General features: G+C 37.3%; 1 protein-coding gene across 1 annotated transcript; it reads left to right on the top strand.

Annotated features, from left to right (window-relative positions):
* The first annotated feature begins 8,500 nt into the window (after positions 1-8,500).
* Ptger3 (prostaglandin E receptor 3) lies at positions 8,501-81,396 on the top strand. Its single transcript, XM_070007060.1, has 4 exons — positions 8,501-9,485; positions 41,838-42,017; positions 77,823-77,914; positions 80,485-81,396. Exons 1-4 carry the CDS (start codon positions 8,589-8,591, stop codon positions 80,486-80,488), a joined length of 1,173 nt encoding a protein of 390 aa, XP_069863161.1. The 5' UTR covers positions 8,501-8,588; the 3' UTR covers positions 80,489-81,396.
* The last annotated feature ends 42,258 nt before the right edge of the window (positions 81,397-123,654 follow it).

Raw genomic sequence — 123,654 nt, 5'->3', positions numbered from 1 at the left:
AACTCTGAACAATCTCCAAAGGAGATTCTATCCTGATGGCAGCAGAGGTAAAGTGAGAACAGAACTACAAAGTAAAAAATTGAAATTAAATAATGGGATTTTGGTTTTTAAATTTTACTCTAAAGGTTATATACAGAGGGGTTACGCTTAACACAAGTCTGATAATGAGTACATTTCTTTTTGAACAGTGTCACTCATTTTCTCCCAGTTTTTTTCCCTCCCCACATCTCCAAGTTTCATTTCCAACGTAGTGGTGAATATCACGGCCAAATTAGTTCACTCTTGGTTGCACTGTTTCATTGTTTTGTTTTTAATTTTTTTATTGTGAAAATACCCTACTGAGGGGTTACAATTACATCAGCAAGGTAATGAGTGCATTTCTTATCATGCATTGTTGCCTCCTCCTTTGTTTCACCTTCCCATCCTTTCCCATTCCCCTCACCCCCAGCCAAAGTTGTAAAGTTCGTTTTTCAACATAATGATTTGTACATCTCATTGTTGCAATGCATCCACCTGTATTGTTGTTTTGTTTTAATTGGAAATACTGTTCAAAGCCTGTGGTGTCCAGCTAAATCAGTGTCTGGAAATGTGTGACTTTGAAAACCTATGGAGTAGGAGAAAGTGATTAAATATGTCAAAGTTCCATTTCAAGAATACAGAAAAATAATTGGTAAAATACAAATTAGAAGGTGAGAAGTAAATTAGGAACTGCTCAAGGTTAACCTTTCCACCTGAAATGTGGCAATAGTTTTTGGTACATTGGACCAGCTGTGGAAAGCAGTGGCTATTGGAAAAAAGGAAATGAATCAAACCTTGATAAACCTGCCTGCCTACTTGGAAAGATTTGTAGTATACATTGCTAACCTGGATATCTTATTTGCCCTGAGTTGAAGGTGGGGAGGAAATAGCTCAAGACCCTTTAGTTTTCCTACAAGTCAGTACAAGAAAGGAGTTTCATAGATATGTCTTATATAGAGGTTTGTTGTTTTGTGTCAGGGGAAAGCCACCAATGGAGGAAGCTCTGTTTTGTAAAGCCATTCATCCTTAACTTGCTTAAAGCTAGTGATAGGGCAATAATGTAAAGCAGTTCTGTGTGGAACAACTGCTAAGAATTACACCAGATTTGTCAGAAGTAGCCAGAAGATTATGTGACATTCTATATATTTCTAAATATAGATGAAAAAATAAAACTTTAATATGCTAAAAACATGCTAGATCTAAAAAAAAAAACCCTGGGATAATACAGAAATATGAATCCACATAAAGTGGTCACACAATGATACTGTAAGTTTTTTTGGTATCTAAAAGGTTCTAAAGTAGCCAAGCTTACATGCACAAATAAAATTTAATAGCATATAGGCAAGATTTCAGATTCCTCTCTAAACTAAGTTATACATGATCAAATGAAGGGGAAATGAGTGGAATCATAAATACCTGGTACACATGAAGCCAGAAAAGTAATGTAGTTTTAACCCAAATTATATCAATTATTAACTTCAAGGTAAGTGAACATCCCAATTATAAGGGTGTGTGTGTGTGTGTGTGTGTGTGTGTGTGTGTGTGTGTGTATAGCTATAGAATACTCTATTATCCTTGTTAAACTTTGAGAAGGTAAAAATGTGACAATAGTTTCTGAAACAGTACAATTGAGAGAAGACTTAGATAAATGTTACTTGGTGATAAAAAGTGCCAATCAAAACATCTGTTTAAGCTTCAAATGCACAGCAAAAACTGATAGAGCTGCAAACAAATCCACAGTTAAGCTATGTCTATGTCCCTATGCTGTTGTCTTCTATACACTAGTTTTCTCAGACCAGGTGCTCTAGGCTTAGCTTTTCTCTGCTGCAGAATTGCCCACTTTTCCAAGAAACCCTACTTCCTCTTACTGAAGATTATTATTTAGAACCAAGGTTCCACATTATACTATACCAGGTAAAAATTTAGTATAGACAAAGTAGGATTTCAAGGAACAATGATTTGCCAAATAAGTGGTATTAGTTACTCATGCAATAAATCACATATATAACCATGATCTTAACATTTACTACAAAGTAAAAAAAAATAAAAACCTATATGGATTAAAAACATGAATATAAATTAAGCAAAAGTGTTCTCAGATGTATGTTTGATACAGAAATTACGCTGACACACTAGGAATTCTCAAAAATGAAAATGTACACTTTCCTGCATGTAAATGATAGAAAAGCAAAAGGCAAATGGCAGAGTAGGCAAGTGAGAAACTTCATACCTTTATACAAAGCACTCCTACAAATTAATTTCATAATAGAAAATTCATGGCCTTCAAACAAAGAGCTTAATTTCAGCAAATAGGAAATCCAGAGTAACAAAATACAGTTTATGAAATGCTGTAAGGATTTTAAACTAATAATATGCAAGTCAAGCAAACAATAGAGAAGCTGTAACATTTTAATGGAAATCTCTGAGCATAAAGAGTGCACCCCATTAAAATTAATTTGCAAGTGAAAAGGTGGGGAGATTAACATTTAAATTTTTCAAATGCTCTCTAGACGTTAATAAGAAGGCAATTAGAAAACAGTAGATGAGGGATTGTGTTAACTTGAACAGGATAGTGGCTAAAATGGGTACAAGTGTGTAAGTGCATGTGCAAGACACCACTGATGGAAGAGTCAAGGACAGGCACTTTCTGGCTTGAATACATGAGTGGTTATGTACACTGATGCAGTTTCAGACAGGAATGGTGTAGATTTGAAATGCTATTTTAAAATTTTGAGGTGAGCTATAAAAATAGTAAAATAATTTGACATGTAGGGCTACAATTAAATGGGGCTTCAGAGATAACATACCAATTCATTTGGCGTAAACACGTAACAGTCAACTTGTATTTATATAAAACTGTGCCAATATGCACCAGAACATTATTGACCTTTTTATTTTTTAACAAAACTCAGATGCAACCCAGACATTCTAAAGTAACTGGTTAGACTATTGGTATTTATAAATCAAGGAATTCTGTATTACTAAACAATCACAAGTTGTTTAGGTAAGATTACAGTTACCAGCATTTGTTGAAAATTTTTCTTATGTAACACATTTAACAAAAATCGTGTTTACATTATGGATGTGTGATGTTTATGAAAAACTTTCTAAACTATTCTATTTCATCTTTATGTCTGCTGTAGTCCATTTTGTGTGGCTATAACAATATCAGAGGCTGGATAATAATGTTTCTGTAGGCTTCCGTTTTTATAAGGATAACTAATGAGAAGCCTGACTCGACCTAATCACCTCTTCAAGATTCTTGTCTTATCCCATCACATTAAATTTCAATGCCTGAATTTTGGGAAGCATACATTTAAACCATAGCAATGTCTTTTTATGCCAAAATCACACTACCTTCTAGATAATAAAATGTGAAAATTTCAAATATAGAACATCTTTAATTCTTATTAATTCAGTGGGAACCAAACACCAGAATCAAAGTAGAAAGAAAACACAACTGCAAGCTTTTGGTTGGTTAGTTGATTTTGGTTTAGTTTTTTTTTAGCTGAGAGTACTACATCCCAGCCTTCCTAATCTGGCTATAGGAAAACTCTCAGCTTTGCTAACAAAAAGTGGTAAAGATTGGAAATAAGACGAGGGTGGAAATAAGCCACTTCAAATTAAAGCAGGAGATTCTGATAATGAGAACCATAGAAGGCATGAGATGAACTGCCCAAATCCATTTGTCACAAACTGTAATGAGAGCCTGAGAGAAAAGCAAAGATCAGACAAGATTTAGTCTCAAAAGATAGGCTTATTCAAGAGGACATCTAAAGTGTTGATGCTTTACCTAAAAGCACATTTCTCAGTGTGGGTACCTTGCGTGATAGAAAATACACAGTCCAAACTCAAAATGTCAGGACCCAGCCTTAGACTCTTGTCTCTCAAGCCTCCAGTTGTTTAACTCTTGCCTCACATGTCCAATTGGTTTGACAGCTCAAAGACACCTCAAAATGTTCAAATAGAATTCCAAATCTTCCTTCCCATCCCTGTGTCTACCTGAGACTTCATTTCAGTGTGTACTACCACCAACCATATCGTCAATTCTCCCTAGCAAAGGAAACTACAGAAAAGCAATCCTCATCACTGACTGGCCAGCAAGTTAAAGAGGTGTAAGAGATCATTCTACCTGGAATACAGCTTTAAAAGCAACCATGAAAACATAACAGAGGAGAGAGACCAATGTACCACAGGAAAGGCAAAATTGGCAGTTTGAATAGGCCCAGGTAAACTCAAAAATGGTATAATTTTGTCACTACAATATGCTATAATTCCAGTTTTCAACAAATTGCTAGATATGCAAATAGGAAGAAAAGACAGCCATATATAATTTCTGCATTTACCCAGATATTTCACAATTCATTTTGTGAATTCACGATTTATTTTGTTATTATGGTGATTGTATTTACAGATGCTTGAATGTTGTTTACCTTAAATTCCTGAGATAAGTTCCACTTGATTATGAAAATACTACCTTTTTTCAAATTTTTCATGTAATGGTATTTCACATACTACTTCTATAGAAAATTGCCATAATCAGTGTTATTTTCTCTGTTATTTGGACTTTTGAAAATCAAAATATTAACACTAAAATATAAACTTAGATACTTTTATGTGTTGCTTTTGTGTCACCCAGGACTAAACTAGTGTCTAAAAGAGACAAGTACTCAATAGGTATTGGTTGCATAAACAAAAGATTCAAATATATACTTCACACTGACTCTGTGGAGAAGGAATCTCAGATACTTGCTACCAGTAAAGAGGCAATGAATGGAATAGTTACATGAAACTAGTTAGCAATATCCTTTTGTATTTTCATTTAAGAGTTGGTAAAGTTAGTAAAGTTCAATGGAAGTAAATAGCAAAATAAATTCAACACTAAATATTGATATGTGTTGTAAATTTAGAATTGTAAAATACAGAAGTAATACAACTAATTTGTGTTCCAGAATATTTCTAGAGCAAAGCCAAATGTGGTGGTTCCAGCCACCTGTAATCTTAACTACCTGAGAGGAAGAGATTGAGGATTGAGTCTTGAGGTCAATCCAGGTAACACAAACTTTGAAAAACTACATATTCATCAGTGGCAGGATGCAGTTGCATGTACCCGTCATCTCAAATGAGGGAGTACAAATAGGATGGCAGTCCAGGCCGGCGCTAGCTTAAAGTAGGAGCCTATCCCAAGAAACAACAAGCATGATAAGGATTAGTGGAGTAGTTGCATGTGTGGAGCACTGGCCTAACAAGTGTGAAGTCCTGACTACAAACTCTAATACTACCACATATATATGGGTTTCTACAACAGAATTTAAATTAAAATATCATAGGTAAATGGAGGTTTCAAATTTTTTAAATGAATATATGATCTCTTGATTAATTGGAAATGCAAAATTTATTAATGGAAAGGAAACTAAAATGTTTATGATTATATATTGATAAGTAGATTTTTAGGAAAGAACATTAAATCAAAGAACAAAAACTAGACAGTTATAAATTCTCTTTAAATAGTATACTGCATGCTATTAGCCACTAGAGGGGAGTGTTGTTTCAGATCAACACAGTACAGGCTTTTGTTTTGTTTTGTTTTGTAACAGTAAAAAGTAGAAACCAGAATCTAACTAGCAACTTTATATTGTGTGTCTCAAGTCCTCAAAGTACCTGCTTACAAGGCAAAGAGCTTCAAAACTAGGGTGAAAATAATAATGAAAGACTTGAAGTGCTACTCATTTAATGCACATGTATCTAGGTGAATAAGAGACTTATTTAACTCTTTGCTAATACAGGCATGTCTTGATGCTTGTCATTTTTTTAATGAAAATCTTTTAATGAGAGATCCTTGTAGTAAAAAATGAAAATATATATGTTTGGAAAAGAGGCAACTTTTTTGGCTTGAGAAAAAAAAATCTATTTTATTTATTTTTGTTTATAGGGCAGAGCTTCATGAGTGCTAGTCAAACACTCTACCACTAAGCCACATTTCCAGCCCTGCTTGTCATTCTTACAGAGTACAACTGACTGTAGCACACAGGATGGTAGGGGAAAAACAAAGGAGGAGGAAACAATGCTTGATAAGAAATGTACTCATTACCTTGCTCATGTAACTGTAAGCCCTCTGTACAGTATTTTCACAATAAAAACCATTTAAAAATTTCATAATGTGGGGATGGGAATGTGTCTAACCTTGAGAAAAAAACAAAACAAAACTAGTTTCATAGAACTAAAAGACGTGATTTGCTTTGCTATATGAATTGTGAAATGCTTTTAAGTTTTTAAAAGTTACACTAGAATTCATCCAAATGCTTATTCTGATATCTAAGAATAGGATAAAATACTGCTTTAAGTGAAATTATTATAAATAAAAATACTCTCCCATTCATGAATTTGAGATGAGCATTTAGAGTAATAAGAAAAAGAAGTTTGGAGGAGATTTTAAACTAAAACCATATCCATTGTAGATGTGACAGCTTAATAAACTCAGAAATGAAAAAGCTTTTAATAACAGCAAACTAATATTGTGATTAATGCAGCCATTATAGTGTAGTTTGAATTTTATTTGTGCCTTTTTTTGAACAACATATAACTCTATGATGGTTTTTTTCTTTTTAGCAAAACAACACAAAAACAATGAAGAAAGCCATACCTCAATCTCATCTCTTTATACCCATTTACACTCAAATAAAATAGCAAGGCGCTAAGCAAGGCAGAAAAGCTGGCCAGGCTTGTTCTTAGATCATGGTCTTCATAGTTCATGATTAGGTCTGATTCTTTAAATATGAAACAAAGTTTGTAAATAGTTTTTTTTTAATCTTTTCATTTTTTTCTGGCAATCTGGACAGAAAAAAAAGGAAACCACAAATCTTCCCAGATTCAGAAAATTAGGCTCTACATTACATTTCAGTAGCTGAAATGATGTCAAGAGCATGCTTCAAAAAAGAGACTGGGAAAATTGCTGACAAATCTGGGACTCTAACTTCATAGAGTCTCGGGGACATCACCTACAAGGATAGCAATCCATATACAAATAGTAATTTGAAGGATCTCCGATAAAATGAAAAGACAGTCCCGAATATTCACAATGTATCATGAAAATAAGACGGCCTAGATTTTGCCTGTTTTCGAAGGCAAAGTATCAGTATGAAAGGCCTTCAAAATATCTAAATTCACTTCTTAATTCTAAAGGTAAAAGAATGAGCAAGAAGAGGAAGATGGTTGAAGACCTTCCGAGGAAGAGCCTCCCTCTCCTGCCTTTGTCAGATCTGGGACCAAGTCAGTTACTAAGAGGCTATCTATCTATCACAGGCCCCCTTGTGAGTGCCTTTTGACTCCGATGACTTTCTTTTGGGACAAGAGGGCAACATCAGATGAGACTCAGGATTTCTTAGTCTTTACCTTAATCATCTATTTTGTTGTTGTTCGTTGTTGTTTGCCTAAATCGAATTCCTTGAATCTCCAGGCATTCTTTCTCCCTCCAGACACTCCTCCCCCACCCCGCCCCGGTCGCACAGTCTCTCTTTGGTACTGGTCCTGGGGCTTAAACTCAGAGCCCAGGCACTGTCCTTTGAGCTTTTGAGCTCAAAACTAGCCCTCTACCATTAAACCACAGCTTCATTTTCGGCTTGCTTTTCTTTTTCTTTCCTTTTCCTTCCTTCCTTTCTCCTTCCTTCCTTCCTTCCTTTCTTCCTTCCTTCCTTTCTGTGGTTAATTGGAAATAGTCCCACGGACTTCCTGCCTAGGCTGGCTTTGAACCCTGATCTTCAGATCTCAGTTCCTGAGTAGCTAGGAATACAGGCGTGAGCCACCAATGCCCGGCTAGGCGTTATCTTTTCGTTGTACAGTTTCAGTGGCGCTCGGATTAGGGAGGGAACAGTTTCGCCTTTTCACAACCATTCCATTTCAAACGGGAATTTTTAAATAAACGAAACTGCAATGCAAACGAGTGTGCCTTGCTCATTAGCTGGTTAAGGACGGGATAGAAGACTTCCCTGGTTGCGCGTCCATGGATAGACAAGAAGAAAGGCGGGCACCCAGGTAACCCCTGGCGGCTTGAGCTGGGTTTGGGAAGGCTTTTTAACCAGCTCCCACCCACGCCCACACTGCCAGCACCCAGTGGGAGGCACCACTTCCCTCTGGAAGGCAAAGTGGGTGTCGCTTCCCGCCAGGAATGGGGGCGTTTCCCGAAGAAGCGCCTAAAGGTTCACCCAGCCCTGGTGGCCCAGTGCCTGGGGAGGCGCTCGGTTGCTTCTCCGCCCTCTTCCCACCTAATTCTGTCTACACCCACGGCGCCCCGCCCCTTCGGCCTTATAGACGGTGGGGACGCTGGGGCACGCCTGCTGGCCGGAGGTTTACGCAGAGCCGATCGCGCGTTCCTCCCCAGGGTCGCCTGGAGCCCCCCGCAGCGGGGCTGCAGCTGCCAGCGGAGCGGAGCCAGGCGGCGGCCGCGCCCGCACCATGGAGCGCAGCCCAATCCCTGCCCGGGTGGCCGCCCACCTCTGCCATCGCTCGTGCCCCGTCTACCAGCTCTCCGTGCAACTGTCTCCGTGCCTTGCCCTCCTCGCCTCGAAGCCAACATGAAGGCGCCCCGGGGCGACGGCGGAAGCGCCCCTTTCTGCACCCGCTTCAACCATTCCTACCCGGGCATGTGGACTCCCGAGCGCTCCACCGAGGCGCGGGGCAACCTCACCCGCTCCCCGGGGCCCGGCGAGGACTGTGGATCGGTGTCCGTGGCCTTTCCGATCACCATGATGATCACGGGCTTCGTGGGCAACGCGCTGGCCATGCTGCTGGTGTCTCGGAGCTACCGGCGGCGGGAGAGCAAGCGCAAGAAGTCTTTCCTGCTGTGCATCGGCTGGTTGGCGCTCACGGATCTGGTCGGGCAGCTGCTCACCAGCCCCGTGGTCATCGTCGTGTACCTTTCCAAACAACGTTGGGAACAGCTCGACCCGTCGGGGCGGCTGTGCACCTTCTTCGGCTTGACCATGACTGTGTTTGGGCTCTCTTCGCTCTTCATTGCCAGCGCTATGGCCGTCGAGCGGGCTCTGGCCATTCGGGCGCCGCACTGGTACGCGAGCCACATGAAGACGCGCGCCACCCGCGCCGTCCTGCTGGGCGTGTGGCTGGCCGTGCTCGCCTTCGCCCTGCTGCCGGTGCTGGGCGTGGGTCAGTACACCGTCCAGTGGCCCGGGACTTGGTGTTTCATCAGCACCGGGCAAGGGAGCAATGAAACTAACTCTTCTCATGACTGGGGCAACCTTGTCTTCGCCTCCACCTTCGCCTTCCTGGGGCTCTTGGCTCTGGCAGTCACATTTGCCTGCAACCTGGCCACCATTAAGGCGCTGGTGTCCCGCTGCCGGGCCAAAGCTGCAGTCTCGCAGTCCAGTTCCCAGTGGGGCCGGATCACAACCGAGACGGCCATCCAGCTCATGGGGATCATGTGCGTGCTGTCCGTCTGCTGGTCTCCGCTTTTGGTAAGTCGGAGTTCCTGGATAGGGGAAGGCGGAGGGATGCTGGCTTTAGGCGTCGTTCCGGTGACCGCGCCCACCAGAACGGGTTTGCAAGCTGAGAGCCTTAGGGAGAATCCTGCGCTATCCTGGTTCTATCTGCAGAGATGAGCTTCTTGCTGAAATGCCCACAGCGCCCGTGTGTCTGGCAGGCATCGCATTACGCACAGGTTCTGCTCACTTGGCCTTTGCTAAATTGTCTCTAATCCGGGGAGGGTGGGGGAGACACAGGTTGCACTTTAGTGCATGTGCCGGCATAGTTTGCCCCGGGCGCATTAGGAGAGGAATGGCGATGACCGCTGTAGTGGCTGGTACTGTTTTCTCTTTATTTGTAAACACCACTCGGTTAGGGTGATTTTGCACCCCGCAAAATAACCTACCTGCCACCTCAAACAGGCACCGCCCTCTGGCCACTTGTGAGCCCTAGCTGCTCAGGGAGGGTAAACCTTACTTCTGGATGCATTCCTGCCTGGGGGCAGGAACTTGAAAGATGGAGTGGCTGCAGAGGTCAGCCTCAGCCCCTTGGCGGCGTGTGCCTGACCCTCTAGGAAGTGCTTCAGCCCACACTCCGTCAGTGGGGAGACCTAGCATACCAGGAGTCCCCCTGGCCTGCATTTGCTACTTTGTTTGCTTGTTTTTCCATTGTCCAAAAGTGCTGGGTTTTAGAGAATTCAAGCAGAGAAGGTACGCGTTTTCCAGACCCCCACGCCAGCAAAACTATGAAGTGACCTGGGAGCAATAGATATTTTCACAGGCTCCAAAACTCCAGCTCTTAAATGATCTCTCTGAGTTTTGGTTCTGTTTCTTTTTCGCTAGAAACTTCTGTGGATATGTGTTGTTCAGTAATTTCACCAGGATAGGTGATTATTTGGTTCACAAGCGACTTACCTTAATAGATATTACAGAAAGAATGACCCCTTTACAATCCCCGTTATAACCTGTTATACACTGAAGGCCTGCACGTATATTACACAGCTGAGCAGAACCACTGAAAAACAAAGGCAGTGTTTGAAGAACCTACACACATCAGGTTTTTTTAAATTAAAGTAAAATACACATAATATAAAATTTACCATTTTAACCATTGTTAAGTGCATGGTTCAGTGACATTGAGGGCAGTGATATTATGGGAGTATAACTAGTTTTAAATCTCTGGTCTTTTTAAAATAGAGAAAATGTTTCGTCCAATCTCCTCTGACTTTGACAAAGCAGGTATGGAAGGATCCCTATGTGTAGTTAGTATGGGACATCTTTGAACACAAACTTGGCCCTAAATCAGTGACTTGGTTGCAAGGAGAGAGTTATCTGAGGACCTAACTACTGACAAGTCGCTCTAGGTTCCAGGAACTGGCTGATGTCATCATCCCGGGCATATCAAAACCCAGTCCAAGTTTAGATATTTATTCCTACAGTTGAGGAGTGGATTGTTTAAGTGGCAAGCAGAAGGGGAAAAGAGCTCTAAAAAATCCATTTTACAGAAACTAATGTAACTTCAAAGGCAAACAGAATATCTCAGATTTTCACAACACTCTTCTGAGTCTTACACTTGTGAGTTCGCTGTGGCACACAATTTCTATCCTAGGGTAAAATGCATGGGAATTCTTGCCTCTACAATTCATCAGATTCATAATACTCATTTGCTCCTCTGTTTTGTTTTTGTGTACAAAATAAACAATGCAATGATTTTTTTCCCTTTGGAAAATTTAATTTACATACTATTCAGTATGGGTGCATCAGAAAGAGTCTTGATCATTGTAACTTAGGATGGCCTGCTCACTCTGGACTTGCTGCTCAAGAGTAGAGCACTTATATAGCATGCTCAAGGCCCTAACTTCAGTCTCCAGTACTGACAGAAAAGAATGTCCACATAGAGGAAGATTGAATTTAAACTAATCTTATTTAATTTCAATTAATAGCCTCACTGAGATGTTTACTGGTATGTAGCAGTTTGTCAGTTGGTCATTTCTCATAAAAGCATTGACCTTAAATTCCACATGTGGTCACATCAAAAAGAAGAACTTCTCAAATTCAAAATAGATTCTCTTTGAAGGAAATAGTTCCATTTTCTGTTTTAAATCTTACCTTATCTTAGCTTTAATTCAAGAGGCTAATGCCTAGAGAATCATAGGTCAAAGCCAACTTGGGCAGAAAACTCTGTGAAACCTCATTTTCAAATAACCAGCGTAATACCAGACTAAACATGTGGCTCAAGTAGTAGTATGCCAATTGTGAACATGAAAGCCTAGCAAGATATTATTCTATGCCTTGAGTTCAAACTCTGGTCCTGGCACGCACATGCGCACACCCACACTTGCATGCGCACGCACATGCACCCATGCACCCACGCGCATACACACAAACACACTCATTAAAAAAGGAAGAAAGAAAACAAAAGGAAGGAAGGAAAGAAGGAAGGAAGGAAAGAAGGAAGGAGGAAGGAAGGAAGCAAGGAAGGAAGGAAGGAAGGAAATCCCCATGTATCCTAAGAAAGATTTCTGGTACATAAGTGGGATCATTTCAAAGGAAGGAACTGGTTAAAACTGCTCTCTTAATAGGATAGTGAATTACAGGGATGAAAACACTAGAATCTGATGAATTAATTTTCAGCTTCTTAGTGTTAACATGAGAAATCCTTTCTTACATCTTTTTTTCTTCCTTTCAGCTTTGGTTGAGTTAGACATCAAATACTAATCTATCATAGCTATAATAATGTTTCATTGTCACTGCTGCAAAACTTAATAGAATCAAGCAACCATAATAAGAAAAAGTCTCAACAGCTGCAAATTCTCACTGTATAAATACAGTGTGGTACAAACAAAAGCTTTCTTTTCCTCATATTTTTTAGAAACTTTGGAGAATATTGCAGAAGATAGGAGTTAAGGGAATGATAAGGTGTGAGTTTTGAAATATGACTATGAGAAGTAAAAATAATTGGGAAACTAGCATCACAATTAGATGACGTACCATTCTTACAGTTCTACACTGTTTATATAGGGTGTCAAATTGCTACTTAGTTGGAATTAACCATTGGAATCAACCAGTTCACAGCAATACAGTCTATTTAAGTGTGTGTGTGTGTGTGTGTTTGTGTGTGTGTGTGTGTGTGTGTGTGTGTGTGTGTGTGTGTGTGTGTGTATTTGTATTTGCGTCACTGGGCTTGAATGCAAAGTCTTGAGCTTGCTCAACTGGTGTTCTACCACTTGAACCTGTTTTTTTATGATGTTTATTTTGGTGATGGAATCTCAAAGACATTTTTCTCAGGTTTGCTTTGAACCTTGAGCCTCCAAATTGTAGCCTCCTAAGTAGCTAGGATTCCAGTTGTGAGCCACTGGTGCCTGGCTACTAATATTTTATTTTTTCATGAGCTATGCTTATCAAATTGTTCAATTATTTGACATGATAGCTAAGTTCCCAGATTCGGAAAACCCTAGGATGTTGTTCAAACAAATCTATGAGTACATTTTGTTCACTTTATAAGTTGGTACCCCAAAAGGTAGATTGTAAGGAATCTGGTGTGACTTTGTGTTTACTCATGTAAAGATAGACATTTCTATCATTATAATAGTAGATATAGACCTAATCATCAACATTGTAAAAAGTAAGTTATGAAGAACAAACACTTTTTTATCTTCAGTGTTAGAACTAGATTAAAGGGCTGGGAAGGTTGCTCAATGTTAGAGTGCTTGCCTAGCGTGCATAGAACCCTGGGTTCAATTCCTCATACAGAAAAACCCAGAAGTGGCGATGTGGCTCAAGTGGTAGAGTGCTAGTCTTGAGCAAAAGAAGCTCAGGGACAGTGCTCAGGCCCTGAGTTCAAGCCCCAGGACTGGCACCAAAAAAAAAAAAAAAACTGGATTAAAGCACCCTTGAGAGCCTTTGGATGAATCTAGAATCAGCAAATTCCCCACACATTAGCTATAAATACAAACAGGTGTGCTTTAATTTGAGAGGCTATTTCACAATATAGTTTAAAAACTTTTCACTTGCTTCTGTGTGTGTGAGAGTGTGTATGTGTGTTGGACACTAAACATATGGACTTGTGTTTACTAGTACTATTCTATTACTTTATCCATTTCCTTTTAATATACTATATATAGTATATATATGTATACTATAGTATATATACTATAGTATATATATAGTATACTATGTATACTATAATATATACTATATAATATATGTTAGACCTTTACTTTTAATATATTACATGTGGTAGATATGTGTGCTGGATTATTTGTAGATGAATTTTATATACAATATATGAACTATATGAACTATTGTTCATTTCCTTGTCACCTCTACATACAAATTTCAAATTTCTGCCATATTTCAGCTGTTACATTAGGGAAAATGATGAAGCATATCAGTCCTCCCTTTTAGGAAGAATCTTCTATGATTCATTTTTATGAAAGCTTTAACTTTTTTGTCATATCTCAGTCTTACTACCCATGATTAGTTCTGAAGAATGCAGGGATAAGCTATTCCCTCTCACCCCTTCTCTCTGATTCACAGATGACCTATAATATTAACTTTTAATAAAATGATTGTCCTTAAAAAAAGAAAGTTGAGATTATTTGAATTCTTTATATTTCTGAGTTTACTATCATATAGTGTAGAAGGCCTATTAAATAGACTTTCCTTGTTACACTGTTGATCAAACCCAGGGCCCTAAGCATTCTAAGCAAACATTCTATCACTGAGCTACACTAGACCAAAATAGAATTATGAAAAAACTGGCAAAAGAGTTTGTGCCATTCAGAGAAGCATGATTTCTACATTTATGAGTGAAACAACTAAAGAACAATGAAGCAAGCTAGGATATAATTTATGCCCTTGGCTCTCAGAAGAAAGTCCATCTGAATTTGCCAAAGTGAGCATACACGAAGAAGTGGCATGACATGACTAGGTCTCATGGCAGACCTCAGTATGCCAAGAACCCAGCCAAGAAGAACATAGTATAAAACTAGAACAAAGGGAATCATAGTCAGAAAATGTTCTTGAACAAGCAGAAAAGGTCAAAACTATGTACATATGACCATATAAGATGATGTTAAGCGAAATGAATCCTGAGGGACACAAGTGTTTTTTTCTTTCTTGCTATTGTTTTTAATGTACTTATAATGCATTATGAGATTCTTTTGTTTCTTTTGTATGTTCTTCCCCTACAGTATAACCCCTGTTCTCACTGTATTTGATTCCGGTGCCCTGCATCTTGTATATACATTTTTTTTTTTCTAATTTGGGAAGGGGAAGGGATAAAACAAAACGCTGAAATATGGATACAGATTGAGCCATTGCAACGAGATGTACAAGACACTATATTGAAAATGAACTTTACAATTTCGGGGAGGGGAGGGAGGAGTTGGGGAGGTGGGGAAGGAAGGGATGGCAGGGGAAAAACAAAGGAGGAGGTCACAATGCTCAATAGGAAATGTACTCATTACCCAACTCATGTAACTGTAAGCCCTCTGTACAGTATTTTTACAAATACAAACACACACACACACACACACACACACACACACACACACACACACACACACACACATAAAGAAAATGTTCTTGAATCCAGATTGAGATACTTACACTCTGAATGACAGGTGAGGACTTTGCTTTTTTGCCAATAGGCAGTAGAATGGCTAGTGTGTGTCTTTGAGTAATGAAGAGTTAATTTGCCTGGTGCCAATGGTATCCCGTGCCTGTAATCCTAGCTACTCAGGGTGGCTGAGATCTGAAGATCACAGTGTAAAGCCAGCTGGGGCAAGAAAGTTTGTGAGATCTTATCTCCAAATAATCAATCTCTCTGTCTCTCTGTCTCTCTGTCTCTTTGTCTCTCTCTCTCTCACATACACGCACACACACACACACACACACACAAATAAAGCTGTGGCTGCTAGCTGTGAGTTAGGCCATGAGTTCAAGACTCAGGACTGGCATGAGGGAGAGAGAGAAAGAGAGAGAGAGAGAGAGAGAGAGAGAGAGAGAGAGAGAGAGAGAGAGAGAGAGAGAGAGAGAGAGAGAGAGAGAGAGAGAGAGAGAGAGAAAGAATGGGGGAGAGAGAGAAAGAGAGAGAATTTATTGGCAGGGGTATCAGGTATAGATAGAAGTAAGCTGAAGAGCCGGGTGTTGGTGGCTTATGCCTGTCATACTAGCTACTCAGGAGGCTGAGATCTGAGGATCACAGTTCAAAACCATCCCGGGCAGGAAAGTCCATGAGACTGTTATCTCCAAATTGGAAGTGATGCTTAAAGTGTTCAAGCACTAGCCTTGAGCTGAAGAGCTCAGGGACAGTGCCCAAGCCCAGTGATCAAGCCCCACAACTGACAAAAAAAAAAAAAGAAGAAGAAGTAGGCTGAAGAATGAAAACATAAGGTCAGGTATGACTTGCTTTTGAAGAAATTTAAGATCTAAGGAGAGACAGTGAGAAGAGATGAGTTGAAGACAGAAAGATAAGAGAAAACTGATGCTATTAGAAATGATCAATTTTAGAAGTGACTGATTCAAAAAATACTTATTGAATATCTACCATGTCCTGTCTTCATGCACATTACCTCAATTGTCTCTCATAAGACTGTCATTGATGCTATCTACATCACTCCCATGAATTAGTGGAACATAAAGAATATTGGAACCAAATTTATAATTCAGGATATCTGATTGAGTTTACTTTCAATCTTGGTTGTTGTTTATTTGTTTGTTTAACCTGGAAGCCAAAAATTCTAAACCTAATAGCAGGACTAGAAAAGTTATGTATTCTCTTATATGTAAAGTACAGAGATAAGGCTAGACATCTGAGATCTTTGTCCCATTATACTATTTTCAAATTCTTTAATTTGGGAGAATTACCCTTCAATGATCCAAAATGTACAGTTTGAAAAGGGGAATGTGTAGTCGATATTGTGTACAGATGGGGTGCTCTGAGTTAATGGCTTTTGGACATGGTACATGTGGTTAATGATGAAATATTCAAATGATCTATCCAGAAGTTAATATAACCTGAGCTAAATCATAACTAAAAGATGTTGATTTAAAATTTTAGGTCTATGAGAGAGAGCCTAATATTAAACACTCCTTAAGCTATCATCTTTAAAAAGTTCAGGTGCTCGAGAACTGGAACATAATAGTGACTCATTGGCCTTTCTCATTTGAAAAAGCTGTAAAGGTCAATAGCTCAATGACAAGTTTCCCTAGATTCACTTTTCTGGAAATAATACTCTGGCATATGCACTGTAAGCATTTGTAAATCTGGGATTCATCTTGGATGCTAAAGAGTAACAGTGACTGACTACAAGCTCTTTCAGTTTTTACTTCAGACCTTGCATTGCAGGGAAATTGTTAGGGGTGGGGGAAGCCATCCTGATTTCTTTTTTTTTGCATTTGTGTGTTCCCATTTGTTGCATTCATTTATCTAATTCACTCATTCAACTCTGAGATCTACAACTGTAATAATGTCAAAATTTACCTCTTCTATTTTCTGAAATTCTTTTTTTTTTCTTCTGAAATTCTTGGAGATAAGGAAGAAATGTGTGATTTGATTCCTGTGGAGGATCATAGGAATTCTCCAGAAAATTATAACTTTCATAAATTAAAAATAGTAAGTTAATTTTTTTCTTGAGGGTCTCCTTACATCTTATCTCCTAAGTATATAAGTTTTTTTACAGTAAACCTAGTGACTTCTTTAATGAGAGGGATGTACAAACACAGATATATATATATATATGCATATATATATATATATATATACATACACAGAGAACATATGTATACACACAGAAGTATCATTACAGAAGTTGCACCGCTTGTAACTTCACGCAGATTGTAGTTTTTACCTGACATGTTTCTCTGTCCATTTTCCACATGTCACTTTACCCCTCAACCAATCAACAGTATCTTCCAAGTATTCAGCATTCTGGAATTGTTTGCTTGTCCCAGCCTTGGTCCCGTAGTTCCTTGCACTTGCCTATCATATTCTATGTCACACTTCATTTGGCATACTGATAAGTGCTTTTCTGTTCTCACGGTTCTCCCAAGGTCAGGGACACAAGTCTTGTACAGCATTCTTTTTCTGGGAACTCTTTTTTTTGTGTGTGTGCCAGTCCTGGGGCTTGAATTCAGGGCCTGGGCACTGTCCCTGAACTTCTTTTGCTCAAGCCTCTACCACTTGAGCCACAGTGCCACTTCCAGCTTTTTCTGTTTATATGGTACTGAGGAACTGAACCCAGGACTTCATGCATGCTAGGAAAGCATTCTACCACTAAGCCACATTCCTAGCCCTTTCCTGGGAACTCTTATAACTACCTTGCCACATAAGGCTTACTTAATTATTTCTTATCTTCTGAATACCTGAACATCAGATTTGGGAAGACAGGTTTCACTCCTCCTCACAAAGGCAATCATATGTGTCACTTTAGACAATCACTTAATACCTTTGTGATTTTTTTCTTGTAAAATAGAAACAAACACCTACCCAATCCATGTTACAGAATTGTAATTAAAAATAAGCTAAATATATGTGAAAATAAATGAAAGGTATACATTGCCTTGAGATGCTTTATTGCTGCTGAATCCTGTTAGCAAAATGGTTATATTTCTTCCATATTAGGAATACTACTCTCATGTTTTACTGGACAACTCTGTTGATGTTTTGTGTTCCAACATATCTTCCTCAAAAAAATGAAAGAGTCTAGTAATGTTTTACAGCTTGATTAATTATAATTCACTGGCAATACAAAAGAAAAAATGTGTCAGATAACCTAATTTTTTCAAAGAAATAAAAGTTAAAAGAAATAATAAATCACATGTTCATAAATTTGTATAAAGCATTGTCACCCTTCCTTCCCTTTACTACTTCCTCCTTCCCACCTTTTCTCCTTCACTTCCTCCCTCCCTCCCTCCTTCCCTCCACTCTCTCTCTTGCATGCTCTCAGCTCTGGAATTCACTTCCCTTTAGAACTGCCAGTTAGCTTCTTAAATCTAAATATACTGGATTTATTTCTCTTCCTTTAAACTTCAAGATTAGCCACTACCTTGTGTTCTAAACACATCTGTCCCAGGGGTAAAATGCTGTCCTTCTCTGCACCCATCAGAGGAAAATTACTTATCTTTTTTTTTTTTTTTTTTTTTGTCGGTCTGGGCCTGGGCGCTGTCCCTCAGCTCTTCAGCTCAAGGTGAGCGCTCTACCACTTGAGCTATAGCGCCACTTCCGGTTTTCTGGTGGTTTATTGGAGATAGGAGTCTCACGGTCTCTCCTGCCCGGGCTGGCTTTGAACCGCGATCCTCAGATCTCAGCCTCCTGAGTAGCTAGGATTACAGGCGTGAGCCACCAGCTCCCGGCGAAAATTACTTATCGTTTACAAGTAATCAGAAATATTGGTGCTGGGTACAATATCTGCTATGGACGCAAAACCCAGAATTGAATTTACATAAGCCTTCAATGAGACCAGAGTGAAAAGCATAGAGATTCACCCTGCCACATACAGTGTGGATAGATCCTGGCAATGTGTTAATATTATTTTCAGGCTATGAGTAGCATAAATGTCATTTCCCATTTAGTGATCTGCCCAGATATTCTTTATAGCAACATTTATAAGGACTTTCCAGTGATAGTGTTCATGTTTATTCAAAGTCTGTGCATTGCTTTAGCAGTGCTAGTTTCATGATAGGAATTTGAAGAACAGAAAATCTAAAAATGAAATTTGTTGGCAGAAACAGGAAAGGAGATTTGATTCTTCACAGTTTAATTCTTCAAGAAAAAAGAAAATTAGCCACTAATTTAGATAAAAAGCTATCTAGGATAAACCCTACACAATCTATATGAAGTAGCATAACTTCTTTAAAAAACAAACTAACTAACAAACAAACTTGGAGCAGGACACCAGTGGCTGTAATCCTAGCTACTTAAGAGGCTGAAATCTGAGGATTTGGGTTAGAAGCCAGCTAAGGGAAAGCAACCAGGCTCAAAGTCAAGCCCCAATACTGGCATACCACACACACACACACACACACACACACACACACACACACACACACACACACACACACACACACACACACACACACACACACCATGGTAATCCACACACACACACACACACACACACACACACACACCATGGTAATCCAAAACTAAAAGATCGTGTTAGAACTGGCAATTCATTTTTAAAGCAAATACTTATTTAAAAAAAGTTACAAGTGGGGCTGGGAAGGTGGCTCAGTGGTAGAGCGCTTGCCTTGCATGCATGAGGCTCTGGGTTCGATTCCTCAGCACCCCATAAGCTAAAAGAAAAAAGCCGAAAGTGGCGCTGTGGGTCAAGTGGTAGAGCGCTAGCCTTGAGCTAAAGAGCTGAGGGACAGTACCTAGGCCCAGAGTTCAGGCCCCATGACCGGACCAAAAAAAAAAAAAGACTTACAAGTGATTTAAATATACACATTTTACTAACCTAATTTTTTATACTTCTTACCACTATATATAACTATATATTAATATATTATAGTAGATAATATATAAATAATATTAATTAGTATATTGAGTATATTAATACATAGTTATATATTACTTATCCTATATAGTTTATATAATATATATTATATATTATATTCTATGTATGCCTTATATAGTTATATATATTGATAGCTTATTCTATGTAGGATAACATATATAAAAAGAAATATATTTTTTTAACTTTCTCTGAAATTAATGGTATTTTCTGCGTTTTAGAATAGCTGTTACATGACTCATGAAAATCTGGAAATATATAGTTCAAGCTGGAAGTGCTGAAAGGTTATGCATGTGGGGAATCCCCAAGGCAGTAAAGTGGAGATTTGATAGTCTTGATGTATAATTTCTTGCTATCAAACACCTTTCATGAGTGGTGCTTCTGGCAGAACTCCCTATCTTCCCAAATAGAAGAATGCCTCCACAGCAGCTGGCAAGCTGACCCTGTTTCCTGAGAGGAGCAATAGAGAGTTGTTGAAGATACAGCTGAGCACCACAGAGAGAGAAAGGCTCTGGAGAGCAGGAAGTCTGTGGCTGATCTTGCTTTCATGTGTAGAAATCATTTTGTCTCATTGGTTTTCATTTATCAGTAGATAAAGTAACTGAGATTTTATTATTTTCAGTTTGGACTACCTATGTTTATACATAAAAGTGTCCCTGTTGTAGATACCATTTTAGATTCATGTCAGAAGACACCTAGCAACTCCTTAAGATGAAGCTTAGAAATGTATGCAAATTGATGGTCCAGAGGAGACACTTGAAGAAATGCTCAACTTCTCTAGCCATAAAAGAAATGCAAATCAAAACAACATTGAGATTCCACCTCACTCCAGTTAGAATGGCTATAATCAAGATCTCTAATAACAACAGATGCTGGAGGGGATAGGGCCAAAAGGGAACCTACCACATTGTAGGTGGGAGTGTAAACTTGTTCAACCACTTTGGAAAGCAGTATGGAGGTTCCTCAAAAGACTACACATAGAGCTCCCCTATGACCCAGCAATCCCACTTTTGGGCATTTACCCAAATGATCACAAACAAGACCATACTAACGCTACCAGCACAACTATGTTTATCGCACCTTTATTCACCATAGCTAAGATATGGAACCAACCTAGATGCCCCTCAGTAGATGAATGGATCAAGAAAATGTGGTATCTATACACAATGGAATTCTATGCCTACATCAGAAAGAATGACATTGCCCCATTTGTAAGGAAATGGAAAGCCTTGGAAAAAATTATATTAAGTGAAGTAAGCCAGGCCCAAAGAACATAGATCCCATGGTTTCCCTTATTTGCAATAACTAGCATAAGTCTAGGACAAGCAGAAAAGATCAAAAGCTATGTACATAAGACCATATAAGATGATGTTAAGTGAAATGAACACCCAGATAGGGACACAAGTGTTTTTTTTTTTCTTTCTTGCTGTTTTTTTTTTATGTACTTATAATGTACTATGTGATTCTTTTGTTTCTCTTGTCTGTTCTTCCCCCACGGTATAACCCCTGTTTTCACTGTATTTGATTCCAGTGCCCTTCATCTTGGGGAGGGGAAGGGAAATAACAAAAATGCTGAAATGAGGATACAGGTTGACCCATTGTAACAATGAGATGTACAAGACACTATGTTGAAAACAAACTTTACAACTTTGTGGGTGGGGAGGGAGAAGTTGAGAAGGTGGGAGGGAAGGGATTGTAAGGGAAAACCAAAGGAGGAGGTAACAATGCTCAATAGGAAATGTAGTCATTACCTTAGTCATGTAACTGTAACCCCTCTCTCTAGTATTTTTACAATAAAAAACTTAAAAAAGAAATGTATACAAATTGGCAAAGGCCATAGGCTTTAATTTTCAATACTGAAGATTGAACTCAGGACCTCATGTGGAGACAACTCACATATTCTTTTAACAGGTCATTCTTACTATGATTTTATCATTCTGATGTCTGACATTAATAATGGTGATCATGAGGCTGGGAAGGTGGCTCAGTGGTAGAGGCTTGCCTTGCATGCATGAGGCCCTGGGTTTGATTCCTCAGCACCACATAAGCAAAAAGAAAAAAGCCGGAAGTGGCGCGGTGGCTCAAGTGGTAGAGTACTAGCCTTGAGCTAAAGAGCTGAGGGACAGCACCCAGGCCCAGAGTTCAGGCCCCATGACTGGACGCCCTCAAAAAAATCGTGATCATTATTTCATATAGCTTGTGTTAATTATAGCTCTAGAAGATTCCATTTTATATTACATTCTACATGAATGATATTTCTTGAAGTTGAACAGCATGCAACTTATCCACCTCTTCATGGTAGCCTTAATCATTCTAATAAATATATCCCATCCAATGGACATTACCATCATTGCTTTTATTGTCACATGGTGCCTTTCCATCCAAGCTACACTGACCAAAGTAAATAATTCTTGTTTCTATAACATCTGCTCCCACATGATTTCTCTTGAACAGAGAGAAGTGATAGAAGCTTCTAGAATCAACATACATATATCAAAACAAGGTAGACATTATAAATGCAAGGGAAAGATACTTTGGAAGAGTATCAGAGATCCCTCTTGATGCACTGGTAGAGGCTGGGATTAGGGAGGACATCTCTGAGAAAGTTCATTTCTGATGAGTCAAGAAAGATGAGATGTGAAGAAAGAAAGAACAGTATGTGAAGGCATCAGTGAAGGAAGAGCTAGAAGTATTGGAGGGACTGAAAAAGGCCAGGAGAATAGGCTAGACTGAGTAAAGAGAAAGGACCTCCAAAGTAAGGCTTCATGGAGGAAGGCAGGGCAGATAACACAAAATCTTGCCACTTACTTAGATTTGGGAGTTTAGATGTGTGCTTGAAGAACAATGGAAAGTAACTAAAAGCTTTGAGCAAAGGAATGATTTTATCGGCTTTATGTGTAGAGAAATCAGTCTGTGTACTCAATGAACGAGAGTGGCACAACAGAGCCCTTGAGTCAAAAAGAAGAAAGCCTTTCCCTTAAGTGCTACATTAAAAGAAAGGAGGGGAGGAGCTGGGGAGGGGCACAAGGGGTTAGACCACATGCCTGCCACATGTGAGGCCTTAGGTTCAATCCTCAGAATGATAGATAAATACATAATAAGTAAATAAATATAAAAGAGGAGAGAGACTCTGTTCTTAGCATTTTCAAATAAAAATAAGGGGAAAAAAATCAAAGAGGAGAGGAAATGGGTTGACCTAGAATTGATGGGAAGGGCAGCAGCGAGTCTCTGCCGGACCAGGGAAACCCAAACTGAGCAGTGATTGGATGAGAAGCAAGTCTGTTTTCTTTGAAGTACATTTGCCGATGTGGAGAAAAACTGTAAGTTAAATACTGATTGACGTGTGAGGGAGGGAGGACCACATTGGTAGATGGCTTTGAAGATGAGAAATAAGAATTTGTTTTTGGGGGTGGGAGATGGGAAGGGATGGGAAGGGGAAACAAAGGAGGAGGCAACAATGCTTGATCAGAAATGTGCTCATTATCTTGCCCATGTAATTGCAACCCCCTCTATACGGTATTTTCACAATTAAAAAAAAAGAAAAAAAAGAATTTGTTTTTATATCTTGGGACTGGCTCAAGTGGCACAATCAAGAGAAACGATCTCTGGGGAAAAGTTGTCTTTTACAAATAGCAAAGTAATCCAAAGAGGGCAATGGCTTCATTTTTTTTCTGTCCCCCTATAAATACAAATATTACTTCTAGTATCTAGCAGACAGTTTTTATGTCAGTACTGGGGCTTGAACTCAGTACTTGGGTGCTGTCCCTTAGCTTTTTATTCACTCAAGGCTAGTGCTTCACCACTCAAGTCACAGTTCCATATTGGGCTTTTTGCTCATTAATTGGAAATAAGAATTTCAAGGACTTTCCTGACTTTGAATGGCAACCCTCAGATCTCAGCCTCCTAAATAGCTAGGATTATAGGTATGAGCCACTGGCACCTGCCTCCGACTAGCTTCATTTCCAAATTGTTCTCTGTTTTCCCCACAAAGCAATATACCATAAGCCCATGACAGTCATGTGAAATCTTCAGAGCACCAAGGCTCTTCATGGAATTTCCAGACAGAGGAATCCAGAGATTCAGATACTAAAGCTTTCTCTATGTCCAGAGTTTCCTTGATGTCTAAATTCTTGAACAAGTTCAGTTGTTGTTTGGTTTATGCCCTTACCCTTTCTGTTCTTAGAAGTGCTAGCTATGATTTATCACCTATCAAAAAAGAATGAGAAGAAGGAGGAGAAAGATGAAGAGGATGAAGGAAGAAGAGGAAGAAAATGAGAAGGAAGGAGAAGGAGGGGGAAGAAGAGCAAGAGGAGGAGGGACAAGGAAGAGGGAAAACAGGGAGGAGGAAAGAGGAGAAGGAGGGAGAGGAAGAAGAAGAAGGAAGAAGGAGGAGGAGGGGCTGGAGAAGGAGAAAGAAGGGGAAGAAGGAGGAGGAGGAGCTACTTGTGCCATTTTTCTTTTTGTGTGTATGCTGGGGCTTAAACTCTGTGCCTGGGAATTTTCTTGCTCAAAGCTAGCAATTTGCAACTTGAACAACAGCTCTGGTTCCAGCTTTTTGGTTGTTAATTGGATATATAAGTGTTAAGGACTTTCTTGACCCGTTGACTTCCAAGCATGATCCTCAGATCTCAGCTTCCTGAGTAGCTAGGATTACAGGTGTGAGCCCCTGGTGTTCAGCTTGTGCTTTTTTTTGATGAACACTCTGTCTCAATTTTGAACAGTTCTTCATTGGAATCTCATAATCATCATGTATCACGGAGTGGGGGGAAGTTGTCAGAATTCCTGGTTCAGAGACCAACTTCTGTGCTCATATGCTCAGATTTATCTTTAAAAATTGCTGGCCAGAAAAAGTGGCCATATGGGATGTCACATAGCTATTCTGGAGGTAGAGATTGGGAGGATTGAAGTTTGAGTCCAGCCCAGGAAAGAAAGTCAGTGAGACCCCCTATCTCAACCAATAAAGTTAGAATGCTGTGGCTCCAGATATACTAGAGGCAGAGCTAGAAGAAGCATGATCTGAGGCCTACCCCCATGCAGATATGTGAGACCTTACTTCAGAAATAACCAAAACCAAAAGAACAGAGTCCTGGGGTGTTTGGCAAAAGTGCTAGAGCTCCTGCTTAGCAAGCTAAAGATTTTTATTCAGACCCCAGGACTGCCACAAAAACAAAATTGCTTTACTGGATTTACTGCTGAAGGAGTTGGGGTGAGAGGACATTTGGGGGGAACTTCAGCTTTTACCTGATGGACAGAGGCCTGGATGAACAAATCCCAGATCCGTTGCTATGCCCCAGTGTCTGGGCTTGAGACCAGAAAACTCAACCTCAGCCCCATCACACTCATCAGAACAATCCTAAATTTAACTCAAGTTACCAATGTTATTTTCTGTTAACACTTCAATGAAGGACATTAGAGTTAATTAATCCATCCATGAATTTGTGGATTTTTTATTGGAGACATTATACATGACAGTGGAGAGTGAGGGAATTTCATGTTCTTTCTCAGAAAATTTGTGTTCTAGTGGAAGGAGAGAGGCAACAAATAAATACCCTAGAAATCTTATTGTGGCAAGCAGTATTACAGAAGTAGAGCTGTTTGCTGAGATAGATAGCAGTAGAGGAACTTTATAGATTGAGTCGTCAAGAATAAGGCTTCTATGTTATAACATTTGGTTGTCAGAAAAAGTACTCTAGGCAAAGGGAATGCAGTATTTCTTGTCATGTTCAAAGACTAGAAGAAAGGCCAATGTGTCCAGGTATAGGTTGGCACCAGAGGGTGAATGAAAATATGGTAAAAAAAATTGGCTAATAAAGGAGTGACCTGAGTAGCAGTGATATAGGGGATGGAGTTGATTGGGAATACATTGATTACATATATGAAAATATCACAGTGAAAGCCCATTGTACAGCTGAGGAGACTAAAAAAAAAAAACTAATTAAAAGGAAAGAAAGAAGGCCAGTGTGATGGAAATGATGCAAGAGGGAGAGGTGATGCTATAAATGAGGTTGGAGAACATGCTGGGATCTGGTGGTGTCTAAACTAATTTCTGAAATTAGAAGTGTAGATATTAGTTTGTGAGAGACACTGGGAGATTTGAAGCAGGGGAGTGACATTATTGCAGTTATATTTTTTAAAGATGCTTCTGAAGGCTTCCGGAGACTGAAATGGAGAAAGCAGAGGAGTAGGGAGACCCATTAGAAAGGCTGTTGAGGTTCTCCAGGGAAGAGATGATGACAGCTCAGACTGCAGTGAACTGGCTTTATTTTCAAAGCATTTTGGAGCCACAGTGTCCCCAGGATCCCCATCCTATGACCCTGACACAAGGCTGTGAGCTAGAACCTTCTCTTTCTCTCCGGGCCTCTAGAGGTAAGATGGCAAGCTATCCAAAAATGGCTTCCCATTTAGCTCCCTGAGAAAGGTGTGATTGTTCTGAGCTTGCCTACATAAAGGGAAGAGTCAGGATACAAGTTCTTTCTCACACTTCTGTTGTGGTTTTCTTTTTCTACAAAGCGTAAGTCGGAACAGTCCCACAGAGACACAGAAGTTGGCACAGTTTCATAAGAATACGATCTCTATTTAAAAAAATGGACTAAACTCATTTCCAGGCCAGGTCTCAGAAGGAATTGTTTATTTTATTTGTTATTAAATTATTGCTTGCCTTTTCTTTTCCTAAACCGAGAGTATTCCTCTAGTTGCATTTAAAATCATTATTGTATTGCTGCAAGCAAAAGACACCAAATAAAACCTTGCTTCAGCAAAGACATAAAAATGAGAGAGGGTGTATGCTTGGTTCACATATATTTTGGTGGCTTTGTGGAGGACTGAAGCCAGGATTCTATCTCTAGCTTGGCTTCTCACCAGTCAAAATCTCCAATTCAGGCCCCGCTTCAAAGGAACCTACTAAGACGTCACTTTTCTCAATTTCTTGGCTAGGTCCTGAGTTCTTTTTCAAAGCTTCAAGTTGCTATGTTCATATTTACAGTCTGCATGTGGAGTTTTAATTTTGCTTTTATAGCAATATAATATTTTACTGAATATTTTACTCAATGTAATATTTTACTGAATAGCAATATAATATTTTACATTCCTTTCTTTCATGCTCTTTTTTAAAAAATTATTTTATTGTAAAGATGCTGTAGGGAGGGGTTACAGTTACATGAGTAAGGCAATGAGTACTCCCTCCCTTGTTATTCCCCCACTATCCCTTCCCTCCCCCACCTCCCTCACTCCTACCTACTTCTTTCCTGCTTTTGTTTTGAATTATTTGGTGACAACAAGGAAGAGTTATAGGTGACAATAGGCTCTGTTCCTGCTTCATCAAGGATGAATATGACTCTTGTTAAGCTACAATTAAAAGTTCAGCGTCAAAGAATTTTCTAGAAGTTGAGAGGTAATGAGAAGTTTATGGCAAAAAAGAGGTATTGCTCCAAAAGCTCACAAATTCTCCACCAGCACCATCATGAGGTGACTAGAGAAATAAAAGGAAGTTCTTTGTTAATTTTTCCATAAAGGGGGAATGGAAGTCTGGGTCTGATTTGAATTTGGCAACTGACTCTCTCTTTATAAATCAGTGGCTGTGCTAAGGGCCAGCATGCTGGGTGGCAGATTTCTTGAATTTATTTATTGGTAGTAATTTCTTCCAAGAATAGAATAAGGGTGTGCCTGGATCCAAAAGTACATTTCTTAATATTAGTTTTCATCCTATTAAAACAAAGTTAGGGGAAATTTCAAAATTCTTTAGTCTCCATTTCTAGTTAAATTGTGTTATAGGTCATTAGTTTGAGGCATAGAAGCTGGGTGCTGGTGGCTCGTGCCTATTATCTTAGCTACTCAGGAGGTTGAGATCTAGGATTGTGTGCCGGCCAGTCCAGGCAGGAAAGTCCATAAGCTGCTTACCTACAATTTACTACCAGGGTTGGGGTGGGGGTAGGCCCGGAGTTGAGCTGCAATCACCTTGAGCAAAAAAACTCAGGGATAACACCCAGGCACTGAGTTCAAGCTCCAGGACTGGTGGAGGTGGAAGGAGGAGAAGAGGAAGGAAAGAAAGAAGAAAAGGAAGAAAGGAAGGAAGGAAGGGAGGAAGGGAGGGAGGGAGGGAGGGAGGAAGGAAGGGAGGGAGTGAAGGGAGGGAGGGAGGGAGGGAGGAAGAAAGGAAAGAAAAGAGTCATAGAAATATTTGACATCTGAGCTCTAGCCTCCCTAGCATGAGTTCTGGGTAGCAAATAGCAGATTATGACTCATGCACAAAGAATAGATTTGGGAGATTCTGGGGGCTTATAGAGTCAACAGGAAGCTGGAAGCCAGGTTAAAAGGCAGGCAGGACTCAGGATGCTCTAGTTGCTGAGTGGCAGGTCACACAGCTGGAGTCCTATGATATAAAGTGCTTACCACATGCCATCATGGTGAAGCCCGCATGTAAAAGCTATGTGCTCTGTGTCAGTCTCTTAACATTCAAATCTCTGGTGCATGCCTGGATGTATCAAAGGGTCAATGGAAAGACCAGAACCTCCAGCAGCTGATTTTTGAGAAATGGGTGGTGATAATGGGGAAAAAAAAGAGTCCTAAGTAGAAGTATAAGTAATAAAAGTTAGAAGTTCATTTCTACTACCTACATCCTTCTTATGTTACAACAATCATGTGGCTTAGTGATGGCATGGTGTGTGTGTGTGTGTGTGTGTGTGTGTGTGTGTGTGTGTGTGTGTGTGTGTGTGTGTGTGTGTCCCTACCCATTGATCTGTTAGGGAGTGGCAATGAGACTTGTGGATAGGAAATTGAAAAAAAATAGAATAAAAAGACCACTATTTACTGAATGACTACTTACTATTTGAAAGGACTTGAGAAATAAATTTCAATATATTGTCTAGCTTAATCTTCATGAAAGATTATATATTTGATACTTTTCCATTTTTCAACAATATATAGGAAAATTCAAAAGAAAATACAGTAGCAGGAATCAATGCTCACATCTGTAATCCTAGCTACTCAGGAGGCCAAGATATGAGGATTGTAGTTTGGAGCCAGCCCAGACAGGAAAGTCCAGTTAACTAGCAAAAAGCCAGAAGGGGCTATGGTTCAGGTAGCAGAGCATTAGGCTTGAGCAAAAGAGCTCAGGCACAGCATCCAAGACCTGAGTTCAAGCCTCAAGGACTGGTACTACACACACACACACACACACACACACACACACACACACACACACACACACACACACACACACACACACACACACACACACACACACACACACACACACACACCTTTGTTGGTCAAGTAATTAGTAGACCTTAGACCTTTGTGCAGTACTCTATTGGCTTATTAAAACATTTCAAATTACTTAATGTAGAAAAGAACAGATTAACTGAGAATAGCAGAAAATTATGAAAACTGAAGGCTAATTAATCACAGTGATTAAAGACTTACTGTAGAATCTCTATTTATTTATTAACTGACTTTAGGAGGCTGCGTTCCTGGAGAACATATTCTGAAAATCTCTGTAGTAGTGACAAGAAGTTTCATTTGTCTATCAGTAATCTGTTAGAAAATTTCACTTCTTCATGATACTTGTAATTTAGGAAGTGCTTCCTGTAAAAATGTAAAATTTATTTAATCCAATTCTGTGTCTTGAAGGCTGGAAACACCACAGAGTGATAAATATGTTTCAGCTGGTATGACTCATAAATATTATTCTTTTACTAAACTATTTATAAAACAAAACTGTTTATTGAGTTCTCTTTGCTTAGTGGGAAAGTGTTTGACTGTAGTCAAAATTAGAAAAATTGTTTTGACAGTTATAAAACTTCCAGTATGATACAGTGCAATTGGGATTCTCGCAAGCCTACTTTCACCCTTTGCTTGTTTTCCCCCCTTGCTTGTTATTATGGATGAGAGAAAAGGCCTTAGAGAACCTCATTGAGACCACATCTCCTTATCTAGCCCCCTCTTACCCACATTCAGGGCTTTGGATTCCTAAGCTTAAACCTCAGGACTTTGCACGTAGCCAGACTCAGCAATGCGATATTTTCTCTCTCCCTCCAGCCTCTTTCCCTTCAATCATAAAATCAACTTGCAGTTTCTAGAATGATTCACACAATTTCAGCCTTAGAGATATGAAGTCTTTATCTTTAAAAAATAGTAGGGGAAGGAAAGGACAGAACTTCTCTGAACCCAAAGGATTTTAATGTACTCTTCAAACCAGAGTTGTACACACACAGTTATATTTACATTTGTGACAATGAGAATATTCCCCCAAATAGACAAGTGCTCACTTTACAAGGCACTGAGCTGTTGTATTTTACAGCTATAATCACATTTTGTTCTGTCAACAACCTTTGAAGATATACTATTATGGTTGCTTTCAGAGAAAGAGACCAATTTTAAGATGTCAAGTATCTTTCCTAGGTCACAAAACTAACAAAAACCAGAGCCTCTCTTCAAATCCAGATGTCTGGGGCTGGGAAGGTGGCTCAGTGGTAGAGCGCTTGCCTTGCATGCTTGAGGCCCTGGGTTCGATTCCTCAGCACCACATAAGCAGGGAAAAAAAGCCGGAAGTGGCACTGTGGCTCAAGTGGTAGAGTGCTAGCCTTGAGCTGAAGAGCTGAGGGACAGCACCCAGGCCCAGAGTTCAGGCTCTACGACCGGACCCCCAAAAAAAACAAAAACAAAAACAAATCCAGATGTCTGATGCATTGCCTAAGCAATTAACCATCATCCTATATGTCTTCTCTGTTTTTAATATATTTATATCTGGCTCTCTGTAAATTATAAGGTGCTTAAGAGCAGATGTATTTTCTTATTTGTTAATAAATCTGCATGGCCAATAGCAGCCACTCAATAAGTTATTATAGATGAATGAAAAAGAGAAGTTCTAATAAGTGGAAAGGAGATGAAATTTGGACAAGAAGATTGAAGCCTAAGTCCTGGCTTTGAGTTTCAGACAAATAAATGGTTTGTAAGCTTCACCTCAATCTTGTAACACAAATGATAGTCATCTTTTAATTTTATTTTTCATCTTCTGAGTAAACAATGTGTTTTAAGATTGGTGGATGATGTTGAGTGAACTAAATCCTCAGTTGTTTTTGTTTTTGTTTTTTAACTCAAATGACATTCTAACTGCCATCTAAAGAGGAATGGCTCCTCTTAATACAATGAAACATGGTAACATTAAGGACATTATACATTTTCTTTTTTGAACTAATTTGATTGTTCTTACTTTGTTGTTGGCAATAAAAAATAAAAACTCTGAGGAAGACTAAAATAATACCTTTAGGATATACAAGGAGGGGAGAAACAGTGTTGTTTTTGTAATAGAGAGAAGCTAATTAGAAACAGTGGGTAGGAGCAATAGAAAACAGCTGCTCTGTTGCCTAGTGTACCAAAAAGTAAAAAAAATGGGAAGGTCCCTAGAGGGCTTTTGGCAACAATAGAGAAATAGTAAAAATAACAAAGAAATGAACAAGCATAATGCTTCAAGAGGTGCTCAGAAGTTTTACTGTGTTTACACTGGCTAATTTTTTTTTTGGGGGGGTGGGGAGAGGGTCCGGTCCTGGGGCCTGAACTCTGGGCCCGAGCACTGTCCCTCAGCTTTTCAGCTCAAGGCTAGCGCTCTACCACTTGAGCCACCGCGCCACTTCCAGCTTTTTTCTTTTTGCTTATGTGGTGCTGAGGAATTGAACCCAGGACCTAATGCATGCAAGGCAAGCGCTCTACCACTGAGCCACCTTCCCAGCCCCTGGCCTCATTTATTATTGAAGATGATATGGTGTCAAGTCCGAAGGTAGCCTTCAGAGTTGGTTAGGACAAAGGCTTGGCATTTACGTGTAAGAGACAACCTGTTGCCCCATTTCTCTTTTGGAGTTCAGTGCTGGCTTCATCCTGTGTCTCATTTCCCTTGAATGATTGAAGGGACGTGAGGCCAGGTTTCCCAATTAGCTTCTGGAAGGAAGGGAAAGCAGTTTTTTAAAAAAACTTCTCTACATAGGAAGGTTTTTTTCTGATATGTTCATAGGAAACTTGTTTTTGGAACTCCTTGGCTGTTCACGTTTGTAGCTAGAGACAGAATTGGGCCTGAAGTCCTCAGGTGCCAATGATATTAAGTTCATGTCTGAGAAGGGGATGTGGGGGAATGTGTGTTGAATAGACAGCAATCATGGACATTGCAGTAATGATACCAATGCAATGTAATCAAGATAACTGTAGGAAGCCCTCAGAAATATGAACCCCTAAGTGTTCTCTGTCTAATATTATCAATGTATGTGGATATTGGACACTTGAAATGCAGTTGTTCCAAGTTGAGATATACTATAATTGTAAGGTATATACCAGAGTCTGAAGATTCAATATTAGAGTGGAAATCATATATAAACTTCTTAATGATGGAATTATTATTTCAGATATATTGGACACATTAAAATATATTTAACCAATTATTCATATCTTTTTATCTTTTGTTTTTAGCCGTGTCTACAAGAAAACAGAAAAATATGCATGTACTTCACATTTTGGCTTTAATCAAATAATGTCTGTTAGATAGTATTACATTGACCAATGACTTTTCACTTATTTTATTTTAGCAGAAGAAACCATCTCAATAAATATCTTGAGTGAAACAGACAAAATAAAACTATTCTGGTTAAGTATGGTGAGGAGCTGGATATTCCAAGTCAGAGCAGTATCTGTCCCTCAATCCTTATAAAATTTTTCTTGTTGTTTAAGGTTCATTTGGGGGTTCACTTTGCTTAGCTTCATCTTATATGGTCATATGTACATAGCTTTTGACCTTTCTGCTTGTCTGGTAAGATTATCCTAGACATATACTAGCTATTGCCAATAAGGGAAACCATGGGACCTATGTTACTTTGGGTCTGGCTTACCTCACTTAATACAATTTTTTCCAAGTCTTTCCATTTTCTAACAAATGGGTGGTATCATTCTTTCTGATGGAGGCATAGAATTCCATTGTGTGTATATATATATATATATATATATATATATATATATATATATATATATATATATATATATATATATATCTCACATTTTCTTGATCCATTCACCTACTGAGGGACATCTGGGTTGGTTCCATATCTTAGCTATGGTGAATCATGCTGAGATAAACATAGTTGTACTGGTAGCTTTAGTATAATCTTGTTTGTGATCATTTTGGCAAAAGCCCAGAAGTGGGATTGCTGGGTCATAGGGCAGCTCTATGTGGAGTCTTTTGAGGAACCTCCATACTGCTTTCCAAAGTGGTTTGGTTGCTTTCCACCAACAATGTGGTAGGGTTCCCTTTTGGCCACATCCCCTCCAGCATCTGTTGTTATTAGATTTCTTGATTATAGCCATTTGAACTAGGGTGAAGTGGAATCTCAATGTTGTTTTGATTTGAATTTCTTTTATGACTAGAGAAGTTGAGCATTTCTTGATGTGTCTATTGGCCATCCTTCTTTCCTCTTCAAAGAAGTCTATCTTTAAGTCTTTAGCCCACTTATGAATGGAACAGTTGTTTCTTGGAGGATTTGTGTTGGGAAATTTAATTTTTTTAGTTCCAAGTATATTTTAGACATGAGAACCTTGTCTGTTATATGGCTAGTGAAGATCTTCTCCCAATCCATGGGCTTTCTGTTGATCTTGCTAGCTATGTCCTTTGCCATGCAGAAGCTCTGCAGTTTCGTGCAATTCCATTTGCCTAACCTTTCTTTGATTTGTTTTGTTTCTGAGTCTTTATTAAGAAAATTTGGGCCTGTGCCAAAGAGCCCTAGAGTTTCTCCTATTCCTTCCTGTAATGTTTTCAGGGTGTCTGCTTTGACTTCGAGGTCTTTGATCCATTTGGAGTTGAATCTGGTGCAGGATGATATATAAGGATCTAGCTTTAGTTTTCTACAGGTGGTTAACCAATTTTGCCAGCACTGTTTACTGAAGAGGCTGTTTTTCTTCCATTCTGTTTTTTTTAGCTCTCTTATTGAAGATTTGGTAGTCTGTGGGTTCATTTCTGGGTCTTCAGTTCTATTCCATTGATCTTCAGATCTGTTCTTGTTCCAGTACCAAGGAAATTCAAATGTTCATGATATTTAACAAAAATGAATACACAAAGTACCATTTCCTCTGGGACACAGCAAACGCAGTACTCGGAGGCAAGTTTATAGGTCTGAGTTCCTACATCAACAAATTAGAGAGATCTAAAACCAACAATTTAACAAGCACCTGAAGCCCCTTGAAAAAGAGCAATAAGCTAAACCCCAATCCAGTAGATGGAAACAGATAATTAAAATTAAATCAGAATTAAATGAGAATCCAAAAAAAAAACATACAAAGAACCAAAAAAACAAAAAGTTGGTTCTTGGAAAAAAATAACAATATAGACAGACCCTTAGCAAGTCTTATCAGAAAAAGAATAGATCACACCTAAATAAACAAACTCAGAGATGAGAATGGAAACATCACCATAGAAACAACCAAGATTCAGAACATAATAAGGGAATACTTCTCAAACCTTTATGCTAATAAGTTTGAGAATTTGGAAGAAATGGATGAATTTCTAGCAAATATTGACACACATACCCAAACTAAACCAAGATGATTTAAACCAACTTAACAGGCCCATATCAAGCATCAAAACAGAAACAGCAAAAAGAGCCCTCTCACCCAAGAAAAGCCTAGGAATTCTATAAGGACTTCAAAGCAAAACTCACACCAATACTCCTCCAACTCTTCAATGAAATTGAAAGTGAAAGTTCACTACCAAACTCTTTCTATGATGTTTGTGTTTTTATGTGCCAGTCCTGTGGTTTGAATACAGGACCCAGGCACTATCCCTGAGCTTTTTATCCAAGACTATTTAGTGTCATGCACTACTTCTACCCGGACTGGCTTCAAACTACAGTCCTCAGATTTCCTGAGAAGATAGGATTACAGACTTAAGCCACTGGCACTATCTTTTTTTAAAAAATTGGTTAAGTTAAAATTTAAGAAAAGTGTACATATTTATATATGTACATTATATATATGATGATATGCTGATATATATGATATATTTATTTCCTTGAGCATCTACTGTCTCTCTGCATCTGAATGTTAAGGCACTCTGATGTATATACCATAATGCAAGAGTGCCTGGGGGGTGGGAAGAGGTACGCTGTAAAAATTGAAGATGCTCATTACTCCTTATCTTAATTTTTGCAAGTACACTACCAGATGGAGAAGATATACAGTAAGCATTCATTTATCACGTGGTAGAGATCAAAGTTAAGTAACTGAAGACTAAATCAAAAGTAAAACTGAGTCAGATTACTGAAAGGCCTCCAATTCTTGGTCAGTGCATTTGCCTGTCTATTATTTCTTTTTAAAAAATATGCTCCAAAGTTTTGTGACTCTCACCCCTAGTTCTCAGACTATGTACTTTCTAACTTTGTAATTTTCTTCTCTCCTTTGTTAATCCTTAATCAAAAGATGCATTTGAAGGTTTTCTAAAGAGGAATTTTTACTTTTTATAGCACATCATTTGCAACATTGTCCTAGCATGGCTTAACCATACCAACATATGCAGAGCCATCCAGTTCTAGCACATGGTTGAGGAGCAAATTTAATAAAGCCCAGAGAGCAAAGGACTCCCTTGGAGTCATAAATAATGTCAAAGCCAGCAAGAATATTCAGCTCTAATCCATTGTTACTTTAAGCCTCTATAAAATTACATTGTAGTGTACAGATGCAGGAACACAACTACTGATAATTAAAAATATATATTTTAAAGCCATTCATTTCTGAAGTGTTTGGATAAGAGCAAGCAAGAAAGCTCCTGAAACAGCAGAATCTGGGATACAGAGATGATTTCACACCTGGAAAACAGAGCTGCCAGCCCACTGAAAGACTACACTTTTTTTAAAAATCTAGACTGAAGCTTCTTCACAGGAAAATCCTTCAAACTATGTAATTAAGTGGTTTAAAGGACCCAAACTGGTTTCCATGTATTATAATACAACACATTTGTCAAATGATAGCAGGAATTTCCAGTAGATCAGGTTATTCTCCTATAGCCTAACCACAGAGAATTATGGAAAACAAAACACATAAAAGAAAAGTTGGCTTGTTTGGAATTTATTTCCTTAAAGACATATTAGGAATAAACTGGAAAAGTGAAAACATCCCAAAAGGGAGCCTAAGGGCAGATATAACCAATCTTATTCCCTCCCCTACAAATTAGTTTTTCTGAATGTATTTATTCATCATCTTCAGTAGATCTGTATGGCCTATATAATTCAAGGAACTTGTGAACCATATAGGCATACAGCCTAACTGGTAGGGTGCCTGACTACCAAGCATGAGACTCTAAGTTCAATCCTCTGTCCCTGCAATAGACAAAGATGTGAAATACTGAACAATTTAAAATGTGTGATTAAAAAGTGCCAATGTGATAAAAATAAAATCTGTGCTGAATATTAAAACACTCTTCCTGGTTATTCTTTGCACATTTACTAGTGGAGGGACAACTTGTTTTTCTCTTTGAAGCTGATATAAATTACTTGCACTTGACAGTAAGCAAGAATGTAGAATTGTGTAGATGTTGTGCTTTAGCTGTCTTGAGTATGGACAGCTGTCATTCCAGCTGATGACCAGGAGGAAGGCAAGAAGGCCTATGGAAGTTATGTGGAGCTGGAGAAGATATTCTTAGAAGAGCTATACCTCTGTCCAGAAGGAACTGATCTCACCTCTCTCAAGGAGATAATTTATATTGCTTATTTATGTTTAACTTTAAGGGCTGGGAAGGCGGCTCAGTGGTAGAGTGCTTGCATGCATGAGGCCCTGGGTTCGATTCCCTAGCACCACATAAGCAAAAAGAAAAAAAGCCGGAAGTGGCGCTGTGGCTCAGGTGGTAGAGTGCTAGCCTTGAGCTGAAGAGCTGAGGGACAGCGCCCAGGCCCAGAGTTCAGGCCTTTAAGTAGTTTACAGAGGGGTTTCAATTCAACACATCAATTTATGAATACAATACATCTTTATCAGTGTCAACCTCAGATCATTTCTTGTATGTAGATGTTCAGAAGCATATTCTTGAAGTATATATATATATATATATATGCATTTATTTTTGAAAACATCACTTCTGCACTGGTAGAATTTTGCTTTTTTTTGTCCCTTCTCTGTATAAGGAGTAGAATTTCAATAACATTATTAAATTCTGCTAGAAATCTTTGTTCATGCCAAAAGTTTCCTCTCAAAGTCTGGACAGTTGTCAATTTTTTTCAAATGCATATGCAAATATCTGTAATCACTTTTTAGTTCCTCAAGTATAGGAAAGTCCACAAAGAGATGCAAGTTTACATTTATGTTCAAAATTAGATGAGGACTTGGAGCCCTACTCCATCTCTGCCCTCATTTGGAAATGGCAGTATCATGCTCACTGCTTTCTAATTCTAATTATCTCCCTATTGCACGTCTCTTGATTTCTGGGAAAAGCTAGAGTGTCTACTCATGTGCCAGCTATTACTTACAGAGCTTGATTTCATAATTTCATAATCATTGCATTGTCAATAGGAAATTACAGGAAATTGCAGTGTACTAAACAATGTAAACCTATATTAGCCTTATAAAATAATTTAAAATTATTAATCTCACAAAAAGTAATTTTTTAAAAAAGAACTGTGTATAGTAGCTGAAGTATCATTTTAGTAAGTAATTTTTTAATTTCCCTGATCATAAAAAACAAAAGAAATACGTTATGGTGTAAAAGAAAATGAAAGTTAAAGTGAGTTTTGGATAATATTAGACCAAATCTAGAAGACTTTCTGGAACTAGTCAAATATATTAGACCACTGAATGAAGTAAGTTGCTAAGAGAGCTACACAAAAATTATTTTGGTGGTTTATTAAAGTAGGAAAGACAGAATAATGAACATATTTTTGTTCATTATTTGGTGTATGATAACACACAGCACTTAATGAGAGGAGTAAGCATCTACTTTCTTTAAATAGAAGATTTTCTTATGTGACAAAATGGTTTAACATGCATACAAAATTTAATAACTATTGCTCTATAAGAAATTATTTAATAATTTATATTGCTTCCACAACTTATATAATTAAAAACTCATATAATTCCACAACTCATATAATTAAAATAGTGATGTTCTGGGCTTTTCACCAAATTTCTACATTGAACTGTTACAGGACTCAGTTGTACTTACCTGAGCTTCATATCAGATGTTAGAAGTGTGCTTTATTTATTTATTTATTTATTTATTTTTTGAATGTGGTACTGGGAATCAGTCCCAGCATTTTGTTCATGCCATACAAGTGCTGCAAAAACTGAGCTACACCCCGAGCTTCGGTTGCTTGATAGCTAATGCTTATCTAAACTTTATGTTGTTGTTGTAATTGGTTGTGAGACTTGAAATCTGGGCCTGGGCGCTGTCCCTTAGCTCTTCAGCTCACGGCTAGCACTCTACCTCTTGAGCCACAGGGTCACTTCCGGTTTCCTAGTGGTTTATTGGAGATAAAGAGTCACAGACTTTCCTGGCCAGGCTGGCTTCGAACTGCAATCCTCAGATCTCAGCCTCCTGAGTAGCTGGGATGACAGGCGTGAGCCACCGGTGCCCGGCTATCTAAACAGTTTTTGTTGCATAGCTAAGTTTTGCTTTTCCTGAATGAAACTCCTTGGAAAAACTTCTATGAATGAAATGGCAGGGTTAGAATATATGTAGCTGTCTCCCTGTTTTTCTCCTCATTTCCTTCCTCTTTTTTACAGAGTGGTAATTTTGTTTGCATACTGGGGGGCAACCTAGTCAATGACCAGAAATTATATCCCAAGGCTTGAGTTCGTTTTATAGGTCAGACTGGTAGTTCTCGTTCCCTTTGCCAGTGAGCAGATTAAGAATAAGCTGCCATTGAATAAGAAAATGGGAAATGCCTGGAGATCAGTGTCTACTTATAGCCTTTGAGAATGTTGGTGTAAACTTTCTTCTCTCTTATTTGTCTTTGTACTTACCTTCCTGCCTGCTTCTTTACTCTTACTTGTATTTAAAAAATAAAATTGGGAGCTGGTCACTAGTGACTCAGACCTGTAATCCTAGCTATACTGGAGGCTGAGATCTGAGGATCAACATTTGAAATCAACCCAAGCAAAAAAGTCCATGAGATTCTTATCTCCAATTAATCATCTAAGAGCTGGAAGCCTTTAGCAAAAATGTTCAAGAACAACACACAAGACCTGAGCTTAAGCTCCAGGACCATAAAAAATTAGTAAATTGAGACAACAGGACAGAATTAGCAATATCAGAAATCCCATGACCCAATTCTCTTTTCTAGTTTAATTATCTATACTGCAACCATTAATTATCAGCTGGGTAGAAAAAGACAGAACATGGGGAGTTAAGAACCCAATATTTACTAATACTAAACTAATATATGAAACTTTAATGTATAGTAGAGCCCATTTTGCCAAGAAGAGTAGAAAATGGTCAAACCTAGTAGCTAAATATCCTTTCTGTCAGAGCAAATATTCAGGTATGTCAACACTTCTTTTGTTCATTTGCTTGTGGAAAAGTTCACTAACCCTGAAGACAGGTTAGTGTCCACTGTAATTCTGTGGACCCTAAGGTTTTTATCTGATGTCCACATATTGTAAGCCTCCAGAGGACAGAGGTTTGTAATGATCAGAAAAGGCCGACAAGGAATTTTCAGAAGTTGAAATGGTTAATAAGATACAAAGTATTTCAGAAGTGGAGACAATTATAAAGGCCAAGAGGTAGGAAAGAATAAAGACCTATTCTAAACCAGTGAGATATAGCTGACATTAGAACCCCTGTGGGCTACTTGGTGGTATATAATACTTAAAACAAATGTCAAAGCAGGAATTATCTTTAAGTTAAAGTTTTATCCAGTCAAGAGTGGGAAGACACTCTTGATTTAGAGCTGGAATTCAGAAAGTTGAATCTCTGATAAATTGACTTCGTATATACTTGGTGTTCATATTACTAGAATAAAATACCATCATGGGATATCTCAAATGACAGACACATATTCTGAGAGTTCTGGAGGTTAGAGAGTCCAAGATTGAAGTGCTGGCTGATTTGATTCCTGTTGGAAGCCCGTTTTGGAGTTATGAGAAATATCTTCTTTTATGTTTTTTTAATTTTTTATTGATACTGTAAAGGTGATGGACAGAGGCATGAATGCTACATACTCAGATAAAGAGTACATTTCTTTTTTTTTCTTTTTTTTTTTTTTTGTCGGTCGTGGGGCTTGAACTCTGGGCCTGGGCGCTGTCCCTCAGCTCTTCAGCTCAAGGCGAGCGCTCTACCACTTGAGCTACAGCGCCACTTCCGGTTTTCTGGTGGTTTATTGGAGATAGGAGTCTCACGGTCTCTCCTGCCCGGGCTGGCTTTGAACCGCGATCCTCAGATCTCAGCCTCCTGAGTAGCTAGGATTACAGGCGTGAGCCACCAGCGCCCGGCTAAAAAGAGTACATTTCTTTTTTAACAATGTCACTCCTTTTCCTCTTCATTCAACAACTATCTTTTTGATTTATCCTTATAGCAAGGTAGTGAGAGGAACTTCTGGTACCCCTTCATCTTCTTTTAAGTACGATGATCCCATTATGGCCACCATATTCATGACCGAATGTAAGCTTAGTTACCACCTGAAAGCCCTACCTTCTATCTAATGCCATCATATTGGGTGTTGGAGCTTCAGTATTTGCATTCTGGGGAAACAGAAGCATCTATTCCAGAGCATGAACCATCTGAGTGTATGCTGCTGCTAGAATTCCAAGCTCCAGTTTGGATTCTCACTCTAAGTGTGTCAGAGTTCTTGCAACACATACTAACATTTGTAGTGTCACATTTCTTCTTTCATCTAGTAAGTGTAAAATGGTTCCTCATTTCTAATTTTGATGATTAAAAATTAGTTTGAACATCTTTTCATATGCACATGAACACTTATTATTATTTTCCTCTTGTGAAAAATCACGATTCATGACTATGAAAACACATGTACATTCAAGATGTCATATTCATATGTACATGCAAAATGTTATATTCATATGTATACCATATATTCTTCCAAAACTAAATGTTTGTTAATTCACAAGTATTTGTTAGGCACCTTATATCTGATAAATATTGGTCTAGATGCTAATAATCTGCTAGAGGGGAGAATAAATAGTCCTAAATTCCCATCATCATGGATTATGCATTTTAATGTATGGAGAGAAACTAAAAAATGGTAAGATATTTAGTAAGTTTATATTTAAGTTCGATTCAGTCATTTAACTTTATTAAATCTTTGTTGCTGCAATTGCAGAAAGGAGGTAGTAATCATACTTATGTCAGTTGTTAAGTACAAAATGAAGAAATTGAAATGTTGCCTTCAAGTTAAAGATACAAAAATACTAAGCAATATTAATAACAGCAATTTTGTTATAATATTTTTCTCCTTTTTTGTTTCTTGCTTTTTATTCAGAGGAATTTTTTTAAGAAGTAGTGTCATTTATGTTTAAATATGTTTTTGTTAGAGTTGTCTCTCATTGGGTCTCACTGTACTGGAGTTTTCTATAAGACACAAATTTGGCTAATTTTGTAATGTGTCATTTCTAATCTTCCTAAATTCCAAGGACCAAGAGCTAGAGAACACACACATTTACAAAGCTACAGCATGTCAAACAGCAAAGAAAGATGTAGGACAATCCATATAATATAATGTGTTCTGTGTCTGTAAATGTTGTTGCTGTCATCATTTCAATGCAACCAACTTGTTTAAAATCCAGTAGGTGCAAGATGCTCTGCAGATATATATGACCTTATTAATCCTTCTCATAATGATTTGTCTTTCTTTCTTAGATAATGATGTTGAAAATGATCTTCAATCAGACATCAGTTGAACACTGCAAGACACAAGCAGGAAAGCCGAAAGAATGCAACTTCTTCTTAATAGCTGTTCGTCTGGCTTCCTTGAACCAGATCTTGGATCCCTGGGTTTATCTGCTGCTAAGAAAGATCCTTCTACGAAAGTTCTGCCAGGTAGCAAATGCTGTCTCCAGCTGCTCTAGCGATGGACAGAAAGGGCAGCCCATTTCATTATCTAATGAAATAATGCAGACAGGAGCATGAAAGAGAACACTTAGACAACTTGCATGTTCACAGTTTGGGGCAACAAATATCTCGAAACTCTGTGAATTTAGGCATCTCTGCCATGCCACTGTTTATGTATTGAGATGGAACTTTTAATATTAAACTAAAATGGCCTGAGAAAGCCATGTGCCAAAAGTACTGAAACATAAACAAAGAAAAGTATATTAATAACAACCTAGTGGTTTGGGGATCTCTGCCATGTTGCAGTTGAATATATGATTATTTATGTGGATAAAACGTTTATTATAAATGATCTTATTCTACTTGGGGAAGGCTGATTGGGATGGGAAATACCTCAATATACTGAGTGCATGGAGATCTAGCCACAAATATCAAAAATAAGACAAGAGCGATTTGTTTTTGCTCAAGGACAGCGCTCTTCTTCTGTGTTCTCTTTCATTGTCTAACTCTTCCTCTGCCACTTTTTCCTCCACTTATATTAAAAAATTAGTTTAAGATGAAAAAAATGTATAATGAATCCACAATATCCGTTGATATCAATGGCATTTAAATGTTGTTCAACCTATTGATGCAGCTTTGATCAGGTGTAGTCTAGGGTCCTTTGTCTCATAGAATTCAATGAATGAAATTCATGGACAATGAAGGGTGCAACAAAGTATTTGTAGCTTTATGTCTTGGAATCTTTATAGAACTTTGGGGACAGGTTGCTCATGCACCTCACACACTACGCGCAATGCACAACTTTCCTTGAGCCTGAGCTGAGGGGCTGGCAGCCTACCTTCCATTATCAGCCAGTGGGCTGGTAATACCAGAGGCTCACGCTGGAATCTGAGTCATTCTAACTTATCTACTTCCATCTTTTTTTCTGACAATATCAAATTAATTGCCAACCTTACAACGTTTAGTTTTTAGTTGGATGATTATTGGTTTACTCCTTACCTAAAGAAGAGACAGTTCGATTTGTTTCAAATCTGGCTGCCAAAAATTGCTAAATGTTCTTTTTTTTGAAGAAATTTTACATTCCAGTGAACCTGGAGGAAATTTATGGAGCTTATCTATAAAAGACAGGATGGTGATTTTTTTTTTTAGACTGTGATTTAAAGATTTAATTAAAAAATTAAGCACAAATGAATTCTTCACTCTTTTTAAAATCTTTATTATTTATTTATTTATTTATTTTTGTGCTAATTTCCTTACTTGGCTTTTTCACTCACAGATGAGTTTCTGCCTCTTGAGCCATTCCTCTAACTCTGGCTTTTCTTTTTGTGTGTGTGTGTTTTATTTGAAGAGAAGAGTCTGTCAGATTTATCTGCCTGGGTTGGCTTCAAACCACAAACCTTAGATCTGAACCTTCTGCGTATCTACAATTATAGGTATAAGCCACTGACATCAGGCTTTTGGATCTTTAAATATGAACTCTGATTCCAAAACAAATAAATACTTGGAAAATTCAATAAAGACTTTTCATAGTTTGTCCTGCATATAGGATAAAAATTAATAATACTGATTTTTCAAAGACTTTTTTGCCCTTTCCTTAAAATATTTCTATCTAAATATTTATTGTTATTCTCCTTACAGCCCATATTAATATAAACCCTGGTAAATAGGCTTACCATCTTTGTAGTAAAAATAAATAACAGGCTGGGAAGGTGGCTCAGTGGTAGAGTGCTTACCTTGCATGCATGAGGCCCTGGATTCAATTCTTCAGCACCACATAAGCAGTAAAAGGCAGAAGTGGCACTGTGGCTCAAGTGCTAGAGCGCTAGCCTTGAGCTGAAGAGGTGAGGGACAGTGTCCAGACACAGAGTTCAGGCCCCATGACCAACCAAAAAAAAAAAAAAAAAAGTAAATCACTACTCTAATTTTTGAGAATTGTACTTTCTGAAAAAGTTTTCCCAATAAACATAGCAATGCTTTTTGTTACAACATCCCCAAATAAATATTTGTCAAACTTATCAATACATTCATTTGGTAAACTCATCATTTTATTATGAATACTTTTATTTTCATTTTGTTCTATTGTTTCCTAGTTTTTCAAACCTTGAGATTTATTTGTACTTCTTTTTTTTGGAGGGGTCCGGTTGTGGGGCCTGAACTCTGAGCCTGGGCACTGTCCCTCAGCTCTTCAGCTCAAGGCTAGCACTCTACCACTTGAGCCACAGCACCACTTCCGGCTTTTTTCATTTTTGCTTATGTGGTGCTGAGGAATTGAACCCAGGGTCTCAGGCATGCAAGGCAAGCGCTCTACCACTGAGCCATCTTCCCAGCCCTATTTTTACTTCTTATATTAATTTTAACTGGTATAATGAATCTATTAAATTAGTTTGTACACCTGCATAAGGCATCAGTAATAATTAGTGTAAATCACTATGTGAAATTAAATCAGAAGACACTGAGTCTTTTGAAAATGTGAATGTAAATCAGGATGGTTCCCCTAATCCAGAAACTGGAAAAGTGCAGGGAAAAAAATCTTATATTAAGTCCTATACTAAAATCTTTCTGTGTTAGGGTTTAGTTATTCTATAGGTCACTTCATAGAGTGCAGAACAAAATTAGCCACATTTTCAACATACTAAAAAGAGGTTTTACATCTTGGGTGATTTTCTGGTCCTAAGTTGTAATCAGATAGATATACATGGGATACAGATATGAGTGGTAAAGCATGATCTAGTTATTCCTTCCAGCACCTAATATAGTATCTGGAACACATAAATTGTTTTAAAAGTATTTGTTCAGTGAATAAATGTATAAACATCTTCCAAAACTGCGTGCTCATTGATAAGACACATGCCACACCATTGAAGAATTTCATTCCATTACACACAGTCCATTAAGCCAATAAAGTGAATGATTTCTGCTTATGTAATTATAGAAATACAAATTTGTAATTAAAAAAAAGAAATACAAATTTGTCTTTATAGGTGTAGTGTCACTTTATTATACAACAAAGTGCTTTGTCTGCATTAATAATTTAGGAGACACATTTCCAACTGGAAATTACTGAGGTTACTGTAAAAATGCTACTTTTCATTTAACAACTAAATGCAGAAGGACATAAAAGCCTTAGTTACAAAATAAATTCCTGTCAAAGGGATACATAGTAGAAGTATATGAATAGTCATTTTTTATTAGCTTTGGAAAGAAAGTGATAAAGGAAGAACTAGTATAAAAGGCATATGAATTTTGTTATCTAGCAAGCCATTGGTTGAATACAGGAAGTTGGTTCAGTGGTAGAACACTTGCCTCACATGCATGAGGCCCTGGGTTTGATTCCTCAGCACTACATAAGCAGAAAAAAGCCACAAGTGGTGCTGTGGCTCAAGTGCTAGAGTGCTAGCCTTGAGCTGAAGAACTGAGGGACAGAACCCAGGCCCAGAGTTCAGTCCCCACAACTGACAAAAAATAAAATAATTAAATGTTTTTTTTAAAAAAGGAAACCTTATTAAATGAAAATCTCAAATGGCTTTAACCTTTTATGGTAGTTAAAGTTAAATTTCAGAAATGAGTTGCAGAGATTCTTCCTTTTGTGAGGAAGCAGATGGATACAGTCAATGAAGAAAGCCATGTCTATTTCTAGCTTTTATTTTTATTAACCTTTAATGTCTTTCCCATGAACCCAGTTTATCTATGTATGTATCTGAGCAAGAAGAAAAATGCATACATAAATTAGAAATTAGACGTATTGGTTACAAAACAATTAGAGACCCAGAAAATCACAGGAAAGGAGTGAACAGAATGTAGAAATAAATATATGTAAAATCAGCAAGTGTATGATTTTTCAATTTGTCACTCTGCTGTACCACAAAAGATAATATTGAGATGTCAAATAAGAACAATTTATTTTTCAAATGGATGTGATAAACAGCTTAAAATATTTTTCAGTTAACAAAACAGAATGTGGGGCTGGGAAGGTGGCTCAGTGGTAGAGTACTTCCCTGGCATGCATGGGGCCCTGGGTTTGATTACTCAGCACTACATAAACAGAAAAAGCAGGAAGTGGTGCTGTGGCTCTAGTGGTAGAGTGCTAGCCTTGAGCTGAAGAGCTGAGGGACAGCACCCATCAGGCCCCACATGGATCAAAAAAAAAAAAAAAAAGAAAGAAAGAAAAGAAAAAAAGAAAAGAAAAACAAACTAGAATGTGTTATTACACATCTATCTATCTATCTATCTATCTATCTATCTCTATCTCTATCTATCTATCTATCTATATCTATCTATCTATCTATCTATATCTATCCATCTATCTATCTATCTATCTATCTATCTATCTATCTATCTATCTATCTATCTAGAAAATGTGTTAGTCACATGAAATCAAAAGCAGTCTGACAATACATTGTGCATGTATATTTCTATCTAATGCATTTTATTTTATAAAATATATCTTGGCCTAGTTATAGGACATAAATGAAGAATCATGTAAGGTAACTACAAAAGAATTTTTTAAAGACTTTTTGACCACACTGGTATTGATAAATGTAAAAATTAGACTCTGACAAACAATATTCTAACAAGATGGACACCCTTGGCAGTATTCAGTACTAGATTTTCAAGTGGATAAAGCCTTTTATTTCTTTAGCATTTTTTTTATACTTTTGTTAGATTTTTGGCTCCATCTGACTGATCAACTTTCAGATTTGCTAGCATTAACAATTATTTAGTAGTTCTTGTGGGTTGGGATCAAATCAGAGAGAAAGGAGAATAGTTTTGTTCTTTGAAATATTTGACATGTGCATTGCCTACTTATTTTCACATGTTAACCCCATACTTTCTCTTGAAATACTCCACATGCTTGAAAAGTGACATAGTGAACCTAAAAGTATTTATTGATATACACATGTTAAAAGCTTCATTTGAATAATTTAAATTTTTGTTTTATCTATATAAAGTTTAAATATAAACCATAATATTTTCAAAGGTATTTATTGCTTGTTTTGTGTTTGTATATGTCCCTAAATCTGTGTCTAAATAAATATGCAAATATATGCAATTGTGGCAAAGTCTGTAGAAGGGTTTTCTGAGATGCAATAAAATATTGATAAGAGGTAAGCTACCTATTTGGTGTCATGACATTGCTTATGACAGGGTGATTTATGAATCACTTAGCTCAACCTCCATATTTGTTAAGAAACCGACATCAATTTAGTATTATAACTAAACTACCAGGTAACAAATACATATGGGGTATGAACTGGAGAAATAAGGAAAATATTCTGTTTCATCATTCCTAAAGTGAAGATTTTATATTTTATAACTCATACAAGCTTATCATTCCCTTATGATATCATAAGCATAATGCTTTATGAGTCTCTAGAAATGCAATTTAAACAGATATATATTCGTTTATACATCATAGAGTTCCATTATACAGAGTCAAGCATATTTTATTTTCAAGAGTCAGTTTCATGTAACAAACCACTCAAATAGTTACTAGATTTACATATGCCATCATTAGGAATGAGTCTTATTTCTCTCTACATACCTTCCTTCAGCCTGCTTATCCATTTTTCTCATACAAAGAACGTAATAGACATATTTTCGATAGGTGAGGCTAGATGTTTTTAAGAAACAGAAAGCTTCATATTTCTAATATGCCAGGGCCCCAGTATATGAAAAGATCTAAATCTTTTTTGTGATGTCTACTTTGACAGGGCCATTTAATTATGGGAGAAAAGACAGGTAGGAAAGAAAGATCACATGAAATACAAATCAGCCTTTTCATGCTTGTTGAGCATATTAGAGGTGATCCCACATCTAAATTTATTTTCACATTTGTAGCTGTAAACTCGAATGTAAAATTCTTTAGAATTAGAGTATTTTGATCCTTCAAAATGATTACATAACCTGGATAAAATCAAAACAGTCACCAGACATAGTTTTCTTTATGTGGTTTTCAGGTCCCAGAAAAAAAATCAAAAGTGAATAGTTGAAATGCATGTAATATTTAATATTTTAATATTATTTTTACTTTAAAAAGGAATGCATCCTGGGCACTGGTGGCTCATGCCTCTAATTCTAGCTATTCAGGAGGCTGAGATCTGAGGATCACAGTTCAAAGCTAGCCAGGGCAGAAAAGTCCATGAGACTCTTATCTCTAATTAAACACCAAAATAAGAACTGAAAGTGGAGCTGTGGTTTAGGTTGTAAAGTGCTAGCCTTAGGGAAAAAGTGGAAGGATAGTGCCCAGGTTCTGAGTTCAAGCTCCAGGACCAGAACACAAAGACAGAGAGGAGAGAGAGAGAGAGAGAGAGAGAGAGAGAGAGAGAGAGAGAGAGAGAGAGACAGAGACAGAGAGAGACAGAGAGAGACAGAGAGAGAGAGAGGAGAGAAGAGAGAAGAGAGAGGAGAGAAGAGAAGGGAAGGAAGGAAGGAAGGAAGGAAGGAAGGAAGGAAGGAAGGAAGGAAGGAAGGAAGGAAGGAAGGGAGGGAGGGAGGGAGGGAGGGAGGGAGAAAGAAGGGAGAAAACAAGTCCACTGCCAACCTGTCACAATTCTTCCTCCTTTTAGCCAGGCAGCAGAAACAAAATGAGGAATGGAATTCATGTATCTTTTTATACTTGCTCTCAGTAGTACAAAGACAGACATGACCAGGCCTCTTATTGGTAAAAGAAAGTGATAAGTGGGCTGAGGTAAATGGACTTAGATATTCACTAAACCTTAAAATACTATTCTCAGTGAGAGGAGAGAAAGGGGGGTGAGAGAGTGGGGGAGGGAGAGAGGGAAGAGAAAATGTAGGGGAAAGAAAGAAAAGAAAGGGAGGACAGAAGGCAATGTTTATTTCCTCTTATTTTTACTATTTATGTTATACGAATAGCATAAATAACATACACATTTTAAGCAAATTATAAATAGGTATTGATTATCTTGATCTTTTCACAAGGAATTAATGTAAGCACCACTTATCTGTTGTGCTAAGGAAGAACGGACACCACTGGCTCTTCTGTTCTACTGTAAAGCTCAGTACATAAAGTCCTTGTTTCCATCTCTTCTCAGCATCTCATCCTTACAGAGATGGCTAATGGAGGAAGTGTTTTTTGTTACCTCTATGTACAGCTATGATCTGCAGCATATTATATCTTCCAGTGTGTTCTAAACATTGGGTTCAACATTGTGTAGCCAAAGAATAAAAGAAACTATGAGACATATATCAGCATTTTATTTTTGATGGCATTCAAGCCATAGCTAGCCTGTGTATTGAATAAATGTATGCTATTTGTGCTGTCTTTGTCAATGAAAATAAAGCTCAATGTTCTGAAATGTCCCTGTCTTTTTTCTCCTGATGGCGACTCATGTCAGGAATATTTATCTTACAACTGTAGTATTTTATCAAAACTATTTGGCATGCTTTGCCAAATAAAAGTAAATTGTAAGTAATGGAAATCCCCATGCTATCTATCTGCAGTAATTAGATCATCTTATTTTATACCCATGTTCTTTCACAGAACATAGTGTCATTAATTTTGCTATAAATCCACTCTTTTCCTGTTTTAAACATGATACAAAGACACATTTCTAGATTGTTCTGACCATCTTCTTTCTTCTGAACTTGAGTATCATTTCTATAGAAAGCTGAGATATGATTGATGCTTGCTCATAGTGAAAACTAAATAGACAGTGCTTGGGTACTAATATGAGCTCACCCTTTGTGGGTGCCCCCTTTGCCCCATTTCCTATGCTCATTCAGGTCCTTCTTCCTCCTTTGCAATGAATGGAAGAGTTCTGTCAAAGTCCACTGTTAAGTCAAGCTTATTAAAATAACTGTATTAAGAGTGTGCTCCTAAGAAAAGGCATCTAGGAAGAAGCCAGTCCCTGATTCCTTCTACAAAGGGATTCTAAAACCTAAGACCGGATCATACTGCCTCTACAGTCCTCCTTATGCAACATTTCAGGTCGAAGTCATCATAGCATCATAGCCACACTTAGTATAAGAATCCATCATCCTGATTGCCAGCCTGAAGTCCATGGTATGTGGCATTCTCCTTTTCATGTCTTCAGAGGTCATGAGTCACATATCCTTGGTGCCCTTGGATTTACTCCAGTCTTGAGTAAATCCAGTGTGGATGCTGGTTATGGAGAATCCAAGCCAGTTCCTCAGTCTTATGGTTTTCTTCAGTCTGTAACTTTTTGTTCTTATTATGTGTCAAGCTTTAGTGGGTGTGGAAGACACAAAGATCAATAAAAATCCTCAAGTGTCCAAGATAGAGGAGCCAGAAATAATTCTATTCAAGAAACCACGTGGTGCTATCAAAGTACATGGGAGATGTCACATGATTCTAACGTGGAAAATCATCTCCCTTAGATAACATTTAATCTGCATTTTGGAGAAAGGAAAAGCTGTTGACCTGAAAGAAAAGAGTATTTTAGGAAACTTTCAATTTAACTCTGTCTGAAGCCTTACTTCCAAGGCTACAGAATAGATTAATATCTAGTGCCCCTGTGACCAACGTGAGTCCAAGTAGGACACATCTCCATGACTTCACGGGGTGGGCTAAAACCTGCCTTAAGGCAGCTTTCTCTGTCTTGGCACTATGGCCATACTGAGCCCGGTAATTCTTTGTCTAGGTTGTTCAGGAGCACTCCTGGCCTCTGCGCACTAGATACCAATGATATCTCAATAACTATCAATAAAAATTCTCCATTATGTACCATGAAGGACTTCGAGCCTCTACTTTAGGGCAAAGTTCAAGGCCACTGAGTTGGTGGGACATACTGAGGGTTTGAGCACAAGGCCACCTGTGGGTCTGTAAGGCATTGTTCTGGTATTTCTTGGAGCAGAAGCAATTTGTGAGTGGCTGCACAAAAATGTAATACTACTAATGACAACAATGCCTGGATCACCACCCCGCTGTGATCAGCTTCCATAATCATATAAACCTATTCACACTTGGACAGATAAAATTTCTTTGAAAGTATTATGTTTCTTCTGTTGCCTCCAATTCCCATTCTGTATTTGGTAAAAGCCCTGGGGTTCGATATGCTTCAAAGGAATCTTTACAGTGAGTCCTTTTCCTCCTAGGATCTGTAAGAGCTCTTTTAATGCTCTGGAATGAAGGGTACAATACTAGAGAGCTACTTTTTTTGTGAGAACTAATCTACCAGTATCTTAAATGGGATTTTCCCATATTTGGTATATGCAACAGAGCTGTATAAGTTTCTTCGTCTGAAAGATGATTTTTATCAAAGGAAGGGAAATCAGGTAAATTCTCTTGCTAATCCTATATTTTCCAAATTCATTCCAGACTGTGCAGAGAGTGACTATGAAATACTTTGGAGATGTGGATCCCCCTCCTTATAGAAAATTTTATTCAGTGTCAGAAGTTGTACAGATCTCCAGAAGTCTGTCTATAGACTCCTTGCAAGTTAAATGAACTTGTTGGAAATTAAGAAACTTCACTGTGAACAAGACTTTATGATTCCAGGAGCTACCTGAGTTTCTACTTTTGGCTAACCAGCTAAAACCTAAAACTAAAACTAAATCAACATAATTACTTCTCTCTGAATGCCAAAGTTCCCTGACATTTTGCTATGCATTCATATTAGCAAATCAGCATAATCAGGTGCAGAATAATCACAAAACACTGCAATCATTTAAAAATCTGTCATCACATGAGGGTAAAAGGCAACATAATCTAACCAAGAAGAGGAGAAATACATCTTTCTCATCCAAAAATGACAGCAAAATAAAATGATTATCTGTAAAAAAAATGTATATATACATATATGTATATGTGTGTGTGTTCTCCAATGACTAATTTGCCTGACAACAAAGTTGTTTGTTTTGTACTGACACAGCAAAAATGTTTTAAAATGTTATTATTCAAAATTCAATTTTAAAAATCTAACCCAGTTACCATTGGCTCACGCCTGTAATCCTAGTGACTCAGGAGGTTGAAAACTAAGGGTAGTGGTTCGAAGGCAGCCTGGACTAGAAAGCCCATGAGACTTTTATCTCCAATACTCTCCTCAGAAAAAGTTAAATTGGTGCTATGGCTCAAGTGGTAGTATGCTAGCCTTGAGCAAAAGAAGTTCAGGGACAACGCCCAGGCCCAGAGTGCAAGCCCCAAGACTAGCAAAAAAGAAAAAGAAAAAAAAGTAAATAAATCTATCCCGTGCTTTGAAGAATCTGCATAGTGATACATGTCAGCAATCACTAAATCTGGGCATTGCTATTTAGAATACAAAGATCATGGATAACCTTCCTGAATGAATCTTTGAGCAAGGCAAGGCATACACTTACAGACCTTCTGACAAATATATAATTAATCCTTTAAGCTAACCTATAAAGTTGAACTGTTGCATTTAGCAGAATGCTGGTTTGTTGTTTATAGTTTGTATTACTCTAGGGGGAAAAAGTGTGGAGCAGTTAATGACATCTTTGCATTTTTCTTGCTTTATTGAAGAAGATAGAAATAAGATCTAAGCATCAAACACTTGTCAATTAGAAATAGCTCTGTAATATCAAAGCATCCTATGTTCTAGATGTATATGCGATAAATGGAACTGTTGAACTGTGCATATAACATTGCCAGTTGATGTTCATGAGTCAATAGCTTAGAGTCTTCTTAAAAGATCCACTATAGGCTGGTTACCTTAAAGATTTCTCGTGTGTGTGTGTGTGTGTGTGTGTGTGTGTGTGTGTGTGTGTGTGTGTCTGTGTGTCTGTGTGTGTGTGTGTGTGTGTGTGTCTGTGTGTGTCTGTGTGTGCTGGTCCTGGGGCTTGAACTCAGAACCTAGGTGCTATCTCTGAGCTTTTTTTTGCTCAAAGATAGTATTATACCACTAGAGCCATAGCTCCATTTCCAGCTTTTTGGTGGCTAATTGGGGATAAGAGTCCTAGGTACTTTCCTCCCTGGGCTTGCTTGCAACCACTATCCTTTGGATCTCAGCCTCCAGAGTAGCTATGACTATAGGTTGAGCCAATGATGAAATTTTTGCCTAAGACTTTAAGAATTACAGTAAGAAAATGTATTTATTATACAGTATTCTTGGAGATACAGTGTTGTATTTCCAGGAGAGACTTCTGCCTAATTAGGTATGCATAGCTATTATTATTATATCAGATTTTTCCCTACCATTTCATTTTTTTTCATGCTGGACTTGAGGCTTGAACTCAGGACCTAGGCATTGTCTCTGAGCTTCTTTTGCTCAAGCTTTTTTTGGTAGTCAATTAGCTTTCCTGCCTAGGCTGGCTTAAATTATTCCTTTATTCTTACCACATTTACTTTTTAAATGAGTTTCTTTGTAGAAATAAATGTATAAAACCAAATTCGTGGAAACAGAAAGAGAATGTTTGAAAATAAAGATAGATAATAACAATACTACTCTTAGTGGTAGACTTCATTTTATGGGCACTTTTATTTATATATGTTACCAAATTCTCAAGCCAATTTTATAAAGTAGGTCTTGTTATCACCACTTCCCACACGAGTATACTGAGGTTCATGAAGGTTAAATTGCTTATGCAAGATTACAGAATTAGTAAGAAGTAAAGCTGGGGTTCATACCTGAGTTTAGGTTAAATATAATCTAGTCCCTGAGCAAAAAATATTTTTGAGGTTTCATGATTATCTCTGAAAGCTCTAGAATAACTCAGTAGAGGAAGAGCTTTGTCACTATTATAGATGTGTTGGCATTTTGAAAAGCCAGAAAACCTGTTGGGAAATAGTAGGAAGTCAGTTTTGTCCAACAGTATGGATTCAATTCAGCAAACATGATTCTTAGCAAAAATTTCAATGTCCATATGTCCAATTTGGGTTATATGACCCAAACTGCAAATATTCAGACTCTTCCTTGTCAGATGCAGGATCAGTAGAAAGAATATTGGCTCCCTAACAACAGATGGTTGAACAGAACGGCTGCTGCGCCACTTCCTGCACAGACCTATGGGTTTTGCAGAAGCTAAGATTTTATCATGATTTGGGTGTTAGAGATTTCCTATCTTTTAGCCCTTCTGTTTCTTTCCTTTTCCGTTGTTTTCCCTTTTACATTGCCTCTTAGTTCCTTGGGAGCAGTCTTGCTGAGAAGCTGCAAAGTAAAGGATACTTATGCCTCCTAATTACAGAGGGACTCAAGGGAGAATTTGTAAAATTTAGGATTGAAGTAAGGAGAGCGGGCACTTTGTCAGCAATGAAATCGTTCTGCTTATGGTTTTCCTCTGCTTAATTCTGAAATTCACTCTAGCTTCTTCCTGCCAAATGCAATTTCAAAGTAGATCATATTTTGTCTTTGAGAAAGAACAAAAACTTCTCTGCCCTCTGTTTTCGAGATTTCCTTGTTAACAGGCAAAATGCATTTGATATATTTAGCATTTTGTTCACTCATCGGTTTTCTTTCTTTCTTTCTTTCTTTCTTTCTTTCTTTCTTTCTTTCTTTCTTTCTTTCTTTCTTTCTTTCTTTCTTTCTTTCTTTCTTTCTTTCTTTCTTTCTTTCTTTTTGTTTGTTTATCATGGGGCTTGAACTCTGGGCTTGGGCACTGTCCCTGAACTCTTCAACTCAAGGCAAGTCCTCTACCATTTGAGCCACAGTGCCACTTCTGGTTTTCTGGTGGTTAATTGGAGATAAGAATCTCATGGACTTCCCTGCCGGGGATGGCTTTAAACTGCGATCCTCATTTCTCAGCCCCCTAAGTAGCTAGGATTACAGAAGTGAGCACTCATCAGTTTTCTTTGGCTCCAACTGGTCAAACTCAAGTTCTGCTAAATCAATTCAAAAAGCAGCTTATGCATACGTATATTGCTTGAAAATTTGGGCCCTGCTGGAGTTTATCTTTGGTCTTATTTTGTGCACTGTCTTGACTATTTCAACATAAATACAATAATAGTCAACAATTCTCATACATTTCAAGACTGAACTGCATTCACTCAGAATAAACTCAACCTAATTACCTATAAATCTCTCTCTCTCTCTCTCTCTTTTTTTTTTTTTTTACCAGCTCAGTTAGTTAAAGCAAATCAAATGAGTTATTGCTTAGGAAAACTGAGTGATGAATTTCCTTTGGCTTGCCAATTTCTACACAATTTATATTAGATATAGAGCCTGGAGAGCTTCACAATGAGTTATTATTAATAATAATATAATTTTTAAACAGATACCATTTCATAGAAACATGTTTTAATAGAGTATTGTGTTCAGAAAAAATAGCAATGAAAACTGTATTACTTGAAGTTTCCTAATAAAAAGCAGTCTTCACTGTTACATTGAATGAAGAATTGTCCACTCAACCTTGGAGATCAATCTTACTAGCAAACATAAACATTTGGTAGAGAGAAAAACTATTGTCTTGGAAAGCAGAAGAAAACAAGAAAACTAGAATGCTGACCTGATTAGTAGGATTTCTTTCTGAGTGAAAAGTGTAGTCAGATCACATTCATGGGTATGAGAACTTATGTTTTGAAGTCACAGCTGTTATTCAACATTGGGTTAATAGCTGTGGAACTAGAAAAAGACTGAACCTTTAAAAGATTTTTTGTATACTTATATGAAGAATTGGGACTACTACATTTACTTTACTGGATAGCAATGAGGATTAAATGAAGTAAAGCAGGTAAATCAGAAGAGTGATGGAAGAAATAAGAGTGATGGCAGTTGTATGGTTATTATTGTGGTGGCATTATTAGCAGGGACATAGCAGAAAGTACTTGAGAAACACACATACCGTATTGGTACTGTGGAGAAAAATATCCTGACCCATGTACACATTCTTTAATAGTATTAAGGGACCCCTAAGCACGTTATTATATTTGAGAGCATGGAAGCTAAAATCAGATTAAATCAGTGGCACATCTGTTAATTCACTACTTGACTGACTTTAACGAAGCTAACTCAATCTTTTCTAAACCTCAGTTAACTATTAATGGAGATGCTTATCTAGTGACATATACATAATAAGCTCTCTATAAATAATCATTGTGTTATTACAATTATTAATAATAAAATTGAACGCAGAAGATAAGCTTTTTTTAAGTTTCTAGTACACTATGAATGTTTTCACAGTAAATAAATGTTGTCCTAAATACCCAAAACAGGATAAGAAGGTGATGAAGTGGATTATCTTTGTAAAAATTAGAATTAATAGGAAACATTGAAATAAATATAATTCCATTACGTTTCTTTTCTTTCAATCAGAGTATCACTATATAACCCAGGCTTACTTCAGACTCACCATCTTCCTGCCTCAGTTTCCCTAATGCTGGGATTACAGTTGTGTACCATTGCACCTGCCTGACCTCCAATTAAGTTGTTTTTAATCTGGAAGGCAAAGAAAGGGATGTAGTCATATAAAAGAGTTATTTTGAAAATCCCTATAACATGGGGCTGGGAAGGTGGCTCAGTGGTAGAGTGCTTGCCTTGCATGCATGAGGCCCTGGGTTCGATTCCTCAGCACCACATAAGCAGAAAAAGCGGGAAGTGGGGCTGTGGCACAAGTGGTAGAGCGCTAACCTGAGCTGAACAGCTGAGGGACAGCGCCCAGGCCCAGAGTTCAGGCACCATGACTGGCAAAAAAAAAAAAAGAAAATCCCTATAACAATATCCTTAAATACAACTTAAGATGGTGTGGTTAACTGAAAAGCAAAAATATTATCCAGGCAAATTAAATGATATTTTCTTACCATGAAATAATATAGAGTAGCACTACATAACATGCACCTACCATCTCAATTTTCTCATCACTAAAGACCTACATCTCTAGTTTATGGGGATACTATAAATATATAAAGAGGTTATATAAACAAGACACTTTGTTTACATGCCAGGTTTTTCATATAGTGATTACCCATCATCATCATGATCATTTCATGTGCAAAATTTTAATCAAAGAATCACAGCCCAGACAGAAAAATAATGTATTTCTGGGTACGTATTCTAGTTGTGAAACCATTAACAAATGACTACTAGAGAATTTTTAGGCTGTGTTACAGCTGATAAAAGCCTAACTAAAGAGTCTGGGAAGGTAGCTCAGTGATGGAGTGCTTGCCTTGAATGCATGAGGCCATGGGTTCGATTCCCCAGCACCACATAAGCAGAAAAAGCCGGAAGTGGCATTGTGGCTCAAGCAGTAGAGTGCTAGCCTTGAGCTGAGGAGCTGAGGAGCTGAGGGACAACACCCAGACCCAAAGTTCAGGCCCCACAACCGACCAATAAATAAATAAATAAATAAATAAATTAATTAAAGACTAACTAAAAGGATATTAAATCAATTTGAATTAGGACAGTACTAATTTAATCCTTTGTGTAACCAAGATTTTCTCTAGTTATGACTTTATCACCAAAGAAGAAATGAGAATATGTCTATCCGTTAGTTTGAGTAGATTTGATTCACCAGTTAAATGCATGATTAACCCACATACTTAATCATTCATTCAAAGAGCCTCTATCTTGTGGGTCTTGGTTCTAGGGGTAGCAAACTTTACCAGTCATAGATTCCAAGTTTAAGACATTCTTGTTTCTTCCATGTGAACTGTCGACTTTCATTTAGTATTTAAATATTTCCCCAAAGTGTAAATGACCTGACATCTACTTTTCATCATGATTAGACTATATGTTCAGTATGAAATTCAAGCAATAGACAAGAGCACAAAAGCCGAGGGGGGAAAAAAGTCTCCAAATGATATCACTTACTCAAAGTAAGTAATTGTTTTGAGCATATCCTATCAAACATTTGTCTTCTCAACTTTCTCCTCTAACCTCACTGTATCTAACAGCTATGGAGAGTCCCTCAAATATTGGGGAGAGTGTCACATGGAATAAGAATTGTACTTGCCTTATAGGCCTTGAAGGCTGGATTAAGGCTGGATAGACCTACCCTGAGAAAGAGTTTGATCTTATCTGAAGAAACAAACAAAGGTGGACTAATGTGAAAGGATGTGAGAAGTAATGAATTTTCTATCACCTCAAAATCCAACAAAAAACAGGAAAGCACTAAGGAATTTTCTATAGAAGGAGGGGATATAAATATCTTTTTTAAGGCTTCTTTTAACTTGGTATTCTGTGATTCCACACATCAAACCAGCTATAGAATGGCTAAAAACTTGAATTAGAAGCCAGGAGCTAATGACTCATACTAGTAATCCTAACTACTCAGGAGGCTGAGATCTGAGGATCTCAGTGCAAAGCCTGCTAGGGCAGAAAAGTCCATGAGAATCTGATCTCCAATTAACCAGCAAAAATAGCCAGAAGTGAAGATGTGGCTCACGTGGTAGAGTGCTAGCCTTGACCAAAAAAGCTCAGAGACATTACCCAGACTCTGAGTTCAGGATTGGCACTGAAAAAAAATCAAGCAACTTGAATTGGAATAATAAAGATTTCTGTGAATTTTGCTATTGAACCTAGTTTTCTGTTTCAAGCCTTTTCCCATGTGGCTTAGATTCTGCTTTATGTGTCACTAGCTACATCATGTTGGGCCTAACTCTAACTAGACTTTCCGGGATTCTATGTTCATCTTGTCCGCTTATAATTTTGCTTGAAATTTCATTCATTAAAAACAAAAGACATGTTCTATATAAGTATATTTATAATATATAACACATATAAATATAAGATAATGTATAAAATGTTATAATAATATAACAGTGATGTATTATGATAATTTATAACATAGTACCTAGTTAGTAAAATATGTATTTTTTTCTCTCTTACTTTATTTTATTTTATTTTTATTGTGAAAATACTGTACAGAGGGGTTACAATTAAATGAGTAAGATAATGAGTACATTTCTTATCAAGCATTATAGCCTCCTCCTTTGTTTCCCCTTCCCATCCCTTCCCATCCTCCCCACCAATCTTCTCCCCCCCCACCAAAGTTGTGAAGTTTGTTTTCGACATAACGACTTGTACATCTCATTGTTGCAATGGGTCCACCTGTATCCCTAGTTAAACAATTTGTTTTTCCCCTTCCCCTCCACAAATTATACCGACATCAAATACAGTGAAAGCAGGGGTTATACTGTGGGGGAGGGACATACAAAGCAACAAAGAAATAATCTTATAAATGTGTTAGAAACAATCGCATGAAAGAAAAAAATTTGAATACATATCTTAGAGTTCATTTCCCTAACATCAACTTATCTGACCTTTTCTGCTTCACTCAGACATATACTAGATATTGGAAATAAGGAAAACCATAGGACCTATGTTTCTTTGCACCTGGCATCCTTCACTTAATATAATTTTTTCTAAGCCTTTCCATTTCCTAACAAATGGGGCAATGTCATTCTTTCTGATGGAGGCATAGAATTCCATTGTGTGTGTGTGTTTGTGTGTGTATATATATATATATATATATATATATATATATATATATATATATATATATATATATACCACATTTTCTTGATCCATTCATCTACTGAGGGGCATCTGGGTTGATTCCATATCTTAGCTATAGTAAATACTGCTGCAATAAACATAGTCGTGCTGGTAGCTTTAGTGTGGCCTTGTTTGTGATCATTTGGGTAAATGCCCAAAAGTGGGATTGCTGGGTCATAGGGGAGCTCTATGTGGAGTCTTTTGAGGAACCTCCATACTGCTTTCCAAAGTGCTTGAACAAGTTTACACTCCCACCAACAATGCAGTAAGGTTTCCTTCTGTCCACATCCCCTCCAGCATCTGTTGTTATTAGAATTCTTGATTTTAGCCATTCTAACTGGGGTGAGGTGGTATCTCAACGTTGTTTTGATTTGCATTTCTTTTTATGGCTAGGGAGGTTGAGCATTTCTTCATGTGTCTATTGGCCATCCTTCTTTCCTCTTCAGAAAAGTTTCTCTTTAAGTCTTTTGCCCACTTATTTATAGGGCAGTTGTTTCTTTGAAGATTTGTTGTTAGGGGGATTTAATTTTTTTGAGTTCAAGGTATATTTTAGATATGAGACCCTTGTCCGTTGTATGGCTAGTAAAGATCTCCCAATCCATGGGATTTAAAATATGTAAGTATTTTTAAAGACATGTAATTATTATTTTTAGTAATTAAATCAAAATATATGCTCACCATTAACATAAGGAATTACCTAATTTTAATTACTGATCATGAAAAGCTGGGGAGAATTTGAATTGGCCCAGCCTCAGCTTATTATGTACTCTGATCATTTTTATTATGCATAAAACATATTTTAGAAGAATAAACCACTATGAGTAATACCAAATTTTTGTACAAATCTAATGTGTGTATGTATATGTGGGTATGTGTTTAAAGTTTTACCACAAAGAGAAAAGGATATATTCTTCAAAATATAGAAATAAATAATTCATTGAATCTTTAAGGAAGCTTTTCAAATTTGGAAAAAAAAAACTATGGGGAATCAATACCTTTACATAAATAGATAAGCTTATTATGTCTTCTTTAAATCCAGAATGGAATTATTCTTAAAGATTCTATTTCAACCAGGCACCAGTAGCTCATGCCTATAAATTGTAGCCACTCAAGAGGCTGAGATCTGACAATAACAAATTCAGAGCCAGTTTGGGCAGACAAAACCAAAAGATTCTTATGTACAACTAGCCAGCAAAAAGCCAGAAGAAAAGGTTTGGTTCAAGAGGTAGAGCATCAGCCTTGAGAAAAAAAAAAAGCTGATCAAAGAGAAAAAGACCCTGAGTTCTAAAAAGACATTACTTTTATCTCAGAGGGTGAGACCAAAACGATCATAGTTTCAAGTGAAACCAAACCTATTATATTCTGCTTGATCCTTTTAAATCACAAAATCAGACACTGCCATCATCGTTGAAGAGTTGAAATACCTGGCATCATTAACTGCTCCAGGAAACATCATCTCAATGTGCCACTGCCACCTTACAGATCTGGGACAGACAGTAAAGATTGCTGATTATATCTTGAGACAGTTTCAGACAAAATTAATAACCTGCATTTATTTGTTTATTCATTTATTTTTGACACATTCTTACAGTGTAGTGGGGCTGGCCTTAAACTTGTTATACATAGATGAGCTGTTTCTGAACTAGAGATGTCCCTGCTGGCCTTACAGGATTCAAGAACTTCCTTTTCTACCCTGAACTCTTCCCACTGCTACTCTCTGTGTAGTAAAGTGGGAAAGAGAAGATTTATACTACTTGTTGGTTTGATGCTGTGTAAGCTGTCCTCTCTAAAAAATGCCAATTTATTTGATAAATTTGGGGGAGATTTCATGTAGTTAGTTTGCAATCATCATTGAGCTACTGGGTATCACACAGGTTAAGATAAGACTAGTCAGCTGCAGGGTGTCTGTGGCTCATGCCTGTCATCCTAGCTACTCAGTAGGCTGAGATCTGAGGATCACAGCTCATAAACAGCCCAGGCAGCAAAGTCCATGAGACTCCTGTCTCCAGTTAACTACCAGAACAGTGGAAGTAGAGCTATGGCTCAAGTGGTAAAGCTCTAGCCTTGAGCTGAAGAGCTCATGAACAAATAGCCCCATGACTGACCTGAAAAAAAAATCTGCTCATGTTGATGCCAAAAACCTGGGAAACAAAAAATTTTAGTCCATTAACTACATTTTAGGCTAGATAAAATGAAAAATATTTGTTCTCTCTTTATTAATGTTTATTTTCTTTGCACTGCTTTAGATTTTCTTTTTGACAACTGTTGAAATTTATTCTGACTGTTGAGTGGCTTTATCAGAATGTTAGGTTTTGATCAGCTGTAGGAAAGACAACAAACAAAATAACAATGACTAAAGGGACAGAGAATGCTATATTTTCCCTACTCATATAAATTCTGGAAGTGGGAAAATGAAGGTCTGAAATGACTACTTTCCATCAGAAATTATAGCTATTTCTAGCTGTTACTTTTAGTGTACTGACTGACTCATGATCCAATATCATTGCTTGAACTCCAGTTATCAATTGACCTACTGGTCAAAAAGGAAGGAGGAGGGAGGCTATAAAGAAGGGTGGACCTCTTCCATTTAAGATTTTCCAGAAGTCTCATCATTTCTACTCACATGTAATTGCTTAGAATTTCATAACATATGGTACATACTTGCAATCCCAGTTCCTTGGGAAACTGAGACAGGAGAATGGGGATTCAAGGCCAGCCATGGCCAAAGCTGAGCATAGTGGCACATTACCATGGTCCCAGGTACTCAGAAAGCAGGGGTAGGAGAATTGTGGTGTCAGGTTTGCCCTGGCAAATGTAGTACAAAACCTTACCTGAAAAAACATGAAATAAAAGCAAAAGAACTGGGGAGTATTATTGAAGTGATAAGAGCACTTAATAGGTGTGAGGCCCTGCGTTAATCTCCTATGATGGAGCCTCTCCTCTCTGAGAGAAGGGGAGAGGGAAAAAAGGGAAGAGGGAGAGGAGACAGGGAGTGACAGAGACAGAGCAACAGAGGTAGAGAGGAGAAATGGGGTAAGTGAGAAGAGAACAGAAGAGGAAAGAAGGAATGAGAATTTTGTTATATGCTCTCATGTAACTGGGCTAGAGCTACAAATGCCATGTTTCAGTTAGTGTCTAGCTAATAGCCAGGGCTCTGTTGCAAAGAAAGGGAGAGGGCATATCAGGAAACAATGTGTAATGTCTGCTACAATTGTAGAATAATCCTTTATGTATTGTACTTGTGTTGCATAACTTTTAAAAATACCTTTCCTCTGAATGAAGTATTTCCTATGTTGGAATCTAACAAGGTGTACCTGAGGATCACAGTTAGTATCATGCAAAATTAAGATTGAGAGAAGAGGTGGGTTGGGAAAGATGATGAAAGATGTTGAAAAAAGTGACATTGATCAAGATGTATTCATAAACTACATTTTCAATAGCAGCTCCTTTGTTCACCTACTTAAAGATAATTTTAAAAATTAAAAGGGGCTGGGAAGGTGGCTCAGTCAGTAGAGTGCTTGCCTCATATGCGTGAGGCTCTGGGTTCAATTCCTCAGCACCACATAAGCAGAAAAGGCCTGAAGTGGCGCTGTGGCTCTTGTCGTAGGGCGCTAGCCTTGAGCTGAAGAGCTGAGGGACAGCGCCCAGAGTTCAGGCCCCGTGACCAATGGAAAAAACAATTTAAAAAAGGAAAAAGTAAATAACAAATAACTTTTGTTGTTTTGCATCGAAAGTTCAGCAGCTGACTTTGCATTCTTTCATACAGAACTAGACTCCACAAGGCCATGATGTGACTAATGGAGCTTTACTTGGTTTACTTGCAATGTTTTCATCACTTAGAAAAATGAAAATTTAAACTCATCCCAACCATAAAATTCATAACATTTGTATCATGCAATGAATACTTTCAATCATACATATTTTGTAACATTTTTATTGGCTTTAAGCCCAGATTTTCCTTTAATGCTTAGGGTAGTGTCTTGCACATGAAAGAAGTACAATCAATGAAGGCCAAATTGAATTGACCTTCCCAACCAAATGTAATTTATCTGTCTGGTATGTAAAAGACCCTTGATAGCTTCTGCTCATACCCAACCATTATCTGAATGACAATGTTACACTAGCTTTGATTTAATTTGATCCTATCGGATGGTTATGAGTCATTGCTATGCATAGCAGCACCATAGGGAATTGTTCCTCAGCTATGTAAGCATTCTGCCCTATACAGTGAGCACACCTGCAGCTTTAGGACTGGGAAATCCTCCAGAATACTGAAGCACACAAAGATTAATCAAATCGACTCTGACCTGGAGAGTAAGTACCAATTTATCATGAAATCCATGAGTCAGTGCAATTACCATATTTATGACAATCTTTCATCTCACTCTTCCTCGATCATTGAGTTGGTAAAGAGTGCATTTGTTTTAAATCTGAGCCATATTTGTTGAGATTTACCTCAAGAAAGTTGAAAACACAACTGCAATAATATCGTTGATTTTCTTGTAATTACAAGTTATATGAAAGAACAGTTTTTATAAGATTTGTTCTCTTTTATTATTATTGTTTTTAATTGTGAAAATACCCTACTGAGGGGTTATAATTACATAGGCAAGGTAATGAATGCATTTCTTATTAAGCATTGTTGCCTCCTCCTTTGTTTCCCCTTCCCATCCCTTCCCACTCCCCCATGGCCCCCTCCAAAGTAGTAAAGTTCGTTTTTCGACATAACGACTTGTACATCTCATTGTTGCAATGGGTCCACCTGTATCCCTATTTAAACGGGTTGTTTTTACCCTTCCTCTCCACAAATTATACCAACATCAAATACAATGAAAGCAGGGGTTATACTGTGGGGGAGAAGCTAGAGGCTAAATAAGCTCTCTCATAGAAAGCAGTTTTAGTGTTCCAATGAACAGTCCTAGCCTAGAGAATCACACCAAGTGTGCCATCATAGTACTTTGGCCAGAGAGAGAAAATCCAGGCAAGGAGAAAGAACATGTCTTTTGTCAGATTTAATCTTTAAAGTGGTCTCCTCGTTTGTTTGCAATTAGGATGACCCTTTTTTCTTTTCTTTTTCTTTTTCCTTTTTTTTTCTCTCTCTGTCTCTTCCTTCCTTTCCTCCTGTTATTTGTTGTTGTTGTTGTTGTTGCTGTTGTTGTTCTAGTCCTGGTACTTCAACTCAGGGCCTGGGTGATATCCCTGACCTTTTGTGATGAATGATAAAGCTCCATCACTTAAGTCACGATTTTACTTCCAGATTTTTTTTGCAGTTAATTGGAGATAAGATCAGTGATTTCCCTGCCTAGCCTGGCTTTGACCCATGACCCTCAAATCCCAATCTCCTGAGTAGCTAAGATTACAGGTATGAGCCACCATTACCCAGCTAGTCCTTTCTTTTTTATAAGTCATCTTGGATATTGTTTTTTTTTTTCCCCTAATCATCTTTAGAATGCACCAAACTGGAAATAAAAGGCTTATTTATAAATGTATAAAGGTGGTCACCATATTAATTTAGTATTATATCTTTAAGCTCTTGGAATGCAAATATCTAGGATGGAAATATCTAGGATGGAAACACTAATATAGTTAAAAGAAATGCTAGTTGTAAAATTAATAGGATTGGAAATATTTTAAAAGTTTTATTTTTTAATATGGAACAAATTATTTCACAAATCTTTATTTTCTGCTGGTTGGGGCAGGGCCTAGAAGGTAGAAAAGTGGCAGGGTGGGTTCTCAAGCTTGAAAGCCCTTTGTCAATCTCTGAGATTTTTAGTTGTTTTTTTCCTTTTTCAGTTTGTTTTGTATTCCCTTTCCTTAGCCAAGGTGGTGTCTGTACAAAGAAAGAAGCTGACTATTCTTCCTGATAATGGGAGAAGAGGTAGCTGCTGTGTCCAAACTAATTCCGGTCTACCCTTTTGGGTCCCTACAACTTCCCAAAAGTTGATCTTTATCATGTCTGATTGCCTTCGGCTGCTGGTAAAACCCATGGACTGTGATTTCACACATTCTGACCCATGTTGACCCAGACCCATTGGGAACTGCTGTCTCTGCTAGGATGACACCTTATCCCTGACCACAGCAGCTCCATGGTAGTCTGTTTGGCACTCAGATTTCCAGTCCCTGCCCTTACCCCAGGGGAGATCCAGGAAGGTTAGAGGAGATGCAGGGAATTGTCTCTGGTCCTTCCTCTCCTGATGACAATGTGCACGAGGACACGCTGTGAGGCTGGGTAATCAATGGCTTGCTGGCCATTTCTTCTTACTATTTGGGTTTTGTAGCCCCCTCCCAAAACCTGAATTTAATGCCAAGGCAGTTGTGATGAGGAGCTATCTCTGCCTCAAAACGCTAGAAGACCTTTTATAAAATCCCCTCCATGCAAATTCTCCTCTTGTTAAGGAGGTTGGCTTCACTTTTTCATTCCCTTCAAACTATAGTGTAGCAGTAGAGTTTCCATGAGAAAGAGGAGTTTGAAGACGATATTGCTGCCAATCCCAGAAAATATATTAGGAGTGATTTAAAGACTTGGAGAATCTTTTTTGTTAAATCAGCAAAATACCTTTCCAATTTTCTTCTGCAGCTCACAAATGTAATCCTTGCTACTCAGGAGGCTGAGATCTAAGAATTGTGGTTCAAAGCCAATCCTGAGCAGGAAAGTCCATGAGACTCTTAACTCCAATTAATTGCCAAACAAGCTGGAAGTGGAGCTGTAGCTCAAGAAGTGTATCAGACTTGCACACACACACAAAAAGCTTAGGGACAGTACTCAGGCCCTGATTTCAAGTGCATATACACCTACATGTACACACACACACACACACACACACACACACACACACACACATCCAGAGATCAATTTAGACCAATTAAAATAATTTTATTATTTCAATTAATTTAAATTTTAATATAAATGTATTGCTATTAGGGTGTTGTACAGAGGGATTACAATTTCATAAGTTAGGTAATGAGTACATTTCTTTTTCTTCTGTCATCCAGCTTTCAATTTCTCCCAGTTTCCCCCTCATGTCCTTGCCTACAAGTTATATAATTCATTTTCCATATAATATAAACTCAATAGCATATTTCAATTAATTTTAATAATACTATTTAAAACAATTACTAACAAAGCAGATATTTACGTTAGCTAAACCATATGGTACTATATATCTAGTAAAAAAAATCATTTTCTTTACTCAGATAAGTGATTATGTGCCTACTTTTCTCCCCCCCATGGCAATATAGTCAAGGTTCTAAGAAATTTAAGAAACAAGCCTCCAGTGTAAGTTGAATCCCAGGATGTGGCTACATCCTCCTGGTTCTGAGAGCGAAGACTGTGAACAAATTGACCAAATTCCACTGGGGAGTGGACAGGCTTACGTTTGCACAGTTTATGTTGAGAGCTGCACAGCATGAAAATGATAAGGCAGGATGTGAGTTTCACCAGGTGTGTGTGTGTGTGTGTGTGTGTGTGTGTGTGTGTGTGTGTGTGTGTGTGTGTGTGTGTGTAGATACTACCCAAGTTTAAGAAAAAAAAACAAATCCCCCTTCCACATTTAAAGACCATTTCAAAGTCAAGGTGGCAAGTGGTGGTAACTAGTGTTCCTCTATATTAGGCTTCATGTTGTTTTTTATACAATTAAAGAACATTTACCACACAGATCCTGATTTTAAAGAATTAGGATCATGCTTAAAAACTCATTCATGAAGAGTGGAGGAGGGGGAAGAATGCAATCATAAAATTCAGTGCATATATTACAAAATTAAGGAAATTTGAGGGGAAGGATAGATTTGGGAAAGATGGGGAAGAATGAGGAAAGGGGCAACTTTGAGGCACTGTACTCATAAATTGCTTTGTCACTACAACTCCTTTGTATAACTATTTACAGGTAATAATATACATTATGTTTTAATATAATGAAATTGGAGTAGATAATAAATTAGCATTATATTTTGCAGAAGGTCTTCTAATATTAATTTATCACATAGATATCACTAGAAATTAAAATTCAAATATAATTTAAATAACACTCAATGTTAATATTCAAGGTTAAAAAGATTATTCATCCATTTATTCATTCACTCATCAAATAGTTATCCAGTTCTTACTTGTACCGGGCATTGTGGTGGTGTGTGGAATGAAGCAGACACAATATAGATATAAATGCTGCTTCCATGGAACAGGTTACAATCAAGTGAGACTGGTATTCAGGAAGCAATTGGATCTATTCAAATACCCCCTAATTCTAGTTATATCTCCTCAAGCACATTATAGATGACAATAGGATTCAGTTCCTTCAGAATCTTCTGACGACTGCAGGGAGGTCTTAATGTCTCCACTGTTGCTTGGCAGACATATTGGTCTTGCCAACTGCTGAGTGTGTCCTCGGTTCCTCCAGCCTCCCTTTGGTTATTTCTGAAGAACTTTCTTTTCTAGGCATTGTCCGTTCACTGCGTGAGCCTCTCTTCATCCTCCGGTCTCTACCCACTGCAGCAGCTCAGTCATATTTGCCTATTTACTAAAATAATATTGGCTAAAAACCATTTCTTAGAAAAAGTAATGATGTATATTTATTCAACAATGTATAGTGTATAATAACACTTGTGGACAATGTGATATTTTGATTTGTGTTCACTTGGCAGCTTGAGTGAATCAAGATAACAAATTAGCCACTTAATCATGCATCTTTACTAAGAACTCCACCTCAGGTCAGGGGTGAATGAGGATAGAGGAAATGAAAAGACAGGGTGCACTTTAAAGTCACAGATAACCGCAGCTAATGTTTATTGAGTGTTCCTTTTCATAGCTGTCCACAAATGGACACTCTGAACTCTGTTGGTAAGAAGAGGGAAAGAGGAGGAGAAGCAAAGATGGGGATGTGGACCGAAGCTTTGTGTACCACAAAATACATTCTAATCTTCATTCTCTGGTAACAGGAAGGAAAAGAGGAATTTTATGAAGGATTTTTGTGGGGAGTGTGGTGTTTGTACATGCATAATGACGGGCTTTCTACAAATGGAGAATGCAGTGTCAGGTGGTATATATAAGCAGGACAGTAGTGTATTCTGACAGTTTCCCATCCAACCATTCATGTGTCAGATATAAGAAATTCCTTCCAAGGCCCTAGAAGGGAGGAATAGAGCAGTCTCATTATAAAAAGGAAAGAATCAGAGGTGATACTGAGATGAGTTATCTGTAGATCTGTGTTTGTAATACAGTTGTAAATTTATCTGGTAGAATAATTCTCCCAATCACAGGCAAATGAATAGTGATGCCCGTGAAGCCCAAACTGCATTCCACTTATTTTTAATTAGTCTTTCCTAGACACTGTACTTAGTTTTATACTTGTATCATTTGATTATACATTGCATCTGTTTCAAGTTCTGCAAAATCTGGTCCCACCTCTGTCTGGCATGGTACCCAAGATTTCATGTAGAAAGTAGTATTTGACTGGTTCTTGTAAAACTAAAAGATCTCTGTGCACATGACAAAAAATGAGCTCTTGTTCTGAATGAGGGTAACTATGAGACAATATCTAGGTACACTGAAGGGCAGTAACTTGATTTGTTGATGGACTCCAGGATCAATAAAGTAAAAATCAGATTCCTTACCTTGTCTAAGGTGTTTGCACTGTTTAGCTATTCTACTCTTTTGCTATGTAAGCAACAGATTTCTATTTAGATTAGTTCAAGCAAGAAGAAGTTTGAGAAGAGGAGGCAAATTTGATACCTTATGTGCATCAATGGAAATATCAAAGGGGGTGAATCTGATATTTATATGTACCTCTGAAAAGCCCTTTGTGCAATTTGTTTATGCTAATAAAATCCTTTAAAATAAAGAGGTTCCTTGTAGCAGAATATTATGGATTAGAGAATGCTAGTGGCATATTGGGTTAGAGTTGAAAGTTCAAAAATGAATCCCCAAATCAACAAGTCAAATAAAAGGAATTTCATGCCTGCTCTTCACTATTACTAAAACCTAGCAGTTTTTTTCTACTTGTTTGTGTTTCCATTACCAGCTGCCTGTTCTTTCCCTCCACTGTAAACTAATTCCTTGCCTCTGTCACCTACTTCCTCTTGGCTCTGCTTTTTTTTAAAAAAAAAAAAAAAGAATCATTAAGATTTATTTTTAATTGTTACAATTACATGGGCAAGATAATGAGTACATTTCTTATCAAGCATTGTTGCCTCCTCCTTTGTTTCTCCTTCCTATCCCTTCCCATCTCCTACCCTATCCCCACCCCCCACCCTTGGCTCTGCTTTTTTATGCCATCTGTTCCCTTTACTGATCTTTCCAAATTTCGAATTCTCAAGAAAGCAAATCTCAGCTTCGACAGCTCATTATTCCTTGACTGGCAAGTTCAGAGGTCTAGGCTTAATGTACAATTTGTCTTGCACATTTGTTCAACCTGATATGCTTGAGATGTAGAGAATTTTAGTATCAAATACAAACATTTGTGTTGGTCTTTCAGCAGAGGTTGTGAGTCAAATACTTTCCTCTACAAGTACCTACATGTGAGGTTGGCCTAAATATATGACGTAGACACAGTTAATCCTTCCTGAACTTTTTCTTTGTGTCACTGTGCCATTTTCTGTTCTCGTAATGCTGCCAACAACTATATGGTCATAATTACTACCATTGTCCTTGTTGTGAGGGAGATTTAAACTGAAAACCAATAAGCTCACAAAATGTGGTCAAGGTCATACAGCTAATTACTAGAGGAGCTGGTGAGTAGTGCTGGTCTAGAGTCCATTTCTCTAGACCACAGGACTAAATGTGAGATTTTATGAAGGACAGCTTATAGTATAGACTAGATATAGAAAAGTCCCTTTCTAAAGGAAGTTGATCCCAAAGTGGATGAGCTAAAAGGTCATGATGGAGAATTGTTAGAGAAGAGGTGTGATTTACACAGGTACAAAAATACAAATCACTTAGATGTGGTGATGATGAATATGAATTTTAAAATTGATTTAGTACTCATATGAGACATGTGAGTACTGATGAAAAGGAGATGACTGAAAAGAAAATGAAGTTTCTTAGCCATAGAAAGAAATGATTTGCTGTTTGGAAGTATCACATCAAAAGCTTTCATACAATGCTTAAGAAGGAGCTGTTATGTTCTTCCTTACATAAAAGCCTTGACCAGTCCCAACTTTCCCTGCCTCTGGAAAATCCCCAGAAAAGCTTAGTTAAACTTTTAGGATGTTTTTAAAGCCCTTGCCTTTCATTTATATAATGTGGATCCATATTTTGAAGGGAAGACTTTGTATCCCTTACTTCATAACATGAAATAAAGAACACTTCTGGGATGAGCGCCATCTTCAGTGTTGACACTCTGGTTTCTTGGAGCCTCTGGGGATCCAAACATGGAAGCAGACCTGCCAAGCAATGCCACAGAAGCAAGAAAAGCATGGACTCTTACACAGCCTTGAGAAAAGCTTGAGCAAACATTTTGGCATGAGAAGTAAGGGAGGAGCCTCATACAAGAAAACTTTGACAACCAGTGATTATTCATAATCCTCAAAGACCGTATCAAAGTCTTTGACTTGAGTGGGGTAGCAGTACAGTAAACTTTTTCGACCGATGTTCATATCTACCGAATATTAGTCCAAAAATGAAATGCCTGTGGTTGCATTTGCTTATTTAGAACACAGTATTTTTTCCAGCTTTCCTTGTCCTTCTCCCAATTCTTCCCAGATCCTATACTGCCTTATGAAAGCTCAAGTCCTCTAAATTACTTTTACATTTCTCCTGTCTCTGAATTCTTAAAGCATCTACTGCAGTATTGTGAGGAAACCAATGTCACTAAAGTCCATTCTGTTTACCATGTATTTTAGTATTTGGGAAGAGGGGAAAAGACAAGATTCCCTTTAAAAGTTCAAGATTCAAACAGAACTCTGGAGTTACAACACCTAGTAACACTAATAGATTTTTTTAAACCACCCAGAAAATGAAGTTTCACTGAGGAGAAGGTTACGGAGTATGAGAGCTTTTAATGAATTTGGAGCTACCCCAAGTCTCATAGAAAGCCACAAGAAGCACTATTGGAAGAGCAGGCCCTGCCTGCCCATAGATTCTCTAGGCAGTGTAAATACAGAGAAAAGCAATAAAGACACTGGACAGAAAGCTAGGATAAATCAGCAGGTTCATTTTCTTAAAAGTTTTGCTGAGGTTATATACAAACACTCCATTAGGCTGTGTTACATTAGGCTCTATGTAGTTACTCAGCAGGCATCACCATGCAAAAATGTAAAAGTCTGCCCTGATGGGATTCAGTGACAAACATTAAGTGGTCAGATCACATGTCTCCATTCTTTATTCTGCTTGTTAATCCCTTTCTCCCACCACCACCCCCTCACTGTTTCCCTTTCTTTTTCCCTTTCCCTTCCCCATTCTTCTTTCCTTCCTTCCTTCTCTCTCCCTTCCTCCTCCCTTCCCTTTTCCTCTCTCCCCTCCACCCTCTCTTTCTCCACGCAAGTATTTGCTAAATAACTTATGCTCCAAGGTGTTTATTAGTGGACCAAATCTACCATTCTATGAGGCCTAAGGACAGAACAGAAACAAGGAAGCTGGATTCCAGATATAACTTTGCTGAAAACTAGCTTTGTGACAATAAAAAACAAAACAAACAAACAAAAACCCTTGCCCTTCTATCCTCATCTGTTAAGGAGAGAGTTAGATTACATGATCTCTAATGCTCCCTTAGCTTTGAGTGCATAGTTTTGTTTACTCCCACAGAGATCACCACCCTGGTGGAAGCTGGCATGTTGCCTGAGAAGAACTTACCAGCTCTCAGGATATGCCCTGCAATGCCCTGATATGCCCTGAATGGAGACAAACATTATCATGTTATACTCTATAATGTGGCAATATGGTATTTTAAATCATTCCTTATGTCAAATGTTTTTCTACGAGATGATAGAAATCAAGAAGTGATATATATTTATATATGTATATCTGGATTGGGAAAAACCAAGTTGCTGTTAGAAACTTGGGTTTCTAATTTAATATTCCAAAAGTATTGAAATATTTCTCTTTGAATTGGTCAAATTCTATTTCTAGTAATTCTAATTCTAGTAATCAGTTGATTAATTTATTTTTATGTATCTTGAAAATATTACCTTAATCTCATTCATCAGAAGAATGATTTACTTATTCCAGACTAAAGTTTCATTACTCATGTAAAAAGAAAGAGACAAGTTTGTAAATAAGAGAGCTTTTTTATACCATACAGGAATATCTTGCCTGAGACCTACAATTCTAGAAATGATAACATATACCAGGTTATACAAAGACTAGTTTTATTAGCATAGGAATGCAGTTCAATTACAGGGAATTAGAGGAGATGAAATACTGTGTTGTTAGCACATGTGTTCTAGAACTAGTTTGCCTGCATTTGAATCCAAAGTCTGCCACTTCTCTGTTGCTGACTCTACAGGTTACTTATCCATACTTCCATTTCTTCATGTGCCAGGTAGTTATGAAAATAGTCAAAGGAATTAATGTTGGTAAAGGTTTAGAACAGTATTTTACAAAGAGAAGATACTTTATAATCTTAGTGGATTATTTAGAGACACTTGAAAGAACAACTAGGAAATAGAATGTGCTTACAGGAAATGGTAGAGTCACATAGCCCAAGCACCGGCATTTGTGTACATTTGGTTTCCCCAAGCAAGGCATAATTAAAAGTGGAAGTACAGGAGCCAGTGACAGGAATGCTGAAGAAAGAGGGGATAATCTATCACAAGCACACAGGTAAATAGAAGTGAAAGGAAGGGAAGCTAGAGAAGTTTTTCTGTAGTCTTTTTCTTCAAAAACAAAATCAAGCTAAGCTCATATTGTCCAGGATTAGGCAGTGGATGGGTATAAATTCGTGAACTAAGGTAGATGAATAGCAAGAACTCTAAGCATCTAAAATAGCCATGTGGTATACCTCAGTCATCCTGGAATCACCCTTGCAGAGAACTACTGCAGTGTTCACACAGAGAAGCAGTGTGTCTCTGAGCACCTTCACCAGGCACTCTCAGCCAAACCAACAGACACAACGTCAACAAACAATCCATTTTAGAAGTCTCAAAACTTCTTTGTTCCAGTGTCTGGGAGTCACCATTCACATATCAGTCCTTTTAGTCTAATTGCCACAGAAAAATAATAATTCAGTCCAAGTGTCAAATTCACATTGGAGTCAAATTGAAATTCAAACTGCCTCCTGTATTTACATATTCGTGTGTTCAAGAAATCAGAACTTGCTTGTTTCACTATTCATTGTTCACACTGGGACCTACCACTAGTGTTCCTCCCAAGAAGTAAAGGCTATGGGAAATGTATATATATACCCTTGTCTAGACATGGGACAAAGGTTGATGTGTCATTTATATTCCAGAGTTCACCTAAGGATCAGGTGGAAGCTAAATTCATCTGAAATTCCATTTCTTCTCCTCCTGTTCCTTCTTCCTTTTTCTTTCCCCTACCCCCTTCTCCCTTTTCACTCTTTCACTTCCTTCTTCTAAGACAAGATCCTTCATTATTAGCTGAAATACAAATCTTTGGTTCAGGGTCTGACTCTGGGAGTACTCAATCAAAGACAGCCCTTACTTGTAACTTTTTCATTCATTCATTCACTTAAAAAACTTCACTAAGTATCCATGTGTTTTCTGCTCAGTTCAATGAAGACAAGTTGTGTAAAATGTGATCATGAATATTCTCAAAGTATTATGTGGGACACATGAAGATTATCCTTGTTAGAGGTAAGGGAAAAGATAAAGGTGTGAGAATACAATCATATCTACTGTGGTAAATTACACCTGGTAAATTCTCATGCATGCCAAAAAATTTGATTAGTCCTTAAGTTGCTGACATTTATTGAAGAAGAGCCAACAATTTACCTAAAATTCCATTTTATTCAATACTTATTAGACTTTGTAAACCAGAGTATGAGAAATGGATGTATAGACTAATAAGTATAATATGGTGAGTGCACTTTGAATACTGCATAAAATGCTGTAGAAATGTGATAGAAAGGTACATTTCTAAGAAAATGGAAGGAAGGGCCTTGTAGAATTAATTCTAGAGAGAGGTATAGAGAAGAATTTTTATAAATGGAATATTGCATTCTACCACAATTAGGTGTGAATGTGTGCTGGCAGATCTCTGGAGGAGTAAGCAATGTCTGGATGGAAGTATGGTTTGCATGAAGATTAGACAAGATAAATCCAGAGGTGTAAGTGGAGCCACTTAGTGGTAGACCTTAGGTACTTCAGAGCTTTATCTGGTAGCAATTGGATACTGAGAAGTATGTAGGATTTACCTATGTGTGTCTTAACATATGGACAATGTGTTAAAGAAAAGTTTACATCATAAATAGTAGTCAAAAGACTATCATTCAGTTAAATTATCACTTCTAATATATAATCACTTAAAAACTAGTATGTATTTTTAGAAAAATTATTGCAGAATTGACAAGAAGGTACAGAAATTTCCCACATATCTTCTGCCCTCAAATATCAATAATCAATAATACCTCACCCCCATTTGTTACAGTGTATGAGCCCATAAACCCATTAAACTCATTTTAATGTATCAATACCAAGAGTCAACAGTCGACCATAGTTTCACTCTTGCTGCTTTCTTGCTAGGTTTGTACAAATGTATAATGACCTGTATCCACCATTGTAATATCACATGGAACACTCTCACTGGGAGAATGAAAACTCCCCAGGCAATTTTATCTAGTATATATCTAGTTTGATACTAGTGAATCAAACAGACACCCTAGTTGAAAACAGGTGAGCACTTAAAGAATGTCCAGAAGACTAGAAAGGAGTCAAGCAAAAGAGATAAAGAGGTAGTTTGAAATTAATGATCTACTGGTTTAAGGAGTATACTGCAGAAATCAGGTGTGGCAAAAATTTCTAATGACACTTATAGGGAAAGTGATGGTGTGTTCTTAAGGCAAATAAAGACCCACCAGAGGAATAGTGTGCAGGAAGGAAGCAAAGCCTTAGCTCTTCATAGATTATATTGCAGCCTCCCCTTCCTTTATTCTTCTGCTATTTGACATTGGACAGTCATATGACATCCAAATTCCTAAAGTTGTATCTACTACTAAACTTTTGCCAACAAATAATGCAAGACTGAGTGTGTTTACTTAATTAAAGCAGTGATCTAAACAAGAACCAATTAGTATAACATCAGCATGAGAAACCTACTGGCCAGCTAAAATAGGAACCTATTCTAACCAGATTGTTCTTTAGTATATAAAGAGGGACATTTCATGCAAGAGTGCAAAACAGGCTTTGAAAGTATCACAAAATAAATTGGAAAATATGTGATTTTCCCCTCAAGTCAAACCACTCTTCCAGAGTCAATGTTTCAGTGAAAAGTACTACTAACTTTTTTTCTACTTGCTCTGAAATAGATACTGGCCAAGTGTCAGCTCTGCTGTAAACAACACATAGCACTTTATGATCCTGCAGGCACTGCCTTTATAAAACAGAAATTATCCTTCTGTTTAACACACTCCCATGGTTTCTCTTATTTGCAATATCTAGTATATGTATGAGTCAAGCGGAAAAGGATAGATAATGTGATGTTAGGAAAATGAACCCTTAGATATGTATTTTAACGTTTTTTTTCTTTCACGCATGTGTTTCTAACGCATTTATAAGATTATTTCTTTGTTGCTTTGTATGTCCCTCCCCCACAGTATAACCCCTGCTTTCACTATATTTGATGTCAGTATAACTTGTGGAGGAGATGGGGAAAAACAAGTCATTTAAAGATACAGGTAGACCTGTTGCAACAATGAGAAGTACAAGTTGTCATGTCCAAAACGAGCTTTACAACGTCGGTGCGGGGGTGGGGGGGGGGAGATTGGGGGGGAGGGGGGAGGCTGGGAAGGGATGTGAAGGGTAAACAAAGGAGGAGGGTGCAATACTTGATAAGAAATGTATGCATTATCCTGCCCATGTAATTGTAACCCCTCTGTACAGTATGTTCACAAATAAAATAAAATTAAATTTAAAAAAAGTTGGAAATCTAAATGTCTGTATGGACTAATATGTAATGTCCTGTCACTTAGGATAGGTACACTGCCTTTGATGATCTTAGTAACATTTTTGAGAAAGAAAACACTCTAAGAAGCCAATAAAAAATAGGCGGAACAAAAACATTAGATTCCATTTTTTCTGGTTTCTGTTTTCTTCTTCTTTTTTTTTTTTTTTTTTTTGTCAGTCTTAGGGCTTGAACTCCCAGCTTGAGCGCTGTCCCTGAGCTCTTCAGCTTAAGGTTAGCACTCTACCACTTGAGCCACAGCACCCCTTTCAATTTTCTGAGTGGCTTATTGGACTTAAGAGTCTCACGGACTTTCCTGGCTAGGCTGGCTTTGAACCATGATCTTCAGATCTCACCCTACTGAGTAGGTAGGATTACAGGTGTAAGCCACTGACGCCTGGCTGTTTTTTTTTTTCTTGTAACAGTTTCTTGTTAGAATTTCATTCTGCTTCCCCCCCACAACAGAATTACTAGAAAATATAGAAAATATTTTTTAGCTATCAGAAAATATTTTCTTAGAATTTTGCAGTTGCAGCCAGTAAATCTAGGTTATAATCTAACAAGTATGTTGAGATATGTGCCAGTTTTGTACCTTCACCCATTCATTTTGCAAAGTCTTATTGGCCAGGCACTGTGATTGTTGATGGAGATGCAGTGGCAAGCAAAACCAGAGCCGCTGCTCTCCTGACACTTATAGCTTAGATGTAATGACAAATATCAAATGAGTTCCTAAAAAGAATAATAGTGGTGTTCTCCACATACGGTGAGGGACAGTATTAGTCAACAGGATGCTTTCTGAGGAAGTAAATTTTCAAACTGAGATCGTAGAATGACTGTGTTAGACATATGATGTAGGAATGAATGAATGATGTACAAAGGCTCTGGAGTGAGAAGAGGGATGCTGTTCATAATGTTCAAAGGTGGATAGGGCAACATGCAAAACAAATGGCTGTTTGAAAATGAGAAGTTTCCAGGAGCATTCAGAGACTATGGCCTTTGAGGTAAAGAATTCTGGTCTTCATCCTAAGAGCCAATAGGAAATAATGAAAACTAATACACTGAGAAGTAGCAAAATTAGATTTGCCTACAACAAATCATTTAAAGCCATTCTTCAGCATTAAACAGAAATGGAGGTATCTGCTGTAAAGAGGTACAAGTTATCAGACATTGTGGAGTGCCAGATCAAGACATGGAGAGAATCAAAACATGGAGGTAGGAATGAGATGGCTAGAGGAAAATAGTAGCTAAAATATCTTTATTTACTTGGTCATAACCAGTGTGAGCTGATGTGAGTTGTTTTGCTTTCACAATATTCTAGGAAATGCCACCTGACAATAGGGGTCTTAATCAATAATCGTGTCTCCTGAAACCCTCTGTTTACAGATCAGGTACCCCACAAACAACTATGCTTCCAGTTCAACGTCCTTACCCCACCAATGCTCTTCAACCTTGATGTGGAGTGACCATTTGGAAAGGTGAGATTTAGAAGCGATGGACAGGATGGCCTTTTCTCATCTCTCTGTTCTGCCACAAAGACAGCATATCCCTAAGAAATAGAATGCAAATTAAATATACACATCTGATTAAGGAGTACTAAATTCCATAGAAGAGCTGTGACTGTTTATAAAACTCTACTTAAATTAACTCCAGCTAAGAGCTTTCTGAGCCTGGCTCCAGTCTGCAATTCTGGCAAATCAATTTTCTTGCAATGAAGCAGGCTGGCCTGGACATCACTGATTTTTTTTTTTATAAGAACATGTTACAGAAGGATTTTAAGGATAAGGTTTAGACTCCATATGACTATCACACTTTTGGTTATCCTTTTGATTTGATTATTTTACGTGAAATAGACACTTCAGTGAATGGACACTTTAGAAAGCATAACCTAATATCAAATCAATGCATGATAGTCCATGTTATTACTTTTTTATTTTGTCCCAGTCACAGGACTTGAATTTAAGACCTGGATGCAGTCTCTTGGCTTTTGTACTCAAGGCTAGCACTTTACCACTGAAGCCACAGCTCCACTTCTGGCTCTTATGTGGTGTTTAATTGGAGGAAAGAGCCTCATGGACTTTTCTACCCTAGGTGGCTTCAAACTACAATCCTCAAAATTGAGTCTCTTGAGTAGCTAAGATTACATGCATGAGCCACCATTGCCCAGCTTATATTAAATTCTAAGCACACATTTCCACTCTCAAGCACTTAATATTTCTGTTTGGACTATAGGATTAATTAAATAAACTCTGACAGGTATTATTGTAATAAGTGATGTATTTTTTTTTTACAGTCCTGGGTGTTGAACTCGGGGACTAGGAACTGTCCCTGAACTTCTTTTGCTCAAGGCTAGCACTCTACCACTTGAGCCACAGTACCACTTCTAGGTTTTTCTGTATGTAGTACTGAGGAATTGAACCCAGGGCTTCATGCATGCTAGGCGAGCACTCTAACACTAAGTCACATTCCCAGCCTCTGATCTACTTTTTTTTATATAAAAAAGGGAGAATGTGAATGACAGGATTTCATTATTTTTCCAAATGGCATACTAACTTATGACCTGTCTATCTCTTCATTTGAATAGAAATTAGCATGCTTCTTTATTTAATTCTCTAGCTATTCGTAAATATAAGAACTCCTCTACTCTATACAAGTTATTATGAGTGTGGACATTCAACAGCTTAATTTTGTTGGTTATTTGTCCTCCCACTGACTGCAGTAAATGAGAGATGATCACTTTGTTTTTCAGGGGATATTGAATGCTTTTCAATGGGGATAAAGTCTGCAACTAAGCTAACATGAAAATAATAAGCTGGGCGATTCTGAAAGATAGTTTTAAAATGATAAGTCAAATACAATTTTTATTCATCTGACATTTACAATTCTATATCTTTCTTTTAATAACTGAGAGATATGAATACATATAGTTGGGCATTGTTTTGCTATAAACAAGAATTTCATTAGGGGTGAGACAAAAGGAAAAGAAGTGGTAACTGCTTATGTCTCCTTTTTATAGGTTTATTCTAATAGTATTTTTAATTTTAGGTAAATTTTATTGTACATATAGGCCATTATAAGAAAAAAGCCAGGGGCTGGGAAGGTGGCTCAGTGGTAGAGCGCTTGCCTTGAGCTAAAGAGCTGAGGGACAGCGCCCAGGCCCAGAGTTCAGGCCCCACAATTGGACCAAAAAAAAAAAAAAAGAAAGAAAAAAGAAAATAGCCATACTTTGTATAGAAACTTTGGGGAAAAATAGAAATATGGCTTGCTAAACTTGAGTTCCACCACTCAGAAAAAAAATCTATCCTTAATTTAGAATAGTTTGTTCTATTCTTTTCTCCCTATGTTCTTCTTGATTTTGTTTTATATGCATATGATATTATATATGCATTTTTTGTGCTTTCTTATTTCAGTTAGTATAAGCATTTCTCAGACAATTTGCAAATATTTTGCAAAGCTATTTGAATATTTATATGAGTCTATCAAAAGAGTATACTACAGTTTACTTAAACTTAATCTGTGGTCACATTGGCACCATGACTAACAGTACTGCATCATTACTGGAGGGCTGAAATGCTGAGGGTTTCTTTTTTATGTGTGCATTTTTTATAAGAAGACTTTAAAGAAACATGTAATATACTGTTTTTAATATTCTTTACAGATGAAGGTAGGCAGATTGCATCTGAAAAGAATGATAGATATTGCACATTTCATTACCAATGAAGAAAATTTATGCTTTGCTTCATCTTAATCAGTACTTCATTTATCATTTAAAAATATACAATGCTTTGTTTCATAGATGAAAATTGCATTTCTTGTCCATTTCAGTTTTCACTCTTCATTATTAGTTTGGGACTGCAATTACATACATACAGCTCTTATTTTAGGATCAGTTTCGCCCATTTGTAAAACATAGCATTGCTTCAAACAAGCATTATTTGACAATATATAGACATTTTACCATATCTTACTCTCAATATACACAGAAATTTAAAAGTTTATCCTTGTCCACACTTATGATATCTCTCTCTCTCCCTCTCTATTCTAACAGATAATGAAAGAACAGAGGTGGACTTTTTAATTGAAATTCCTGCTTCCCGAGTTTGTATGTGGCTTCCCATCTGAGGAGAATTTTGTGCTTCGATTTGGATTGCATCTTTATTTTTGTCTCATATTTTATTTTAACATGTTTCTTGTCAATAATGCATTCAGAAGCTAGTTTTATTATTATAATCCATATTCACTTGGTTCCTTTGAAGAATTTTGCATACTCATTTAAGAAGTTGGGAAGGGTTACACAAATATTATTGCTAGAAAGGTGAGCTAAAGAAAGAGTGGCATGCGTGTTCTCCAATCACACACCTTTATCTGGGTTTATCTTCTCCCATGTGGCTATCTTTACATTTGCTACAGTTTCTGATTTCCCAACTGAATTTCATGAATTGGTATAAATTTTTGACAGTGAAAAGCAAAGACATCAGGAAGAATCATTCATTTGACTTAATGAGATAGAAAAGTATGCCTCATGAAGGTAGGAACCATCATGATCCTTACACAGATTGTATAATTAATATTATACAGAGGCTATGTCCTCCTGGATTAGGTTTGCAAATAAAAACTCCTAACTTTCAGTTTTGGTTACAGCTCATGTAGTAATCGGTTTAGTTATTATATGTTTCTTCCCTTAAAGACAAAGGAATGATAATGCTAAGAGCACTTTTGAAGTGTCATTAACAGTAATAAGCTTAGTGATTATTAAATATTCAAGTAGAACAGTGGAAAACATCAAGACAAAGCCCCTAGTTATTACTTCATTTGTGTTTTATTTTTGAATCACCATGAAACATCACCTATAATTTTTTCTCAGGCTCTCAGGTAGCATCTAAAAAGGCAAAATTAATAAATGACAGCTACTGTACACCAATGCTGTGACTGCTTTGAAATAAAAGTCTATTTTTGTCTATATTGGAATTTTTTAAAATTCTGTGGACTTTTTTTCTTTTTTTCTTCAAATACATTTTTAATTGTAAAGATACTGTACAGAGGGGTTACAGTTATATGAGTAAGGTAATGAGTACATTTCCTATCAAGCATTGTTTGTTGCCTCCTCCTTTGTTTTTTCCCTACCATCCCTTCCTTCCCCACCTCCCCAACTACTCTCTCCAACCCCCCAACCCCGCCAGAGTGGTAAAGTTCGTTTTCAACATAGTGTCTTGTACATCTCATTGGTTTTTTTTATTAATAAATATTTTATTGTGAAAATACCATACAGAGGGGTTACAATTACATGGGCAAGATAATGAGTACATTTCATATCAAGCATTGTAGCCTCCTCCTTTGTTCCTCCTCCTTTTTTTTTCCTTCCCATACCTGCCTCCCATCTCCATGACTACACTCATTTTTTGACATAGCATTGTTGCAATGAAATGTACCTGTATCCCTATTTAAACAATTTGTTTGTTTCCCTTCCCCTCCACAAATTATACCAGCATCAAGTACAGTAAAAAATAAAGGGGGGGGTTATGCTGTGGGGGAAGGACATACAAAGCAACAAATCACCTTATAAATATGTTAGAAACAATAGCAAGAAAGAAAAACCACTTGAATCCTTATCTTGGGGTTCATTTCGCCTAACCTCAACTTATCTGACCTTTTCTGCTTGTCTCAGACATATACTAGTTATTGCAAATAAGGGAAACCATGGGACCTATGTTTCTTTAGGCCTGGCTTACTTCACTTAGTATAATTTTTTCCAAGTCTTTCCACTTCCTAACAAATGGGGCAATGCCATTCTTTCTGATGGAGGCATAGAATTCCATTGTGCATATATACCACATTTTCTTGATCCATTCATCTACTGAGGGGCATCTGGGTTGGCTCCATATCTTAGCTATGGTAAATAATGCTGCAGTAAACACAGTTGTGCTGGTAGCTTTAGTATGGTCTTGTTTGTGATCATTTGGGTAAATGCCCAAAAGTCAGATTACTGGGTCACAGGAAACTCTATGTGGAGTCTTTTGAGGAACCTCCATACTACTTTCCAAAATGTTTGAACAAGTTTACACCCCCACCAACAATGTAACTAAGGCCTTGGAAGAAAGCATCTCATTGTTATAATGGGTCAGCCTGTTTTCCTACTTAAGCATTTTGTTTTTTCCCTTCCCCTCTCCAAATTAGAAAAATGTATATACAAGATGCAGGGTGCCAGATTAAATACAGTGAAAAGAGAGGTTATACTGAGGGGGAGGAACATACCAAAGAAACAAACAAAAAAAATTGCATAGTACCCTATAAATACATTAAAAACAATAGCAAGAGAAAAAAACTATTTGTGTCCCTATCTTGGGGTTCATTTCACTTATCATCTTATATGGTCATGTGTACATAGTTTTTGACCTTTTCTGTTTGTCCTAAACTTATACTAGTTATTACAAATAAGGGAAACCTTGGGACCTGTGTTTCTTTGGGCCTAGTTTACTTCACTTAACATAATTTTTGTGGACTTTTAAAAAAGTAATTTTAGTCATCTCATTGAAACTAATGTTTCTCAACCCAAGCAAATTTTGCTGCTTTAATACTCAGATTTGTCTCTAGAAAATCTGAAATCAGAGCCATATACTTTTTTAGGTATTGAAACTTGAAGGGAAACTAGATGTTACTCATTTGAAAAAGGACAAATAAGCTTTATAAAGCTCATTGAACAAGGAGGATTTTTAAAAGGTATATGATGCCATTACTGAGCACAGAGGATAATGTTGGTCAGTTTTTTTAAGTTTTTTTTTTTTAATTGTATTTTATTTTATTTGAGAACATACTGTACAGAGGGGCTACAATTACATGGGCAGGATAATGCATACATTTCTTACCAAGCATTGCAGCCTCCTCCTTTGTTTACCCTTCACTTCCCTTCCCCGCCTCCCCCCTCCCCCCACCCAATTTTACCCCCCCGCCCCCCACCCAATTATACCCCCCTCCCCCCCCCCACACCGACATTGTAAAGCTGGTTTTGACATGACATTTTGTACTTCTCATTGTTGCAACAGGTCCACCTGAATCCTTAAACGACTTGTTTGTCCCCATCTCCTCCACATGTTATACTGACATCAAATATAGTGAAAGCGGGGGTTACACTGTGGGGGAGGGACATACAATGCAACAAAGAAATAATCTTATAAATGCGTTAGAAACACATGCATGAAAGAAACGAAAACATTAAAATACATATTTAAGGGTTCATTTTCCTAACATCACATTATCTGACCTTTTCCGCTTGACTCATACCTATACTAGATATTGCAAATAAGGGAAACCATGGGACCTATGCTTCTTTGGGCCTGGCTTACTTCACTTAATATAATTTTTTCCAAACCTTTCCATTTCCTAACAAATGGGGAAATGTCATTCTTTCTGATGGAGGCATAGAATTCCATTGTGTATATATACCACATTTTCTTGACCCATTCATCTACTGAGGGGCATCTGGGTTGGTTCCATGTCTTAGCTATGGTAAATAATGCTGCAATAAACATAGTTGTGCTGGTAGCTTTAGTGTGGTCTTGTTTGTAAACATTTGGGTAAATGCCCAAAAGTGGGATTGCTGGATCGTAGGGGAGATCTATGTGAAGTCTTTTGAGGAACCTCCATACTTAAGTTGTTTTTTTTTTAAGTCAGGCTAACTTATCTGAATATTTTAATTTAAAGTTCTGTACCTGTTCACACAATTTTGAAAGATACAATAAACAGTTGTGCCTCTGTTTCATATCATAGTAATAAAAGTCTCATCTTGAGTTCTAGGTCATCTGCCTCTCCCAGTGCCTTTGATTTTAAAGTCTTAAGACTTCAGAACTTATGATTTTGATTTGTTTTCCTCCCTAAATCAACCTGCTCTTCAGATATGAGTTGAATTTTCCCTTTCTACTTTCTTATGTTGAATTTTAACTTGCAGAGATTCAGAATATGATCTTATTTGAACATAGGTTATTATATACATAGTTTGGATCCAGTGAGGTAGACTCCTAATCTAATTTTTTTGACTGATGTCTTAATGAAAAGGGGAATTTGAACATGAGTGCATACCCAGGAGGAGCAATATGTGAACATGAAAGCAGAGACAGGTTGATGTGTCCATAGGCCAAGAAATGCCATTTTGAACAAACCACCAGAGATTAGAAGATAGTCATAAAATAGATTTGTAGTTCAAGGAAGGAGTTAGCCCTTCCAAAACCTTGATATAGGACTTTCAGCCTCTAAAACCATTAGATAATACATTTTTTTGGTATTTAAACAATTTAGTATATGGTACTTCATTATAGAAACCATAGGAAACCAGTGTTAATATATCATCTTCACTACTGTGCTAGAAAATATTTTTCATTGGCTGATGAGTATATCCCTTTCCCCCTTTTTCCTTTCAGAGGATGAAAAAGGATGACTGTAAGATGAGATAATTTGTCATCTGGTGAAACCTTATATCAAAAAAAGTTTTTGTAGCACATCTGTGGATACATTGCGATAATGAAAAGTTATTTGATAGAAGTGTGAGCCTGAACCATAGGAGCCTTCAACCAAAGTCAAGGAAGGAATTTAGCAGTAGGAGAAATTCAGTAGGGATAGAAATAATAAAGTTTGCTATTAGGAATGGGGAAAGGAAGTGGTCCTGATCATTTGGGAAGTGTTAAGAGATTTCCAAAAAAACAAACAACTCCTTAGAAAACAATGAAGAAAATAAAAGAGAAAGTACTGGTTTCAAGAGAAAAACAGCCTTCAACCTCCTTTTACTAAATATGAGTAGCTTTCATATACTTAGTATATCATTTTCCATCCCTTCATTTGTAGCATTTCTTTCAATTAACAGTTGGATCTTTTCTTTTTAATTCAGTCAGCCAGTCTGAACCTTTCAATTGGGACCATTTACATTGAGAGCTTTTACTGGTTTTTATAATTTTATTGGTTCTTTTCCTGGTTGGGTTGAGTACTGTTTCTTTTCTCTGTTACTCATCTTAGGAATTTGCTGGTATACTGAAGTGAATATGCTTGATTTCTCACTAATTCTATTTATTTATGTTTCTTATCAAATCTCCTCCTTTCTGATCTCTAGTGTTTGTTGTGCCCTGCTCTTTTTTTAAATCTGTTTTGAAATTCAATCTTCTTTCCTCTTAACTTCATCCTCTACTCTCCTCTTTTTCCCTCCCTCCTTCCCATTCACAGAGTTCAGAACATATTCAATATGCAAAGGACTATGTGCCATCTTGGGAAGAGATGAAAATACAGAATCATTCATGTCACCATAGGAGCATGGGCTCCATTGTCATTTTTGTCAAGTAGACTAAAGCAATTATTGAGTCATGACTCTTAAAAAGTTGGTGCAGTTATGAATTAGCTGTCGACTATAACTAGTTAATTTTATTTCCATCTTGTATTTAAAAGAATTTTAACTCAGGCAAATCTGATACCTTCCACAGTCCATTTTCAGGTTTACTGTCAATTGATGGTATTGAGCTAATAGTATTTGCCACCATTACAGGAATGCCTATGCTCCAGTTTATGTGGTTGCCATCCATTTCTGTGGTCTCTGAGCTTTCACCTATTTATTTTGTTTCTCATACAACTTCCATTCTTCCCCAAATTGAGCAATTGGCTCTAATTGGGTCACTCAAAAATAAAAAAGGATACAAACTAAAACAGTTTTCCCACCACATCTTTCATGAGATTTTTGACATTAACCTCTTAGGAAGAAAATGCCAGTGTTTTAGGGTCAGATACAGGATTACTTTAGAATTGTCTTCCTTAATTTCAGCCAGGGATGACATGTGTCACTGAGATTTTATTCAATCTCCAAACCCATTCAGTTTCCTAGTCAACATCAAGTCAGATCTTCTGTGACTATGGCTGGAAGTAATTCTTGTTGTGTCAAAGCCTCTGGAAGTGGTAGACAGTCTCACAGTATGCTGCTCAGTGTATGTTCCTAATGCATGTATTGTAAGTGTGTTTTGACATTTAGGTTGTTCCAGTAAAAGCATAGCCCCTTCTTCATTTCCTCTTCTTCATGTAAGTATGCATGAAAACTCTCTGAAACTAGGGGTATTATTGTTAGTTAGAATCTGTGAGAAGACCTCACTTTAATATCATTTGCAAGAGTAGATTTCAAGTTTCTTTTTTTAAACTCTCATATGTCTTCTCTTTTTCTTTGGACTTACTTGGTAAATATGCACTTTCACATCTGTTCTATTTAACTAAAACAAAATGCCTGTATTATAGCAAAATGACATAGAGATAATATTGAATTTGCTTGTCTACTCACAGAGAAAGTTGTTATAGTAAAAAGGAGAGGATATTAGATGTGATATCAGAGGTGCTGGATTTCCATTGATCTATGTGAATTTGGATGTGTAATTTAAAAGCTCTAGAATTCAGTTCCACCATCGACATGCTAAGGCTTTTCTATCCTGTTCAGGATGGCTACAGGTTTAATAAGAGTATGTTATATTGTAGCTCTGTAAAATTATCAAAGCAATGCAGTCACACAGCTCCATACTACCAGCATCTACTCCTGGGCCCATGGAAAACCCTGTCAAACTCTCATACTCTTTACAACAGCATTGTAAAAGAAAATTTCATAACATCCTTTTTAAAGATGGATCCAAGTGACTTTCATTGTAGTGGAAAGAAGCCTTTATAGAAGAGAAAAGGACAAGTCAGCTAGCAAATAAGTTACAAGACAGGCTTAGAACCAGATCCATGGACAGGAATCCAATTAAGGACAGGGAGAGAAGTGGAGGACCAGGGAGGAATGGGTGGGAATGTTATAAGGGATGTCATTGAATAAGATATATTGTATTCATTAACTGTCATATGAAATGACAATTATTTTGTACAACTACTTAAAGACAATATTTTTTAAAGAGCCAGATCCATTTGAATTTTAACCTTACATTCTGTCAACTGTCACATTTCCTTATTTTGGATTTGTATCCATCAAGTCTCTTGACTTGAAACAGTGAAGAAGATTAGGTTATATGGTGAAGGTGGCAGCAACAAACCCCACGCAAATCTCGCCCTTAATATTTTTAAATGATGAATGATTTTCAGCCTCATTGAGGATTTACATTGGAATTCAGAGATGCTGACCAAAGGAGGTTTCAGAGAATACCAGCCTCTCAAGGAGGAGGAAAGGGAAGTGCACCAAAACTCGAGTGCTTCCAGGCTGTATGAGGTCATGCTAACCGGAAGAGGAAGCACAGTGCAGGGAAGTGCAGACGGGTCCTGTATTGAGGAAGGGGAGAGATGGAGTTGGGGTGATTAGCATTATCACATACAACAGGAAGAGGATACAAGTGAAGAAACAGAAGCCGAAGCAGCTTTAAAATGTTGTAAGGTGAATCTTCCCAGAAGCCACATTTTGAAATATAGAATACTCAAGTCTTTAATATATAGTTAGCAGGCTGCAGGCCCCCAAATACATATAACACAACTAGGAAACAGGCTAGAGAGGAAAGAAAGAACAGAAACAATACCAACCATTTAGAGCTGAATTGAGATGCCATGATAACTCGAGATGAGCCAGTAGACAGAACACAGGAGACGATCACAGATACACATGGCATGGTTTAATAGCACCTGGGTTGGTCGGGGCCTAAATAAGATGCGAGCAGGGGACAGTTCCACAGGAAATTCCCCGTCCCAGGTACTAGACTGACAGATTCAGTGACCTATCAGTCAAGTGCCGGCCCCTGCCTCCAGGGATCTGAGCACGACCATCACCTGGGAGGCGGGTGATGGGCACGAGTGGGAGTTTTCTTCCACCAGCATGAAGACAAGATGTCTGACCCTACCACCCACCATGTGACCAATATGTCCCCAGACAGACCTGACCTCCTTACTTTAAAATTTTTAAGAGCTTAAAAAGAGTAGGCTCTGGTAGCTCAGCTGGTGGTTCCAAGCCTTTTCCATGGGTTGCCTGCCTGGGGAAGGCAGGAACTGCTGAGCAGCTATCAGGCAATATGGGAGGAATTTCAGCAAAACTGCCCAAAGACACTTATCTGTCAAACTACGCAGTGTAGACATTTTGTAGGAGAAGCATATGACTCAGAACTGGTTCAGGAAGTAGGACATTCTCCATATAGGTAGGGCTACGCAACATATTTCTATTCAGAAACACAAGAGTGTTCTGACAATTTGTGCAGAAGAAGTGTTTCTGCCATGCTCCTTTCAAGAAAATAAGGTCATGGATTTGTGAACTGAAAATATTGATTGACTCACTACAGAATGTTTGATTTCTAAATCATTCCCCTGGTACAGACTTTTGTTTTCAAGACTTTACAAAATCTACTTTGAAGATAGAAAATGTGTTCCAGTAGAAATCCTTAAGGAAGAATGGGTTCATAACACCATCTTTACATTGCTAAAAGAGCTTTGGTTAAATCCCTCTTCTTTTTTAGGCTGTCATCATTATACGAGGATTTCCATAAGTAAATGTGGGTGATTCTGTTGACTGCCTCCAGAATATATCTTTTTTTTTTTTTTGCCGGTCTTGAGCCTGAACTCTGGGCCTAGGCTCTGTCTCTCAGCTCTTCAGCTCAAGGCAAGCACTCTACCACTTGAGCCACAATGCCACTTCTGGCTTTTTCTGTTTATGTGGTGCTGAGGAATCGAACCCAGGGCCTCATGCATGCAAGGCAAGCACTCTACCACTGAGCCACCTTCCCAGCCCCAGAATACATCTTGATACTACTTTTTTTCCCTTAGCTCTAATATTCCTAATTCATGTAATTTCTTGTTTTCCAGACCAACAACCACCAATACTTCTAATACTTCCACTTTTTGTCTCATAACCTATTCAGCAGATATAAGATCTTTCCTCTCTTTTCCCACCCCTGTCATTTGCACACGCTACCCTACTCATTTACTTTCTCCTATATGAGACACCAATTCTTCTTCCCTTGGTTAATAGTTAAAAATTTTTCTCAATAGTCTTTTTTTGATCTTCCTATCTGTATTATATGCCTCCTTTTTTAATTTTTTCTCATTTGCTTCCATCATGAAGCCTACCCTAACTTATCATTTATATTCCATCTGTTTATTCTTCTTTCTTAATTTCTGCACTAGAATATCAGCTTCACAAAATCAAAAACTCACTTTGTTTTATCTAACTTGTAAGCATAGTACATGGCACACTGAAGGTGCTGAAGAAATATTTATATTATACATAAAGGAGTTGCTGTTAAAAATAATTGAGCTGAGTAAGTGTATCTTTCAGTATCTCAGTGGCACACAATAAATATTAGAACTCTTTCCCTTCCTTTTACCAGTGTGGCCCAGTCAATCTTCACTTCTTCCAATCATTCATTTCACTATAGAAGGTTCACAAGCAGATATCCCAACCACAATCAAGCATTTTAGAAATCCAAATGAAAAGGCAAAAGATAGAACATAAGAAATTGGTCCTGGCTTTGATACATTAGTCTTTTAATACATCGATGGTTTTGTGAGTTATGCACTCACAACAGTACATGACCTTTTGAACACTAACATTTGGAGATAAACCGACAGATATTTTGCTTCTTACTGTCTCTTCCTGTTGTTACACAGCATCTCTAAGCTTGAACAATGGTGTTTCAAGATAATTTAATTTTTATTGCTCTTTTTGTCTTATTAAAGTGATTAAAAGTAGATATATAAAAATGAAGAAAGTAGTGATAAAAATTCAGAGAAAGAAAAAACATAATAAAGTTAAAGGTACAAATATTATGTTTACAATGGATAGTTAACATTTAGGTTTTTTTAATATTCTCAATTGTAATGATACTGTTACAGTTACATGAGTAAGGTACTGAATTCAATTCCTGTCAAGCATTGTTACCCCCTCCTTTGCTTTTCCCCTACCATATCGTCTCTCCCCACCTCTCCACATAACATTTGATGTTGAGATATAAAATTAAACTGATTGGTATGACTTCATTTACAAAGAAAATGGATGAAGTAAATAGCATAAAATGCTGGAAATTATCATCAGGTATTTTGTCTAAAGGTAAGACATAATTTTGAAATTAAAATCCCTTTCCAAATTTGAGTAGCTTAGATCAGAATGCATCAATGTCCAGAAAACGCTTTAGTAAGACTCACTACAAATGTCCTTGACATTTTCTTTTGTTAATAATGCATATTATTTGTTTCCAAGGACTTTTATAAGGCTTACAAAAGCCATCAGGATCCTTATCATGAATCTAATTTTATTATTTCTCTTTGTCTCGAGCTGACTTTTCTGAATTATTTTACGTTTATTGACTCCAGCAGGAAACTTGCTATTCATTTTGTTTGAAAGAATCTTTGTTTTTTATTCAGTATCTGCACTGTGGAACACTTTAAGAAGAGGTACCTTTCTACAAATTAGAAATACAGAGTTTGATTAATAGTATAACCATTCACTATTAGAAGGAAAGTTAAAGAATATGAAAATTGTAAAACTAATTCTTACTCAGAAAATTATGAAATACAAAACTCCCTAATTGCAGGAACTTAGACTGTTCCAAGTGTTTTCTCACAAATAAACCTTTTGTATTTTTCTATCGGCATCTATGTTTGTGTGTACACCTGCCTGTGTGTGAAACTCTTTCTCCCATACTAAGAATTGTTCTCCATAATCCTTTATTCCAGACATGAAGAGTTAGTGGAGGAGCTCTGTGGATAAAGCAAAAAACTATATTTGAGCTTATTTCAGTATTTTATTTTATTTTTTTGCCGATCATGGGGCCTGAACTCTGTGCCTGGGCACTGTCCCTCAGCTCTTCAGCTCAAGGCTAGTGCCCTGCCACTTGAGCCACAGTGCCACTTCTGGCTTTTTCTGCTTATGTAGTGCTGAGGAATTGAACCCAGGGCCTCGTGCATGCAATGAAAGCACTCTATCACTGAGCCACCTTCCCAGCCCTTATTTCAATATTTAATGCTAAGAAAATACTGTAATTCTAGGCAGGGCCTTGAGAAACATGTCCTTAAAGACTTCTTTTTTTTCCAGTTACATATCGAAAGGGTCTATTTTAAAAGGAAATCCAGACTATAGCAAGAATAGGATTGGGATTGTCAGGAAATATGGGATCCTTCCTTTAGGACCCTACCTTGAGCATTTGAAGAGGTCAAGTTGGATTCTAGAAAAGTATGACAGATAGCCTTTCAACTGAACTTACTTAGAATACCACTAATGCCATAGACTTATGACTTGAATAGGTATCAAACTTGACCTGGCATCTCATCTTCATAGATTATTTACTTTTTTCCCTGGATTCTCTGTCTCCTTTTTTAGGAAGGAGAGACTTAAGTGGAGTTTTTTTTTTAAGGAAGTGGATTTTTGTGTCAGAAAATACAAGAAATTTTTTCTAACATTTTATTCACTGTATTATATATTGGTAAACAAAACAAAAGGAAAATTTATGAGATTTTATAGCATCATCCCCTAAAATGTAGTATTAAAAAGATTTAAGTTCCATTTAATAGATACCAATTTTATCAAGATCAGAAAACTTACTTTAATCTTTATGTTATTGAATCAAGAACTTTATAATATTTCCCAAGCCAAAAATGCTGGCCTAATTGAGAAAATTTTCACAATTCAGATCAAGTGCTCCTGATATATTTTCCCCATTATTCATATAAAGCTTGCTTCACTGAAACATACTTCTCTGTTTCTGTATAATTTGAAGATGTTTTGTACAAGGAATGAAGTACATGAAGAATAGTCAAATATACTTGCAAAATTAGTTACACATGGAGCTATGTGTAAGTCTCAAGTCTCAATGAGGATTTTTGTCTTTCATATCCTTCAAATATAATAAAAGCAATGTGAATTGCTATGCACCTCGTTTCACATTAATGGTTAACTTCCATTTTGCAGTGTGTTGACTTCATAAGATAACAGTTATTGGATGACCCAGGTGAGGAAATGTAATAGATTCTTTCTAAAGCATCAGGAAAACTGTTTTATCACTTTAGCTGTGGCTACACCTCTAAAATAATCCTCGGTAGTATTCTCTGACACTTCTGCTACATTTTGATGAGCATGGTAAAATTTGTACATACATTTTCTTTCTTTTAAAAAAATATTGTAAAAGTGATGTGCAGAGGGGATACAGTTACATAAGTTAGGTACTGAATGCATTACATTTTGAAGTATCATCCTTCCCTCAATTTCTTCCAGTTTTCCTCCTCCCTCCCCCAAGTTGTATAGTTCATTTTCTATGTAGTGTCTAGTGAGCATCAGCTGAATTGGTTCACCCTTTGTCCCACCATTTCTTCCCCTCCTCAAATTGTATAAACTTATAGACAAGGCTAGTCTTTCCCCAACCTCTTTGGTTTATTCCCTTTTGTCACTGTTTTTGATTTCCGTACCTTTTTTGTCTTGTATACCAACATTTTATTTCCTAAGATTCTTGAACACAAAGAGTCATGCATCCTGTCAAAAGGTAACCATATCATAAATAATTCTAAAACCTTTAGAATACTATAGAAAACAAAACAAGTCTATGGAGTACAATTAGAGATCTTAACACTATCATGCTACTTATTTTATTTGCAAGCATTCACTAATATGTGAGCAGTTCATGACTTTCTTAGCTTGAGTGAGTCTTAGCTAAATAACCTGAAACTTAGCTATCAAGGTCTACAGCCATGTGAGAGCCATGTCCATGCATTGCTTGGTGTGAAAGTTAACTTGGAAATGTTTTTTCTAGACAAATGGAGTTCCCCTTTACTTTAAGAAAGAGGAAAACATGTGATCAATAGCCATTTTAGCTTAAATATGGTGATATATAACCAATTATAACATTGTATTTCATTCTAACAATGATGCTGTATATCAGAATTCTCCCCATTTTTACTAATGAGAAAATTAAAGCATGCAACATATAACTGGTAAGGCTGATATCAGGTAAGGCTGATATTCAAACCCAGAACTGGGATCCTTGAAGTTACTCCTTTTCTCATTTACCAGGTGACTGAAACCATTTTATGTAGTTAATTCCTGGAATGATGTAAATCTGCTCAAGGACATGCAGGGACAAATCAACCAGTGAAAATAAAGTTTAGCAGACCTGAGCACCCAAGACCTGTGACCATGCACACCTGATTCCTGGAGAAAACCAGTCAGGATCCTAGCCAAATGAGCTAGAGGTAGGTCTGGGCCACAGTCCCACTGGAAACAGCAATGTCAAATGGAAAAATGATATCAAGTCCAGCTGCATAAACGATACCAATCATGTAGACCGTGAGAGATCATTTTAGTGTGGAGAACCCATAAGCAGCCAGGGCCCAGAACTCACATTACAGCAACTGACAAACTCCAGTGTGACTTACTAAATGCCTATTACTATGAAAAATGTTTTAGGCTGATTATCTCAAGTACATTCCCTACGTCAAGAGAGGAGCACAATTACTTGATTGTCATAGTTTAGAATGGCATGTAAATAATGGCATAGTGACAACAGCGATACTCCAAGACACTATGTTGGAAATGAACTTTACAACTTTTGGAGAGAGGAGTTGAAGGCAAAGGGAAATGGGAGAAAGTGAGGGAGGGTAACAATGTTTGGCAAGAGATGTACTCATTATCTTATTTATATAGGTATAACCCCTCTGTACATCACTCTTACAATAAAAAAGAGGGAACAGCTTAAACTAAGCAAAAGAAATGTACGTATAACCTGATTTGGAAGAAATAGTTGTATTGTCAAAGTTTGTAGAGTTCATAAGCTTTATAGATCATGATAATGACAATTCGCCTTGTGAAAGTTAAAATGTATTTGTGACTTTAGCTAAAAATCACTATACCACAAAACTGTAAAATTTTATGTAATCACTTAATCTCAATAAAGAAATCTATAATAATAATAATAATAATAATAATAATAATAATAATAATAATGGCTTAGTGCATGCACACTGGAACAAAATTTCTTGGGTCTGTTACCCTTTATCTGTATTTACACTTTCAGTGAACCATTTACTCATTTGTAAACTTAGTGGTGATAATAGTCCTACTTTTCAGGTTGTTAGAAATATAGAAAGCTTCAGATATACCTGGGTGTGGGAAATTGCTAGGCAAGTATATGATCAATTAAAGAAGAAAATGGAGGGAGGAAGGCAGTCAGAAGGGAGGGAAAGCAGGAGAAAAGGTGGGAGGGGTTAACACTGTTCAACAAGAAATGTACTCATTTCCTTACTTGTGTAACTATCACCTTTACAATAAAATTTTTAGAAAGAAGAAAATTGAGTAACTGTATACATTTATAATAGTAATGTGTGAAAAAAACTGGGACTTAAATCTAAAGGATATGAACCCAGAGCCCAAAGTTATAGCATATGTTATACAGAATGTGGGATTAACTGAGTATAGTAAAATAAAAGTCTAGTTCTCTCTTCTTATTTTATTTCATTTTTTCCCTTTGGTTTATCCCTGGCAATCTCTGTCTTTGATTCTAGTACCCTCCATCTTGTATGCACATTTATCTGATTGAGGGAAGGGAAGGAAAATAACAAAATTCTGAAAGAAGCACAAAGGATGACCCATTGCATCAATGATACTCACAAGACACAATGTCAGAAATGAACTATACAACTTCGGGGGTGGGAGTGGGAGGAGTGGAGAGAGGGAAGGGATAGTGGGAGAACAACATGGAGTGGGTGACAATGTTAAACGAGAAATGTACCTGACTCATGTAACTGTTATCCCTCTGTACAGCATCTTGACAATAAAATGGAAAAAGTTAAAAGTCATCTGATTAGATATCTGTATTTGCAAATGAAAAAGAGACCTCAGGACTTTTATCTGGAATGAGACAAGGGAAAATAGACAGCACAATCCCAAGGCTCTTCTTTTCTTTTCTCTCTCATATCAGATTTGCTGTCATTGCAATAGAAATTATGATACAATTCAGAATCACCTTTTCCTTCATCCCTTTCCAATATTTTCTGTATACTTGAAATCTCTAACATTACATTCATGACTCCTGCTCCATTTTAATCCAACAATATTTAGCACTTATCAGCTTCTGACTGAGCCAATAATGATAAACCCTTGGTGTTAGGTCAGAATCTAAAGAATCCTATTGAGCTAGACTCCACCTTTCTGCACAATGACTAATTTTTTAAAAAGCTGAAATAGAATTTTCAAAGACTACTACATCTTTTATTGATGTACTTGCATAAATGAGGTATTGCAAGTGATAAAGATAGTGTTTTCTGTAGTAAGGACTGCATGTTGATGAGATTTTTCTTTTGAACTTGATTCAGAGCAACTTTGAGCAATGCATATGGCTAAATCTGCTCAGTCTCACCAATATATGAGAATGCAAATTTTTAGCCTGAACAAATCAAATCAAGTCATATGATGCTGTGTAAGATCTGTGACCCCATGATCTCAAATCCACTGGATGCACACCAAGTTGGTCTCTTAGTCACTTTTTCTGAGTTTTATATGCATAGACACACACCTGGTAAGCAAAAAACACAGTTTGCATTTGAGAGCAGGTATTTTGTAGTCAGAACCATGCTTCACCATTCAAAAAAAAAAAAAGAGCAAAATTTCTAGTATGTTATTTTTCACCAAACTGTAGAGGTGTAAGGACAACACTGAGTGCAAGGAGTCACATAGGGGGCTTTGGTGCATTTTGTCTTTATCTTTTCTTTTTTAGTAGTGGGGATCAAATTCAGAATGTTTTACTTGCTAGGCAAGTACTTTGCCACTGAGCTATATCCCAGCCCAAGGTGCATTTTTTGTATCATTTTTTTTTTGTCTCACTGCTACTTGTTTCTTTGAATTAGGAGAAGTTTTGTTCAGTTTATTTCCAGCTTAGAAAATATAAAAATTGTATCATGGAGTGATACAGTGAGAATAGCATGGAAAGAAGTGTGTGTGTGTGTGTGTGTGTGTGTGTGTGTGTGCGTGTGTGTGAATAGCATGGAAAGTAGAATGTGTGTGTGTGTGTGTGTGTGTGTGTGTGTGCACATGCACACGTATGTCTGTCTGTCTGTCTGTTTGTTCTGGTCTTGGGGCTTGAACTTGGAGCCTAATGCTATCCTTAGGGGTTTTTTCTTTGCTCAAGGCTAGTGCTCTACCACTTGAGTCATAGCTCCATTTCTGGCTTTTTGGTGGTTTATTGGAGATAAAAATCTCACAGACTTTCCTGCTCAGACTGGCTTCAAACTGTGATCTTCAGATCTCAGCCTCCTGAGTAGCTAGGATTACAGGCATGAGCTACTGGCACCTATGCAAAAAAGTTTAGATCAAGCCACTGTGGATGGATTATTTATCACTACCTAAGCCACTGTGTATTATTTATCACTAGCTAACTGTGCAACTTTAATTAAGTTATTTGTTCTCTGAGCTGTGGGGTTTTCATCTGTAAAAAATACCTCAAAGTTAAATGTGAAGAGTAAATTAGATAAAGTAAATAAATCACATTAGTCTTATAATAAATTATATTCCTAAAATATATAAGAACCACCCACCCCCATAAAAAGCTCCAGAGTAGAAATTTTAATTCCTCCTTCATAGTTGCAGAAAGAAATGTAAGTTGTACTTATAATGTACTATGTGATTTTTTGTTTATTTTGTATGTTCTTCCCCCATTGTATAATCCCTGTTTTCACTGTATTTGATTCCAGTGTCCCGCATGTTATATATACATTTTTCTAATTTGGAGAGGGGAAAAATGCCGAAAATAAAGATACAGGTTGACCCATTGTAACAATGAGATGTACAGGACACTATGTTGAAAATGAACTTTACAGCTTCAGGGGTGGCAGGGGAAGGGGTTGGGGAGGTGAGAAGGGAAAGGATGGTAGGGGGGGTAACAATGGTCGATAAGAAATGTATTCATTACCTTACTCATGTAACTGTAACCCCTCTTTACAACACCTCTTTATCTTTACAATAAAAGTATATTTTAAAAAAGAAAAAAATATATAAGAACCAATAATAAAAACCTATTACATAAATATTAATGCATTTAATAGTTAATGTTCTTGTCCTAGCTGCATTATTATAGATTAAGTACCATGCTATACATGGTACTTGTTATATATATATATATATATATATATATATATATATATATATATATACATATATATATATGTATATATAATATAATCAACAATTTACAAAACAACCATAGTCAGAAACTACGATTACATAACGTCTCTCACAGTACTGTGTTGAATAGACTGGAGAAGAGTTCAGGAGGCAGAGAGACTTAACCAAGGGTTTTTACATTGGTTCATATGGGAGGAAGTGCTCATTAGCATAGAGACAATAAACTTGAGAAGAAAAAGTTTCTTAGATTTGGCATTTGGGAAAATGTTTTAACTGATTGGCTATGGTTTACTTACTGATTTTCCTTCTCTATGAATTTTTGAAGGAAATTAGTCTATTTATTCATCTGCTTCCTTAACCCCTGGTTACATGGTTTTAAATTTGTAAAAAACAAAACAAAACAGTGGATAAATGTTCTTTTTTTCTGTTTATTTATTTTTTTAATTTAATTTTATTTTATTTGTGCACATACTGTACAGAGGAGTTACAGTTACATGGGCAGGATAATGCGTACATTTCTTACCAAGCATTGCAGCCTCCTCCTTTGTTCACACTTCACATCCCTTCCCAGCCTCCCCCCTCCCCCCATCCCAATCCTTCTCCTTCCCTCCCCCCCCCTCCCCCCCCCCCCCCCCGCACCGACGTTGTAAAGCTCGTTTTGGACATGACAACTTGTACTTCTAATTGTTGCAACAGGTCCACCTGTATCCTTAAACAACTGGTTTTTCCCCATCTCCTCCACAAGTTATACTGACATCAAATATAGTGAAAGCAGGGGTTATACTGTGGGGGAGGGACATACAAAGGAACAAAGAGATAATCTTATAAATGGGTTAGAAACACATGCATGAAAGAAAAAAACATTAAAATACATATCTAAGGGTTCATTTTCCTGACATCATATTATCTGCCCTTTTCCTCTTGACTCATACATCTACTAGATATTACAAATAAGGGAAACCATGGGACCTATGTTTCTTTGGGCTTACTTCACTTAATATAATTTTTTCCAAGTTTTTCCATTTCCTAACAAATGGGGCAATGTCATTCTTTGTGATGGAGGCATAGAATTCCATTGTGTATATATACCACATTTTCTTGATCCATTCATCTACTGAGGGGCATCTGGGTTGGTTCCATATCTTAGCTATGGTAAATAATGCTGCAATAAACATAGTTGTGCTGGTAGCTTTAGTGTGGTCTTGTTTGTAAACATTTGGGTAAATGCCCAAAAGTGGGATTTTGGGTCATAGGGGAGTTCTATGTGAAGTCTTTTGAGGAACCTCCATACTGCTTTCCAAAGTGGTTGAACAAGTTTACATTCCCACCAACAATGACGTAAGGGTCCTTTCTGTCCACATCCCCTCCAGCGTCTGTTGTTGTTAGAGTTCTTGATTTTTGCTGTTCTAACTGGAGTGAGGTGATATCTCAATGTTGTTTTGATTTGCATTTCTTTTATGGCTAGGGATGTTGAACATTTCTTCATGTGTCTATTGGCCATCCTTCTTTCTTCTTCAGAGAAGCTTCTCTTTAAGTCTTTCGCCCACTTATTTATTGGGCAGTTGTTTCTTTGAGGATTTGTTGTTGGGGGATTTAATTTTTTGAGTTCCAAGTATATTTTAGATATGAGACCCTTGTATGTTGTATGCCTAGTAAAGAAGTAAAGATCTTCTCCCAATCCGTGGGCTTTCTATTGATCTTGCTAGCTATGTCATTTGCCCTGCAGAAGCTCTGCAACTTTAGGCAATCCCATTTGTCCAACCTTTCTTTGATTTGTTGTGTTTCCGGGTCTCTATTCAGAAAGTTTCGGCCTGAGCCAAGGAGACCTAGGGTTTCTCCTATTCCATCCTGTAATCTTTTCAGAGTGTCTGTTTTGAGTTCAAGGTCTTTGATCCATTTGGAGTTGATTCTGGTGCAGGGTGATATATAAGGATCTAGCTTTAGTTTTCTACAAGTAGTTAACCAATTTTGCCAGCACCATTTACTGAAGAGGCTGTCTTTCTTCCATTCTATTGTTTTAGCTCCCTTATTGAAGATTAGATGGCTATAGGTCTGTAGGTTCAGTTCTGGGTTTTCAATTCTATTCCATTGGTCCTGAGGTCTGTTCTTATGCCAATACCAAGCTGTTTTGATTACTATGGCTTTATAGTAGAGTTTGAAATTTGGTATTGATATTCCTCCAGCAGTGTTCTTTCCGTTGAGGAGCGTTTTTGCTATTCGGGGTCTTTTATTGTTCCATATGAATTTTTGGATTGCCTCTTCTATTTCCTTGAAGAATGAGGTTGGAATTTTGATAGGTATTGCGTTGAATTTGTAGATAGCCTTGGGAAGTATTGCCATTTTCACGATGTTAATCTTTCCAATCCAGGAGCATGGGAGGTTTTGCCATTTTTTAAGTTCTGTGTTGATTTCCTTTTTTAAGATTTTAAAGTTTTCATCATAGAGGTCCTTCACATAAATGTTTTTTTAAAATGGATTGATTTCTTCTCCATATTTTGCAGCTTAGCAGCAAGTAAAAATGTGTCATTGTGGCAAAGATGACTATGGACTCCAAACCCCTTTTTATCTAATCTCTTTGATGAAAATCTACTAGTGATAGAACATTTATTTAATGGGATATTCTGATGAAGGATAAGGTTATAAAAACATACATGTAAAATGGCATGAGAGGCAATATTTATCTTCTTCATTCACTATCAGGAGATATTCCTTGAACATCTTTCATATTTCAGAGAGAGTGGTAGGCAGTGAACTTGGTAGTACATATAATAAAATGTTTATCATATGAAAACATTCAAAGAAATGCTAACATACAAAAATTGCCATTTGTGTTTCTCTGAACTTTGGCATTGTAAAGAACATAAAAAACTCAAGTGCCAGGCTGGGAATGTGGCTCCATGGTAGAGTGTTTGCTTTGCATACAAGGGCCCTGGGCTAGATTCCTCAACACCACATAAACAGAAAAAGCCAAAAGTGGCCCTGTGGCTCAAGTGATAAGCACTAGCCTTGAGCTGAAGAGCTGAGGGACAAGATCCAAGCCCAGAGTTCAAGGCCCACAACTGACCAAAAAATAAACAAAACAAAACAAAACAACAACAAAAAAACCTCAAGTGCCTACACATGAAGAAATGCTCAACTTCTCTAGCCATAAAAGAAATGCAAGTCAAAACAACATTGAGATACCACCTCACCCCAGTTAGAATGGCTATAATCAAGATCTCTAATAACAACAGATGCTGGAGGGGATGTGGACAGAAAGGAACCCTACTGTGTTGTTGGTGGGAGTGTAAACTTGTTCAACCACTTTGGAAAGTAGTATGGAGATTCCTCAAAGACTCCACATAGAGCTCCCCTATGACCCATCAATCCCACTTTTGGGCATTTACTCAAATGATCACAAACAAGACCATACTAAAGCTACCAGAACGACTATGTTTATTGCAGCATTATTTACCATAGCTAAGATATGGAACCAACCCAGATGCCCCTCAGTAGATGAATGGATCAAAAAAAATGTGGTATATATACACAATGGAATTCTATGCCTCCATCAGAAAAAATGACATTGCCCCATTTGTTAGGAAATGGAAAGACTTGGAAAAAATTATATTAAGTGAAGTAAGCCAGGCCCAAAGAAACATAGGTCCCATGGTTTCCCTTATTAACAATAACTAGTATATATCTGAGACAAGCAGAAAAGGTCAGATAAGTTGGACTTAGGCGAAATTCCAAGATAAGTATTCAAATGTTTTTCTTTCTTGCGATTGTTTCTAACATATTTATAAGATGATTTCTTTGTTGCTTTGTATGTCCCTCCCCCACGATATAACCCCTGCTTTCATTGTATTTGATGTTGGTGTCATTTGTGGAGGGGAAGGAATAAAACAAATCGTTTAAATAGGGATACAGGTGGACCCATTGCAACAATGAGATGTACAAGTCGTTATGTCGAAAGACGAACTTTACAATTTTGGCGGGGGGGGGGGGGGGGGGGGGCCGGGATGGGAAAGGAAAGAGAGGGGAAAAAGGAGGAGGCAACAGTGCTTGATCAGAAATGTACTCATTACCTTGCCCATGTAATTGTAACCCTTCTGTACGGTATTTTCACAATAAGAAAAATGAGATTTACTTTGATTGTTTTTATTGTGAAAATACCGTACAGAGGGGTTACAATTAAATGGGCAAGATAATGAATACATTTCTTATCAAGCATTGTAGCCTCTCATTTGTTTCCCCTTCCCATCCCTTCCCATCTTCCCCCCGCCCCCCCACCCAATCCTCCCTGCTTCCCTCCCCCCAATCCTTCTCCTCCCCCCCACCAAAGTTGTAAACTTCGTTTTCGACATAACAACTTGTACAATCTGATTGTTGCAATGGGTCCCCCTGTTTCCCTATTTAAACGATTTGTTTTTCCCCTTCCCTCCACAAATTATACCAACATCAAATACAGTGAAAGCAGGGGTTATAGCGTGGGGGAGGGACATACAAAGCAACAAAGAAATCATTTTATGTGTTAGAAACAATCGCATGAAAGAAAAAAATGAATACATATCTTAGGGTTCATTTCCCTAACAACTTATCTGACCTTTTCTGCTTGACTCAGACATATACTAGTTATTGCAAATAAGGGAAACCATGGACCTATGTTTCTTTGGGCCTGGCTTACTTCACTTAATATAACTTTTTCCAAGTCTTTCCATTTCCTAACAAATGGGGCATTACTTTGTTTTTAATTACATTTACTTTAAACAGGTATATGGAAACAAAAACGTTACATACTAACAGAGCATTGTGTAATATTTCAGTACATATATGCAGTATTTAACTTTTAGATTGGTTTAAACATTTTACCTATAAAATAATAAAAATATCTGTGTCTTTAGAATTAGATAAATCTTGGTACTCAAATGACATATGAAGAGTCTGGTGATTCTGTCCTTTTCACTACCTTCTGTAGTATTTTCATGATTAGAAGTGTACTATTTTTGTGGTAGCAAGATGGTCACCAACAGAGAAATTCTGTCACCTGACAGTGAAATTTTACTGTAAAAAAATAATTTGCTTAATTTTGCTGATGAAGATATCAATCTAGGTGATTATTTACTCCTGCACATATTACTATGGCCTAAAGTTGGTTCTAATAAATCTTATGGACTAATATAAAGTAGTTTGAAAAAAGATGAAGTATTTCTAGAAACAGGAAACATGAAAGTAGTGACCAAAAATTACAAATGTACTACATATGCTATCCAATTGATTTAAACAACCGTATTCCTACCACAAATAAAAGAAATCCATTTCACACTAGCTAAAGCCAATGTGAAATTTGTCTGAAGAATTTTATGAAACCAAGAACATAGCAGGAAGTATAAAGGTCTTATAAGGAACTGACATAAGGAAATAAAAATTATACCCCTCACTTTCTCTCTCTCTCTCTCTCTCTCTCTCTCTCTCTCTCTCTCTCTCTCTCTCTCTCTCTCTCTCTCCCTTTACCTCTCCCTTTCTCTCTTTCTCTCTCTCTCTCTCTCTCTCTCTCTCTCTCTCTCTCTCTCTCTCTCTCTCTCTCTCTCTCTCTCTCTCTCTCTCTCTCACACACACACACACACACACACACACACATACACATCTTTGGGAGATTTTTTATGGTACATCTCTCTCTTAAGTCAAATTCTTCTATGTCCCGGTGTATATGATAGCCCTACAATTCGTAGTCCTTATTGTATCTATTTCAACTGCTAAGAAGATAGTGAGATCACATTTTCTCGATTCCAAAATTAATGATCATTATCAGCCAATCAAGTATAGTATAGAGATTGTAGTAGAGACACACTTGGGTATCAGAGGTATAAGAGTTAAGGTCTGATCAACATACCTGATTCCAAATACTTTTACTGAAGAACACCTCGGACTTTGGTCTAAAACTTCTTAGTCTTCTAGACTTTAGTAAACATTTAAACTACAATGTTATATAATTCAACAATAATATAAAGATAGGAGGACAGAGACTCTAATAATGAAATTCCTGTATCAAAATCAATGTGACATGTTTGCCGTGAAAAAAAACTAAACAAGTAATTTATTAGAAAATGTTTTTCTATTTCTTATGAATTTATAAACAAATAGGGATAAAGAGAGTAGACAGGTACACAGAGCCACCCCAAAGATTCACAGACTAGCGGGGAGGCAGTGAAGACCACTGTGATTGAAAAATGGTGAGGATAAATGATAATAGGGCATGGTAAGGTCATTACTTTATTTCAGAGAAAACACCTTGTCATATGGAATGTATTCATTTTCTGGACCTGCTCTACCAAAATGCCACAAAGGGCTTAACAGAAACTTAGATCTTCCTCACTGTGGAGACTAAGATCAAAATGAGCTAGGTTGGTTTCTGCTGTGATCTCTCCTCTTGGCTTGTACATGGCCCCTTTCTTTCTGTGTCCCATTGCCAATGCAGCCTTGATATGTCTCTGTGGGCTCAGATTTCCTTTACTTTTTATGGGATTAAGCCTTATTCTAAAATACCTTCACTTAACTTCAATTTTTTGAAGACTCTAGTTCCAAATACAGCCACATTCTGAAACACTGGGAGATTGAGGTTTTAATGTATGCATTTGGCAAGACACAATTCAGCCCATTACAAGGAGGAAGAGAAATTTTCCAGAGCAGTGATTTTAAATGGTCAAGCAGGGCAGGGTATGACCCTGCAGATAGAACAGACCAAACAAAGGAGGAAAGCAAGAAGGAACATGACTAAGCTATGGAATGCTAGTTAGTTTGATGTAGTGGGCTTAGGATACATGTGAGGGTTAGAAACTGGTAAAAAAAAAAAAAAATTAAATAGGAAATATAATTAAGGATTATAGGCAGCTAATCTATGGTGATAAACATTTGTGATGCATCCCAACAAAACTTCCTAAGAAGTCACAGTGATAGTTAAGAACTTATTCTTCTGAGCCCATACCTGATATTTAGATATGGAATAAATTTAACATAAAGGTCATAGTTAAACATTTTAGTGAAAATTATAATACTATTTTAAGTTATCAAAATAGGAATGTCATGCAATGCTTTCCTTCAATGCAGTGGCTTTAAAATATTGAAATTATATCTTAATGTAAAGAATTGTAATTTTATTTCTATCTACTGAGAGCTATATATTTTTGTTCCTTTGATTTATAAAAAAAATAAAGCACAGTTTATGGTTCAATAAAAACATTTATTTCTCTCTGAAGAAAGAGCTTGGAGGAGTGATGCAGGTCAAACAGAACTCCCACACTGTGATTCAGGGATTAAAATAATTTTATCTAAGGTTCTCATCATTGTGGTTAAGTAAAAGTGTCCAACATTTTCACTGAAGGGCTGAATCAACGTGAACACCTCCTTCATGATGCTCTTCCCTTGGTGAGAAATAGTATCTGATCTTTCCTGGCTGCTGGGTCATGGGCACTGTGATATCCTAAAGAGGTTGGCTATAATTCTGCTTTTGTGGAAAGGTAGATGGGCATATGTACACAGGAGGTATCTATATCATAGTCCTTTAAGTCATACTAAGGAATTTGGGTTTTTGTACTGAAGATAAGAGTATGACTAAAGGTTTTTATATGGAAATGGAGTAAGTTTTAATTTCAAAATGTAATGTGGGGGGCTGGGAAGGTGGCTCTGTGGTAGAGTGCTTGCCTAGCGATGCATGAAGCCTTGGGTTTGATTCCTCAACACCACATAAACAGAAAAAGCCGGAAGTGGTGCTGTGGCTTAAGTGGTAGAGCGCTAGCCTTGAGCACAGAGAGGCTCCAGGACAGTGCCCAGGCCATGAGTTCAAGCCCCAGGACTGGCAAAAAAAAAAAAAATGTTATGTTGGTAGTACCAAAGGAATGCATTTGTAGAGCAAGATAAGAATCAAAGAGATAGTATTAAGGAGAAAGTTTTGTTAATTTTGACAATTTGGAAATTCTGGTAAGTGGTTGTAAGTTAAACCAATGCTGGTGGAAGAGCAGAAGATGGACGATTCTGATTCTAGTAGTGCTTTAGAAATAGATGTATCATGCCTATTGGCTGACTTCTTTGGGGGGACAGGAAGAGGACAATTACAGAAACCCTCGATTCTGGAATTGAAGCCAAAATAAGAAATTTTGGTATCATTAGTAGGAGGAAGGGGCTGGGAAGAAGGCTCTATTCAAAACAGAGTAAGTTTGAGGCCTTCGTGGCTTCCAAATGGCATTTCCAGTGAATTGTATCTGAGTCACATTGTCAGGAAAGAATATGAGATTGAAAATGTAGATTTTTATACCCTATTATGTTGGTGATAAGAGGTAATTGAATTCACATGTGGATGAGGTAACCCATGTGACCCATAGATTTATATAATAGCATAAGAATGTTGGTTTGCAATTTCCATCCTAAGTCCAATATAAACCCTCTTAAGTTAAAGAAGAGTTTAAATATATCATGAAATCACCATGTTAACTATTTTATAAAAAGAAAAAAATCTCCTCAACGATCTGAAATTCAAATACCCTGAGATAAATCATTATAAGATGGTCTTTCTGAACTTGACAGGATGCTATGTGTAAGTGTTCCCTTATCTATGTACCATCATTGAAGGATATGGTACATCACTAACATGCTCTTGCAAATATCTTAGTATATTGACAGAATAAGAGATGACCAATTTCATTTATCTATCTTCTTGGCAAATATGTAGTTTCCTTTTTAATTTTTATTTTTAATTGTTATTTACAAAGGTGATGTACAGAGGGTTACAGTTACATAGATCTGGTAAAGAGTACATTTCTTTTTGGACAAATTCACCCCCTCCCTCCCTCTCTTCCAGTTTTTCCCTTCCATCCCACCCAAAAGTTGTGTAGCTCCTTTTCAACATAGTATCTAGTGAGTACCATTGCTACAGTTGTCCAGTTTCTTTCTTGAAAGCCTGTGCCAACACTTCTACATATTTATGAATCCCTGTAAACACACTTACTTTTACATTTTTACTAACCTGCTAATTGGAAGACAGACACAAAATAATAATTATTATTAGATTTAAAATAATCACATGAAAGCTGAATTAGAAGCATGAACCAATCCCAATGAAAGAGTCTATAAAATGACTCAAAAATGCCAAATGACCATCTAACCAAATGTTAGAAAATGGTTGGTATTCAGTGAGGATTACTGTGGTAGTTATAATCACTGAAATAAGTATTTTGGAAAATCCTCCAAATAATGCTTTTAAAAAATATTTTATTTTTAATTTCTTTTTTTTTTGTCGGTCGTGGGGCCTGAACTCTGGGCCTGGGCATTGTCCTTCAGCTCTTCAGCTGAAGGCTAGCGCTCTACCACTTGAGCCTCAGCCCCACTGCCGTTTTTTTCTGCTTATGTGGTGCTGAGGAATCGAACCCAGGGCCTCATGCATGCAAGGCAAGCACTCTACCACTGAGCCACCTTCCCAGTCCCCTCTTTTAATTTCTTGAATGTAGTAATATCATCTAAAGAATGCTGACCATTTTCTCAAATAAAACCCTACAACAGAGAAAATATTATTAATAATAATAATAATTAACAATCTTAATAAGGGTCACCTACAAATTATATTTGTTGATTGCATTAGAACAAAGCTATAGCAATATTTTCTCTGTCTAGTGTGCACTGAGTCTCAAGTAAGATAAGTACTGATTCTTAAATGTTGTAGTAGGATTTTATTACCTCTTTAATTATCTTGTTGGTTCTATTTTCTAATTTTTAATATTATAATTATTATGTTTTAGTCATATTTTGCTAATATACCCTGTGATCTTACCCCACATTTTTTTCTTCCAAAGAAGATGAGTATAAAAAGCATTTAAAAACACAAATTTGTAATTTAGAGAACATAGTATTTTGGTTATAGAACTTGGGCTTATCACTTCAAATTTAAAAGCCAATATTTTGTACAAGTTAATTTTTATCCAAGTGCTGTTGATACCCACCTGTAACCTTAGCTACTAAGGGATCTAAGATCTGGACGATCACAGTTCAAAGCCAGTACAGGACTCTCACTGATTAACAAGTTATTCCAAGTAAGATTTCTGGGCCATATCTCTGTGATAGATAAAGAGATATTTATTATGCACATTAGAACTGACTATAATCTTGAAAATATTTTTAATCTTGATTCAACATTTCAACTGTCTCTTTTGATTATTACTTAAAATAAGCATTCTTTTTACATCTGGAAAGTAGCAATATGGTCAACATTAAGCTCTCTGGACACACCTGAAAAGCTAGACATCAAGTAAGCTGAGAAAAAGGAGGTTTATAAAAGCAGATGTCAGATAGTCATTTATGAGTTGTCGTTCTGCTATAAAGCACAGGAAAAATAGTTTCCATTTACAGCCCAATAAAGACTTTCATGTCTTTGTACAAAGGCAAACAAGAATTTTCACTTTCTGATTTAATGTCTCTTAAATTTACTTGACATAATTTTGTAACACTTGCTTACATACTACAAAGCATTGGATGAGGTGAGCTGAATATTTAACATACCTCTCCAAGACCTTGTCATAATTCTTCATAAATAAGAATAGATCACATTATTATGTAATATGATTCAGCTGGGCATTAGATAGATTTTCCAGGTGGACTTCACCTAATAACGTTAGCCATAATCCTGGACATCTTTTTCTGGCTGTTCACAGAAGTTATTAGATCTGAACAGCAAGGGGGATGCAATGCCCAGTGGTTGGTATGAAGATTAAGGAGATCACAAGTTAGGGAATGTAGGTGGCCTTTAAGACAGAAGACCCCATCTGACACAGCAAACAAATGGTACTTAAGTCCTATAATCATGGGAATTGTATTTTTCCAATAATACAAATTGGTTTGGGAAAAAACCTTGAACTCTGCCTTTACCTAGTAGAAAAGCAAGGTGGCTCTCTTAAGTCTTCCTTCTAAGGGTATTCATCTTAATTGTGAGAGCTCCACCTTCACGAATTTCTCATCTTTCAATTGTTGCACTTTTGAAAGCCATCACATTAAAGATTAGGTTTTAATGTACTAAATCATCGCCATGTAAAGTATTTACACAATCTGAAGGGAAATTTGGGTAATTTCTCCCAATCCTTAAGTCTGTGCTCATGAATTTTCTAAGTGAGAGGTATTGGTCAATTAATGTAGAGAAGGCATAGCAATGATATTTTCAAAGAATATTCCTTTCTGAAAATAATATGTAAACAGCTTATTTTGTAATTTTTTAATTTATCATATATATTAGAATATATTTATGGAAAGAAGATTCTTTATTAGGGTTCCTGAGCTAGGGTCTACATATGCATATCAGAAGGGTTCAGAAACCTGTAGGAATGACTCCATATGTATGGTTATGATTGATTTTTTGTTAAGAAGACACTCCATAAATTTCTCATCCTCTAGAATATGAGTCTATCAATACTTTTCTTATCCATCAAAAAGAAAGTAAAAAAGCATGGCCTAACAATAATGTTAAAGTACACACAATCTTCCCAAGATATGTGTTTCATTTGGTTATTAAATTAAGAATGTGTTAGCTGACTTGAATTTTCCAATAAAATTCACCTGCTGCTTTGTTTTTCCAAGGTTCCAATCCAAATCTTAGGGAGAAACATCACTCCATTCATTTCCCCTCAAATTTCTCTCCTACTGACTAGCAAGCAGATTGTTGAAGTTCATTGTTCACAGAGACAATGATACCATTTTACTGTTGTCAGGAATAAATGGATACCATGAGAAAATCATCTGGCCAACAAATGTAGGGTTTTCTTTGTTCTTTATACTAAACAGAAAGCAAATAGAAAAAATCTGAGTTAGGAAGGATGGAAGGCTGGTAGTCAATGAGCAGAAGTGGGTCCTGGTCTTGGGCCTAAAAAAAAAAAAAGAAATAAAAAAAAGAAAGAGAAGTGTGAGAAAAAGAATAAAATGAGCCACTTCTAGTTTTGTTGTGCTTGATCTGGGGTAACAATAATAATAATAACACTTTCCTATTACCAAGAATAGAAAAATGCACAATGATTCCAAGAAGCTAACTCTCATGTAAAATAACTATTTTTTCCCCATTTTCTTCAAGTTTCAATGTACATTTGGGAGTGTTTTGACATAAAGCATGGATCATGTTGATTTAATCTGAGATTATCTGAGATATAATGGCATAAATGAAACTGTCCTCAACCCATGAGCAATGTGTTTACCTGTACACTCAAGATCCTAATTCATTGTACTCTACCCAGGACACTCATTCATTGTACTCTATTTCTTGACAAATCTATTATGATGAGAGAAGATGCATGATACATTACAAATTCTAACTCATTATGACAGTCAGGAACATCAAAATATATTCCCAAATCAGTGATGGCCAAATGTTTATTTAGAACATTACATGTTGTATTAAAACACTGAGTTATGTGGCCGGGAAGATTGTTCAGTGGTAGAGTGCTTGCCTTGCATGCATGAGGCCCTGGATTAAATTCCTCAGCACCACATAAGCAGAAAAAGCCAAAAGTGGCACCTTGGCTCAAGTGGTAGAGCACTAGCCTTGACCTGAAGAGCTGCGGGACAGTGCCCAGGCCCAGAGTTCAGGCCCCTTGAGCAAAAACAAACAACAACAAAAACCCCCACTGAATTATGAGGAATTTTTGGTGATGGTAAATAATATCTGCATCAGTCCATATCAATTCCTCCCCAAATTTCATCTGCCAATTGACTTTCACCTGCTTTCCCTCATCCTAAATTTAATATGCTCATTCTAACAGTAATATTCTTCTCTGTTTCATTCTAAGACTTATTAAAACCTCCAATCCTAAAGTAGTTATGTCATTAAATGGCATACAGCTTGCTTTAGGCCATAGAGCCCTATTCAAGTGTGAAAAAATGAGGAAAAATATATTTGGGGCTGGAATTTCTTCATCTTTTTGGATTATTTGTTTTATTTGCTTTGTTCTCATTGTTCTCTTCCCCTCATTTTGGGACGTTGTTTTTAGACACTCATCCATTTACATCTTTCTTCATTTTTAATTGAATAATTGATTTATTGTCTCAGGGAATTAATGAGAATCAAATAAAAGGAATGACTTTATAGTAATGGAAATTTCTTTCCTTCCCTCCCTCCCTCCCTCCCTTCCTTCCTTCTTTCTTCCTGCCTGCCTGCATGCCTTCCTTCCTTCCTTTTTATTGTCAGTCATGGAGCTTGAACTCAAGGCCTGAGCTTTTTTGCTCAAGGCTAGCACTCTACAACTTTGAGGCATAGCACCACTCTGGTTTTCTGGTGGTTACCGGAGATTAGAATCTCCTGTCTGGCTTCCAATCACCATCTAGATTTCAGCCTCCTAAGTAGCTAGGATCACCAAAGTAAGCCACTGGTGCCTAGCTGTACCAATGGAATTTTAAGGACTATGCTAGGCATAAAGTAAATTCTGGAGAGATGGGGTTCTTTCCTGGTATCTTTCAACTAATACATGCCTCATCACAAACAAGCATGATTTTATTGTCAAGAAGGCCTAAAAACAATCTAAATCAACTTTTTTTCCTTTGTCATAGGGTCTGCAGCCCCTGCTTCCTAAACATCCATCTAATTTATTCTTTAACTGAAGAAGCTGCAAAGGCTATTTTACTACAAAACACATTAAAATCTAACTTCCTCTAAAAAACACCTGTTTTGACCTTATGTTCCCAGTTAGTGATATATTCCAAATTTAAACTTTTTGAATTCTGGAATTGTAGAAATACTACTAGGGTTTGTGTCCTATATTTGTTAAATTGTTTCATTCAGTCACAGGTCTATAAATGACGCAATCAAGAGTGAAACATTCTCCTGCTTGTTCTCTCCATACCCCCACTCTTGCCTTACCCACACATGTCTGTTCACATTACAGCTTACACTTAGAGGGCAGACTCCTGACCCCTACAATAGCATTTGTACTGTGTAGCAGCACCATATGAATTTGTTCAACTACAGATTGTTTGGTATCATCCCAGGGTGAAACCCAAGAATTTTGCATTTCAAGTTCCCGAGATGTTAATGATGCTGAATCTAGCATTACACATATGTATGTGAGAATATATATCTAGAACTAATAATATCTAGAGTCATGAGAGATATCTCATGACTCCTTTCAGATTATTTTAATTCACATCCATTTCTAACTCTTTCATGTTTTATTTCTTGTATTTCTGGATATATATGTATATATATGTATGTATATACATACATATATATGCATTTGTTTTTCAAAAATTTGGTTTTCTTACCATTGTTTCTGTGTGTATGTGCCAGTTATGGAGCTTGAAGTCTGGGTCCAGGTACCTTCCCTAAGCTTTTGTGTTCAAGGCTAGCGCTTGAGTCACAGCTCCTCTTCTGGATTTTTGATGGTTACTTGGAGATAAGTCCCATGGAATTTACTGCCTGGGCAGGCTTTGAACTGAGATCCTCAAATCTCACAGACCTCCTGAGTAGCTAGAAATACAGGCACAAGCCACCAGTGCCCAGCTTTTCTTGCAATTGAATCCTGACCATGATGAACTTTTCCCTCCTATTAGAAAAGCCTTGTAAGATTTTTGTGATTTTATGTTCCTCAGTTTTCCCACTCATTTTCCATTCTTGTAAGACCTATTACTTTACTAATGTCCCTTTTTTTAGAGAGCCTTTGAATTTATTGAAAGTTGCTGCTCTTACCTCATCTCTGCTCCTACGGTTCATTCATTGTGCTTACCAGCATCTGAGTAAGGTTTATTCTAAAATACCCAGAAGCAGGATACAGCACTGGAGATAGTCTTAAATTTTCCCAGTTATTTATGAAGTTCTGTGTTAGTAAAAAACAAAAACAACAACAACAAAAAAAAAACCAGTAAACTTGGCTGGGTAGGTGGCTCAGTGGTAGAGCACTTGCCTTGCATGCATGAGGCCCTGGGTTCAATTCCTCAGCACCACATAACCAAAAAGAAAAAAGCCAGAAGTGGCGCTGTGGCTCAAGTGTTAGAGTGCCAGCCTTGAGCTGAAGAGCTGAGGGACAGCGCCCAGGCCCAGAGTTCAGGCCCCATGACCGGACCCCCCTCCCAAAAAAAACAGTAAACCAAATGAAAACAATGCTAATGAAATTGATGTGCTGTAGATATAACTTACATACTGAAGTGTCACGTGCAATGTTGAAGATAGGTCTAGGTTGTCCCTCCCATGAAGACAAAACTTCAAATCCATTAGGCTAAAAATACACTAAATATTGCTATTTATTCTTATACAAACTGAGCAGAGAGTGGGGGGGTGGAGAGGGGATGCCTCTGTTTAATCTGAATAAGACCAACCAATAAGCTAGTTATGTAGGGGGAAATTTATATTTCTTTTGTATTACAGATGATGCAAGAAATTTTCTCTGATATCCTATAAAGTGAGAAATTAACTCCTAAGAGTTAATTTTCATTAGGAATTATTAACCACTATGTCTTATTATTTCTGCCTTTAGTGTGTTTTCTCTTTATTACAGAAAATTCTTTTCCTCAAGTCCAGTTGAAAGATTAAGGAATATTTGCAGGCTCATTGTGAGTTTAGTTCTCTCTCTTTATCTCTAAAATATAAAACACATGTAGCCTTGATGATTATTATGTACAAGATGGTGCTGTTTGCTTTGGTGATTAAAGTGTATCTGAACAAGCCAAAAAGAGCAAGTGTACAGTCTTCAGGTTAGAGATCAATTTGAGGAAGTAATCATCCCGACAGCTGACATTATGGCTTGTAATAAACTTGTAATAAACCAACTGGTTCTTGTGAAAATTTTATTGCTTCTGTTGTTATGGCTACTTCTGTCAGGAATCATCTGGAAAGTGTTTTAGAAAGCATGCTTTTCATAACTTAAATGATAAGTCATCTTATGTAACTATCATATTTATTTATATCTTCCAATTTACGTTCCAAATTCTCTGGAATGTAAAGCTACATGTGGCTTATATTCTCCTATCTGTAAAGATTCATAAAATTCAATATACTCAGTAAATGACCATTTTATAATTTAGTAGTTTAAAAGCAATGTTGAGGATGAGAGGGACCCTTTTGCTGATGTGAAAACTAAGCAGGGAGCAACTAAGTTTCTCAAGCACAGACCTTGATTTGAAACTATGGAGTCAGAGGACATAGGAGATTAAAAGAATTTCAGCTGCCAAAGTACATTTCCTTTAAGAAAGTAGTCAAATTCCTGAAGTGGAGCCAGTCACTTTGAAATATGTGTTTTATTGATGCTGCAGTGATGATATACATTCAACATGTAGTACTCAGAAACACAAGACTGTGGAAAAAATAGAATTCAAAAGGTTAATTTTGATGGTTCATTTTGATCAAAGTTTTGACTAGAATTATTTGTTGATATAATTTTTCCTGGTGGATAATTTAGCACATCATCTAATATATCCCCTTTTCTAGTAACTAGATATTAAGTTTTTTCATTTTTTTCTTTCTGATGAAACAAGTTGAATAAAATTAAGCTTTCAAGTCACAGTTTTATGCATAAGCCACTTAGAGCAGACAGTAAATCCTTGAAAGAAGTTAATAAAACACTTTCCACCTTGATCTTTGATCAGAATTAAAATTTATCATAACAGTGGATGAAATATTTCTGAGTCTCAGCAGTTAATTATACTTGACTTGCAATGTTATAAACAGAATTATTAATTTCATCTCACTCCAGTCCTTAGAATAGGCATCATTGAAAACAAGAACAAAGGCTGGGAATGTGGCTATGTGGTAGAGTGCTTGTCTAGCATGCATGAAGCCCTGGGTTCAATTCCTTAATACCATATAAACAGAAAAAGGCAGAAGTAGTGCTGTGGCTCAAGTGTAAGAGTGCTAGCCTTGAGCAAAAGAAGCTCAGGAGCAGTGCCAGGCTCTGAGCTCAAGCCCCAGGACTAGCAAAAAACAAAAACAAAAACAAATGTTGTCAAGGATGCAGTAGAAAGGAGTCCTTATATGCATTTAGTAGTATAAGTAAGTAGACAATAAAGACAGTTGCACACCTGTGTTTATTGCAGCAACATTCACAATAGCTAAGCTATGGAAACAACCAGTTGCTTCACAACTGGTGAATGGGTTAAGAAAATGGAGTATTATTTAGCCATAAAAAATAATTTTTTATTTTATTTACAGGAAAATGGATGGAGCTGGCGATCATAATGTTAAGCAAAGTAAATTAGGCTCAGAAGGACAAAGTCTGAATGTTTTCCAGATCTAAAATATGTATGTTGTGTCTATATGTATGTGTGTGTGTGTGTGTGTGTGTGTGTGTGTGTATGTGTGTGTGTGTGTGTGTGTGTGTGTGTGTGTGTGTGTATAGGAGAGAGATCTGAAAAATCTTTCCAAAAGTCACATTTGGACTAAGTCTTGAAAAATCTAGGACTTTAAAGAGCTATCTTGAGAATTCAGAACATAGGAACATTGCAGATGCAGGAGGGGGAAAAATAAAACAAATTTCCTTAGGAAACCACAGAGGAAGTGTGAATGTAGTAGAATGGTATGAAGAAATGATCAGTAAGTTCTGGGAAGGAGAATGAGAGCAACAATTATGACTCAGACCTGAAGTAGCATAATGGAAACTTCAAGGACTAGGTCACTGAAGGCTTTGTACAAGGCACCAGGGGAGCACTGAAGTGTCTGATCAGTTCAGTGGCACAGCCCTGACATTGGTGACCCTGAGCCATTTTACATCGGCTTTGTGCTCCAGCTTTAGCCGTCCCTTCATCCCAGCAACTGAAGCTGAACAGTCGGCTTCATCTTTCTGTTAGATGATGTGATTTCCGTGTGAAAATCAAGAGACATTTGAAAATCAACAGGGCAACATAGATGGAAACCCTTCTCTTTTTTTTTTTTGTCAGTCGGGGCTTGAACTCTGGCAACATTGTCCCTGAGTTCTTCAGCTCAAGGTTAGTTTTCTACCACTTGAGCCATAGCAGTGGTTAGTTGGAGATGGTTAGTTGGTTAGTGGGAGATGGTTAGTTGGAGATGGCTGATGGTTAGTCTCACAGACTTTCCTGCCCAGGCTGGCTTTCAACTGTGATAACCAGATCTCAGACTCCTGAGTAGCTAGGATTACAGGCATGAGCCACCAGTGCCCAACTGGAAACACATTTTTACACTGAAAAGAGATATCTTTTGTGGATGATGCTTAAGAATTATTTCCTTGCAGTGAGTTCACTTCTTTACTTGAAACAATATTTATCCAAATTCATTTACTCAGAACAATATTTATCCAAAATGCTTTACCTAATTAATTCACTAGCCTGTCCTACTTGCAGAATTATTCATGTATTTGCCTTTTCTTCTTCCCTTTTGACTCAATTTTCTGGAGACTAAATAAAGCATTAGTTATAACATTGCAAGTTGAAAATACTATTTGTTTCTCCCTCTGTTACCGGTAACTTAAAGGGCAGCAGAGATAAGTGCGCTTCCTTGGGACTTTGGGGGAATTTAGTGGGGATTATCTTCTTACTTGCATTCCAGCTCACAAGTCTGATGTAAGCACAGCTCAGAGACCTGGTTTGCTGTCAAAGTAATCCTACTTCATACAGCGTGTGTGTGTGTGTGTGTGTGTGTGTGTGTGTGTGTGTGTGTGTGTGTGTGTGAGAGAGAGAGAGAGAGAGAGAGAGAGAGAGAGAGAGAGAGAGAGAGAGAGAGTATTTGATTAACCAGGGTAGACAAAGATTAAATTATTTAGTCAATATTTTACTAAGTCTTTCAGTTATTACTCATTTTAATTAGTTTATTTTCCTCTTCTTGCCATCCACACATCTAATGTTTTACATAAATTCACTTAAACTATAAGCCAGAATAATGGTTACATCATATTTTTTTGAGAAACTTGTACCTAGTTTTCTTCTTTTTTAAGACTTGAGGACCTCAAAAAAAAAACAGAAAAAAGAAGGAAAAATGAATCTTCAGAGAAAAATTATAAGACATAACTTTCTGAAATGCTTTTCAAATTAATGTTTTCATGAACTCATATTGAGATGTAACAGCAGAATGCGAGATAAGAACTACACAGGTCTTACAGCTTAAATACTTTATGTACATGTGTAAAAATGGAGCAAAGAAACTTGATGAGGTTGGTTTGGGAAGGAGAATGGGAATAGGGAGAATGATGAAAAAGATGACTGTGAGGTCCAGGGGAAGATGGCAGGGGAAAAGCTGAAGGCTAAACAAGCTCTCACATAGGAAGTAGTTTTATTGTTCCAGTGAACAGTCCTAGGCTAGAGAATCACACCAAGTGTGCCATGACAGTACAGAGAGTTTGGCCAGATAGGGAAAATCCAGGCAGCTTGGTTAAGGAGACAGATCTGAGCACTTGCCGGTAGCCGTGGCAGCGACGGCAGTAGCCATGGCTGCCATATCAACAGAGAGAGTCTGGGACAAAGGTGCCAGATGCAGTGTGCGAGCAGATTCTACTCACCACTAGCAAGAACTGACAAGAAGCAGAAATCTTCATCCTGCTGATCACAGATCAGGAATGGCCCAAGAACCAAGAGTCTGGCGTGAGTAGACCTAAAACATACTCACTCCTTCTCACAATGCAGCAGTGGGAAGGTAGCCCCTCTCCTACCACCAGAGAAGATCTCCATCTTTGATACTGACAAAAGCCCAGCCAGAGCAGCTAGCTCCAACTTAAGCCTTGGAAGAAACAATAGAAGCCATTCAGCAGGTCACAAGAACCTGACCTGACCTGCCAGGCTCAGCTCCACCCAGGGGAAAGTCCCCTCCCCAAGGCAGAAGAAGCTCCGCTCTTGGAGGAGTGACCTTCTTCACTGGGTAAACAGAGCCAGAGGCTGCCCCTAGACAGCAGGAGGGGTAAAAGACAATTGAAACTCAGTAAACAAACCCTGAGAATGGCTCCAGGCTAGGCTCAGGAGCTAGTCCCTCAGGGAAATGCTACTGATTGCTGATAGGCCTCAACCCTACCCAGAGCCTAGCCTCATCACAGCAACTCCAAGCTAGAGGAAACAACCACCTCCCTCTTTTGTGATACTCAAAGCAGATCTCCCTCCCACTGATCTAGCCTGGGAGGAGGATCACAAAGTCCTGGGTAAGGCAGAGCTTCTTTCTGCCTGCTCAAACAAACTGACCTAAGAAACCAATAAAGCCACAGGAACACCAAACACCACAAGCAGACCAGAGACTCCACCAAGAAACTGGTTATGGACACAGGAGAGATACAAGATCTTCCCCCCACCCAGTAACCCCCCCCCAAAAAAATCAAAGAACTCTTTTTTTCTACATAATTTTTAAATTTTTTAAAAAATTTGTTTTCTATTTTTCTATCATAATTTTTAAGTGTGTGTGTGTGTGTCTGTGTCTGTGTGTGTGTCTGTGTGTGTGTCTGTGTGTGTGTCTGTGTGTTTAAATTTCTTTTAACCTTTTGATCCTTTTTTTCTTTTTTTTTTTAAATAAGTTTTTTATTGTGAAAATACTATACAGAGGGGTTACAATCACATGAGCAAGGTAATGAATACATTTCTTATCAAGCATTTTGCCTCCTCCTTTGTTTTTCTCCTATTATCCCTTCCCTCCCATCTCCACAACTACATTCCTCCGTCCCCCAGCCCTTGCCTAAATTGTAAAGTTCGTTTGTTGATATAGTTCTTGTACATCTCATTATTGCAATGTGTCAACGTGTATACCTATTTAAACAATTTGTTTTTTCCCTTCAGCCCCCAAAATTATACCAACATCAAATACAGTGAAAACAGGGACTATACCATGGGGGGAGGAACATACAAAGCAACAAAAAAAATCACATGGTACATTATAAATATGTTAGAAACGATAGCAAGAAAGAGAAAAACACCTGAGTCCTTATCTTGGGGTTCATTTCACTTAGCATCATCTTATCTGGCCTTTTCTGCTTCTGTCAGATATATTCTAGTTATTGCAAACAATGGAAACCATGGGACTTATGTTTTTTGGGGCCTGGATTACTTCATTTAATATAATTTTTTTCCAAGTGTTTCCATTTCCTAACAAAGGGGGTAATGTCATTCTTTTTGATGGAGGCATAGAATTCCATTGTGTATATATAACATATATCATTTCCTTATTTTTACATAATTTTTAAAGGTGTCATTTTTATTTAATTTTTTGTTTTTTTCATTTTTTCTCATTTTTTAAAATATCTCTCTTTCATTCTGTCCTGTCCATTTCCCTCTCTGAAATTAGGACCTATTAATTTGTGATCTGATGAATCCCTCTTTGATGTTCTTAGCCCATTAATCCATAGCTGTTTGATGTTGAACTAAATTGCATCTGCAGCCATATTGACTGTGTAACTACAGGACTTTGGTTGATGCTTGCCTTAAAATAGTGTTCTAGCACAAAATTGGTGTTACTTTCATATCAAATGGGCAGAACAAGGTTGAGAACCATAAGAAAAATGGCAAGTCCAGGTACATCAACTCTCACACATGATAATAAAGGATAGAACAGTTAATTAATAATCCAAAGGAGAGTTTCCAAAAATCTCTACAAACACTACTGGTAAACGTGGTGAATGAAAAGATTGAAAACCTGCAAAGGACACAGTGTGAACATGATAGGGAACGAGACAAGGCAAACCAAAGATTAATACAGGAACTTCCTGAGCGTGATGAGGCTAACCAAAAATTAATACAGGAATCTCATGAGCATGAGGAAGCTGAACAAAGATTAATACAAGAATTGCATGAGCAGGCTGAGAACATTCAAAGAGAAACACAGGGATTGCATGAGAAGGCTGAGAACAGTAAAAAAGAAAGACAGGAATTGTTTGAGTGTGAGGAAGCTAATCAAAGAGTAATACAGGAATTGTTTGAGTGTGAGGAAGCTAATCAAAGAGTAATACAGGAATTGCATGAGTGGGATGAGAATAGACAAAGATCAATAGAGGCATTCATGGAATCCATAAACAGACAGCTGAAGGAATCCAGGGAGACCACAAAGGGAATGCTGAATGGAGCTTGATACAAGGAAAGAGAGTCCAAAGAAATCATAACAAATCAACTAAGGGATTGGAGAATAAACACTGAACACCAAATTAAGGAAGTAAAGAAGTTCATACAAGATCAAAAACAGGGCTGGGAAGGTGGCTCAGTGGTAGAATGCTTGCTTTGCATGCATGAGGCCCTGGGTTCGATTCCTCAGCACCACATAACCAAAAAGAAAAAAGCCAGAAGTGGCACTGTGGCTCAAGTGGCAGAGAGCTAGCCTTGAGCTGAAGAGCTGAGGGACAGCGCCCAGGCCCAGAGTTCAGTCCCCACTATCAGACCCCCCACACACAAAAAAAAAGATCTATAAAAACATCTAAAACAAAGCTCCAACAAAGAATTTGAAGCCATCAAAGCCAATCAATTAGAAGGAAAGGAAATAAAAAACAAAGTAGAAAGTTTGACAGTAGGTTAGACCACGCAGAAGACTGAATCTTTGTGATTGCAGCCAACCTAGATATTATAGAGAAAGAACATACAACTATCCAAGACAAATCCAAGAAATATGACAGATCTATTCAACATTTGGAAGACACCATCAATAGGCCTAATCTGAGGATAATGGGTGTAGAGGAGCACCTAGGGACAGAAGTTAATGATCTAGAAAATTTATTTAACAGGATCCCAGCAGAGAACTTCCCCAAAATGCAAAAAGATAGGCCTATTCAGATACAAGAAGCTTTTTAGAACCACAAATAGACCAACCAGAACAGGACATCCCACTGTCACATAATAATTATAATCCACACAGGATCTATTCAGATGAAGGAAAGGATCCTTAAAGCTGTCAAGGAGAAAAAACCAATCACTTATAAAAGGAAAAGAATTAGAATAACCTCAGATTTCTCAACACAGACAAAGTTAGAAAGAGCCTGGAATGATGTATGCCACGCCCTAAAGACAAACAACTATCAACCAAGAATACTGTACCATACCAAACTCTCCTTCATAACTGAAGGTCAAATAAAACTCTTCCATAGCAAAGAAAAACTGAAACAATATATCTCCACCAAACCAGCCCTTAAAAAGATACTTAAAGATGTCCTATACATAGAAAACCAACAAGACCACAATAAAGGCCAAGAAAACGTACCCAAACTGATAATCCAAGAACCATAGGAAGAACCCAGTTGTCACAGCCCCCAAGAAGATGGATAACATGCAAGGAACTACCAAACACCTCTTAGTCCTAACTCTCAAAATTAACGGACTAAACTCTACAATTAAGCAACATAGACTGTCTAGTTGTGTTAAAAAGCAAGATCCTTCTATCTCCTGCCTTCAATAATAACACCTTGCCCATGAAAACAAACATATTTTGGGTCTGGTCGTGGGGCCTGAACTCTGGGCCTGGGCGCTGTCCCTCAGCTCTTCAGCTCAAGGCTAGCACTTTACCAATTGAGCCACAGCACCACTTCCGGCTTTTTTTCTTTTTACTTATGTGTTGCTGGGAAATCGAACCCAGGGCCTCAGGCATGCAAGGGAAGCGCTCTACCACTGAGCCACCTTCCCAGCCCTAACAAACATATTTTGAAAGTGAAATGCTGGAATAAAATCTACCAAGCAAATGGTCCCCATAAACAGGTGGGAGTTGCAAGACTAATATCAGATAAAATAGACTTCAAATTAAAATTAGTGAGAAGGGATAAAGAAGGTTGCTACATACTAATCAAGGGATCTCTCCTTCAGGAGGATATTCGAATTCTAAATATCTATTCACTAAACAACAGAGCACCCAAATTTATACAAGAAACACTATTTTCCCTCAAATCTCACATAGATCCATAGACATTAAATGTTGGGGACTTTAGCACACCACTATCCCCACTAGATAGATCAACCCAGCAAAAACTCAACAGAGAAACCGCAGTCCTAAACAACTGCATAGATCAACTAAATTTACCAGACATTTACCAAATATTTCACCCAGCAGCATCAGATTAAACGTTTTTCTTACTAGCCCATGGAACATTTTCCAACATAGACCACATTTTAGGTCACAAAGCAAACTTGTGCAAATTCAGAAACATTGAAGTTATGCCCTGCATTCTCTCGGATCATAAGGGAATAAAATTAGAACTCAACACCAAAAGCCACCAAAGAAAGTCTTGTAATACATGGAGGCTGAACAACACACTGTTGAATCACCAGAGGGTCATGGAAGAGATTAGAAAGGAAACTCAAATGTTCATGAAATTCAACAAAAATGAACACACAAATTACCAGCTCCTTTGGAACACAGCAAAGTCAGTTCTCAGAGGCAAGTTTATAGCTCTGAGTTCCTATATCAACATATTGGAGAGATCTGGAACCAACAATTTAATGAGACATCTGAACCTCCTTGAAAAAAAGCAGCAAGCTAAACCCCAAACCAGTAGATGGAAATGAATAATTAAAATTAAATCAGAACTTAATGAACTAGAATTCAAAAAACATACAAAGAATCAACAAAACAAAGGGTTGGTTCTTTGAAAAAATTAACAAAATTGACAGACCCTTAGCAAATCTTAGCAGAAAAAGAAGAGAACACACCCAAATAAATAAACTCAGAGATGAGAATGGAAACATCACCACAGAAACAACCATGATTCAGAACATTATAAGGAAATACTTCTCAAACCTTTATGCTAATAAGTTTGAGAATGTGGAAGAAATGGATGATTTCCTAGCAAATATCGACATGCCAAAATTAAGCCAAGATGAGTTAAACCATCTTAACAGGCCCATATCAAGCATTGAAATAGAAACAGCAATAAGAGACCCCCATCTAAGAAAAGCCCAGGACTGGATGGATTTACAGAAGAATTCTACAAGGCCTTCAAAGCAGAACTCACACCAGTACTACTCCAACTCTTCAATGAAATTGAAAGAGAAAGTTCACTACTGAACTCTTTCTATGAAGTCATCATAACCTTTATCCAAAACCAGGTAGGGACTCATCAAAAAAAGAATACACCCATTTCTTTGATGAACATCGATGCAAAACTTCTCAACAAAATTTTGGCCAATCGACTTCAACAATTCATCCAAAAAATCATACACCAAGATCAAACAGGATTCATTTCTGAGATGCAAAGCTGTTTCAATATACGCAAATCAATTAATATAATTCATCACATCAACACGAGCAAGGATAAGAACCACATGGTTATCTCAATAGATGCAGAAAAAGCATTTGACAAGATCCGACACCCCTTTATGATGAAGGCTCTGGAAAAATTAGGAATCCATGGAACATTCCTCAATACAATAAAGGCTGAATATGATAAACCTACAGCCAGCATTATACTTAATGGTGAAAAACTAAAGCCATTTCCTCTAAACTCAGGAACGAGACAAGGATGTCTACTCTCTCCACTTCTTTTAAATTTAGTATTAGTATGCTTAGCTAGAGCAATAAGACAAGATGCAAACATAAAGGGGATGCAAATGTAACACTCTCCCTCTTTGTAGATGACATGATCTTGTATTTAAAGAATCCCACGGGCTATACTCCCAAATTACTCAAGCTGATTCGAGACTTTGGCAAAGAAGCAGGGTATAAAATTAACCCTCAAAAATCAATGGTTTTTCTGTATGCCAACAATGAGAAGAGCATGACTGAAATCAGGAAAGCAACTACTTTTGTAATAGCCCCACAAAAAATAAAATGCCTAGGAATTAACTTAAGAAAAGAAAGACATCTGTGACTAAAATTTAAAAACCTGCAAAAGGATATCAAAGCAGAACTTAGGAAGTGGGGAAAAAAACCACCCCTGCTCCTTGATTGGAATGATCAACATCGTGAAAATGGCAATACTTCCCAAGGCTCTCTACAAATTCAATGCAATACCTACAATATTCCATGCTCATTCTTCAATGAAATAGAAGAAGCAATCCAAAAATTCATATGGAACAATAAAAGATTCCAAATAGCAAAAATGATCCTTAACAGAAAGAACAGTAAAGGAGGAATCTTTATACCAAATTTCAAACTACTATAAAGCCATAGTATTCAACACTGCTTGGTACTGACACAAGAGGAGAGCTCAGGACCAATGGAATAGAACTGAAGACCCAGAAATGAACCCACAAACCTACAGCCACCTAATCTTCAATAAGGGAGCTAAAAAAATAGAATGGAAAAAAGACAACTTCTTCAGTAAA

Source organism: Dipodomys merriami, unplaced genomic scaffold (genome assembly GCF_024711535.1).
Source record: "Dipodomys merriami isolate MVZ:Mamm:240054 unplaced genomic scaffold, mDipMer1.0.p SCAF_7, whole genome shotgun sequence".
Taxonomy (NCBI): Eukaryota; Metazoa; Chordata; class Mammalia; order Rodentia; family Heteromyidae; genus Dipodomys; species Dipodomys merriami.
Note: the sequence above shows the minus strand (reverse complement) of the source record. Positions and strands in the feature narration are given on the sequence as shown.

Bases quoted from the DNA above. Each gene is read 5' to 3' on its own strand.
- Ptger3 (XM_070007060.1), top strand. From the start codon at position 8,589: ATGAAGGCGCCCCGGGGCGACGGCGGAAGCGCCCCTTTCTGCACCCGC. The intron at 9,486-41,837 runs GTAAGTCGGAGT...TTTCTTTCTTAG, and splicing joins TCTGCTGGTCTCCGCTTTTG to ATAATGATGTTGAAAATGAT. The intron at 42,018-77,822 runs GTAGCAAATGCT...CTCTGTTTACAG, and splicing joins TTCTACGAAAGTTCTGCCAG to ATCAGGTACCCCACAAACAA.